General features: G+C 36.1%; 11 protein-coding genes, 1 long non-coding RNA gene and 2 other non-coding genes across 34 annotated transcripts; 8 read left to right on the top strand and 6 right to left on the bottom strand.

Moving 5' to 3' along the window:
- The first annotated feature begins 24,193 nt into the window (after window positions 1–24,193).
- LOC122537952 (carbohydrate sulfotransferase 4-like) lies at window positions 24,194–28,328 on the top strand. Of its 3 annotated transcripts, none has more exons than XM_043671632.1 (8): window positions 24,194–24,808; window positions 25,404–25,531; window positions 26,216–26,263; window positions 26,636–26,769; window positions 26,836–27,071; window positions 27,151–27,349; window positions 27,420–27,599; window positions 27,666–28,328. In XM_043671632.1, exons 2-8 carry the CDS (start codon window positions 25,412–25,414, stop codon window positions 27,985–27,987), a joined length of 1,239 nt encoding a protein of 412 aa, XP_043527567.1. In that variant the 5' UTR covers window positions 24,194–24,808; window positions 25,404–25,411; the 3' UTR covers window positions 27,988–28,328. The 3 variants fall into 3 exon arrangements, with proteins under 3 accessions (XP_043527567.1, XP_043527565.1, XP_043527566.1); XM_043671630.1 differs by lacking the exon at window positions 24,194–24,808 and adding an exon at window positions 24,922–25,099; XM_043671631.1 differs by lacking the exons at window positions 24,194–24,808; window positions 26,216–26,263 and adding an exon at window positions 24,922–25,099.
- A 1,269-nt stretch (window positions 28,329–29,597) lies between these two features.
- On the bottom strand, window positions 29,598–31,842 carry LOC122537971. The gene is made up of 8 exons (XR_006308754.1): window positions 31,742–31,842; window positions 31,329–31,420; window positions 30,962–31,020; window positions 30,606–30,729; window positions 30,352–30,424; window positions 30,126–30,162; window positions 29,884–29,936; window positions 29,598–29,775 (listed from the first exon to the last, which is right to left on the bottom strand). It is a non-coding gene; the product is annotated as an uncharacterized LOC122537971 (long non-coding RNA).
- On the bottom strand, window positions 31,089–31,156 carry LOC122537982. The gene has a single exon (XR_006308758.1). It is a non-coding gene; the product is annotated as a small nucleolar RNA SNORD31 (small nucleolar RNA).
- Window positions 31,843–32,466: 624 nt separating the features above from the next.
- Window positions 32,467–52,479, top strand: LOC122537940 (60S ribosomal protein L31). Of its 3 annotated transcripts, none has more exons than XM_043671613.1 (3): window positions 32,467–32,480; window positions 51,969–52,195; window positions 52,297–52,479. In XM_043671613.1, exons 2-3 carry the CDS (start codon window positions 51,975–51,977, stop codon window positions 52,445–52,447), a joined length of 372 nt encoding a protein of 123 aa, XP_043527548.1. In that variant the 5' UTR covers window positions 32,467–32,480; window positions 51,969–51,974; the 3' UTR covers window positions 52,448–52,479. The 3 variants fall into 3 exon arrangements, with proteins under 3 accessions (XP_043527548.1, XP_043527546.1, XP_043527547.1); XM_043671611.1 differs by lacking the exon at window positions 32,467–32,480 and adding an exon at window positions 51,436–51,607; XM_043671612.1 differs by lacking the exon at window positions 32,467–32,480 and adding an exon at window positions 51,648–51,669.
- Window positions 32,590–36,133, top strand: LOC122537937 (DNA repair protein complementing XP-C cells homolog). The gene is made up of 5 exons (XM_043671604.1): window positions 32,590–34,423; window positions 34,486–34,691; window positions 34,759–35,023; window positions 35,103–35,271; window positions 35,388–36,133. Exons 1-5 carry the CDS (start codon window positions 32,810–32,812, stop codon window positions 35,738–35,740), a joined length of 2,607 nt encoding a protein of 868 aa, XP_043527539.1. The 5' UTR covers window positions 32,590–32,809; the 3' UTR covers window positions 35,741–36,133.
- On the top strand, window positions 38,200–40,520 carry LOC122537938 (reticulocyte-binding protein 2 homolog a-like). Its single transcript, XM_043671605.1, has 4 exons — window positions 38,200–38,951; window positions 39,045–39,705; window positions 39,799–39,926; window positions 39,991–40,520. Exons 1-4 carry the CDS (start codon window positions 38,917–38,919, stop codon window positions 40,445–40,447), a joined length of 1,281 nt encoding a protein of 426 aa, XP_043527540.1. The 5' UTR covers window positions 38,200–38,916; the 3' UTR covers window positions 40,448–40,520.
- On the bottom strand, window positions 40,853–50,941 carry LOC122537935 (THO complex subunit 2). 3 transcript variants are annotated; one of them, XR_006308740.1, is made up of 29 exons: window positions 50,482–50,941; window positions 50,289–50,332; window positions 49,728–49,819; window positions 49,510–49,623; window positions 49,295–49,410; window positions 49,074–49,204; window positions 48,610–48,989; window positions 48,348–48,526; window positions 47,642–48,231; window positions 47,327–47,561; window positions 45,029–45,146; window positions 44,765–44,927; window positions 44,493–44,674; window positions 44,115–44,399; window positions 43,924–44,036; window positions 43,643–43,838; window positions 43,430–43,558; window positions 43,234–43,362; window positions 42,915–43,172; window positions 42,686–42,834; window positions 42,479–42,608; window positions 42,303–42,408; window positions 42,073–42,107; window positions 41,894–42,004; window positions 41,750–41,810; window positions 41,610–41,671; window positions 41,157–41,229; window positions 41,014–41,078; window positions 40,853–40,895 (listed from the first exon to the last, which is right to left on the bottom strand). XR_006308740.1 is itself a non-coding variant. In XM_043671602.1 (28 exons), exons 1-28 carry the CDS (start codon window positions 50,670–50,672, stop codon window positions 40,865–40,867), a joined length of 4,395 nt encoding a protein of 1,464 aa, XP_043527537.1. In that variant the 5' UTR covers window positions 50,673–50,941; the 3' UTR covers window positions 40,853–40,864. The 3 variants fall into 3 exon arrangements, 2 of the variants coding, with proteins under 2 accessions (XP_043527537.1, XP_043527538.1); XM_043671602.1 differs by lacking the exon at window positions 41,157–41,229; XM_043671603.1 differs by lacking the exon at window positions 41,157–41,229 and having other exon boundaries at window positions 44,118–44,399; window positions 50,482–50,940.
- A 401-nt stretch (window positions 52,480–52,880) lies between the features above and the next one.
- LOC122537939 (protein phosphatase 1 regulatory subunit 14B) lies at window positions 52,881–57,372 on the top strand. 4 transcript variants are annotated; one of them, XM_043671610.1, is made up of 5 exons: window positions 52,881–52,995; window positions 54,032–54,248; window positions 54,329–54,418; window positions 54,490–54,531; window positions 55,434–57,372. In XM_043671610.1, exons 2-5 carry the CDS (start codon window positions 54,042–54,044, stop codon window positions 55,443–55,445), a joined length of 351 nt encoding a protein of 116 aa, XP_043527545.1. In that variant the 5' UTR covers window positions 52,881–52,995; window positions 54,032–54,041; the 3' UTR covers window positions 55,446–57,372. The 4 variants fall into 4 exon arrangements, with proteins under 4 accessions (XP_043527545.1, XP_043527544.1, XP_043527542.1 ...); XM_043671609.1 differs by having other exon boundaries at window positions 55,571–57,372; XM_043671607.1 differs by having other exon boundaries at window positions 52,882–52,995; window positions 54,735–57,372.
- A 993-nt stretch (window positions 57,373–58,365) lies between these two features.
- LOC122537941 (brahma-associated protein of 60 kDa) lies at window positions 58,366–61,706 on the bottom strand. Of its 5 annotated transcripts, none has more exons than XM_043671617.1 (7): window positions 61,604–61,706; window positions 60,896–61,031; window positions 60,648–60,823; window positions 59,854–60,184; window positions 59,568–59,765; window positions 59,222–59,486; window positions 58,366–59,143 (listed from the first exon to the last, which is right to left on the bottom strand). In XM_043671617.1, the coding sequence occupies exons 2-7, from the start codon at window positions 61,007–61,009 to the stop codon at window positions 58,737–58,739; spliced, it is 1,491 nt and encodes a 496-aa protein (XP_043527552.1). In that variant the 5' UTR covers window positions 61,010–61,031; window positions 61,604–61,706; the 3' UTR covers window positions 58,366–58,736. The 5 variants fall into 5 exon arrangements, with proteins under 5 accessions (XP_043527552.1, XP_043527551.1, XP_043527549.1 ...); XM_043671616.1 differs by having other exon boundaries at window positions 59,228–59,486; window positions 59,854–60,199; XM_043671614.1 differs by having other exon boundaries at window positions 59,854–60,199.
- Window positions 61,707–64,225: 2,519 nt separating this feature from the next.
- LOC122537943 (muscle-specific protein 20) lies at window positions 64,226–66,286 on the top strand. The gene is made up of 4 exons (XM_043671619.1): window positions 64,226–64,380; window positions 65,106–65,317; window positions 65,556–65,676; window positions 65,952–66,286. The coding sequence occupies exons 1-4, from the start codon at window positions 64,351–64,353 to the stop codon at window positions 66,141–66,143; spliced, it is 555 nt and encodes a 184-aa protein (XP_043527554.1). The 5' UTR covers window positions 64,226–64,350; the 3' UTR covers window positions 66,144–66,286.
- Window positions 66,287–79,805: 13,519 nt separating this feature from the next.
- LOC122537944 (muscle LIM protein Mlp84B-like) lies at window positions 79,806–97,016 on the top strand. Of its 8 annotated transcripts, XM_043671621.1 has the most exons (10): window positions 79,807–79,983; window positions 82,907–83,031; window positions 85,408–85,570; window positions 89,301–89,427; window positions 92,281–92,377; window positions 93,276–93,360; window positions 94,961–95,257; window positions 95,750–96,070; window positions 96,565–96,841; window positions 96,878–97,016. In XM_043671621.1, the coding sequence occupies exons 2-9, from the start codon at window positions 82,917–82,919 to the stop codon at window positions 96,839–96,841; spliced, it is 1,482 nt and encodes a 493-aa protein (XP_043527556.1). In that variant the 5' UTR covers window positions 79,807–79,983; window positions 82,907–82,916; the 3' UTR covers window positions 96,878–97,016. The 8 variants fall into 8 exon arrangements, 6 of the variants coding, with proteins under 6 accessions (XP_043527559.1, XP_043527556.1, XP_043527555.1 ...); XM_043671620.1 differs by having other exon boundaries at window positions 96,565–97,016; XM_043671622.1 differs by lacking the exon at window positions 79,807–79,983 and adding an exon at window positions 80,101–80,124 and having other exon boundaries at window positions 96,565–97,016.
- A 2,955-nt stretch (window positions 97,017–99,971) lies between these two features.
- LOC122537945 (homeobox protein ceh-17-like) lies at window positions 99,972–115,724 on the bottom strand. Its single transcript, XM_043671626.1, has 3 exons — window positions 114,902–115,724; window positions 112,751–112,944; window positions 99,972–100,641 (listed from the first exon to the last, which is right to left on the bottom strand). The coding sequence occupies exons 1-3, from the start codon at window positions 115,254–115,256 to the stop codon at window positions 100,246–100,248; spliced, it is 945 nt and encodes a 314-aa protein (XP_043527561.1). The 5' UTR covers window positions 115,257–115,724; the 3' UTR covers window positions 99,972–100,245.
- Window positions 115,725–119,661: 3,937 nt separating this feature from the next.
- On the bottom strand, window positions 119,662–123,996 carry LOC122537972. Its single transcript, XM_043671670.1, has 8 exons — window positions 123,809–123,996; window positions 122,902–122,982; window positions 122,759–122,807; window positions 122,591–122,681; window positions 122,420–122,524; window positions 122,093–122,274; window positions 119,854–122,019; window positions 119,662–119,744 (listed from the first exon to the last, which is right to left on the bottom strand). Exons 1-8 carry the CDS (start codon window positions 123,950–123,952, stop codon window positions 119,698–119,700), a joined length of 2,865 nt encoding a protein of 954 aa, XP_043527605.1. The 5' UTR covers window positions 123,953–123,996; the 3' UTR covers window positions 119,662–119,697.
- Window positions 123,997–125,234: 1,238 nt separating this feature from the next.
- Window positions 125,235–125,307, top strand: Trnav-cac. The gene has a single exon. It is a non-coding gene; the product is annotated as a tRNA-Val (tRNA).
- The last annotated feature ends 17,177 nt before the right edge of the window (window positions 125,308–142,484 follow it).

The raw sequence follows: 142,484 nt of genomic DNA on the forward strand, positions 1-142,484 counted from the left end.
AATTTATTACTTCTCAATAATTTCTATCCAGTGATATCATACCGACGAGTTCAAAAGGAAAGCGACGAATTATTGTATACGGTTCGGTCACTCGTTATGGTCCGCAATCGGTTGCCAGCGCAAGTGATTAATACACCCGCAGTTAATAACTTGTCCGTTAAATTTTTTGCAAAAAGATTTGTTAATTGATACTCGGTAATCTACAAAAAAAAAAAAAAAAACAATATTGTGATTGTTCGTAGAACACATCTAGCAAGAGACATTTTCTTTCTAGGATATTCTAGATACGTGTAATGTAGATATTTGGCAACTTTCAAATTCGATTTTCTCGAAAACGAAGCGCCACTCGAGGTACAGTCACTTCACATTTTTGACTTATTTTTTCACGTAGAATCGTCTCCTTGTCAATTTTCTTACAGTTACCGGGACACTTTATATTTGTCAAATTTGAAATTCAATTTTTTTCCAAAACGAAGCGCCATTCGAGGTACAGTCACTTCACGTTTTTGACTTATTTTTTCACGTAGAATCGTCGCCTTGTCAATTTTCTTACAGTTACCGGGACACTTTATATTTGTCAAATTTGAAATTCAATTTTTTCCCAAAACGAAGCGCCATTCGAGGTACAGTCACTTCACGTTTTTGACTTATTTTTTCACGTAGAATCGTCTCCTTGTCAATTTTCTTACAGTTACCGGGACACTTTATATTTGTCAAATTTGAAATTCAATTTTTTTCCAAAACGAAGCGCCATTCGAGGTACAGTCACTTCACGTTTTTGACTTATTTTTTCACGTAGAATCGTCGCCTTGTCAATTTTCTTACAGTTACCGGGACACTTTATATTTGTCAAATTTGAAATTCAATTTTTTCCCAAAACGAAGCGCCATTCGAGGTACAGTCACTTCACGTTTTTGACTTATTTTTTCACGTAGAATCGTCTCCTTGTCAATTTTCTTACAGTTACCGGGACACTTTATATTTGTCAAATTTGAAATTCAATTTTTCCCCAAAACGAAGGTGCACTCGCCTCACGTTTCTGACTTATTTGTTCGCGTAGAATCGTCTCCTTGCCAATTTTATTATAATTACCGGGACACCGTGCGGACAACCATAGACTCGATAAGTTGAGAAACAGTTTGTTCGCAGCACGTGGCTGCTACATCGACGTGTTACGTCATTAGGGCACGATCTCGAGGGACGCGAGAGAGCAGTCAAATCGAGTTCATGGACGTAAAGCAGAGCAACGAGTGGCCCGATTGAAAGGTAGAATGGATCTACCAGGCATATGTGACATAGATGCGCATACTTGAAATGATCGACGTTAATGGGCAAACAACGCGAGTTACGCACGTAGTCCGGCGGTCATGGGGCAATTTAAACAGAGAGTCTGACCGAGTAATTTGTCAGCTACCTGCATCCACTGCCTCTTGCCTGGTCGGCGAGGGCAATAAGTGGTCGTCCTCCGTATCTTCAACCCTTTCTTCTAAACTAACTAAACGTCGTTCGACTAGAGCTCATCACTCACGTCATTTCCCAAAACTGAAGGGAAGCTGAAGTAGCTGTTCTACCTCTACTATAGATACTAGAGAGGTATAGTTATCAGCAGCTTGTGGTTTTAACAGAATATCAAAATGTTTTTTAGCGTGTTCGTCATCAACGATTTTAGAACGAATGAAAGCCAGAGGGGAAAAAAAATGCAATTAACGGCACGTGTTCGTTAATGGTCTAAGATCCCAAGCAAGATAATGATTCATAAATCCTCCGGCAATGTCCTAACGACTCCTGGCAGCGTATTGGTTACATTGCACGGGACACAATAAGCGTTGATTCGTACGCATTATACATTCTAATCAATCGTTCATTCAACGACGTGTACGAATACAAAATTCCTGGAAAGGGATTGTAAATTACCGTGCAACGTAATTTTATTCAAAATACGTGTCAATGCCACGTGCGATGAGAAAAATGTGGTTGGACGGCCGAATCGTCGGTTTTTGATTGGGGAAAAAAAAAAAAAGAAAAGAAAAAAGTGGCGGAATTCGTGTCGACGACTGTTGATGGAACGTCGCCGTGACACAAAACATATTTCCAGCTGGGATTTCCACCCGGTTGAAAGTGTCCGTTTCATCGAGAGATTCATTGCACGATAAATCGTACGTAATTTATTATCGGAATAACAGAGGAATGGGCATTAGCACGTGTCTGTAAATAGACGCCTATCCTAGTTGTTTCGCACTTTCACTCGAATCGTTCGCTTTTCCCGTTTTTTTTATTATTATTAAAGATCCCTTCCAGAAGAGAACTGCCGTCACAAGAAATTCTCTCGCGATTTTCACGAATTTGAGAAACGAACGAGTTTAGTTTTCAGTGGGATCTTCTACGCCAATTCGTACGAAACGCACATACACACACACACACACACAAGCAGAGCTGAAAGTTCTCTAAAGATTAATGCAATATTACGTGTTCTATTGTTTGCAGAAGGTAACAGTGTGCGGCCGTCGGACTTTCCAATCCAATTATTAAACGCAACGTTTGAGTTTCCAATTTAGACCACGTATTTGACTTTCCAATTTGGAAAAAATATATATATATATATTATATACCAGGAGCAAACAATTTCGCAAAATTAACAGCCTATTCGTTCCTCTTTCTCTATTTGTCAATCGAACAGTTTTGAATATTTAATTTCGTCGCATGGATATTTCGACAAATCGATTCTCTCTTCTCCGCTTCGTGGTCTATTTTTGAACCTGAACATGAAAACTCGGAATTTAAAATTCAATTTAGAATTTTTCTCAGAAATAACACTGAATATTGTTGTATAGTCTTCGGTGCTTTCGTTTCTCTCAGGTCAGGAAACCAAATATTGTTCCGGTAACTCATAGTCTGTAAAATACAACGACGAATGAAATCTCAAAAAAAAAAAAAAAAAAAAGGCAAGCAAGTTCCAATAATTTATTGTCACCGTTATATTTGGTAAAATTATCATTAATCGATAACGTCAGTAAATTTACGTGTTTTCGTGCCATTTTCGGTCTTTTTTTTATCTTATCTTAGATGCAAATACGTGAAATTGACAAACGAATATTGATTTACCTCCCTCCCCAATAAATAGAATTACAGATCTTTATCGTACCACGTTGGTTTTCTGTTTTATTAATTATTCACCTACTTCTCCTCTGTTCGTGCTAATCGTTGAAACACTCCTTCCTGGTTTTTGTTTCTTTTTTCAATTTTAAAACTGTACGAGCAAGTTCTATTCGACGGAATAATTAATCGCGGAAGTTCCAAAATATCTGTTGCATGCGTAGAGATTTTCCAAGCAGATAACCACATTACTTATCGTCAGTCAATGTTACAGCAAATATTTTAAGTTCGAGTGATGAGATCTTTAGTTGAGTTTGATTTTCACGTAGAAGAAATAGTAAGTAAACAGCAATAGTAGAAAATTTTTATGTTGCGTCAGCTTTCCAATATTTACGAAAATTCAACTGTTGATGCGATGTGATTCGCAAAGAGATAATAATTATTCTCTTCTCTAGAAACAAAAAAAAAAAAAAAGAAAAATCACTGTGCGCATAAAACGTAAAATTTTATTTTATAATTTATGCAATAGTTTTCTCCTACATTAAACGAGATATTTTTCCAATAGCTCGATTCATTAATTCCTCTTTCTTCGTAAAAAGACCAGAGATAACACGCGCAAACACTCAATGTAAATTGACAAATCATCTTGATCCTCGCCGATGACGTATACTTCTGTTTGCCTAACAATTTCATACGTCAATTAAACCGAATCCAGCACGCTTGTGTCAACGGGTATTTCAACACGTTTGACGTACACAGTTGACGTAGTTTCTAATACGTTATTAATTATTACGAAACGCTAGTTAACGTTTCGTAATTTAAAGAAATGCTAACCTGCGAGTCTGTTTTATCATCTGTGTTTTCATATTGGCGAAGAAGTACATAATTCCTGTGGTTTTGTATTAGAGGCCTTGTATCAGACATTACAGCTGATTACAATTGATGAACAAGTACATAATTCTTCGCTTTTGTGCTCGAACAGAAAAAAGAAACTCGAAATTTCGATTTAATCGTAATCAACAAAATAACTTCCACCAATTATTAATAAGCTCCTGACTATTCGATCTATCAATTATCTTCAAAGCGGTGGAAAATGCGGAAAATTTCCAAAGAGATTACTTTCCATAAAACACAAAGAACATAAATAAAGGGAGAGAACGAGTCTGGTAAAAAGCGAAGATTGCCAGATTTCCCAGTCACTCCAGCTGGTGGCAATCAGCGGATCAATGGTCAAATCATTTCCAAGGAGACGAGACTCGGCTCTGCTATTGTACCTTCCCGGAAAGTAGAGGGGAACGGATCACCGAACAGACAGACATTAATGATTCCCCCCGTTGTAATACGTGGAACGAGGCAGGGAGGAGTAGGCGCGAGAGCGTGGTTTGCAGAACCGGTTAAACTCCCGCGACAACCTTGAGGAGAGAAGTCTCAGCAGCCGAGGCGAAGCCGAGAGGCAGACCACGTTCCCAACGCGGCGGGGAAGAAGCCTTACAAATTCTAATGGGCAAGTTCACGGTTCCTAAGTCCGTTTACCACCGGTGATCGTCCACTTCTTCGTCGTCCACACACACACACACACACACATGCAAACAGGTTTTTCGCAACTACGCCCTCTGGCGAACGATCTCAAGTATATGCAAATTTCGAAACATTTTTGTTGAAACCACGTTTTACTCAGATCGAAGCTTCCTCTCCTAATTACTCTCCTTTTACTTGAAAACGTTTATTATTAAAATTGCGCGAGTAGGCAGTTTTCATCCTGTTTAGCTTTATTTGCAGCTACGTGCTTCTATATTGTTCTCTTCAGTATAAGCTCATCAAGGAGGCGTTGTCGCGCTACTCAGATTTGGTATTTTGTATTTCAGCCTCCTTTCTTTTCGTTTGAACCTAAACTACGTGAACCTGTAAATAGGTAGTTTGTTTAGTTTTATTTATACTTCTACATAGTCAGATCAAGGAAACGCCATGGCGCTGATCAGATTTGGTATTTTGTATTTCAGCCTAGTTTCCTAATTACTTTCTTTTCGTTTGAACCCAAACCACGTGAACCTGTAAATAGGTAGTTTTCATTCTGTTTAGTTTCATTTATAATTTCTACGTACATAGTTACTTCAAGGTATTCAACACGGTTTTTAGTACTATACAGTGCTGCTCAGATTTTGGGTCGAATAGTGCTCAATTTACATACTGCAGCTTCGTCTCCTACTTACTTTCTTTTCAATTAAACCTGAACCGTTTTTCTCCGCTCTATCTACTTTTATTGCGTTGCTTGGAATTTTTTTCGCAGTTACGTCAAGGAAGCGGTCTTAAAATAAAAAAATGGCACCAAAACGGATCTTTAATAAAAAAAAAAAAGAAGAGATTTTAAACGCCCATTGTGCATAGAAACGGTAGAAACGTGTCTGAAACTTGATTCAGTTTCAGATCTTCTCGAACGAAACCCATTTCCCATCGATAGATGGCTGGATCGTACGAGTGTCTTGATAAAACGATCGTTGTTCCACGTGTCCGGCCGCGATCGATTTCATCGATAATGCAACCGGTCTTTGCCTTGCTTTCGAGATTTTAACATCGAACGTTAAACGAAACAATGCAAAGAGCGAGAGGAAGTTCGCAGTGCGATAAAGTGCGCGAGGATAAATTCATTTATCAACAGGATAAATTCATTCGGAGGGAGATGGAAAACTACAGCGTTACACACGCTTACATACGCGACGAGCGTGTTTTACTTTTTCCTTCTGCGCGTTCCTACGCTTTTAATAACTTGCGCCGGCAACTGGATTGCAGACCATAACGAGTGACCAAACCGTGTACGATAATTCGTCGCTTCCTTTTTGAACACGATATGAATATCACTGGATAGAAATTATTGAGAAGTAATAAATTTATTTGTTTGTTTTGCCTGAGTTGTACTTAAATGTACTTAAAACCCAAAATTGCAACATTTCCTTAGTTTTAAGTACATTTAAGTATAATTAAGTAGAAATAAACAAATAATAAACTGGCCCGGGTTACACTTAAATGTACTAATTAAAACTGATTTATTGTCCCAAGATTGCAATGTTTCCTTTAGTTTTAAGTACATTCAAGTATAATTAAGTAAAAAACGAATAACAAACTTTATTACTCCTCGATAATTTCTATCCAGCGGTGTCGTGCCGACGAGTTCAAGATGAAGAAAGCGACGAATTATTCGGTCGCTCGTTACGGTCCGCAATCCAGCTGCCGGCGCAAGTGGTTAATATCGGCGGTATCCCTGGCAGTAAGAAAAAAAAAAAAAAAAAAAAACGGGGATAACGATAATTTGTATTGGCGAGGAGGATAAAAAGGCTGGAGGCATCGTCTCCTCCGGAGGCATTTACCGGCGGAAACCAGCGACAATCCGAAGGATCGGGAGAGCGAGAGACGAGAGAGAGACTCGAGGGTGTGGCGAGACGGACATCGATGAAGCGATTCTCGATAACGTCAACCCGGTAGAGGCGAGAGGGGCGGCCCTTGAAAATCGTATTATTCATCACACGGCTGGCTAGCTCTGATGAAATAACGGGTAACGCGCGCTGCTTAACCAGCGCATGCCAACGTACTATAAATAATCGCGCGGACCCGTTTCCTGCTGCGCGTCTAATGCGCTGCCACGGACAAAGTGATGTTTAGCCTGACGAGCACGCTCGGTAAGAACCGGACGCGAGAGGAAAATCCGTGGCACCACCTGCCCCAACACCCAACGCTTCCTCCGATCGCTGAGAACCTTCTTCTTATTTTTCCCCAGATCGTGGGGCTTACTCTCTCTCTAGCGATTGCAAACTAGGCTAACGATTCTAAGAATGCCCGATTGGCACGAAAATCTCAGAGGCGTTCGCATTCGGCTACGAGCGAAAGCAGAAAGAGAGGAACGGAAATTCGACGAAACACGTTTTCTCGGAGCGTTAATTAAGCGAAACGGGGGAAATGAGAAAGAAAAAAAGTATCGGCGAGCGAGATTCGAAAGGGGGAAGAGAGCGAAAGGAAGATTTATTAGCCAAAAGAGCAACGTGGAGGATTAATAAAGCACAAATGTCCGGCCGTATCCCCGACATTGAATAATTTATGATCGCGGGAGGGAGGGAGAGAGAGAGAGAGAGAGAGAGAAGATCGGGCGGTTCGGGGAAACGAAACTGAACTAGAACCCGGACTCGCTGGAATCTACTTTCACGGCTGTTCACTTTGCGTCCGGCGTCCAACGCGGTGATAAACTCGAAACTTGTATCCTGGAACTGTTTCTGCTCCGCTGGAATTGCCAAATACCTCGATACGACCTCGTTTTTTTTATAATTTTTTTTTCTTTTCAGTTGCGTACACTTCATTCGGTCATTTTTTTTTTTTTTTTTCAACGACACGAGAAAGATAATTGAATTTCTGACAGCGTGGAATTATTCATTAGGATCGAATATTTCGTTGCGATTACTTTGCAACGCGAAAGAAAACCTGCAGAAGAGACATCTTTTAGAGACAGTGTGATGGTTAACGAAATTTTTCAAAATTTTTTGGATCTCGACTGGAACTAGGTTGCAATCGATAATACTTTCGCGGGCGTTCGTTTCGTACCGTGTAACGCGACGATAAGGTTGAAATTTATATCCCGAAATTCCCGTGGGAACGCAGGATGCAACACACACAGTTTTGATACCGCTGCGTTTCTACCTGTTCCGTGCAGAGTACACATCCATCATGCGATATATCTCTATTATTTTTTAAAGAGATTTTTCACTACTAATATCGTAACTATCAAATCTTTCTAACCGATCACGAATAGTTTTTAAAATTAGAGAAGTTTAAATTCCAGAGTAGTTTAAATTCAAAAGAATTAAGATTTCTCATTTATTTTTCTACCTAAGAAAAATAACCACCTTACTATCAGTTTGTACAATAATTATTCGAACACTGTATATTTGGCAAATATTCAAATTTAATTTTCTCGAAAGCGAAACGCCACTTACTCGACGTTTTTTTACTCACTTTTTCCTGTACAGTCATCTCCTCATCAATTTTAGTATGGTTACCAAGGCACCCATATTATATTAAATACAATACTTTAATATAAATTTTTACTATATATATTATATTTATGTTACTATATAAATTTTATTATATTTCTTTTATTATATTACTATATATATTATATTATATTTATATTACTATATTACTATTTTACTATTTAATATTATATACTATATAATATTAAAGTATTAAAGTATTATATTAAAATATTATATTATATCATATCAATTACAAATTTGAAATTCAATTTTCTCGAAAGTGAGGCGCCACTCGACGCCTTTTTTTTACTTCATTTTTTTCACATGTAATCATCTCCTCGTCGTTTTATTATGATCACCGGCGCGCCTTACGTAACAACAGTCATGGGTGTTTCACAAAAAGACTTCCTCGAAGGATTTTCCCGGAACAAACAGGGAGGAAAATTAATTCAGCGAACGATCAGTTTGCTGTACGGATCACCGACGAGGAATCTCGATCAAACACGAAGGCGGACGCCTAACAGATTCCAGCTGCTGAGCACGCTTCTTGCGTAAGAGTTAAAAGATGTGCCAATAGGCATTAGCCTGATTTATATAATCTCGAATAATTTAATAAATCGGTCGGCGAGGCTTCGATCGACTCGCATTAAAAGTGACCCGGCGGTGTGTCTCGTCGTGGAAATTGCCGGGCCAAGTGGGATATTGACCACCACGCGGAGACTATATCGGCAACTCTCTTGGGGCACTGATGCGTGCACCCGGGTCATCCGCAGAGAGAGAGAGAGAGAGAGAGACCGAAAAAAACTTTCACGCACGGCCACGTTCGACCATTTTTTTTTCCTCTTTTTCTTTTTCTTTTTTTTTTTCTTTTTTTTTTTTTTTTTTTTTTTTTTTTTTTTTTTTACTGCCGGAAAAGTCGAGACGATCGATGGCTACCTGAGCCAACCGAGGGACTGGTCTACTCTGTTAGGCTAGCATTTAAATTCCAAGCTCCGGGTTTTTATGACTTCCGCGTCTTTTCGCGAGTAACATGGACGAAGTGTGAAAATTTCTACTATACGAAGAAATTTGTACAAATTAGAGTTTATCAATAATAATAATAACAACAACAACAATAACAACAATCTAAATTTAATAAAAATAGAAAAATTATATATTTATATATTTTTTTAGATTTATATACTAAAAATAGAAAAATTATATATCTATATATTTTTTAGATTTATATACTAAAAATAGAAAAATTATATATCTATATATTTTTTAGATTTATATATTAAAAATAGAACAATTATATATTTATATATTTTTTAAATCTCTTCTTTTTCATCATGGTCTAAGAGCGATTTGCGGATGTTTTCGCTGCGTTTGTTTGAAAAGAGATTCTAAACCGTGGCTTTCGCGGGCAATCGGGGAAAGTACAACATAACCCTTCTCTGCAAGCCTAATTGCGGCACGCTAGACGGCAAATTCGTTCATTATTCTCGCCTCGTGTTGTACGTGACGCTTTGATGATTACTTAATATATGTTATCCAGCGTACAAACGGTTTGCAAACGCATAATCGTGGTAAAAATCACGAGCAGCGTATGATACGCTGATTAACCGACAATTAGTAATCGGGCACGATCTGCAATCTTGTGCAATTAATTAATGATAGTGGTCATTAACGCTAGAACCATCATAGTTGGTCACAGTGAACAATTTGCAATTTCTCGCAGAGAAATAACTACGTAAATGTACAGCCATGGTGCACTTGGCGTGCAAAAATTTATAGTTATAATACTGTATGTTAATTTAATAATTTATATAATATATACATAATATATATTATAATATATAATTATTAATATAAAATTTATAGTTGTAATAATTTATGTAATAATATATATAATAATTATAATATTGAATTATATAATTATTAATACAAAAATTTTAGTCGTGATACTGTATATTAATTTAATAATTTATACAATAATATATATGATAATTATAACATATAATTATTAATATAATAATGTATATTAAATACATTATTATTACACATATTATATTATTATAATTATAGTTATAGTACAAATTATATTATACATATTATATAATTTATATACATATTATACATATTATATACTATATACATTATATTATATAATATGTATAATACGTAAATACATTAAATACATTATTATATAAATATTTAAGTATTCAAACATTTCAAATCTTCACAGTCCTTGAACCTTATCCGTCGTACTTTCCATTTCATATCGTTTTCTAGTTAACGTAATCAAGCAAAGTCAACAATGTCTCTCTTATCACATTTCTCCTCTGTAATCTGCGTTTTTCAAGTGCTAGTACAACTAATCGCAAATCATCATGTGGAGAGCAGCTAATCTCAAATCACAGCGACGGCCACTTACAAAACTTAATACAACGGTGAAAAAACAAATGATTATCAGCACTCGACAGCCGTCTGTGATGCGTACTGCCCGTTCCGGGAATGATAACTGCGTGAAAAATGCACTTTCGCAACTGCAATCGATTTTGTCCGGTGAATGATATCGAAAAGGGGGATTTATTATGTTCACATCGGGCTACGTGCATACCGCAACAGGTGGCATAAATGGGGGATAGTACTAGGTGATCCTCGATAGGATCTACAGCGGCGAGGGAGGATCCGAAAAATGAGATTTTCCGTGATTTAAGGAAAAAAAAAAAGGTCGCTTGGACTCTTCGGAGAATATATAATACGTAACCGATTACAAAACCTAGTTTTCTTAACTTACTCGAAGCCCGTGTCGCATCAAGTTCTACGCTTACCGAGTGTAATCCAATCAGTGACGTACCACGCGCGCTTTTAAAGGGAATTGACGTTGACTGCGCTCGAAACTGCAAATGAAACGAAGAAGTGGCTCGTTTTAACATTTCAATTCCCCAAGGATTCGGTCAATACCTTTTTTTCCGTATATTTCGCCTACGAAAATCCCACAATTTCGAAGCTATCGTCAAACGAGCAGGCATTGGCAAGGTAATTAGCTCATTGGCATGCAAAGTCCGTCAGGCAGCTAGACGAAGAAGGCAAGGAAAGACGTCTGGGAATCCAGAAAATACTGGACAGAACCGAGGTGCGTTTACAGACGCCGAAGAGTGTATTATAAATAGACCGAAGGATTTTCATGCGCTTCGTGAGAAATCAGAAAAATGCGACGACAGTAGCTTTTGCAACTGGATCCACGATGCAACATTGCTATTGAAGCGAAAGGAATTTACGTGTTCAGAGAACTGATACGCGGAACTTGGTTAGAAAGGGGCACTTGGTAAGATCTAGGAAAGGAAGTGTCAAGTCTTCTCAACCGAGAGAACTGAGGGACGAAGGGGGGATTCTAAGGGGACCCAAAGGTGTGTCTACAGGCACCGAGGAACCGTATATCATAAAACTATAACGCTTATTAAACCAAACAAAGAGGCTGAGAAAAGACAAAGAGGGCCGGCGGGAGGGACAAAGCAAGCCAGACGTGAATCAAAGAGATGCACCTCGGGGTTGCCAGAGGGTGTTCCAGAGTGTGTCAGGAAGGCTGAGCAACTTTCTAGACTTCCCTGGAAGATCCAGAGTGTCTCTGGGGGTTGTCAAAGGGTGCTCGAACGCCCCCAAAAAAAGAAAAAGACGGAAACAGCGCAGGGTTCGCGAAGCAGAAATAAATCAGCAGAAACTTCACTTCGCACAGCCAACAAAATTGGGATATTTGCGCCGGGCAACTGATTGCGGACCATAACGAGCGACCGAACCCGTATACAACAATTCGCCGCTTTCTTTTTCTCGCGAACTCGTCGGTACGAGTATCACTGGATAGAAATGATTGACAAGTAATAAATTTATTATTTGTTTTGCCTGTGTTATACTTAAATATACTTGAAACTGAGAGAATGTTGCAATTTTCGGACAAAAAATCCTCGACGTGCGCGGGGCAAAAGGTTAACCCCAGAGCGTTTAATCGTTGCGACGAAACGTTCATATTTAGGCGAACAATATGAGGTACTCATTGCTCGTTAGACAGCAAATCGATTCAAATTATCCGGAAATGAATGTTTCATGTCACGTGTACCACGGACCGATGCTATTACGGTCGTTACACCGTTTACAACGGTCACGTTTTATTTTCCATTCCGGCTTTATCGATTACGTCGAGGCTCTTTCCTCTCCGGTGTCGCCGTTTCGCTAGATATCCCGGCGTTAGAGTGGCTTTTTGACCGGTCGCTCACCTCCACCTTGCTCCCTGAACGTACCGCGTCCAATTATGATAAATTGGCGATAGAGGCCGGAGGAGGAGGAAATAGTCCTGGCTACGTCAATTTTTTCAATACGTGCCACGTATTGGGAAATTAAGAAGATGAGGGCATTAAAAACAAGAAACGTTAACCGAAAGATTTACTAAAAATTGCATATATAATTACGTAGATAAACTTCCAGGAGGAGAAAACTGATTGCGAGTATTACCTCTCATCTCCTTTCAGGTTCCAGCCGTACAACATATTCCAATGCATACTGAAATCTATGAATAAATATGGTTTAACTTTCTACTATTAGAGACAAATTCTTGACACATTTAACTGCCATAGATAGTGGCCAGTATGTCAGCTTTTTTCCATTTTCTCCGTCGATCTAACGACGGCCTCTATTTCTAGGAAACAGCATCAACAAGTTTCCCAATGCACACAAGTGCGTGATTACTTTCACGAAAAGGCTCGTCCCCCTCGTCATCTTTTTCTCTGTTCTCTTCTTCTTCCTACTGTTCCGTCTGTGCGATACTGATTCGAAGATAACAAAGGCACGTACATCTTCGCACGATAGTTAGGCCTGATGCAACTGACGATTACGTAAGACTTTCATACGACCCACTGACACCCACGGGCCCGGCTTGTTTTACTTTCGACTACTGGCAGCAACTGAACGTACATCTCCGCTCTGGTCGCATTGAAAGACGAAGAAAGTGGCCAGACCTCTTAGACTTTCCCCATTTTCACGGTTCCTCGCGGGCGCACTTTCCCGCGAGCACTCGGCCACGTAGCCTGCCGATATTATTTAAAACCTCTTGCGCCGGAATGACGTGCCACGCGAATTTCCTGTCCCAAAATTACAATATTTCCCCAGCTTTAAGTATATTTAAGTATAAACCCAGGAGACACAAATAATTTCTATCCAGTGACATACCGGCGAGTTCAAAAGGAAAGCGACGAATTATTGTATACGGTTTGGTCACTCGTTATGGTCCGCAATCCAGTTGCCCGGCGCAAGTAGTTTAGGAGAAACCGAGTGAAATGCGTTCGCGCGTCTTCTTTTGCTCTTTGGTCACCCGATATTGGACATTTGGAATCTTCCGAAGATTCTAAGACGAGCGAATCACGCGCGTAACTTGTTCAAACATTATACACCGTTCAAATTATGCGTCTGTTTAATACAAAAGTTGGGTATGGTTTTTAACGCACGAAAAAAATTGATTTTGCCCCCCTTGAGACCATACAACTTTCGTAATTAAATAATTTTTCGCTAGACGCATAATTTAAAAGTTATTTCTGGTGTGCACAGTCACGCGATTCATTTTCTTTTCTTTTTTTTAATGTTTTAACCACTTGCGCTGGCAATTGATTGCGGACCATAACGAGTGACCAAATACGTATACAATAATTCGTCGCTTTCCTTTTGAAGTCGCCGATATATCACTGGATAGAAATTATTTGTGCATCTGGGTTAGGTTTGGGTTAGGTTTGGTATTGAGAAGTAATAAATTTATTTATTCTGCCTGGGTTATACTTAAATACACTTAAAACTGAGAAAATATTGCACTTTTGGGACAAAAAATTCTCGACGTGGTACGTTATATTAAGGTCGCTGCTCAGGTCAATAAAGTATATAATTGAAAAGATGAATTAGGATTAATTTGATTAATACCAGTAATAATGTTAGTTAGTAACAGTAATATATGGCAATCTGATTATAATATCGCAATAAATCAGAAACTCTGATGCCAATCGCTTCGACTGGTCAACTCTCCGTCTCAAGACGATTGAACGATCTCTCGAAAAGGAAACGATCGGGAAGGGACTAACCAGGCTCAGATAACAGATAAAAACCGCGTCCCTGAGCGTCATCATCATTATCGTTCGCTCAACTTTGCGTCAACGTAAGACAGAAGGCCGAGCTTTCACCTTACCATCGTCCCCGTTTCTAGTTTCCCCTCCGACGTGTCGGGCGTCAAGGTCGTTTCGAGGATGTTGGTCGACCTCTGCGTCATTCCGGATGGAATATGCATGCCGATCTACCGCCGACCAACCGGGTGGCGTATATACACGGCCATGGTAAATATTTAATAATCTGCACAGCACACGCGTGGAGTTCTTTGCGTGCGTAACTCGTTAACCATGAGAAGAAGAAGAAGAAGAAGAAGAAGAAGAAAAGAAATGTCGCTCGTCTGTCAGATTGGATGACTCAGACGATGAGGCACACTGATTGTGAGTGCTAATAATTGACAAGAGGTGAATTATTATCAATCGTAGGGAAATTCATAAGCACGTCTACACATTCTGAGAAAATCGAAAATTTGAAAACTTGCTAAATTTGATATGCGCTTGGCCAATTTCGAAGCAAACAAGTACGACGAGTGGTGAGGAGACAAATGAGTTTCTTGGTTTTTGAAAAACATTTACCCGAGTATGATGTAAAATTACAGTATAAATATAAAATTCGCGTAAACTTGTGACTTTTCATTCTCATAGAGTAGCACTACTTGGTCGTTTTATTTTATTTTATTTTCCTTTCTTCTTGCCAAAGTAAATTTCCATTTCGCTCGTTTCATCCTCAGAGACTTGTGAGTTTGTTCAAGATTCGATAATTTGCTCATAACCACGATTATGGAGGCTGGCAGACGAAGGAACTTCGTCTGAAGGATTCCCTAAGGATCCTATCAAGTCTCCTCTATTATCTCGTTGTTTCTTTAAACACTGATTATCGACTTCCGCCTAGCCGGCTAGTTCAAGATTTTGCAAGTATATATATTCGTGGCTATTCGACAGTCAACGTTCCCCATGGTGGTCATATCAGAGAAGGAAATATGGGTAACAACATGTGTAATTGATGATGTGAAAACTGCAGAAACCACGCTGTTGATTTTATCGAAGTCCCCTTCCTTCCTACTGCTTTCTTTGAATATTGATTAGCTCGCGCGCGCACACACACATACACGTCGCCGCGCACTTCCTTTGGGGGGTGAATTTCGAAACTTTATTTCGCTTTATTTTAACCGTGCATATTTTTAAATTAAATTTCACCTTTCATTCAAGATTTTTCACATTTTGCAAATTTTCATGCCCGGACTAAAATTTTCTGGCTCAGTTTACTTTGACGCGCTGATTTTTACATTTTCACCTCGCTTTATTTCAGTCGCCGAGGCTTTCAAATTAGATCTCATTTTCTACTAAAATTTGACATTTTCTAGCTTCTGTGCTGCTCGGACGAAATTTTCAAATTGGGGTATTAAAAATTTTCCGCAACACTGATTCGTCAGAGTTTTCAGTGGCTGTCGACAACGTTAGATTTTTGGAAAGCGTCAGTTTAAAAATTTAGGAGACTTCGGAGTTTCGAGTGTTTAATTTTGTTTGAGAAAGTTATTTCGAGCAACCCCTACGGAGATATTCCATCACAGCAAAAATAATAAAGGTAATAAATAGGTCAGGTTAAATTTATTTGGAATATCCAACGCTCAAATAAATTCAGTCGCGGTAAAAATAGCGTAGGAACACTAAATCAATCGGGACCGACTTTGCAGGTAAGTTGAACTGGGTTTAAAGACTGAGTTAGAGCTTTAAGTTGGGTCAAGTTTGAGTTAGAGTTTTAGCTCAAATTTCGAGTAATTTACGTAAAGTTTAAACTCGTTTAGGTCGAGGCTAGTTGCAATATCGCATTAACAGTCTCTAAAATTTTGCCGAGAGATAAAATAATGATGAAAAGAAACCTTGTATAAATAAAGTTCCTTGTATAAGTAAAGTAAACAAATCATGCTTATTGATATAAATATACAAAGAGTAACGATCAAACCTCGTACATTTATTAGAATTGTAGATAAGGCTCAGAGTTTATTTTTACATGTATCAAAGACTACAAGGCAAACATAATATTAAATATGTAGATATATTCAAACAAACGCGATATCATCTAATCATGCGATGTCAAAATTATGTACCAAACTTTTTATCGACGGTTACGTGAAAGTGGACGAGTCATCAAAAAAATGTATATTAAACATATGTGTGTTTGTATATTAAATATTGCTGTAATATCGCTGTCATAGTACGTTTACATTTGATTCAGATAGTATAAGTTAAATTTCGATACACTTCTTAATTTCCTATTTTAAATTACATTTTGCTCTATATACATATATATATCTGATTAATATGTGATTTTCCAGAGTCTGTTTATAAAATTCTCATCTACTCTGCACAGTTCACTCTCTTTTTAGAAACCAGAATAACTTCCAATAAAATCAATTTAGGTCAACTTCATACTCATGAACATTTACAGTTACACATAAACATTTTTAGTGTAATTTCCACACTTTTCAGTTATCTCAGTTAAGATCAACCAGTGAATAGTCTGCAATAGTGCAGTTGATTAATCTTGTGTAGTTTCTATCCGATCTGGCGGTTTTATACAGTTGAAAGATTATTTTCTCGCCGTTTTCCAATAAAATCGGCCAGATTGTCCGGCTTCAAGTGAATTATGAAAAGTAGCCTGGAAACGATCTACTTTTACGGCAATTGGACGACGGTAACCCCAATTTCACGTATTACGAGCCGATGGCGTCGAATTACATACAGGCACCGTATGGCACACACGTGTTGTAGTTGACCACCGTGCGCCGATATTTTAACTCTTTCTGGCCGAAAAACAATCTCCCTATGCGGGTGCCATTTTACGTAAACTACATCGCCGTGTATTTACGTGCGCTTGTACTTTATTTGCCTCTGGAGCTGGCCAAGTTGGTCCCTGGCAAGCCTGGACCTCGTAAGTAATCCGACTCGCCCCTCTATCCCCAAAAAGCTAAAATATTTCGTTAACCTCTTGCGCTGGAATGACGTGCCACGCACGTCGAGAATTTTTTGCCCCAAATTGCAATACTTTCTCAGTTTTAAATATATTTAATAATGTAATATATATATTAATATAATATATTAATTTTTATTAAATATATTTAATAATATATTTATTTTAATATATATATATTTAATAATAACCTAGGCAAAACAAATAATAAATTTATTACTTTTCAATCATTTCTATCCAGTGATATCATACCGGCGAGTTCAAAAGAAAAAGAAAGCGACGAATTATTGTATACGGTTCGGTCACTCGTTATGGTCCGCGAGCCAGTTGCCAGCGCAAGGGGTTAAATTCTCTGGCGGCATTTCTCCCCCCCCCCAAAAAAAGATATCAAACAAAAGGGGAGCAAACGTGAACTTCTCGACAAATGAGATTTTTTTTTGGTTAATTCACGTCTGAAAAACTTTTTTTCCCCCCGAAGTTTTACCGGTGGATTCAAATGTTTCAGAAAATGTCTAGGAAAATCCTGGGAACTCAAGGAACAGGAGGGTACAGTCTTTTGACCTAACAAGCAAATTTATTCCCCCCTCCGGAATTACGTAATTAATTGCCGAGTCTATTTGGCGTCTGTAAAGGCGCCTCTTAAGGCAGAAACTGTGCCATTCAACTCTGTTACCCGGATCGTCAGTGTTTGATAAAAGGAGCCGACGATAATCTTGTCCCGGTTGCATTTCTGATTACGCGTATCGGGAGTCTGCGATTCTCCTCTCTTCCCCCCTGTTCAAGAATCTGCATGCTTTGAGGAAACAGATGAAGATAAGCCGGAGAAATGTAGGAATTTATGCGGCGACTCCTCGGTGCCCGGTAAACCCGCGCTCGATAAGGTCAGGCCCCGTTTCCTGAGAGAAAGACACGGCTAATATCCAACGAGGCGAATATCAATAAACGATCGGCAGCTGGTATATTGCGTGCCAGACTATGTGTGAGTCATTTTAAGTGGCTGATAAAGGGAGAGAGAGAGAGAGAGAGAGAGCCAAATGGACGAAACGTGGATATAACGGGACTTCAACGAACCGGTTAAAATTAATTTCTCGTTCTAAATACTTCCGCTCTATCACTCGTCTCGAAGTTAGGCTGAGCTTCGCCGAGAGATCGACGAAATTTTCAGCCGGCCAAAGGACGATGCCTTGGAAAATTTCCCTCTTCCTTTTTTTCCTAGGCTTCCTGTGTGCCAACATTTAGGTCAAACCACGCCATAGCCTGTTCTCTCGTTAAAGAACAAAATTCAATAATGTAAAAATTCAATATGTAAACTGATTGCAGTTGAAACGTTGGCCTTTCAACCCCTGTTCAATGAAGTTTCGAAACTTCGACGTCCCGTGTGACGTTACCGGGCAAAACAGCGAAAGGATTAATGGACTAAAATACGTAGAAAAATGAGCGTGAATTTTATTCACGATCGAAGAAGAGAAAGAAAAAAAGCAGGTCGATTTAAATTGAAGCGATAAAGGAAGAAGTTATCAGCGAGAAAGCGAGGTTTTCATTTTGCTAAGCATTGAAAAAGTGGGATTATAATCGTCGTTAGAAATATGCACACAGTGCGTGGATGAATCAACGGACGAGTGAGCTCGCTCTCTCTCTCTCTCTCTATCGATTATAATACTCCCATTTCCTCCCCTCGAACTTATTCAACAAAGCGAGCCAGCCGGCACGCAAGCTTCGCATTCGAGTATTTTTCTGTACAGTTCATTCACTAATGCTTCTCACGAGGCCGACTCGCGCGCGTTGCCCGTCGAGGACAATTACCTTTCCTAAATCACGAACATTCCCCGCGTATTTCAAGTAAAAGTTGCCATAATTCCGGTTATTAAACTTCCCCGCCTACGAGAAAAATGAAACAGCAGGAATAAAACGAAGGTAGACAAAGGAGACGGTAAAAGTATGATGTAACGAATGACCTGCGTCGCACGCGACGAATAAGGATAGTGACATTTCTTTTTCGTCGGTAATTTATCGCCGAGTCTTCTCTTGCGCGATAATTTAATTCAACTATTAATATTACTCATTGAGTAATGGCTATTGCCAGTTTGTTCCTTCACGTTATAAACAGAGAACGATCAAATGTTCGACCGATTGTAAAATTTATTTGTTACTGTTACAAGTTGTAACTCGTGGCTTGTAAATATATAATCGTACAGTAGCACCGAGATATTAAACAAATGGTGATCATTGCATCCTGATTGGTCAATATTGTGCAAGCTGTAATATTGTACGTTCGAATTTTAGAAGTGTTTGCAGTTAAAATTGTAGAGATACTTAAATTTAAACAGACTTTCTTGGAGTGGCGTACTAATGGTTTAAACCAATATGGTTTGGACCATTAGTAGCCTATTTATAGTTGGGATAATTTATGGAACTGACGATAAAAACGTACTGTTGAATTTATTTAAAAATAAATTATAATATTGAGATTGCAAGAAGTGCTGCAATAAATAAGTCTATTTTATCTTAGTTTATGTATCTTTAGTTATTTTTCCTATCTTTTTAAAAGACATTGAGTATTTATTAGGAAAACTCATCACTATTTAGACGTGAACCATCACTAGTTAGATATGAAATAAATTTTTTCAACAATACTTTTAATCACTCGGTATTGCAAACTGTGATGTTTAGCTACCAATGCCAAATATAAATATCACATGTCCTCATTTTTCATTCGTATCACGTACAGTGTTACGTCCAAGGATTTTGCATACTCTATTCTTACTTTACATTGGGCAACGGTAAAAGAAAAAAAGATATTCTAAATGTTTATTGAGAATTTGAAGCGTCATCGATGATTATTATACCTTACCACAAAATCTCAATCTTAGCAAGTTGATATTTAAACAAGTAAACATTATCGTAACCTTGTTCAACTCACCAAACAAAGCAATTTCAATTTATTATTATTTTGAAACAATATGAGAGTGAGAGAAATCGTTTCTTCTATTTCCAGCAAGGGAAACTTCCCAATCCGGAAATTCAGAAAATTATGAAACTTTAGGAATAAGTAGAGCATACAGAGGTATGCACGGTGCAATTTCTTTTTCCGCGGAAATTCACTCTGAGAAATTGTTCCTTGAAAATTTGGTTGTTTCTCGAAATTTTATGTCGTTTAACTCGTAAGCTAGAAAAGATAGGGGCTTCGAGACGAATGTTACTGATTTCAATTGGAGCTATCATGCGATGAAGGATTTTCTACTTTTACAAGCAATTATACACAATACGAAAGAAATTATACACAATACGACGATAAAAAATTTTTTCTAAAATTCAACGAAACAAATATCTTTTTAATACAAGTCGTCAATTTGCGTAATTTCGTCAACTTGATTTTTGTGAATGTTAGACAAACGCTGGTTCATCAAGTTGCAAAAGATCTACACACGTGCTTCTACTCATTTCCATAATTGAGGTATACGTTTACATTGTTGTTAGTAAAATGATTGGATGCAGGGATAAAAAGAATCAATTGGATTCTTATCTATTTCCATTTCTACTCGCCGTCTGACACAATTGCGCGAAATTTTACCTATATATTCGCCGTCACGTCGCGCCGTTTCTTCTGCGTTGCACGGCGAGTTCCGATTCGCCGGCAGTTCTCGTTTTTGCCGTTTGGATCACGGCCAAAAAGTGGAGGCACGCAATTAAATTTCGTACGAATAATCCCTGAGCAAGAAAAATCGAAAGGCGAGAGAGAGAGATTTCCTGCCGCCTTATGATTATACTTTGTCATTCTCCCCAATTTCTTTTTTTCTTTTTTTTTTTTTTATAGTATATACGTCGAGGAAATTACGTTACTAAGAAAATTGAAATTTAACCTCAATCTCACAATCCTCGCGTGTCAGATCTCACGTTATCGATGCATAATTATCGATTCACCAGCTCGATATACATATGCATGAATTTATTAAGGTTATCCTATCCTAGGTGAGGCGTACTTTTCCCCTCTACCTTTAAAAAAAAAAAAAAAATAACAAATTGAATATGGTTTGCATCATATCGATACTTATCGATTTATGCGCTCAACGTACAAAGTCATTAATATTCTCGTTTGAAATTAATGGACTGAACATAGTTTCTATTGCGTTCGATTAATGTAACAAAGCTTTCGTTATTATTCTAGATTTATAAGAAAAATATTTTCCTAGAATTGAAAATCCATAGAATAGAAAACCACAACGATTTCTCAAGCAATTAAATTTCCATATTTTTGCCCATTTAGATTTAAATCTTGTGAAAGTGGCTATGTTCACGACAGTACCGAACGAAATTAATTGGGGTTTACAAAACCGTTGTCAGAATCGATTCTACGCATGTCAAATCTTCCGATAATCGCATGGTAACCGTTACATCTCGAACGACCATACGAGCAAAGTATGAATTTAACGATCCGCTCCATTCACTCCTCTTTCGTTCGAAAAAACGAAAATCTTCCAATCTAAATCCTATTTTTTTTTTGTTTCGTTTTTTTGTTTTTGCGAAAGTATAAAAATATTTCGAGTTCGCTTTTTATCGATCAGTTTTGAAAGTTGCAGCTGCAAACATTTAAAACTTCATAGAATGTTTAAAATACTTTCTCTTGTAACTATTTCTGAATGAAATAATTTTTATGATCTTAAAAGTTACAGTTTTCCGAAAAACATTCAAGGTATGATAAAATAATGTTTAAAACGAAACGAGTTTGTTATTTGAGACGGGAAATAAAGATTTATAACCTAAAAAACTGGACTTTTTTTCAACTGAAATTTCAAGCGTAATTTTCTGCTAGTGGAATTTTAGTGAAAATCCTTATCAATTTCGTCACTGAACCTGAATTCTAACTCCTAAATCCCAACTAAACGGTCAATTACATCTAACACTCGTCGGAATAAGGTTACAGAACCCTGGAGACAATCACTCGCGACGTATTTACGCACGGGCTTCAGAAATTCTTTTAAAATCCACTATCTTTAATTGAAATCTGACTAGAAATAATTCTAGAACCAAATAATAATAATAACACACACGTGTATTAATAATCTCGATAATAAGCCTTAATGTCTATCATTTAATGTCGTAGTAATGAATGAGTTAATGTTAATAAAAATTGTCGATAGTCGAAGATCGATCGATTCATAACCTTTTCAATTCAAGTTATAACGGTTACGATCCCGATACTTTTGCGAGCCAGTATATATGGGCCATCTCAATACCACCGATCCTAGAATATACAGTCTGATCCAGTATCCCTAATTTACCCGGCATAAACAGCGCCACCGATTCTCATCAAAACACAGGTTTGGCTACGAAGGAAGAAAAAAGGGAAAAAGAAAGAAGTAGTCAAACCAGTTGCACCGCTAAAAGCGCAGCTGAAGAAGAATCCAAAGTGAAGCGAAGAAACTCACCGTAGCCCTCCTCAGCGTGACATCTCTGTGGCCGAGCGGTTGGCAAAAATGTCGCGCACGATTTTTCGAGCCTGTCGCCGACGCGGCGGAGCCTAGCACGGCGCGGTGGCACCAGCAATTATCCCGATCACGTCCAGTCACAAAAAGCAGGGCACAACGTGCATCGTGCCGATGCACGATGCTCGCGTTGCACGTCTCTTCCACCGGCGGACGACGAGTGCCCGCTAGCCAAAACTCGCGTGGATTCACGGTTGCCCGATGCACGACGATCACGAGGTCTGCCCGACTCGAGAATATGCCCCGCGACGTTGCAAAGTGTTCGGCCCGCTCCGTAAGGGAGAGACACGCCAGCATATAGAGACGAACAGATACGAATCGGTATCTGACGCGTGTGTCTCGTACGAGTCGAGACCCGAACGATGCAGCTACTCCAAGTGATCCTGAGAGTGTGACAGGCCAAAGAGAAAGGAAGCCGAGAGGAGCGTGCGAGCGAAAAAACGCGTTATATCCCCAACATCGACCACATTGCTCGAGCAACAGCATCCAACTGCTTTGCTGGGCCCATCAACATCACGAGCAACCCCCAGGCAACTGTGGCGACGTCTGGCGTACTTCCGCGAATTTCATTCATAGCCGAGTTACTCGTTTTTTCCTCTATTTCTATTCCGTTCCCCTTTACCACGGTCTGAAATGATTTTTGGCACACAATGCAGGTCCGTTTGCATGAACCTTTTGGGAAACGATGAGACTCCATTTATTCTCCCCGCCAGCTGTAATTTTTCAAACAAACGACTCTCAGATAAGTCGATCTAACCGTACAGTGAATTTCGTTTAACAAAGTTCAAATATAAACGGATTTGCAATTATTTCGTTAGGAATTCCTTTGGAGATCTGCTTGCAAATATTTGTTAATGAAGTCAATTGTATTGTGTGTAATTAAGATTATTATTTGGAGCATACTGAATTTCAGACTTTATTTTATCATATATGGCAAATTTTGTCGAATAAAATTGAAAAATGTTAATCTCTCAAGGCGTGAAAATTATTATTTCAATAATTATGCGTATATAAAATTTATGAAAATTGAACGCCATATTAATTTTGGCCGGTAAAGTCGTTATCGTGATATCGATATCTCTTGCATATCGATTGAGTCGATGATCGAATCTTTTGCAAAGCGCCAATTTGTTTGTTCATTCAATAGCAACATTTTTCTTAACGATATTAATTAAAGTTTATCTAAATCTAATTCAAAGCAACACCAATTCGTAATAAATGACATGAATAAGTTTATCGTTTTTGCTTTTATTTACTGTCGGTAATGTAGTCAATATAGAAAATTTTTAATTTTTACATTTTTTCGTGCATGTTGTTATTAACAAAATAGTTGAGGATAAATCTCGAGATTTTAGAATTTTGGACAATTTATTTTGTGCATTGTGAATTTAATTTAATAGATAGTTGTATCACAGACCAGGTATTTTAGTAGCAAATAACCTAGTTATACAAGAATCAATATTCCAATAAAACCACGAACTTTACTTCCAATAACATTTACTTAAGCAAATAATACATAACTAGTAGCCTTGAAAAGATTATAAATTGACATAAAAGTCAGATTTACATTTACCAATTATCACGAAATTCACACCAGACTCTTATGCCCACAACCAAGTTAAAATTCTTCGTATTGAAATTGAACTTAAGACGAATAAAAGAACCTTATTTTCAGTTGCACTGAATCGAATGTGCCACTTTAAACCGACCACTAGCCTCGAAAATTGCGAATAAATCAGCCATCTAAAGCAAAAGCTTACGATAAATGTTCACCGATGTAACAACAAGGTTACTGTTCGCGTGGATTTCAATCCAGACAGGAGAGACATCGCGAGGAGAAATGTAGTCGTAATAATTTTCAACGCTGGAGTGGATCTCTCAGCCTTGTGCATTGCGATTACGTATGTACATCCACTTCTACACGTGAATCCGCGGATCATGTGGTTGCCGTGTGTTAGCTGCAGTGTGGGTCTATATGCATGCAGTGGGCCACGATGAACGTTACACGTTGGTCGTACATTTCCCGTCGCTACTTTAAAATGTCAAGAAAAATGTGAGGTCTTCAGACAGTCACGTAACTTGCGGCTGGAAATCTCCAAATGCAACGAACTGTTTGATCCCGAGGTGAGATCCTAATGTTGTGATAACGTTCTTAGAAACAGCCGCATTTTGCCATGCGGCAAATCATTAACATGTCTGACGCTTCTCTCGATGTTGATATCTCTTAAATTTATTCTACGTCGCACTACAGAATGCTATCAAAGATATCAAAGATATCAAAGATATCAAAGATATCGTTCATTAACGATGCACCGATAAGCAATCAGTTATGTTATTTAAGCGATACCAATCGGTTTTGTAACGAGGATTTTATAATTACAATTTTCAATTACATAGGCGAAATCGCTGCACAAAGTAATTTTCACGTATCAATTTCCACTATGTTTTGTCTTGTTTTTTTTTTTTTGTTATTATTTAGCTAATTTTGCTTGAAAATAATTAATGATAATGGCACTGTAATAAGACTGAAATTTGTAGTACATATAATGTTTGAGCAGTGTAACTCGTATAATGATTAAAATATCAATGTTTATGTGATAATCATAGTTTCAGGATGTTATTTATATTATCTCCAAAGCTGAGTGTTGTAATTAGTAGTCATGCAGACCATATCACACATGCTGAAGTATTCTAAGTGTTATAATTATGATTTCCACAGGACCAAGGATGTCAAAACGACTGAGCTTCTATGGTCTAGTAGGCCTGGCGTCCCTTTGCATCTTCTTCTTAGCATTTAATCAACGCTACAGCAGCTACCTTGAGCATCGACTGCAGCCGGTGATATCGGTCAGTAAAAAATCGGAGGTGGGGATTGCTCTAAATTGAGTCACGCCAAACACGCTCTTTCTGACGGTAAAGTCTAACTTTTGCACCTAACTTTTTTCCACTTGTACACTAACAATGAACTGTGAAGCCATTGCAAACAGTTGCCGGCTCTCTTTCTCCCTGTTTCCATAATTTCCTTTCCCTTTCTTTTTATTTTTTTGGTTTAAGCAGTAGCAAATACAATAATCACTGGGATAATCTGAAATTATTGGTATCAATCTTGCATAAAAAATTTAACAACATTGTAAATATTTCACTCCACAGTTATTAAATATTAACAGTCCATTTCCTTTACCAGAGCGATATATGTTTGGAATGATTACTTATGGAAAAATAATCATAAGGAAAATAGGTGTAAAATAACACAATAGCAATGTAATTGATAAAGCTTTATATTTTTTTACAATTTTTTTTTATTTTATGCATGTTTTGCATAAATTCACATCTTTCTTTGCATTTCTAATATTTTTTTATAATGTACATATAATTTTATTTACACCACTGCATACTTTGGACACTAATTCACTACCTACATAATGAAAGAGGGAGAAAGATATTATCCTGATTACATCAGCAGCATTATCGTGTTCACAACATATTATGCACTTTCAGTATGCTAAATTATCAATATTTTCTTCAATATAGGATGTGGAAATAAGGCCACGCATCATCAAAATTCAAGATCCAGTGACGGTAAGCAAAACGCATGTAGATTTGTATATTTTGTCAATTTTGTTCAATAGAATGAATATTATAGATTGATATCCATGATATAAAGTAAAAAAGCATTCAAAGAAAAATTTCAATGACGAATGAGTATATCAGTGAACTTAAAATGATTGCCATTTTTTTTTCTTTTGTGTTTAACATGTACAGGTGAGTGAATATTTGTCTTGAGAGTAATCTTCTCATTCACAATAATGACCTTTTCATCCATTTAACACATTTGGAATGGTATTGGGAATAAAACTCACAAACAATGCTTAATCATTCTTGCTTGCATTGTCTACAAATTTAATTTGGGATTCAATTTTAAATATTTCATAAATTATGTGTGCTTTCTAGGCATATTTTAGAGGGTCCATTGAAAATGTCACACTTACTGAAATACAAGAAGTTGTTGATCAGCAGAGAAAGGCAATTGAAAGAGAAATGGAAGATTACAAATATCCCAATGGAAGATATGGAGTTAATGTCAGGTATGTTGGTTTTCATTTTTAAAATATATATATGAAACTTCTCCAACAATTATATAATTCTTATAGTAAACTGGAAGACTTAGTGTTAGAAAAAGGGGGAAGACCCATGAGAAGTGTAATTTTGACAAGTTGGCGAAGTGGTAGTACATTTTTTGGAGATGTGATCAACGCGCATCCGGCCAATTTTTACCACTACGAACCTCTTCTTGATTTTGGAATTGTACAAATCAGGGGGCCACCACTTGCTGATGAAGCTCTTAGAAATCTAGAGGCATTATTAAAATGTGACTTTAGTAATCTTGGTAGGTTTTCTAATAAGACATAAGATGGGACATATAGATCGAATATATTGATTTAATTTTCTAAAATAAATATTCTCAGATCGATATTTGGATTATGGTAAAACGCATCCTTGGGTCTTCAATCATAATACTCATCTGTGGAAACAGTGTCAGATTCACAAAAAAATTTGTTGGGATCCACGATTCGTTTCGAAATTTTGCAAATTATTTCCCTTTCAGTCAATGAAGATCGTTCGTTTAAGACTACGTGCCGCAGAAAAGCTCTTAGAACAAGAAGAGTAAGAACACAGCTGAATTTCTTTTGTAATTGATAAATGCGACAAATGTCAAAATAATAATTTCTTTCAGTTTAGGAATACGTTTAGTTCTATTGATTCGTGATCCGAGAGGAATTTTGCAATCAAGAAAACATCGAGAATGGTGCCCCACCAAACCAGATTGCTCTGATCCTGCATTGGTATGCGCAGACATGGTTTCGGACTTTAGTGCAGCAGTTCGACTAATAAAAAAATATCCACGTACTTTTAGGTATGCATTTCTTTTGCAATAAATATTCTACATATAATTTTAAAATAATTCTCTTCTTTAATTTAGGGTGATACGTTACGAAGACTTATCTGTAGACCCCTACCGACATGTAAGGGAATTATACAATTTTTACGGTTTGGACTTTCACGTGAACGTGAAGAAATTTTTAGATACACATACAAAAAACGATGTTGGTGGTGTCTCGAGTACTTTCCGAAACTCAAAAGTAGCGCCCTTTCACTGGCGAACAGATCTCGATTTCGAGGAAGTCGACGAGATACAAAGAGTGTGTGCAGCGGCAATGCGACTATGGGGATATGTTATGGCGTCGAATTCCAGCCACCAAAAAGACTTCGACCCGCTCACAGACTACCAATTACAATTATGACATGGGCGTAGTGCACGATAAATGTCTAGTATCTGTACGCAACTATTACTGTGTAGAATGGTTATAATTCTTAGCTTATCTGCACAGATTATCGAGATTATCACAAGTGCCCTCATTCACATTGAAAACGTGGTGCTGACAGCTTGTTCAGGCAAGCGCTTATGAACTCTTACGATTAATTCTTTTTACCGATCAGGTTTGGATTGATAAGAAAAACAAAAGAAAAAGAGAAAAATAATGAAAGAAGTAAAAAATTATTGGACCTCACAAGACCAATGGTGAAACTCGTTCCTTAAAAAACTTAAGAGATGCATAAGTGCTCTTCGAGCTTGTTGCATAAAGAACAATCTCAATCTAAGACCAGCGTGAAAATTAGGGAAAGTTCCTAAGACCCTGGTGTGCAACAAGGAAACATCCATATCAACGCAAATATTAAACGAACCTAAATAATAATCTTTTTTAGAATTCAAAGTTTAAATATCGCGGTGTTGGTATAATAAATGTAATACATTAGGATTTTCCACTGAAATATTGAAAAAAAAAAAGAAAAAAAATGATCCGGCATTCTTATAGGATATTATTTTTCGCTAAAGAAAAATTATTAAACTTATTAAAACTTTGTATAATGTTATTTCATTGCATAATTTTAGTTTTTTCAAAGATGAATACGTGCATATAATTTTAGTTACAATATATAAATGAAAAAAATGTCCTTGATTTGCAATTGTTATTATTTCTGTCTTACACTCTAATATTGTTATTGTTTCTTAAAAAGTGTGTAAGATCGAAATTTCGAAATTCGTAAGACAAATCTGTAAATAATTAATACTAGTTATTGGTAAATATTGGTGTATCCATTGTTGTATTACAGCTCAGATACTTTTCTTTAAGTATAGTTTCCACGTAACCGGCCTTGAAGCTAAAAATTCGATACAATTATATTTGCATTAGGTTTCAAAGAAATTTAAATCAAAAAATATTACTTATAATTTAGTAAAAAGATTGGAAAATCAAATAATTGGACTGTTATTTAGGTCACTTTATTTTATGAATTATATATTTTTTTCTACTCAATGTACTAGACAATTGTTTGCATGAATTCTTGCTAAATATGTACATTATACTTGTAAAATAATTTCTAATATAGTTCTAAATATGTAAATTCTGTTAAAGCAATAATTATTTGTTTATGAAAAAAAGCAATTTATAAAAGCAATTGCTCATTAGCGTTAGTTAAGTACAAGTGCTCAATATTGACAAAATGTTATTTTATAATTATCTGCGCAATTAACCTCACATTTAAATTAACTGGCTATGTAAATTTTTTCGAATTATATATGGATCATTTAATATACGTATTGCCTACTTTTGCAGTTTTAATCATTTTACTTTCAACCACAATTTTACTTAGCATTGAAGTAAATATTACAAGCAGAAGCATTTTGTGAATTTTTGTTTATTAATAAAACAACTAATCTAGTCCAAACTGTTTGTTTTTTCAGTCCCATTCAAATATATACATATATTTTATTAAAAATAGTATGTTAATAATTAAAACTATTAACACATTGCAATAAAAGTAAATGATAAAAAATACACATCTTTTTTCCAAATATTTTTATTAATCTATTAATTATAATTTTTATCAGTCCTCTTCAAGAAATTGTAAAAAATATACACAAAAAGTTAAAAATTTTTGGTTAAGAAATTAGAAAGATAAATATATGTCACTGAATTATCTTAAAAACAAATTTGTATTAGCATTTAACTCTTCTTTTCCACGTTCATCTGAAACAATAATATAAATTAGATTTTATATCATTAAATGATTTATAGTATGTACTAGAATCATTACTATAACTAAAATGGAATATTTTGTTCAATTATTTGAAATACCTTTTTATTATTTATTTCCATTATAATGCGTAATTAATCTCTCTACAACATACCTATGAACAAAAAAAAAACAACTTTTTTAAATCAAGAATTTTGTTAAAATTGCATCCTATGATTAAACAATTGCAATTCAGTGAGGGCAAGTAATAATCATGCTATAGTAGTAAATCATTATAGCGTATATTTTTGAATCATCACAGTTTTTTTTTATAAAATTATACTAATTTTTTAGATATATTCACCTTATTTAGAAAGATGTACTCCATGATATTGCGAGACCTAATAAAAAAAATAGATACAGAATTAATAAAGAAATATTATATATTTTATATTTTACTTGTAATAATAAATTCTAATCAGAAAAATGTAACATCAAATCTATTCAGTCATATGCTTGTTAAGTACATCATAATAAAAGAATTATTGTAATATGAAAATGTATAATTATTATTAAAAAAAATTATTTACCTCTTTGATCTTTCAAAAATGCCTCCGTGATTAACACCTTATTTTCATAGATGCACGCACAATGCATTTTTTCCTATAAAAAGGCAATAGAAATTAATCACAATTATATTTATTAATAAATAAACTTTTCATAATATAAAATTTATACATCAGAAAATGGTATCACCATAATTTTATGTAAGACAGGGATAACTTAAAATCATCATAAAAACTTCTTAAGTTTACATTATAAAATAAACCTTTTTCCAAATTACCTTTTTAATACTATTTTTCTCCAAAGTTTAAGCTCTATTCTCAATTCATGTTATAAATATCATAGTTATTATCATTTATGTTATTCATCAAAATTACATATTCAACCATTTTCGTTGTTTTTATCTGAAATTAAAAGTGCATTGTTATACATTTTTTACTAAATGCAATAAATAAAAATTATATTATTGAACATAATAAATATTCAGATTCATAATATCTACATGATGTTTCTGATTGACTGGGGTAGGTAAAATTATTCATCATATTGTATTAAAATAAATAATTATAAAAGGAAGTAAAATCTAATTCCTAAAATTATATTTTACTCTTTATAAAAATAACAAAAAAAGCTTACCAAGATTATCAAGAAAATTCATTAGAATGTATTGCAAATTTACTCCTTTCATATTTTCCCTGAAAAGAATGAAAAATTTAATTTACACATTAACCAATTAAACAAATAAATACAAATTTATATAATTCTCATCAGAATAAATCAATCACTCATATAATGCTCAGACTGGGGCGATATTCTGTCATCATATTTAAAATAGACTATTAATAAAACTTCAATTTTATTTTGAAAAATTAACTGAAAATCTAGTGTGAGAAACAAAATTAATGAAAAATAATTAAAAAAGCATGAAGTGAAAATTAAAGATCATGATGAACATAACAATAAATTAAGAGAAATTTTATTCTTGTAAAATTATAATACTCACCAGAAAAGTTGCAAACAAGCCGAAACTAAACTTGATCAGCAACAGGCCATCCAAAGCACGTTTCTGACTAATTTTAATATTTTAAGCTAACTCTAGAAGAGAAACAAATCGAATCTAATTTATTAAATTAAATCATAAAAATCAACCAATTACACATCAATACATATATTCAGAGTCATATTTCTAGATTATAATCAAGGAATATATCATACGAACGAGACTATTTGCTTATCATCATACTAAAAATCAAAGATCAAAATCCAAATTCAGAACAAGCAGTAACAAAAAAAAAAGAAAATACAATAAAAAAATATGCTGGAGCGTCAATTGCTTGAAAAATATTGCATTTTTATGATGTTCTGTAATAAAGCACGTGACGACTGTGGATTATATAAAATATAAAATGTACCTACCTCACCAATTCCACCTCCGACGAAATCCAAAATGAAGGTAGATGGTACGTCGAGAAGGTTTAAATAGATGAGAGTCTTGGATTACATATTTTCAAGAGAGCTTTCATTATCTCACTTGCGCCCTCTAACAAAATTATAGTAAATTAACATAGGAATTTTGTTAATTCATGGATTACACAGAATATGTTACAATAATTGTATATTTGCAGACTTGATTCTAAACATTAAAAAGATGTAACAAAATTTATTTGAAGTATACCAATATTTTTTATAGACATGCTGCTATTAATCAGCTGAGGAATTTTGAAATAATCTATGAAGTTGATTGACACATATAAAAAAATAATTATGATACTTTTCAATGATTAAGAATGCTATTAGTTTTTCGTAATAATAATTGAAATAATAGAAATATTATAAAAATATATAATAAAATAAGTAGATATGTATATATATATATATATATGTATAGTCATTATGAACAGTACTGAGGATTATGAAAAATATTTGTTACTACAAAAATAGTAATAACAATACATTCAATACTTTATTTTTTAATAACAGATCGATTTTTATCAATTTTTAAATTTACATTAGGTGATATTTAAGTTGAATTTTCGATGATTACCGAATACATTGGGAAAATCAAGTAGAATATTTTTGTAAATTTTTTGACTTAAATCTGCTTAATATCTTTTTGTAGGAAAATTAAAAAATCTAGTCTATTTATTATTAATAAGTAACAATAATAAACTTGCAAAAATTAGTAAAATTACGAAAATTATGATGTAATTTCGTATAGTACGAGACGCGAAACATCTATGTCTTTTTACAACACCCGGTATGTGATGTATATATTTAGTTCCCAATCTCACATATTTGTATAATACTTAAATAAACAAAAAATATTTCATGATATATAAGAACATGATTTCAATATAATTGAACGAACAGGACAGAATTTTGTCTTGTCTTGGAATGAAGAAACTTGTTGCAACATGGTGTAAGACATTGATGTGAAAATTAAACTGTAATAAAAGAAATTCTTGGCTTTAAAGTATTTTTGAAATGAGTGACTTATCAGAGGACGATAGTTCTGATAGTAGCAATGAATATTTGGTCGATCCAGAGAAAATTAATTTAAATTCCAGCTTTTTCACGAAAAAGAATCCCGATGATGCAATTGTGGATAAAATCAACACCGATGATGAAGACACCGACGACGAGGATTTCGAGGATATCAACCAAACAGGCAATATTGAACTTTTCACCCAAGTTTTAAAAAACTTAGAACATTCACAAAAACTCAAATTCAATGATGAAAACGCTGAAAAAAAAGAATCGCATTCAGACTATCCTGTGTTGCAAAAAAAAGAGGCACAAAAAGTGGAAAGTGATATAAAAGATGTCACATCATCTAATGAAATAAACGAACTGTTGCTCCAAGGTGAGAGTAGTGTAAGTTCACCCTCCAAAAAGCTTTCTGTAAATGGAATAGCAAAGAACGAGGAAGATGCAGAGCTTCCTAATGAATATACTATTCCAAAGGATGGTGTCAAGATTATCTTACCAGGCACCAGTTTAATGATTAACAAAAAGAAAAAGGGAAAGCCAGATCTGAAAGCAATTTTGAGGAAACGATTAAGAGATACTCAGATATTAGTGGAGAAAGTAGGATTACTCTGTTGGTTGGCTTATGGATTTCACCTGAACCATCAGATAAATCAGCCTGAGATAATGGCTAGTGTGTTATCATTGATTTCCACTTCTAACTATCCAAAGAAGAGAATAGATCTTACATATTTAGAGAAGTTTACAAAATGGTTCAAACATATGTTCACACTTGAGTCTGTTGAAAGCAATGGCAACAAACAAATAGACAAAGAAACTTTGTTAAAAATACTGAAGGAAAAGAAGATCTCAAATTATAAGGAATTGGTATTATTGTATATTGCTACATTGAGAGCTTTGGGTTTAAATTGTAGATTAGTTATTTCTCTTTGCCCCCCTCATCGGATATATAATGATAACCCACTGTTTAAATCAGACAATAAGGAATCTGAAACTGCAACAACAAGTAAAAGTACTACAACTAAAGGGAGAAGTTCAAAGAAAAAGGAAAGTAAAAAAGAAGTTTCTGATGAAACTAATGTAATTAAGAATAGCTCAGAAGCAACAAAAAATGCTAATTCAGAAGCCAAGAAGAGGGCAGCTAAAATTTTACATTCAAAAGTACAAAACAAGAGAGTTAAAAAATCAAATACTAAAAGTACTGAAAACAAAGATGTAGCTCAACCCGCAGTACAAGAGAAAGGTCTGTCTAATTTAAGACAATTAAGATCTCATAAAATTAATACCACAAAAGTAATGAACTCTACAGACATATCTTCAAAAACAGATGACACAAAATCAAAGTATTATATAGAAGATTCAACAGATTCTGAAACAGAATTTCAGCCTAAACCAAAACTGAAAAAGAATAATGATAAAGAGGAAGTATCACAAAGTTGTAAGAACACTAGGAAAAAAAATACAAAATTAATATCCTCTGATAGCGAAGATGAAACAAATAAAACAAAAAGGAGGCAAGACATTTGGGCTGAAATATATTTAGAATCAGAGGAGAGTTGGATTTGTGCAAGCGTAATGGATGAAAAAATTCATTGTGTAACTGAAGTATATGTGAGTAATTTATTAGCCAGTTCATATTTGCCAACATGTAATAATGATTGTACTCTGTTCAGAAAAGAGCAACAAAGCCTGTATTATATGTAGTAGCTTGGAATTCCGAAGGTTTGCTAAAAGACGTGACTAGACGCTATTGTGCACAATGGCTTACAGTCACACGTAAACAACGAATTGATGAAAAATGGTGGAGTGAAACCTTGTCTTATTGGAAGGAAAAAAATACTGCCATTTCTAGAGCCGAAGATGAAATGCTGTTACAAAAGTATTTAGGCATATTTATTTATTACAATACGTATATTTATTTGTTTAACAATTTCATTAAATTGCAGGGAATTAGAGCAACCTTTGCCTAAAACGATTAGCGAGATCAAAGGTCATCCGTTATATGTCATTCAAAGACATTTACTCAAATTTGAGGTATTATATCCTCCAGATTGTGTTCCTCTAGGACATACTTCTACGGGTGAAGCTATTTACTCTCGTCACTGTGTACATACGGCTCGTTCAAGAGAAACTTGGCTTAAACAAGCCAGAGTTGTGAAACCTAATGAAGAACCTTATAAAATAGTCAAATCTCGTCCAAAATACGATAAGGTACACATGATTTCCTCATTCGTAAATGTTGTCTATGAAAGACGATAATTAAACTTGTAAAATGATTTAATTGCAACAGCTTTCCGGATTGAAAATTAAGGATTCACCGTTAGAAGTATTTGGTGAATGGCAAACTATGGAATATGAACCACCAGTAGCCAAAGATGGTATTGTTCCACGAAATGAGTATGGAAATGTCGATCTGTTCAAACAATGCATGCTTCCAAAAGGCACCGTTCATATAAATCGTAAGTTACTGAAGAATTAATTAAATGTATAAATTATTCGTTCTGAACTAATTGTATATGTAAAAATAAATAGAAATAATAGAGATAAAAATTGAGACTAATATATTATAACATAGTTCCAGGATTGAATCGAATTGCCCGTAAACTTAACATTGATTGTGCACCAGCCGTGGTAGGCTTTAATTTCGGAGGTATGGGTGCAGTGCCTGCAATTGAAGGCTACATCGTTTGTTCTGAGTACGAGGATACTTTGCGAGAAGCTTGGGAAGCTGAACAAGTTGAAGCAGTTAAACGAAATAAAGAAAAACAAGAGAAACGAATTTATGGAAATTGGAAGAGACTGATTCAAGGTTTGCTTATAAGAGAACGACTGGCAGCAAGATACGAGTTTTCGCAAGAAACTAAAACATTAACTAAAAAACGTGCGAAAGATAAGAAAACGAGCACAAAGAAGACTAAAGTATTTTAAATCGTAAAACGAAATTATCGGTTTATTTTGTAAAAACGTTAGTGATATTAACAGGAATGATACTATGCACTTATTATTACGTTGTATTACTATTTATAATATAAACTAAGAATGAATTAAATATATAAGAAATTTTCTAGGAAACTCTTTACTATAAAGAATCATACGAATTAGATTCTTATAAATTAAATATGTATAAAATTTTAATATATATGTGTATATACAATATGAAGAGAAATACATGAATTTTTCGTTCGGTATTTTTCAAATTGTATTTTCTACAATTTATTTAAGTATTGTTTCAATATTTTTCAAAAGCATTGTAATTATTAAGATCGTTTTGTAGATTGTTTTGCCAATTGATTGATATTAATATAATATATTAGCGATAATTATGGTATTTAATTTATATACGACATTTCTATAAAATGTACATACAAGTAGTCTACATAAAAATAGTCAATTTTTAAAAAATAAATTGATATGTATATATACAGGTAACGTATGTATGTGTCTGTCATGTCGCACGCTGTTGCTCTCCTTGTCTACCGTACAGATATGTCTGTCCTTGTCCCACGCTATCGCCCTCCTTATTTACCGCGCAAATATGTCTGTCCTTGTTGCACACTATTGCTTTCCTTGTCTATCGCGTTTATATGTCTGTCCTTGTCGCACACTACTGTCCTCCTTGTCTAATGACGCTAGACAAGGAAAGCAATAGTGTGCGACAAGGACATCCTTCGATCTATTGAAAAAAAAATTCAACTTTTTACATACACGTTTCTCCAGGACAAAACACACATAGAAAGAAAGCGAGGAAGCTAATTTTAAGGAGGCATATAAGAAAGTTCGCAAATTATTCCTCTTAATTAGGTTTTTTCGTAATTAGTGTAAACTGTCACAAAATGGGCACGGTGGCGCCATCTAGCGGTAACTCACTGGTACTAATTATTTATGAAAATACTTATTTCTGCATTTTACGGGTCAAATGAGATATGAAAAGAAAGCTAAGGGTCTAATTAGGGTAGTACAATCGCCAAAGTTCACCATTCATTTCGCTAAATTAGGTTTTTTCGCAAATGAAAATTTCTCTGTTTTACGGGGTAACAAACACTAGCGCCGCGTTGTGGCAGACCGGTGGAACTAAACGCTCTATAACCATATAAGAAAAATAATTAATTTTAATTTTTCACGCCACAAATTTGCACTCCACGAGCATATATTTCAAAGATAATACTATTAATTACATTCGCAAATAAATCTGAATCAAATATTCACTATAGTTTGCAAGAAATTATGCGCACACTACTGGCAGTGCTACTGACGTAGACGAAACATTCAAACATTCTTTATATACGTAAATTATACTTAAACAAAACATAGAACGCAAGCTAAGGGTCTCTGAAATCAAATACGCAACCATAACAGTTCATAAATGATTCCTCTTAATTAATTTCTTCTCGTAATTTCTGGAAAAACTGTCACCTGTCGTTTGGAAGAAATGGTGGCGCCATCTATTGATAACTCGGTGGTACTAAAAACAGAATTTTTTACTTTTAGTACCTCTGAGTTATCAATAGATGGCGCCACCATTTCTTCCAAACATTGACAGGTGACAGTTTTTCCAGAAATTACGAGAAGAAATTAATTAAGAGGAATCATTTATGAACTGTTATGGTTGCGTACTTGATTTCAGAGACCCTTAGCTTGCGTTCTATGTTTTGTTTAAGTATAATTTACGTATATAAAGAATGTTTGAATGTTTCGTCTACGTCAGTAGCACTGCCAGTAGTGTGTGCATAATTTCTTGCAAACTATAGTGAATATTTGATTCAGATTTATTTGCGAATGTAATTAATAGTATTATCTTCAAAATATATGCTCGTGGAGTGCAAATTTGTGGCGTGAAAAATTAAAATTAATTATTTTTCTTATATGGTTATAGAGCGTTTAGTTCCACCGGTCTGCCACAACGCGGCGCTAGTGTTTGTTACCCCGTAAAACAGAGAAATTTTCATTTGCGAAAAAACCTAATTTAGCGAAATGAATGGTGAACTTTGGCGATTGTACTACCCTAATTAGACCCTTAGCTTTCTTTTCATATCTCATTTGACCCATAAAATGCAGAAATAAGTATTTTCATAAATAATTAGTACCAGTGAGTTACCGCTAGATGGCGCCACCATGCCCATTTTGTGACAGTTTACACTAATTATGAAAAAACCTAATTAAGAGGAATAATTTGCGAACTTTCTTATATGCCTCCTTAAAATTAGGTTCCTCGCTTTCTTTCTATGTGTGTTTTGTCCTGGAGAAACGTATATGTAAAAAGTTGAATTTTTTTTTCAATAGATCGAAGGATGTCCTTGTCGCACACTATTGCTTTCCTTGTCTAGCGTCATTAGACAAGGAGGACACTAGTGTGCGACAAGGACAGACACATAGACGCGATAGACAGCGTGCGACAAGGACAGACATATACAGAGTGTTACCTGCAACGCGACGCACGATTTTTCACCCACTTACAGCCATCTGACAAAAAAAGTTTGGAACAAAAGTCGAACGGTAGAGGGTGTACAGTAGGTGTCAATAAAAAAATTCAAAAACTGTTTGTTTTAATAACAAAAAAAAAGGTCACTTTGGATTAAACAAATAGGAACACATAATTTTTTTCCCACCGTATTGTAGAGAACATCGAGACGAATTCAAAACACATATTACATGATATTTTTATTAACATGTTACTCCAGTTACAATAGTGGAAATTTGAAACATTTAGCTTCTCGTCGTATTTGATTCTAAGACCATGTAAACATAGTTGATAGATTACTGAATATAAACATAGGCTTAACATAGGATATAAACCAAGGACACCAACTGTACGCCCTCTACCGTTCAACTTTTGTTCTAAACTTTTTTTTTGTCAAATGGTTGTAAGTGGGTGAAAAATCGTGCGTCACGTTACAGGTAACACGCTGTATATATATATATTTGTATAAATTGTTTGTTTATCGATCTATGACCGTTACTATTTGAATATTATCGATATATCGATATACTACAGAAAGTGGGATTTGCACTTTGTATATATACAAAAGTATTTACTAAACAATATAGATTAAATCTTTTATGAAAAAACTTTTTATAATACTTTTATTTTAAATTTTGAATTTAAAATGGATCCAGAATATTATAGTAGTTTATATAAATGGTAAGTTGTACAAAATATAAAAACTAGAAGATATTTTGAGGTTAAATTTCTCAAACAATAACTTCTATTTCAATATTTAATTTTATATTTTAGGTTTGAAAAATGTGGAGTAATATCAAACATAAGAACGCATCTTCGTCAAAATTTAATAAATGCGTTAAAAAGTAAAAATATTACTTTAAAAGATTATGGGCCCAAATCTGCAAAGCAGTATATTTACGATCTACTAATAGCAGAATATTTATTGAATCATAATTACGAATATACACTATCTGTATTTGCCAGCGAAGCACCATTGTTAGTTAATTTTTCTAACAAGACAGTTGAAATATCTGGTGACAATGAAAAGGATAATAAAAAATTACAAAATGATTATATATTGCATGTTTTGGAAACGTTAGGTATTAATCCTCGTGATCCTGAAGGACAATATGTTATATCACAATACACAAAAAATGATATGCCTCTTCTTTTATGTATATTGAAGTCTATAACTATGTTCTCTTATAACATACACAATGATGTACCAATAAAAGAAAAAATATCTCTGTGTAATGAATCCACTCAAACTGAAGTTTCTTGGCAACTTAATAATTTTTATACAAAAAAATTAACTGTTTTGAAAAGCAAGATATCAGCGCATAAACAAATGATGGATAATAAATTACGTAGGAAGGAAATGATATTGAAAGAGCAGGCAGTGGTCATTAAGGACCAACTTTTAATATTAAATACAAAATTGCATCAAGTTCAGGTAATGATAATTTTTATTCTATGATTTTAATTTAATTAGGAAATTTTAATTAATTTAATTAATAAAATAAGGAAATATAAATCTTTTTTATAGAATATGATACATAATATGAATTTGAGAGAAAAACAACTAAAAGAAAAAATACAGAATAATAAACAAGTTTTACAAAAAGAAAAGGAATTAACATTGAAGGAAAAATTATTATTACAAAAAGCAGACAGGTACATCTATGAATCATAATATTAAATTAATAATTGTTTGTATCATACATTCTGATTTCCGTAGATTGCAAAGGGAACAAGAAGATCTTAAAAAACTAGAAGAAGAATTTAAAAAAGTTCGTATGCAGAGAGGTGTACAGACTGAACATACAGTAAAATTATCTAATCATTTTTTACAAAGCATTGAAATACAAACGGATATTGTAAAGGATGTACAACAGGATAAAATTGAAGTCCTCATTAAAGAAAAAGAAAAATTAAATGCTCTTATTCAAGAGCAACAATTAAGAATAGAACAAATAACACAACGAGCTCTTCAGTTGTCTCGACAAGTGGAGGGAATACGCTCGTTGAGACCAACTGAAGTTCCAACACAAACTATTAATGCGAATACAGTTATTAGCGAAAGCAGCTCAACAGAAGATATTCTCCAAGATGCAAAAATGAGACTTAAACGTTTAGAAGAAGAAAGTTTAAAAGCGGATCAGTATTATCATAATTTTATTAATAAATCGCAGTAACATATAACATAACTTACAGTAATCTGATAGAAATAAAATAAAGAAAAATCAAAAAATGATGATTTATATAATATTTATGTCAGTTTTCTTTTGCATAAAAAAAAATTAATGTTTTCTGGATTTTTAAAAAAACATCAGGAATAATAAACGAAACAAGCGCTATATCAATGATTATTTATTACGTTCATTGATAATTCCTATTATAAATTATATAAAATTTTAATCGTATATACAAATTTAAGACTGAATAGAACAAAGTGCTTTTATTACCTAGTTTATTTTATAAAATTGGACGTTAATATAATATACAAATTATTCTCTATCTTTTTTCTTTATTATTTGAATTCTACCTTAATTACATGCAACACCAAACGTAGTATATAAAATGTTAAGTCAAATTCTTTCCATTGTTGTACATCATCTCCGTTTAGGATCCGAACTTCTCCTAGTACTCAGAATTAAGGATTATATTTCTTTATCTTTTAAAATAATACAAACGATTTTTATACAGAGTTTACGAAGTATAATATTTTTTTCGATTTTTAGCATGTGTCTTTAAAGGATATTGTTTGTCCCGGCTTTCACGGCCTTCCCGTTCATGAGTACGCTCCTTTGTGTAGGGTGACTTTTCCTGAAAATACATTCTCATATGAATCTTCTGAATGTCATGTTATCTTGCAATTGGCGTTTGGGTATTTGATAGTATCACCTAGTTTTTCTGGTCTTTGCTATTGTCTCCCATTTCGTCTTTTCAATGTACTCGAAGCGGACGTCTTTATCAACTAAGGGGTCAAGGAATAGTGTTAGAAAAATTATTAAAAAGTTAATTTATGGGGAGAAATGTTTGGGACAAAATGTAAGATTGATGTAATGGGATATACGAAAAAAGTGTAGCACGTTTTTTTCGAAATGTGTTGTCTGTCTATCAATAGGATTGTTATCGCGAATGTATAAAAATACATGGGAAAGACAAGTAATGACCTACTTATGACCATTTTTAACAATACACAAATACCTTAGAGAATCTATTAAATTCGAATAAAATGTCGTACGAATAAAGTATTCGAAATTATTCGAAATTATTCGAACACGTCCTAATAAAAATATAATTTCTTATATCTTCGACAATGAATAGCAGAAAATTTCAATTAGAATTACTAACCTTGTTGTAGTGATGCTTTTCTCTATGCTCGGGGATATCACCATTTTGATGTGTTCCTTTCGCTGAAAGCAATTTTTATTACTTAATTATAAAGAAACTGAGATTAAAATAGATTTTAAATTATTGGAAAAATTTTCTACCTTTCTCATCATCTTTTCTTCTTTTCTGTTCATTTGTCACTGCTGATTCATCTGTTCTATCCTGCAAAATATGAAATAGAAATAAATTATATTATATTCAGAATATGTTATTAATAAGTCATTTACTAAAAACTCGAAACATACCCTTTTTCGTGCGAATTTCTTTTCTCTGCGCAATTCTTTCTGTTCATCTCTTATTTTGCCTTTGCTTGAGCGTTCCTTTTTGTCGAGACTTCCTTCGGCACGTCTCCCCTCCTGTTAACATTAAAAATCCAACCACATAATATATAAAAAACATTATTGTAAAATTTAATAATTCTTACCTTTTGTACATTTTCAACTTTTCTTCTTTTGGCATCTGAAATTAGAGAGTATCAGTTTTGGATTATCAATTTGGAATAAAAGATATATATATTATATTTTTTGTTGAAGTATATTTTTTTACTAGATCGTTTTTTCAACATAAGCTTTATACTCCCTAAAAAATACTAGAAGTAAGAAAATTTTGATTATGTAATTTCATGGCACGTATTTATAACTTTTTAATGCAAACCTCTGTCTGATCCATCTTGTGTTGGTCCGGAACTAGCACTACTATTTGATACACTAGAAAGATCACGGTCTAAATTATCTACAGCACTGCCATAATAATGTTCCTCCTGTAAATTAGATTAAGAACATGGTAATACGGTTATTACGTAATATAGTTTGCAAAAAATTTATAATTACTTTGTAGTATTTTCGGTCTTTTTTATCTATCGTGTCATCTTCCTTGATTTCGTCCTTTTTTAAATATTTGTCTTTCCCTTCTAGACTTTCTTTGCTTTCTTCCTTTTTCCTAATTTTTTCCGAACTTTCACTGCATTTAATGAAAATTCAGTAACAATTTTTAATCGTTTATTCAATGAAAATTAAAATACGTATTACGCAACTTACTGATGCAATTGATTCGATGCACTTCGTTTTTCTCGTTGATCTTTTTCTTTCTCTAATCTGGTGTCGCCGTTTGTAATCTCTTTACCCGATATTCCATCCCCAACTTTCTCGGAGACATCACTATTTGGAGTATCTTGCGTTTTTCCAGCCTGTCAAAAAAAATGCAGGAATTACTTTTCAACGAAGAAAGATAATACCGAATGAACGAATAATTGATAATAAAACAGACCTTATCCCCCACGTGATGAAAATCTGCCTCGCGAATCATATTCGGAGTTTTGGCCTTTAGTTGGCCACTGTACGATGTAGCCAGGACGTGTAAATCTTGGCGTTGCCCACGTTCTTCCTCTCTCACTTTCTCTACTTTACGTTCAAGAATTTGTGATAATTTTGCCAAGACAGGAAAATGTGGCAATATTTTTATTAATATTATCAAGGAATTTCTTATTTGTACATAGTCCTTAGAATCCAAACAAACTACAATTGCCTGTAAATATGATGTATATTGATTTACAGCCGGAAAGATAATCTTGACGCAAAGTCATTACCTTTGTGATTTTATAATGCCACTTGTGGCACACATGTCTATAATTTTCAAATCCTACCATATCGTTAGCTTCAGAGAATTGATTGCTAACACGGAATTTCGTTACGAATCCCGGATAATTGCTACATTCCTAAAATAAGAATATGTGTATTAATAAAATTTTGGAGGTTCATCGAATTTGTTGTAAATTAATATACCTTATCGAATATAGCTTTCTCAGAATGCCATCTCATCACTGTTTCCAGCATGGCGCATAAAAATCTTCCATAACGATTTGCTTCATTTTCGGTACATGAGGTAACTGAATATGTTATATCACAGAAAAGCTGAAAGATTTTTATTTTTATTATATGATAAATAATGCAGTATTTAATACACGAAGCGCTTTCTTTTCGGTAAATTATCCTTACTCTGTCATAGCAAAGAAGAGTTGAAAAATTCGCAGTCTTCAAAGAATGTATGGTGTGAACGAATTTAGCGCAATACATGGCATCCACGGTTGTAAATGTACATCGAGGAAAGAGACATAACTGTAGGAATTGCGTTATCGTTTCATTCTTCGCTGATTTTGCGCTTCGAGATAAAAACCATGTATCTTTTTCTTGCCTAATAAATTGGTATTAATAAAGCAATAATATTACAGTAAAATTTTGCAGTAAAATGTATAAATATTAAATTGAACAAATTTTACCTTAGATATGCAAATACTTTTTCAACATGTTCCTCCTGCTTTCTTCTTTCGTCTTGTAGTTTCTCAATTAGAGTCGTATACCTTTCTTGCTCTTTCTTTCCCTTACTAACATTCTGAAAGAAGAAAAAAGTACATTAATTTAGGAATGAACTATAAAAAATTACCGTCAGAATAAAAAGGTATGAACACACCACATCTTTGGAATCCGCGCTTTGTGCCGCGAGTTGCTTTAATTTGTTAATTTCTCTCTGATAACTCTCAACGGGAACATACAGATCGTACATAGACAACGACCAAAATGTCACTAGAAATTGTGGCGAAATATCCTCCCATACTTTCAATGGATGTAAAGGTCTGACTGATTGAGCAACAGGTGCCATAACTGCTTGTGCAGCTTCTGCATATTTTGCTTGTTTCATAGCAGTCGACATTTTTTTGTAATTTGGATCAGCTTTACGCAAGGCATCGTACTTAATCTGGAAACAGAATTGAATAATAATGATAATTCATGGTTATTTATTCGTATACGATTGTGATATTAAAAAAAAAAAAAAAATGGTGATAATCACGTTAATGGCGTGTGCAAACATTGGTCTTGCAAGAAAAAATGCGACATCAGAATGTATATGATTGTCCTGGAGCATAGAATGTATGGAGGGAAGTCTTTCCACGTATTCATCTACTGTCATAGTGGATCCCAAGAAAGTACCAAATTGGACTAATGTATCTTGACACTGATCGTACAGTTTACCTATAATTTTAAAAAATTTATAATAAAAAATTTACTAATAAATTTTTCTCTTGAAACATCAACAAAATTAAATATTGTGATAGAGCTTACCAACGAGTTTAAGATGAGACTTATCCGTTTCCCTATACACAACGCAGTGTTTTTGTTGTGCCATTAAAAGGCATAGCGCTACGGCAAGATCATGTTCAGCTAGAGCTTCTTTTAATCGTTGAGATGATTTTTTTGTATTGCGTACTTGACTAAAATAACCGGCCTGAAATTTTTCATATAACTGTAGGATTTCTTATAATAGATATGTATATAGATATGTGTATATAGATATATAGATATGTATATAAATTTTAATAAAATTACTTCATTCTTCAATAAATCTCCACCTGCCATGGCATCTAATTGATCCGAAGTCATTTCCTCAGCGGCTTCGATACCTGCCATCTTTTGTACTATTTCTTTCAATATTAATAAATCTAGACTGAAAACAAAAATAAGTAATATGATTATCATTTAATATTCTTATTACGCAGCATTACGTGGTTTTCATAGGAGTTATTATATAAGATCCATTGCGAATAACAATGATTGTTAATGAATGTTTTTAAATAAAATAAAAATGTAAAAATAAACGTAAAAACTAAGACAGTAGATGTAATAGCTATGAGTTTTTTGTATAACGTTGCAATATAAACGAATTTATATGTTTAAAAATTATCAGACAACTCTAATTTTTTTCCCTTAATTTTTTTAAACCTATTGTAATAAGATTTAAATCCCTCTTTTATATTTTACAAAATATAAATTTACTAATAATGCTATTTCCTTAATGTGTGACATTCGTAATCTAATCCTAATTCTTTTTCTTCTTTTCTTTTTTTAGATACATTGTATTTTGCGACAAAGAGCTCCACTGTTTCCTTTCAAAACTATTACAAAGAATCCTTGTTTCATACTTTTTATTGCAGAGATTCATACATTTAACTAGTCTATATCACCTTTCGTTTTATATCTGTTCCATTCAAATTATATTATCCAAAGCCTTTCATCCATTAATTAAAATTTTGATCTTTTTCTCTTTTTTACAAATTTTTTACCTAGAAAGAAAAAGTATAATGCAAAATATGTTAACGTGTCTGAAACATGCTTTCATCAACATTAAAATTTCTTAAATAGATATTAAAGCAAATTCTATAAAATAAATATCTAGTATTTACCTTGTCCTTCTAGGCTTTTATTGCATTGGTGGCAATATTTCTCACCAATCATATTCTTTAAATCTTAACTTATTAATTTTCTCAGTCGTTATCAATCGAATAATTCTATTATCCCATGTTGTTGACATCTTATGATCATTGATATCTTTTTAATATACCAGTAACTGAATTTTAATTATTGTATTTAATTCAATATAAAAGTGAGTTCTTTTATTTTTTTTATATTTATTCATTTATTTTTTTTTCACGACTGTTTTCAATCATTATTTTTCCTTATATTTTAATTACCTTTATAGATAAAATATGTATGAATATGTATCCCATAAATCATTTGTATTTCATTATTCCAAAATAGCAAATTCTTATTTCATTAAAATATATTGTGATTCATAATTATTCATTAATCCAGAAATAAATAAAATCCATAGAATTTGCTTCAGAATGTCAAACATTTATATCAATTTATATCAATCTCCTTCAACTATTTGCATTGGATTTTTATGGAATTTTGAGTGGATTAATATATAAAAAACGAAAATATTACATTACAATCAAAGATATGTTTGAAAAACATGAAGAGAGAATCTTATATTGCCACACTTTTGAGATTATCATTGGCAATGAAAATTTTGTAAATTTTATTTAATCAATGATATTGAGTGTTTCCATTTATGAACTATTACTGCAGAATGACAGTGTATGTATGTTCACTGCAATTAAAAGTCTTCATAGTACATTTATTATAATTTAATCAATTCTTTTTTTCATGTATTCATGAGCAATAATTATTTTGAAATTACAAACAGTGGATCAAAATTTGTATTTTAACTTTTTTTAGTTTTTGCTTTAGTTTTGAATATCTCCTCTGCAATATTATACATACACTTAATTACAACCATGTTTATGAAAACTCTCTATTTAAAAAAAATTCACTGTTTGTCTGGATAGATTTTAGCAAAAAATTCAAATACAATTGACAAGTTTTATGTATTTAAATGTAACCTTGAGAACATAATATATATTTAGTAAAAATATTCTTGTGACTAACAGAAAAAAAATTGTGATTTATTAATAATTTGTATTAATATTACCACTGAAAAGTACGACAATATATTTTAACTTCCTTTCTGTGTGGTCTGTTTTTTACTAAACAACAAATCAAAAAAAAAAAAATATAGAATCTTCTTTGTTTAGCTGTTTAAAGAATAAAAGATTATTATTTTTTATTTAATTAATTAAAATTACGAAAAATTGAGCAGAAAGAGATTAAAAATATCACATTAACAATAATTATTCTTAATAATTAACTTAAAAAATTCTAAAAATTCTTCAATAAATTGTTACAAAATGAAAAGGAATCAAAGTTTATAATATGATCTATACAACATGAAATAAATAAATTATTATATATTAAAAAAAAATTAATTTATTCAATGTAATGTACCTTTTTTGTGCTTTAAGTTGATTAGCTACATATTGCAGCAAACCAGTAAGTTCTATATTATACTTTTTAAATATGGCTCCGCAAAATGAAGCAAGGGATTGGAGCCAAAGAGATATGCTGGTGCCATCATGCTTAAATCTATCTCTGTCAGCACCAGCTAAAGCTTCTACGAGACAGTAACCAAGTACATCATAAGAAATGTTAGTCAAATATTTCAAGGAATCTACAACAGGACCTGCAACCCACGAAACAACAAAAATTATTTAAAACATAGAACTTGAAATTTATGTATCTTTTGTAGAATTACTTGCATACCTATAAGATTATCATATAACTGGATTTGTATAAGAACGTAATCGAACAATACACCAGGTGACGAATGTGTAAGTTTGCCTATCGATCTTCCTACGGGCTTTATGGTTTCTTTGCTCACTCTTTTCATAATAGACTTAATTTTCTTTTGCGCATCTGCCCTTTTTCTTAAAAGCGCAGCATGCTGCAAAGGCGTGTCGTTCTTCCATCGGGCATACAAACAGTATCGATTCTGATATGGATAGTACTTTAAAATGTTCCACAATTCTTCTGCAACGCAACAGTTGCAGTCCATAAAAGACAATGAAGGCAATAACGCCACGTCGAGAATAGTCAATACGTCGTAATACAAAGTATTTTTATCAACTGGTTGCTTATTGGTGTCTAATGGACACTGTTTTATTGCTGCATGACACAATCGCATGATCTTGTACATCAGAACGGGATCATGGTGTAGATTGGGACCGAGGACTATGAGCATTGGTAATAATTGATCATGAATGTCCTCAAGACTCTCGATTGGCTTTGGAGCAAGGGAGCTCTTTAATTGCGGAATTCTTCTACCTTGTAATTTTGGTGATATTATACAATGTCTGGAATATGACGTAATAACACAGTATCAGAAAATTTAATTATAATAACACACTTCGAATTCATTTCATTGAATTTTCGAGAGTAGATATACGAATGTAAAATAGAATTTAATTACTTGCGATAAACAGGTTCAATAAGAGACTGAATCATTTTGCACAGCGCTAATGCAATAGGACGTTGATCGGTGAGACTGTGTTCAGGTAATCGATTAAATAAGTTTTCTGCTACTTCCCAAGCTCCTATTTCTAGAAGTGCTTCACATAATCCGAACTTTTGATTACTTGCGTACTTATCCTTTTTAAAAAAAGCAACAGCATTAAGTAAAATCTTTTTCAATGATAAAATCGAATAAAATAAAATCATAATTGTTCAGGTACCTGTGGATTTTCCTTCTCTTCCGGTACGTCTTCCTTATCTTTCGTAGAAATTACACTCAACTTGCGAACGTATTCTTTCGCCTGTTTCATTGCTTGTTCGTGTTCTTTGATAATTGTCTTATCATCTGGCACTAACCATGGCAATATATCGTCCAATTTAATGACACCGTGTTGCAACATAAGTGCAGTAACTTTTTGCAATGAAAATGGAGTAGCATTGACAGTCGAACAATATTTAAATCCTAAAACTTCGCAGAGTACCTGCTGATCACTCATGTACGAGCGAATTAAAGGGATAAAAAGCGCATCGTCTTGAGGTCGATTCTCAAAAGTTTCTAATAAAATATCGAGCACCCTGTTAGGGTCGAGATTAAAATATCCTAAAAGAATTATATAGTCGTGTAGTTCTGTTCATTACCATGACGTGTACGATTCAAGATATGTGTCGGAACGAAATGTTTTACCGATAAGAGACTTAACAATTTCCAATATCGATGCTACTTCATTTTCTGGACGTTCCTGATTCAACTCCACTACAAGTTTAGAATATCCTTCGCTTTCCTCTCGAAATAAATTAAACTTCCGTTGTTTATAACTGTAAATAAACATTTTACATAATTTTTTTCTTTACTCACTTAACTTTTACACTGGACATTGTATTTAAACAAATAGGAAAGATACATACTACAATTTTGTCTTCACTTTGATGAATTTGATTTGGAAATTTTTATTTTTCAATGTTCCTACATCTTGCAATGTGTCAATGTCTAAACGTTCCTTCAATATCCTATCTGTGAGAAACTATATAAAAAGCAAATGACATAAGTTAATTATGCCATTAGAAGTATTTTAATAGATTGTTAATAATTCAGTCATTGTTGCTATCTTGCAAAATGATACCTTTTCTGATTCTTTTACAAGATAGTAAAAATTATTTCTTTCTTCGTTATGTGCCTCCGCGTCTATCAGTGTAAATATATCCACTATCGCAGATGATATTGCCGCATCAATATTCTGCAAAAAAAAAGAAAAAGAATGTATTTTAAGTAAGAGAGAACAACAGAATTACTTGATTAATAATTGCCAAAAGCAAACTATTGCAATATTGTCGAACTTACTGTTAGTTCACCTAATGTCTGAACAACATTGTCCCTTTTTATGTTTCCACGGATTCCATTTGAAATTAATTCGTATAATCCTCTTCTCCATTCTAAAAGTAAAGATAATATCGTACAATGATCATAACAAAATACAGAAATATGAAATAAATGTTATTTGTTAAAAGATATCTCAGAAATATTAATTTACAAAAATATATATACATTCGCGTATGTGAAAAATAAGAATAATATAAAATTGATAAAAAACCGAAAAATCATAACAAACTGCCGTTTATTAAACTCATTAAATTCATTGATGATAAATATTTACATTACTGGATAAAAGAATCTAAGGAAACAATAATGGTTAAATATGTTTTATGGTCTTTCAACATTCAATGATATTTCTTACATATTAAAGAGGAGAGGAAAAAGTATATTATAAATTGATGTATTACTTATAAAATAATGATAATGCAACGTAAATAATGATTGATTAAGATGGGTGAAAAGTTGTACACTATGTGTGAAAATATGGCTCAAGCTGTTGGGATAAATTCGAATAGCATGAAATCTCACCTGCAGTGTTGCCTTCCTTAAATTTGTGCTTGATTAACTTGAGGCTGCAAACAGTTGTTAATTGACAATTAACTCTTCAGAAGAGCGAGAAACAGGAGAGATAAGTTGCAACCATCAATTGCACAGAAGTATGCAGTATCAATTCAATATTAATCGAATCGCACTTTCGGACGTTAACGCGTTAACCACTTACAAATCGTTTTTTCCATGTTTATCCCATGCTTTCCATATATCTGTACTCCACACTTTACCAGCCATTTTAATTCCATGAAAAGCTTTTTTATGATTAAAAACAGTTGTATCAACATCACAGGTTAATAGACTCCATTTTCCACCATTGCAAGCGTCCTCGAAGCTATCGTGGCGCGATCTTTCTTCCGCCATATATCATATCTAGTTTGGTATCTTTACTGGCAACAGATTTCCCTCAATTAGTAAATTAATTTACCAATAAAATATCAGATAAAAGAGGAGGTAAACAATTGCCGTTAATTGAGTATAAAATTAGCTCGAAAAGTTCTTTCCACGGTTTTGTTTCAGACTTGACTTTGACGTTGTAAAAACTGCTTGGATAAAATTAGCAGGTTGTTCTCTTGAACTTTTCATTTGTGAAAAAGACGCTTGTATCATAATAATGTATATACATAGGAAATATAAATGTATAATATTGATTTATTCTAAAAATTAAAGTTATATTTCATGTACGGGAAAATGTACTTTGCCCAACGGGTTAAAGTTTATGCGATGAAAATCTAGGGGGCACTAGATTCTAATGTATTACAGAACAGAAAGCTACGTTTTCGAATATTGATGAGGTATTAATTAAAATTAATAATAATAACATAATGAAAAATGATTAGTTGAAATTTCAACGAAAAGATTTTACAAATTCTTTATTAATAAGTTATAGTATTAATAAGTCATTTTGTTATTCTGGTTTCCCTTTAAATCACGCAAGTTATTTTACTTATTTTGTATTTATAAAAAAATATGTTGTTTATCTTATATATATATACATATATAGCATATAAATGTAATTATAGATTATTGATTTATTCTAAAAATTAAATTTATATTTTATATAACACTAGGGAACAACCAGCGACCTTTAAATGGCTTCATTAATGACTTCGTAATTATTTATATAACATATGTAATAATGTATAAATTATCAATAATTTTATTAGCCTGATATGTTTATTAAGTTTTAAAAATACATTTTATGGATTAAATCCTACTAAAATATTCCTATCAAAAATCGATGATTTTAGGAACGCAGAGAACTTCAGTTCTTTTACGCTCGACCGTAGAATAGGGAGGTAATATCAGTTTCTCTTGAAATAAAATCAATCAACATCTGATTGTGTATTATTAATAATAATTAAGTTTTGGTATAATTACATCGATTAATTATTGTAGAACAATATAATTTTTATATTACCGTCGATAATATAACATGTTTTGAAATTAGAACATGCTGTAACTATTTTGTTTACTACTTTTTCTGTGTTTAACATAATTTACACAATTGTAAAACTTGTTTTGTCCTACAAATATATATTAATTTTGTAAGAATGTATATTCTACATTTGATTTTTTTTAAAAGAATCATTTTACATAATCCTTTTTTTTTATTATGACAGATTATTTGGTTATGTCACATTGTAATTTTGTTTTCAGTATAAAATGGCGAAATCGAAGGAAAAGAAAAGCAAAAGTGCTATTAACGAGGTTGTTACTCGTGAATATACAGTGAACCTCCACAAACGTCTCCATGGAGTTGGATTCAAAAAACGTGCTCCACGAGCCATCAAAGAAATTCGCAAATTTGCTGAGAAACAAATGGGAACTCCAGATGTGAGGATTGATACACGACTCAACAAACAACTTTGGTCTAAAGGAATTAGGTAAATTCTTAAATCTGATTTAATTTACAATTATCTATGATTAATCAGTGTCTGAATTTCTTAGAATTTTATTGTATTAATCTATATTTGTATATTCTTAGGAATGTACCATTCAGAGTTCGTGTACGATTAAGCAGAAGAAGAAATGACGATGAAGATTCTGCCAATAAGCTGTATACCCTTGTTACGTACATACCAGTTAGTTCATTCAAAGGTTTACAGACAGAAAATGTTGACTCAAGCCAAGATTGATTTATTTCTAATTAATAAATAGGTTTCACCAATCTTTGCCTTGATGATTATTTCTTTAAATCTCAATTAAATCTCTTTAAATTTCATTTATTGATCTTTCTGCTTTTTACTTTTTTAATGTTTAAGTTCAATTTTTTTTAGACTGCAAATATAATATTTAAAAAACCCATGTTTGATATTCAACCAAAGATATTAAAGATCATTTATTCAAAAAATATTGCGCTGAATAAATTAAAGAAATTTTGGATTTTAAAATGCTCAAATATAAAAAATTTTTACAATCTGATATTGTCGATCATCGATACATATCGATTACGATGTAACCATGTATACATTTTCCACATTATAATGTTCCCAGCCAACTCTCACTGTAATATGCTACAAACTAGTAACATTTCATGCATCATATGGCAACTATGGCTAGTGTAAAAATCTTATCATACTCGATCAACTTCAAGAAAGTTTATTATTCGTATGGATTCTGGCATTACGATACTGTATTACGGCTCGAGTAGTGTATATTCTGAAATAGAAGCAGTGAGTTGAGTGTAAGTAATATCGAGTGATCGTATAAACGCGCGCTAATAATACGCGCTTCCCTGTTAATTTTATTAATCCCTAGCGAAATAATTGGCTTCATCCTTATTTATAGTTGCGCTAATATAAGTTGATGATCATTTATTAAAACGCCAAGCGCGAATCTATCAATCCGTATCGCTTTATTTACATGAGTGTCGGCACGAATTTTTTTTTTTAATTTTAGTTCGCCGGCCTCGCATTTTATCAGAGTATTCTTAGTAGTTTTATTTCGGCGCTTTGTAATTATTTGTATGGTCAGAGCGTCGCGTCTCATCGAGGTTGCATTTGCATTCAATAAGGTTTCAGATAATAAAGTCCATTGTTTATTGTACCATGCAAAACGCGGTTAGTATGTGCATTATAGTTAGAGAAACATAAATTGGCAATATATGATTTGATTTGAGCATAATATTTATTTTAACATTTATTTTAATATTTATTCACTTAATTCGATTCGGTTAGCCAGTGATCGATCACGCGACTACTTTTTATCAAGTAAATCGCGCACATAATTAAGTCCGTGGGAACGGATGTGACTACACGGTGAAAAAATTTCGTTCCCACATTTCTTTTTTACTTTTACCGTATCATCCTTCGTGCGAGGTTTCCTGTAACAGGTATATCTTGGTATAATCAATTTTCTATAAGAGAAAGAAAAAAATAATTGTATCGGAAAAAAAAGAAAGAATAGAAAAAGAATTTAATTCTTATTTGTTGTTTTATTTATTGTATGTTTTTGTTTCCATAATGTAAACTAATTAATCGATTTTTATTTTATGTAATTATCTTTTTGCCTAACATTTATATTCTATATTGTATAATAATAAAAATTCATAGGTATATGTACATTTTTATTTATATTGCATTCTATGCATTCTTCTCATATTTTTATTTCTTTAATATTTTAATTGTTTTTATTGATTGTCTAATATCTTTCATTAAACACCTATCTCATAATACAATATTGAAATAAATTCTTCAAGGAATATTTTGTTGAATTATTAGGTAGTTTATAATGGAAGGAGGTGGAGTACTTACAGCAGAACGCAGTCCTGCACGTGCGAATTTGCATGTAGCTTTCAGTGAAAAAGGAGAGGTAAAGGAGCGCAGAGAAAAATTTTTAACAGCTAAGTATGGATCTCATCAGATGTCTCTTATTCGTAAAAGACTTGCGGTTGAAATGTGGCTATTTGATGAGCTAGAAAAATTATATGAATCAGTTGTAAGCATGAAATCAAATTTTTTCTGATTAGAAGTTACTATATATGTAGGATATAATTTAGCAATTTCTTAAATTTACAGAACGAAAGCGGCAAAAATCGGGAAGTTGAAATAGATATAGATGAACTTCTTGATATGGACAGTGATGATCATAGACGTAGATTTTTACAAGTATGTGTATATATATATAGAACGATCATTATCAAAATTGATTATTTATTGTTTCATTTTCTTTGTTATAGGAGTTGCTAGTTGATACAAAGAAACCACCACATGATATAAACGTAAGTATATTCACCAACCTTGTCTAAACACTCATTTTAACGATATTTTCTTCCTTAAAATTTCATATTTTGTGACTAATTCTCCATAAAAATAATATCTGGTAGTTCTGAGAAATTAATAAGGTCGGTTATGGTGTGTACCGTTTATGGTTCCAAACAATTTGTCACTAACGAAAGTTTATCTATTTGTTTATATGTTTCAGAAATTCATTAACGATTTACTCGAAAAAGCTAAAACACTTTGAAGAACTTCCGTGTTCTTCTTAACACTTACGTGTTTGCAAGGACTTTTTTGAAGCATTAACAAATTTGCTCAGATTTTGGAACGAGTCAAAGACATATTCAAGCCTTAATGAATCGCGTACAAACGCGACTCAAATGCCAATTTATCATTATACTTGGATCGAACACAACGGGGAAAAGAAAATGAAAAGAACAAAAAGAAAAAAAAATTCATCAAATGACTCTGCACATTTTTATTCTAGCGTATATTATTTCATATTGAAATCGTAAGCATTAGTGTCTGACTTATCTCAGTACAACGGCTAACTTTGTTAGTTATTTATGTGCGCATCGCATATCAAGTAATAAACCTCACAGTACACGGAACTGCCTTGCTGTACGATCCATCCAGTGTGATCTATAGTAGAAAACATTTGTTCTTCTACACTCTAGTTTTGTATGCATTCTAAACTTCATTGTTCGTAGTAACATTTATGTTATTAAGGATGATTAACTAACAAAGATACTTCCAAAACGTTGTAATTATATCAAATAATTTGTATGCATATCCTATGTTCACTGAATTGTCTCGACTGTGGATACGATTGGGTTTGAAATGATCGATAATTCTTATGTTGTAGTTTAACGAATTAATACAAAACTTTTTCTATTTATTTTAGGAGATACTTTAAGAGAGTAGATATGCAAAATTTTGCATCGAATGCTTGTACGAATTTAAAAAGGAAACAAAAAGAAAAAAAAGAAAAAAAAAAGATGAAATCTGTTTGATAATATAATAAAAGCGTGTATGTTTCAGATGATATTATTACTGGCACAGTAATAATTAAAACGTGGAAATGACACCTATTGTTGCTCCAGTACCGAATCAGTATTGAAAATTATTGCGAAACAAATTAAAGTCTGCCGTAAGTTTCTTGTTCTTGGTTCTTTTGAATAATTGTTGTTTAAAATCATTCAAAGTTCTTGTTAATGAAGAGAGAGAAAGAGAGAGAGAGGGAAAAAAACATAAGAAAAAGTATGAACATTCCTAAATTTAGAAAGATATTAAATTTTTTATATTTTAACAACATATCGACGATTTTTTAAATTACTTTGTTATTTATATAATCATGTTGTTAATTTTCAAGATTTTAAATTACTATTTATAGACATGTTGTGCTCGTTTAAGTGATCGATCGATCATTCTGTGACGAATATTTAATAGATCAATTTGCATGTTTATCTTGAAAAAAAAAAAAAGAAAAAAAACATACGGAACGAAAATGTACAAGACTTCTGTTCTGACGGCCTCGTTCGGATAAAATAATTGTAAATGCGTATAATTTATTATGATGTAATTCGTGCGAATGTATACGTGATTCGAATTAACGCCTGTGTTATGAGAAAGAGGGAGAGAAAGAATAAGGGAAAAGAATTCATCGTCGCAATAGAGCGCACGCAATCATAGGTGACATTTATACGATTTACCAATCAATCATTTAACATACGAGCTATTGTGTAAAATGTATCCATAGTTATTGTAAAAGAGGAAGGAAGTGAACTTAACGCGAACTTCCGGACAACCCAAAGGATCTCTTGCACCGATGTATCTCGCATTAATTATTTAAAACCAAAAATGAACAAAAAAAAAGACTGCACAAGTGGAATTTACCTTCCTCTTAGACACCACATGTTATATACATTTATAGATGCGTACAGGAAATCACCGTCAAATGGCAAAACAGGATGATAAAATGGATATATTATCGAATACGTAGTATCAGATGTTGAATGAGGAACCGACGGACAAAAATGTATGTAAAGAAGCAATACCCACACCATGTGATTACCATAACGATATATATATTCACGTGAAAGAAAAAGGAAAGAAATGGGGAAGAACTTCGTGGCTATCTCATGTTACGAAGGAAAACGTACACACCATTTTTGTAGTGTTGTTAATCCCCATTTGAAGAACAGGAAAGAATGATTTTATCCAAGCAAGGCTTAGTGAATCACGATTATTTTCACGAGATATATTTGAGTGTGCAGAGATTTACAGCTGCCGCTTATCGTTTGGCAAGAGCGTGATCTTTGTAGACTTGATTGAGGGCATATAGAGAAATGTGTTTAGAATATCATCACTCACCCTCCACCCCTTTTTCAAATAAGAAATAAACTTCCATACGATTTAGGCGGATAATGTGTAATTAAAGAAAGAAGAAAAAAAAGAAAAAAAAAAAAAAGGAAAGAAGTCTTCTCAACTCAATTATGTAATTATATTTAAAACTTTATACGACGAAATATATGTGAATGTGTAATTAAAATTAGAGAAGTAAAAAAAACGAAAGAAAAAGAAAAAGAACTACTATACAATAAACCTTGATCTCGTAATGAGTAGTGCAATCGTTCGACGTGTTCGTTCAGCTCAGATCAAGCGAAATCATGTGACACGTCGTGTCATTTAACGAATCGATTTTTATGTCGAACGAATACGTCAGAATTTAATCAGAGTTTATTGTATTAGAAACGATACAATCAATTGGTGCACTTGTGATCCAGTGTGTGTGGTACAACGGTATGCGACCTTCGATAGAGTTATGTTCATCGAATCGGAAAGGGGAAAAAAGAAAAACGAAGAGGGAAGAGTAAGAGGATGATTATTGAAGTTTTGAAATTTTATCACCAGGCAGAAAAATTGTCGCTGTATCTCACAGGCTCCTTTGTTCTTTCGTTTCTCTGTTATAAAATAGAAACGTGTTCAAGCGCTTTGCGTGTAATGCTCGTTGGCATGTGAAGAATGTTTCGTAACGTATATAACGTGTAATCGTTCCGGCTTCGTGTCTCTAAAAAAAGAAAGGCGTTGGAAACTCGTGTGTAATTGGTATGATGCGATTTCAACATTATTTTCTCGGCGAATCGTTTTTGTAGGAAGTATGTGGTACATTCGATGTCTCGTAGAAGAAGAAGAAGGAAACACGACGAAAGGCGAAAATATGTACATCCGTAAAACGACACTGGAATTTCCCATCCCCCCCTGTGTGAATGCCTCTTGGAATGTTAATATTATAATACTGAATCAAATTAATCCATAATACTCTTAAGTAAGAGGGGAAAGCACTTTTACACTAACTACACGAAATTGAGACTTTCGCGACAAAAAAAAGAGAAAAAGAAAAAAAAGAAAACTGAAAAAACAATAAGAAGAGATTTAGGCAGTCGTGTTCCTTACGTTTTAAATTGGCGGTATTCGTGTTTCCACGAGGAAACAATATTTTGCATCAACATGTACTGATTATGTAAGAGATTGTATTTACTTGCACAAACAAAATAAGAATTGAATAACAGAAAAATTTATGGCTCGTTCCTTTTTCTTTTCCCTTCCCTTTCTTTATCCAGTGATCTAATTATGTATACGACATTAATAAATTAGAAATTTATTACCTAATCATAAGCGAAATTTACATTAAAAGAAAAATCAATATCTCTTTACTTTCTTTAGAAATTGTAACTAAAAAATAAGAGATGAAATTTCAATTGCAAGAATTACATTGCCATATTGAAAATATTTATTCACCTACGTAGGATCCAGTCTGAAATAGTTCAAGCGAATTATATCAAAGGTTTATTCGTTATATTGTACAGAATTTCATCAAGGTTATAAGGCGTAGCGGCCTGCGATATATATTCTCATGAAAAAAGAAAAGAATTCTGAAAACATCAGCTTGAATAAAGATATATGAGATCGATATACGTAGTGAATAAATTTGTGATCCGTAAAAACATTCCTCTATGGTTACTATACATCTTTTCTCATCATTCGTAAAAATATGTCGCTTGTATAGCATCGTTTATATCACAATGTCGCAGAGACATTGCATCATGAATGAAGCGTAAGACACGTTAATCGATCGGTTTCGCAATTGGAACAAGAGAGAAGATTTATATAAATACTTTACATAGCGACGTCCCTTCGTTCATGTTTATGAATTTCTGATTCCAAGCGCCTGCTCCAATTCCGCGCGTTTTTGTTGGACCTTCGTGTAAAAATATCGGCACACAGCTTCCTGGGCCCACGGTTGATAATAAAATTCTGCTCTACGTTCCTCTTCCGGGTTACCAACAACGTCTATCATCGTTTTCAAGTCTCTCGTTTGCGATATAATCCATTTGTTGATGAACTGTTGAGGGTCTTTGGCAAAACTCAAGAAGAACTCCCGGTTTGTTTTCAATTGGTTAATCGTCTCTACTGTTTCGTGAATTTTATTGTCGAGACTTTGGATCTCCTGTTGGCTCGCGGTGGACAGTAAGAAATTATTCATCTGCGTTTTTAACGTGTCGTCGACCTCCACTTCTATGTCGTAACATGCGGTCTGCTTCGTTTCTGTACCTGATGAAACAAACGGGTTATTTTTCATTATTATTGAAAATCGTGGAAGACGGCACGCATTGATTGATCTTTACTGACAGATACCTTCGACGCTAATAACGTGATTGATTACAATGGGATCCGGAGGATGAAGCAATGGATTTAAACGCTGTGGTATCTCTGCAAATTTCATCCTCGAGCAGGCGAATATTTGCTCAAGATATTTATCACAGTTTATGAATTCCCTTTCGTGACTGTCTTGAAGCTTGTGTGTCTTTATGTACTGCCAGAGAGCGGAAATAATAACGGGCCGAGTTTGGGTATGTACACCTAGAAGTCGGGCTAATCTGGGATCTAGTTTAAACTGTAATCAAAAAAATCTCTATTGAATTCCAATTTGAGCCAACTTCGAAATTTAGACTCAATTTAAAGAAATCAGAGTTACCTGTAAGGGTTGGTAGTCGAGAAGCAAGAGAATAGTGCATCGAACATTTTTATCTCCAGGTCTTTTCACTTGGAAACCATCAGTTTCTTGCGTTGTCAATGTACGGTGCCATTCAACCAAGTGATTATCAGGTCCATATAGATCTTTATCCAACTCTATAACTAGACTTTTAAAAAAGGAAGAGAACTTCCTCTTCACCTAAAAACCGTGTATTAATGATATAAATGAATTATCTTTCATTTAAATGATCTACGATTTTCTCTTTGAAGATAAAATTGATTTTTACTTTGTTGGGATCATTTTTCGTATCGTCTAAGAGTCGTCCCTCAACTCTAAGTTCCCAGGAAGCGACCGAACCTTCCTCACCCTCGCCAGCTTCTTTCGCTGGATAAAATGTATTCGAAATGAATATTCGCAGTTTCCTTTTTTGTTTCATTGGGCGTTTCAGCGCTTCTTGTATATCCAGTCGTTTTCGCATTATAGTCGCATCCAATTTTCTCTCAAACGCGAGTAAGTCCATGTAAGCCTGAGATTCAGGCACTAGATCACGTACTTTCTGCGGTAGTATTTTGTCTGCCAACTTTTTCTTCTTCTTGGATGTGGAATGTGAAAAATCACTGTTCCAAAAATACCTATATGAGTTTGTGTAAAAATCATAGATTCAAAAATCAATAAACCAATTTTAAAGCTTATGAAATGCAGTGAAGTTCCTGGTGAATTCGGTGAATGGTTTGTTTTCGACATATTGATGATAACGAACAAATTAATAATTTCAAAAAAATTAAGTAATCAAACCGATAAGATTTAATTGACATATTGCTTTTTGAAGTATATGAAATCATAGATAATAAAATCTATGTCTAATAGTTAATGAACTAAGCTAAATCTATGTCTAATAGTTAATGAACAAAATAGTACAAAACATGAATGTACATAGTTTTAAGAAATCACAGATAATAAAATCTATGTCTAATAGTTAATGAACTAAGTTAAATCTATGTCTAATAGTTAATGAATAAAATAGTACAAAACATAAATGCACATAGTTAAACAAAAAACATGCGACGTTAGTGCACTTACGGTTTTTGTTGCGACATGGGAATACGTTGATCTGCGCTTCTTTTTCCAACTGGTGGAGTAGGCATCGGTCCTTGACGCATATTTGAATAAGGTTGATTCGCTCTTATTATACTGGCTGGACCAGGGCCTGTAGTGGCCATTTGGGGAGGCGGAGTAAATCCAGATCTCTGCTGCATCTGTATAAAAATTAGTTAGTAAGTTCCTTGTTGTCCCGATTAATTGAATCATTTGGATTCTTGTATACTCACAGGAAAATTTGGGCCAGAATACTGGCGTAAATTAGGAGGTACAGACGATGCTGCATATCTTTGTGGTGGAGGGCCGTTATTCCCTGTATTTGGTACAGGAAACCTTTGTGCCATGTCTTTTTTTTTTATGATTATCCTATTGATTGAAACAAGTACTTTTACACATACAGATATTTGTCAACAGCTTATGATCAACAAAAGAGTTTCAATGAAATTATATCATATTTTATTATACAACAGAATCACACGAATGTACACAATGTTTCATTATAGTAGGAAAGTTTATTTACATGTGCTGTACATAAAGATCATTTACATTCATACGCGAGAGTGAATAGTTGGTGCTTTTTGAACAAACATTGCGTCTTCACTATCAAACTACTGGGAGCAAACAAAAACATAACCTCTAAATGCGTACCTAATTACAACCTTACACAGGTCGCGATTAACTGCGTTGTTTGTCTAAGTGTCGTAATATCGAACAAAATAGTGAAATTCATAAAATAATTGATAGAAATGCAAAGAAAACGAATGTTCTTCGGACAGAATCGGGTGCATTTTTCTCCAGAAACACAGTACTCACTCGGCACGCTCGAAACTGCAATGTTTTGATATAAACCGAGGTATAGAAATGGCTTGATATAGACCGAGGTATAGAAAAAGAAAGAAAAGAAACGAATTCGACGAATAATGAAAAAAACCACCTACGTTTCAAAAAACTTCTATGCACTAGCAACTGGGGTTAGCAGTTCCAGAAAAAGCGGCGGATTACGCATGAATAATTCTTCGCCTCCGCGAGAGGGCGCCACAAACAAACACACATTGCACTCCCGAATTATTTCCCCTCAGCGAAAGAAAAGTTCTATCAAATCCGAAAATTACACTAATAAAGTCTCTTTCCTGATTTTATTTATTTATCAATTGTTCATCAAAGGTTTTACTCATAATTTGCCACGAAACGAAAGTAGTCAAATCGGAACACAAGAAAAGTTTTGCACTTTTGCGTCGGTTCTTTTAAATTTAAGATAAAATTGGCAGTAAGTGCAATGATAAATCTCGAGGATGTAAATTTCCCAAATTCTCGTAGTAACATCTCTATGAATTTGTTCCAACATTAAATAAATGATTAATAGGCAGTAATAATAGAGTACCTTGAATACCACCTGCGCACGCGGATTCACGAGAAAACAATAATTAATCATAAGATGCGTGGGAATTTAATTCCGGATTCCCGAAAACGCGCTTAAGTCAAGGCGTCGACGATTCTGACACGATCATCCGAAAAGTCGCGAAGAAGGATAACGACATTCGACTCGCGATTACGTGTCAGAGGTGGCTGAAATTATTGAAATTCGACGAAAATTTTGCACGCTAACGACGAAGGGGAGAATGGAAATACACAGGATGCCGTGATTATATTTAAACTTGAGTCAGTAGCTAGCGATTTCGCCGGTGAATAAGTCTTCCATATTATTCGAATGAAAGTCGCGTTCATTACGCAACCTCCCCCATTATCACCCCCCTATTTCAAGTAAATATTTAAACGGTGTATGATTCATTACATATTATTATTCGATCGTCAGTAGAACCGTTCTCTAATGCATATTAGCTATTTAAAATGGCCATTCGTAAGCTAAGATCTCATCAAATGTGCTTCTCCAAATGTTCCGACTATTAAGCTACATTTCGTTAACCAGCTTCAGGATTTTACGCGATTTAAGCATTTCCCCCTCCCATAATTGTTTTCTTAAATACAAAGTACAATTGTTTGTATTTCGTACATGATTCATATTTGAATTAAAAAGAATTCTTGACCAAACGCTTTTAAATCGCTCGCCTTTTGGCGGGCTTTCATCCTCGATCTGTTGGCTCGTCACATAAATTCAAAAAGTGGATCAACGTAATAATAACTCGACCCATATAACGGCTGGTTATTTAAAGAAAAAATACTCTGTGACACTTTGCGCAATCCAATTTCGTTTTTCTTGTTTTATTTATTTTTTTTTTTTTTGTCGAATATTTAGAGCAGCGTAGCGAGGGAGAGCTTTTGAGTAACAATATGGCGGCTTGCGGATGGAACTTCAGGAATCTAATACGGAACGAAACAAAGATCTTATCTCTTGTAAAAAAAAAATTGTATCTCTTCATTGGTTCTCCTTCGTAAATTATAGCTGCAGTTGGTAATAATTGTGGTTTTTAATAATAAAGTTAAAAATAACAAATTACTGGACTTTCAATCTCCAAGAGATTAATTTTAATTTTAAACTTTATCTACAGAATTATTTTAATTTTAAACTTTATCTACAGAGCGCAGAAATTTATTCTAATTTAGAATTTTCTAAAAATTCAGTCACAGAATTTTTACTGTACTTCAAATAGTACTTAATTTAATTCGGGATTTAAATTCAAGTTTTATTTATAGAATTCGAGTTTATTGGCAGTTGCATATTTGCTGTGCTATTAAATAGCTAATTTTAACGCGAGTAACTATTAAAAACATGGAAACAGGCAAAACAGTGAATAAGTAATATGACCAAGAAAGCGGAAGGAGAACTGTCTCGAATTAGTCAGCCTCTCGATCTATTACCACCTACAGTGCGTAGTGCATTAAACGAAACACGAGGAAAGAACATTATTACAATTTAACGGAGAATTTTAGAAACATGAATCACATTAAACACATATGTATCATTAAATAAATTTGATTAATTTTTATAATATTTTACAACATAGTGTACTTGATGTTGTTATTTATAAAGGATCTATATTTGTATTGTACAAATTTTAAGGTTTGCATGAAAGGAATCCAGAGATTACTGCAACAGAAATTTGAAATTTGAGAATTTTAGGAATTTAGGAATTCAAAGCTTTAGAAATTCGTACAACACAAATTCGTAGGAGTAGTTTAATAAAATCGAAAGACTATCCATAGAATTTCACGTTTGTTTCGATTCACAATCAAACACACTAATATGCAAATAGCTTCATATCGAAACCACCCTTATCTTCTTTCTAATCTTTACACCACCCCATCTACTCGCTATAATGTAACGACTATAAGCAAACAAATGTCTCATCAACCACGAAAAAGTTCCCACACTTCCTAATTCTAACCAAATATGATCGCCCGAATCCTTATCCATTGCACGTGTATCGCAACGAGTTTCTCGTGGAGACGCAGCTTGCCAGCCACGATTTTGGAAATCCTACGTCCAAGTGAATAAGCTGCTAATATTAGATCGTCGAAAACTGTGGAAAGCACGTACGCATACACTAATAAACATAGGTGCATGTGTAACGTTGTCTTTTTCGAAACATAGGCGGGCACCACCCGTGTTGGACAGTTTCCTCCAAAGCGTGGGCCGTGTTCCCGCCATCTCTGCGGAGTATAAGAGGGACCAGCACTAGGACCAAGCACTTCAGTCCTCTCTCGACAAGCGTCACAAGGTACAAGGATGGCTCTCGAACGTCAAGTGCGCGCCAAGGTATGAACACGAGGACACCTTTGTGCATCGTGCAAGTACACACCTTGTTTCGTGGAAGAATCTGAAACCATTTCCCGTCGTGTGGAATTCGCAGATCGTTGGAATCGCGCTTGGTTCACAATGGCATTCTAAATTCGGAAATCTGCCGTGAATTTATTTACAGTGAATGTTTGATGCAACCGCCGAGTACCACCCACCCTCTTTCGCGACGCGAACTTTTGAATTTGTGCGGTAGAAACTTTTCAACTTTCAACTCCGTTTGAATTTATGCCGTGCAACTTTCATTTTGTCTATGAAATTTCCAAATCTCGAGAACTTCCGAAACTTTTGTAATTCTAATTTTTACACTTGCTTGATGCAAGCCTCTCTTCAATAAATTCCCACGTTTCCATTCTATACTTTGAAGGTGAAAATAGGGTGAATACTGGCGTATTTGGTTGTGAATTAAAATAAATCATTGTGGATTTTATTCTCAGTTTTAGTGCTCCATTGAGTTGGCAATTAATTCTTGAGGAAAATTTTAAGAATCAGATGATTTCGTTCGATGAATTGGACAAGTTTTGAGAGAGAAATGTAACTTTTAAATACGTCTGTAAATTGATAGCTCTTAGATCAAAATTGATTCAACCAATTTTTCAACGATCTCAAATTAATATGTAGTATATATTTTTAATTAAATTTCCATGGTAATTAAACAGCGACTACATTTGATTGTCCCATTGCAGATCGCTGCGAAGCGTAACCCAGAACAGGAAAGAGAAGCCCAAGAATGGATCGAGAGCATTTTGGGCAAAAAGTTCCCGCCAGGTGAGGCCTTTGAAGACGTTATCAAGGATGGACAGGTGTTGTGTCATCTGATGAACAAGATCTCCCCCGGAGCCATTTCCAAGATCAATACCACTGGCGGACAATTCAAAATGATGGAGAACATCAACGCGTAAGTTTACTTTATAAATAATTTCTCACAAATTAATTGCAGATTTTTATTTAGTTTCTGGAAAATTTAAATTGGCAAAAGCACATAAAACATTTAAAAGTCCAAAGTCTTTATAGCATTTAGTGGAATTAATCCGCAATATCCAGCATTTAACCAGAAACATTTTTCCCATAAATTCGTTTTTTGCTCATATGAAATAAGGAAATTTTTCGGTGACATTATTTGGTATTATTGTTAGGTTCCAAAAAGCTCTGAAAGACTATGGCGTGGCCGACGTCGACGTGTTCCAAACGGTCGACTTATGGGAGAAGAAAGACATTGCACAGGTGGTGACGACTCTCTTTGCTCTTGGTCGTACGGTAAGTTTCATTAAAAATTAGGTTAATGGTATTTAGTACCGACGGAGTGCAATTAGGGAATCGAGTGGATTATTCCATTTTCAACCGTTGTAATACCACTGAGTATCATCATTTAAATTCCGTATTAAAATATTACTTCCAATACTACTTTCCAAAAAAAAAAAGTTTTAATCTCCGATCATTACAAAAATTTCCTCGCCCTCCTTTTAAAATTTTCATATCACTCTTAAGATTTGAAATAAATATTAAATGAATTAATCGCCGCTTTTCCGTAGACGTACAAGCACCCAGAATGGAATGGGCCATATTTGGGACCTAAGCCAGCTGATGAATGCAAACGCGAGTTCACCGAGGAACAATTGCGCGCTGGTGAGACAATGATCGGTCTACAGGCCGGTTCAAATAAGGGTGCCACCCAATCTGGCCAAAGTATTGGTGCCACTCGTAAGATTCTCCTAGGAAAATAAGCCAGCACGATCGGCACGCGTTTTTAGATTTCAAGAAAAACTCACACCTTGTATGTACATGTACATAAACCCACGCACACATATATATTATGTATTTATTTTGTATTTTGTAATTAAATAATAATATATATATATTTTATTCATTAACAAAAATCTTCATTAAATCTATCCTCGCCCTTATTAGGTCTCACTGTCGAGAGATCGTTTCGTTTATTCTAAATTTTCCGCCGATTTCTAAAATCTCCTTTGAGGTAAAAATACAAAGCAAAATGGCGGACGACGGAGCCACACGAGCGATAACAATGCTTTTTAAATTTCTGTAGCAGTCTTTTATAGAAACATCCAGACATCTCGTGTTTCTCGATCTTTAAATACGATTCTCGATTTGTCGGACGATTTACGATTGTTTTTTACTACAACAGGAGGGGCTCCTCGTTTCTCATAGTGTTTTTGATTAATTTTCCTCTTGTATCGTTTATACCGTGTCTAATTGAGAATTCGATTCGTCACGTAACAATTATTTAGAATAATAGAGAATTTTGAGAGAATGTGTAACAGAATTCTGGCAAATTGCGATGACGACGTTCTTAGGGGATATAATTGGAACGGCAGAAATAAAAATATACCAGTGCTAGAAGGATGGTTTACAGAATGTCTAGATTCCTGTTTTCAGATTGAAAAGCAAATAGGAATAATTATATAGGAGTTTGTTAACGCGCAAAGACAGGGGAATTTATTAAAAGCATTCTGTTGCTCGTTGAAGAGCGAACAATTGTTTGTTGTACTTGTTAAATTCGCGATCAATTTTCACGTAATGTAATTCCACTTTGGTATTGCCTCAGTTTTGAATGGCTGCCACATGTGTGCATTTGATATGCAGAATGAATAGCGCTTTGTAGTGCTTTGCACAGTCATTGTTCTAGTCAAATGCAGCTATTGTTGTTGTTTGGGAACTGTCGTCAATGAAACTTTTCAGCGAAATGTTAATATTATAAAAACAAGATTGCGGAGGATTTACTTAAAAAGTCGCAACATATAAAGTTAGTAGCTTCTCGTTTTAGAAGAGGCACAGAAAATTAGGAAGTAAGTAGAAAATTAGAAGCAGAAGATTTTATTTAATAATTATTTCGTCTTGAATAGAAGATTTTATTTAGTCTTGAATTATTTTTCAGTCTAGCACCAAGAAATTTCCCAATTACGAATTAAATTTCTACGATTTAAAGAAAATTCTGCCGAAAAAATTTATAGTAATATTTAACTTTCGCAGACTGTTGCAAATTAATTCCCCGAACACAAGCGTAAAATTGGTAAAATTGGTAAAGGAACAGTTTTCTGGCAGCAAATAACAGGTGGAAGTAAATTGAATCGCAACATGTCCGTCTAGCGATACGAAAATAGTGATATTGTAATTCGCATTGTGTATCGTGGTTGTGCACATAGCTCGCGGCAAGATTCGAGAGTTTTGGCACGGCCTTCGTCGTAACAGATCGGTCTAAAATTATTTTCGTTCCTTCCAGATGCGTGAATCTACGTCGTATAATTTTGGAGAAACGTCTTCCATCATCGTCCCTAATAACCTTCAATATTAATGGCAATTTTCGATTTAGCGGGGGCTTAAGATTTAAGTGATTCCATCACGATAATAATTAATCGGTTATGAAATAAGGGTTCAAGATTGGATGTGTTTATTTTGCACGTGACACGTGGATGTTATTTACAAAATGAAAAATTATCGTTTAGTGCCAAATATAAATTATTATTTATTTTTCTTTTGTAAGATACTCGTCACCGAATTCAAAGAGTTAGTAATTTAATAAAATTCGAATTTTTCAGAATGGTGGTTGAAGTTCAAGGTCGTAGTGATTAGAGGAGGAGGTAGTAAAATGTAATATTACGATGATCTATATACAGATAAATTTTGACGCGGATGGCTATAATAAATCTGTGGATAAAGATAGGAATTATTTCATGGTTAGGTGCGAAGTACAGTAATATATATTTTGAACGAGTATCTTTCGTTTGATCTGTTGCTTTTCCAAACTTCGTGAAAAGAAGGAAATAAAAACAAAAGAGAAGAATTAGAATTTATAAAATAAGAAAGAAAAAGAATAATGAAACGTCTTAGTTTATTTTTGTGTTCCCCTTATTTGTCTATCATTGCCCAACATTATTATTGTCATTGCTTTTCCTCAAGTTCGAAGCTTTATTTTCATATTAGTGACAAAATTATCAGACAGAAATTTCTGTACATAATTTTCAATTTCTCATAAATTAATTTAATTCGTATAAAAACAAATTTTATGTTAAGAAGTTAATCTTTGCAACTATATATAAAAAATGGAGAATATCGTATAAAATATATTAAACATACTAGACATTGTTCTTTGTACAAAATATTAACATAATATGAATAATGTAAAATTTAATGGATTGTTAATTGTAAGTTTAATATTAAATTTTAATTGGAATTTTAATATTAATCTTATCATCGTAGGATTTTCCAAATCGTACGATGTTCATATTCGTTTAAAGAAGATGGCACTACATGGTGGATAACATAATTCCAAAAATATCGCCTGTGTTTCGTTACATATCGTTTCACAATATAGTTGAAGCTTTATTGCAAGATGGCACTGCATAAACCAAATGTGCCTTCAAAATTCCGATGTAAAAATTATAAAAGAGTATTTCAGATAAGCAATTTTTAATTATTGAAACATTCCTTGAAACTTTTAATTACTGAGACATTCTCCAAACAAAAAAATACTTCTTAAAAAAACTTTATACATGGATTTACTTTAGTTTTAATTTTTTCTAAAATCTTGCTTTTAACTAAAGAAGAGATAAAATCTAAGTAATTCCATTACTACATTGAAATAAAAGAGAAAAAGTTGCAAGATCTAAAAATGGCGGGAATTCTACTTTCAAATACCCGAACATTTTCACGATAAATCTTTCATCTCTGAAGTCCATTTCATTTCCTGGAACGACATGCAAGCACGATCGTTTCAAGTAGCACACGCAGCGCGAAATAAACAGAGGATACATGATAAATATGCATACGTTGAATGAAAAATGGCCAACTAACATCGAAACGAGATGTCGCGGCTGGTAAAACTTTTGCCTGCTGGTGAATGTGAAAATAAAATGAAGTGAAGTTGATCGGGGTAGGAAACGTTGGTCTCAGGAATAGACATGATCGAGGTAGTCGTTCTCATTTCTTACATACTTGGCGTGAGAAGCAACTGTGCCTTTTGATATGGCGCCAGCCATAGTCGTAGCATCCGGCAGCAGCAGGTTTTAATTTAAATCCTTTCCCTCCGGCATTCTCCAAGACCGTGGAGAGTTAATTTGAGTGATTCCGTATCGGATTTCTACAAGCCGTCTCTTGAATCTTGATTTCCTAATTTACGAATCTTGGCACTGGCCGGTCGAACGATACGCGATTTAAATATTATAGCGAGCTAACGAGATTGTAAACAATGGCAGCAACGGGATATTCTCGACCCTATTGTTTGAGTAAAACGGCACGAAGGGCGAGAAAATTTCGAATGATCTTGAGATTGGGAAGAATCGAGTGAAATTTTGCTGAATTCAATTCTGTCGGAAAATGAACATCATCTTAAAATCGCACGCTTGAGTTTATATACGTCAGAAAGTTTGGCTTCGAATATTTGGAAATTTAAACGTTTGAGAACTTACAATCTGGAAATAACGAGAGCTTGAATGTGAAATTTTTCCGAATTTCGAGTCGCTGATTGAAATTTGATTTACATTCGAATCGTGAGAATTTTAATTACAATATTTTCGGAATTTGAACTTAAAATTAGAAATTATTGTTGCTTTGAAATAATAGCCTCCTCACTCGTGGTTTCAGATGCGCAAGATAGGTTAATATGACGTATTATTTCGATCATTTTTCACGTCAACTACAGTACATTATTCCTGAATTCGTGTTACATCGCGGATGCAATTTCTGGCATTTGTCTGCCGTTCAGAAACTGCATATGACACACGAATTTTTCACATGACATATTCAGATTTTACCAGGCAAAATGGCGGGCCAACTTTTGCGCGGTTACTCGTCTTTGAATCGAAATTACGTTCTTCTTCGAAAACTTGATCAATCCTAATAGCAATATTCAATTTAGTTTATAACATGGTTTTTAACAAAAATCACGTAAAAACATGCAGTAGAAAAATTTCTAGGGATCTGCGTCTAGGAATCCATCGACAATTTGGCTGAAGAGTTATTTCCTTTTTCCCAATTCAAATGATAAAAACCAGTCTCTTCGTACCCAATTCAACCAAAGCTTTTGAACCAATAATTTCTTAAAATCTCAAAACTTACAACCTCAATCCCCACGTTGCTAATCATTCAATTATACGTATGTACAACCGTCCCTAGAAGCCACGACATTTGGAAAAATTCTGAAAAACACACGAAACGAACGATGAAAAAATGAATTTTGTGGGGAGAGAGCCAAATATTTCCAGGACGATCTCTCGGTGTTATTCACCATGGTTTTTAACAAAAATGACGTAAAAACATGCAGTAGAAAAATTCCTAGAGATCTGTGTCTAGGGATCCTTAGACCATTATCGACAATTTGGCTGAAGAGTTATTTCCTTTCTCCCAATTCAAATGATAAAAACCAGTCTCTTCGTACCCAATTCAACCAAAGCTTTTGAACCAATAATTTCTTAAAATTCCAAAACTTACAACCTCAATCCCCACGTTGCTAATCATTCAATTATACGTATGTACAACCGTCCCTAGAAGCCACGACATTTGGAAAAATTCTGAAAAACACACGAAACGAACGACGAAAAAATGGATTTTGTGGGGAGAGAGCCAAATATTTCCAGGACGATCTCTCGGCGTTATTTCGTCACGCGACCAGGTTTGCGCAACGCGTCCGCGGCAGAGTCCAGGGCGATTCGCGTGCTGCCCGAGTCGTTATGTCACTCGAATGTAACAAGTGAGCGGACTTGGAATTGGCAGCCAGCGGGGGAATTATTAAATCGGCTGTGCAGGAGAGTCGTAGGGGCGGTGTATTTCAGCGCTTAGGTTACCTTGAAAAATATTCGTCACCGTGAGCCGGGAGTGCGTGCGCGCGAGAGCGTTGTCACGGCTACATGAAAAACTGGGCCGGCTGCCTAACTTCTAGCTTGCCTTTCTATTATCGGATCCCTATCAGATATCATCATTATTGAGGGAACTTTATTGGCCACCGAAATACCCGCGGCCGCGAAATAAATTGTCGCACGTGCGACAAGGGCCGACTAATCTGCTTTGTCACGTTTAACGAATGCGTTAACGAGCGATTAACGAGCATGGAATTTGCTTGAGGGATCGATCCACGAGACTCGAGGTCAAGAGGCCAACGCGTATTAAATCAGGATAGGTCTGTCGAGTATGAACGCAGGTTAGGGCAAAACGTAGAGCTAAGAGTTCCTACATTTAAACGCATCCACGATTTGCAGGAAGGTATATCAAAGGTATTTGTTATAAGATGAATCCAGTATTTAAAGTTCCATTTCTTTAGCCACGAAAATTGACAATACAATGCAGTCTAATGAAGTTGAAAGCCAACTGCATATTATAATAATTATATTTGAGTGAAGTTCAGATGATGAGAAAATTCCATCGAGTCAAGCGTTACGTTAGTAAAAGGAACTTACAGTTGTAAGTATTGGTTCTAGATCTAGATCGGGGAAAGCGATAATAATAAGATACGAGGAATCGAAGTTAGAAACTATGGGGAGGGAGAATTTCTTTTTTTTAATTTTTAACTTGAAAAGCGAGCAGTTTTCAAAATCCACAACTTCGTTAGTCCGTCTTTTCTTTCAAAGATTCCACGAAACGTTGCAAAATTGCAATGTTTCTCTCAAACAGACGGGCTGTTACAAAGTGCCATTTAATAGAAACGCGATTCCACCGAATGTTCGAATTAACAATTTATAGGTTGATCCGGGCGATTAATTCAGCGAAACAGTTACATCGTAAAAGCTGACCAACAATGGCGACTAATTAAGCCAGGTGTTCGACGAGTGGCGGCCGCCGGCAACAAAGTGCGCGAAATTGCATCAAAATTAGGATGCTGACTGTGCCATTGGAAAAGTGGAATTGAAGATTGTCCAAGTAATATTGGCAGACGTGGTTCCTGGTGAATAATGAATCTCTATATTTAACTGCGTACAAGTGAGCGCGTAAACGTAAGAAACAGAGCTTTCTTTGATGATAATTATCCCCGGGCAGGCGAAGAGTGCGCCGCGTGTCTTTCTTTGTTCGCGAATGGCACAGGAGAGAAAAAAACTATATTAAAGAGGTTACAAGCAGCAGTTCAGTTTAGTGGAACGTAGGAGGTGAATTCTCGCGGATAAATTCCCCAGCACAATAAATTCGATCAGCGGGAAATTCGATGGCGAATGGACCGCGTTTTTCATCGTGATGGATAGGCAACCGGCTACCGGAAGCTGCGCCGTAAATCTCGCAATAATTAACTCCCGGCGAGGTGAAGCGGAATTCTTCGTCGCCCTGTGAAATGTCCCTTATCGATTTCATCCTTATTTCGGTCGTGATTGTTGCGAGTCAAATTTATCGATATTACACCTCGGTTCTCTAGATTTTCCTAAGAAAATTCAGAATTTCGATTCTGAAACTTGGAGATTTCCAGAAATACCGCTTCTCGCGTGTCACACTGAGAAATACTGACATTTGAAATTACCTTGACAAAATTGAAATACAAGTGGAAACATGAGAGTACAATGTGCACATTTTTCAATTTTCTCGAGACACTTAAATAATCTCAAGCAGAGATTTTCAGGGATTTTACCTGTCACGGATTGAATAAATCGCATTGTGTTGAAACGGAGAGACGTACTTAATATATTAATATTTGGACGATATTAATAGTTGCAAGAATCGAAATAATGTAATATAAATAATATTTGCAGTAGTTAAAAGTGCAGGGGATTAGCGCGTCCATTTGCTTCGTTAGAATCGCCGGCCTAATAAATTTTACAAATCCATCTCACCCTGAGAGTTCTTCGTGATCAACCTCTTTCAGTGAATTCACGATAGAGCTATTGCGATTGTGCCAAACTGCAACATTTTGTAAGTAAGTCGTTCGCTTTACCAACCGGGCTGTCATTGATCAATATATCCTCGTCGAAGACTAACCAGATTTGAATTGTCCCTGAACCAATCTTTGCTAATAACTGGAATTGATAATAATAAAAAAAAAAAAAAAAGATAAGACATACAAGACGAAAGAGAAACGACGAGAAACGATAATATGGTCCCTAACTTAAACAGTGTTTCTCGGTCCTAAGCACCAAAATGAAAAATAGGTACCACCACTCGACATAAAACATGACGTTAATGACATTTTTATCATCACACGACTGAAAGGATAAACAGGGATAAAGGGATACACGCGAACGATGGAACATTTCTCTGTTTATCGAACATTGTGGGAGTAAGTTTGAACCGAAATTCCATTTATACCGATCTATTTGGATCTCCAACGCCGATCTGACAAACGTGTTCAATCCCACCGATTTATTTCGAAGCAAAAACGAACGTCAACAAAATGTACAGCAGCAGAGAATGCTGCTGTACACTTCACCGATGGCTGTTGAACGACTGTTATGCTAAACTTGAACTTGGTTCGGAAGCAACAATGTGGCCTGGGCTAAATTTAAGCTAGATCGAGGATTATTGCAAAAAGGAGAAAAAAAAGTGTCTCGATTACTCGAGATTTGCACCCGCGAGCCTGCTGTCAGACTTTATTTACATCTAATTCCGATCCAACCCTGACCTAACCACGACCGGACCAAGGACTATTGCAAAAGATAGTTTCTAGATTAAACGCGGGCTTAACTTAGACCTGGTGCGAGGCTAACTCAAGTCTGGAGTCCAATTACGATGGATCACTGATCTGAATAAAATTGGATTTCAAATCACTGACGGGATAGTTTGGTCCAGTTGGTGGACTTAGGTTACACACACACGCACACACACACACACATATATATATTTATGTGACACAGAATTGGGATAGTTAAACTCGACACGAATAGAATATAATTTGACACTTATTCTCAGGAAGTGATTAAAATTTAATTCTCTGTAATATGCGAGTTACACTCAAATCTCGTCGAAAGTAATTCAAACCTAATGAAGTGGGGCTCGATTTCGGTGCGACGTTAAATATAAGATACGTGCAGACATAATTTACAGCAAATTCAACATGTTCAGATAAAAATAATTATATCTCCTACACGATCGAGTAATTACTCTTACGCAGTTAAACCTCTCATCGAACCCAGAGAATCAAATGGTTAGATCTAAAGGGACTTTATAGATGAATTATTTCTTTCTATCAACATAACAGCTATCTTGCAGCGAATCGAAAGCTCCTGTACAACAAAAGTAATTTTCTCTTAGTTGTTTGGCCTGTGTTAAGTAACTTTGAAATTTTTAAACAACTTTTTTCTGTAATCGACGTTATCCTCCTTCGATCTTTTTCCCCTTCGATTCCGTTCTCTCCTCTGTTCTCACAGGCTGAGTCATCGTGCGTGCAAGTGTCTCGAGGGCGTCTGCTAAGTCACATGCTAAATTTGGTTACCTTACTAACGGGATTGTATTACGCGCGTGGGCTTATTCTAATATTTCTGATGGCTGCGATGGCAACTAGGCTGCCCTCTTTCTATACTTGTATCTGTTTCCCTGAGCCTCGTGCTCTCCACCAGCCGCGATAAAGGGGAAGCAAGTGCTCCTAAAACTCCTATCGTCTGGAGATACCCTCTGGTTATAAGAAATAACGTGTACTCCTTACACGTGACAAGAGTCATCGTTTTGAAATCAGTCCAAGATTTAGTAAAAGAATTGCTCTCGATTATTCTTTTCGTTTATGTTGCCACGTGTTTGTAAACATGCGACATATTTTTCACGTGATTTCTGTTTTATCTTGTTGAAGACAAATGGATGGAAAAATTAATCATCGGTTGAGAAATTCGAGGAAAAAATTGTCTGAGTGAGTGACCTAGTGGTCTTTCTTTTTTTTGGGGGGTTCAGAAATTGGTCTTGATGATCCGGGAAGAAAATTTTATGAGATTGTGTTGAAGAATTAACATTGGGCTTGATGATGGAAAAAAATGGGGAAGGTTTTTGTGAATTATAGACGGCCAAAATGAAGTTTCTAGGAATATTTAGTCCAATATATTTTAGGTTAAACATAGTTGAACCTAAATAGTCGTAAAATCTAGTGAAAAAATTTTAGCATTTTTCTAGCATCCATATTAAATCCAAGTATAATATTATCTCTATAATATTAATATTAATATTAATACGTAAAGTACCTAATCTATCCTTAATAAGTGCGATTCAATTATATTACATTACATTCTGTAATTACATTACAATTTAATTTTCCGTTTAAAATACAAAATTGCCCGTAAACGATGATGAATTCAAAGTATAAAGCTTCTCTAAAATGCGAATTAATATAAAAAATTCACAGTTTCTATTGACTGAGACTCGGGTCGAAATCTGAGGGAATTCTAGAAAACTTTATGCTGCTATTTTCGCGGGAGAATGAGATTAGATTCGAAGAAAAATTGCGAGGTTTTCGGTGAACTGAGAGGCATGGGGGGGAATTGAATGGATGATTTTCGAGGGAGAGCTCTTCCTCGATCATGTAACACCCGCAGCGGGACGGAAATAATTTCAGCCGGTGAGGAGGGGCGAAGAAGCGAGAGACGGTCAAGTGGAACAAGTCAAGAATTTCTACATCATACGTTGCACTGACTCAATTTAATAGTGGGATCCACTCCGGTGTCGTGTGAAATATCTCATCTGGATTATCAACTGGATTTCATCACCCAAAGAGATTTCCTTCGAAGAGCAATAAGAATTATTAACCAATTTCATTTAATAAAATGGATCAAAATGGATTTTTCGCGTGGAATTCTTTAGATCTCAGAAGAACGGAGCCGTACAAAAATTGTAAGAAATACAATAAATACAAAATAGAAATATAAGAAGAAGATTGTGTCTTGAGAGAGAAGAGCTCTTTTTAAAAAATTACAGCTCTTTTATTCTCTTCATTCTGACTTTTGAAATCTAAAAATTTCGACGTTGAACGACGAAAGGGGATGAGATTCATACCGGAAGAAGATCAGACGACAGTTTAGGAATATCACCCTGATCCCTTATGACAACGTTCAAACCTATTTTAACGGGGGAATAATAAAATATGTACAACTGCGCGTGTATAATTAGAACATTGTCCGGAGACCACGTGACACGTCACACCGTGGAGTATCGTCCCGCTGATTGACAACGAGATTCGATTATGTTTCTGAGAATGGACGTCCGTTCAATCGTGATCAAAAATAGCAGAAGCCAGAAGCTTAAAAATTAATCGCCACGCGAAAAGTGCTCGCTCCTATGTATACGTAATCGAGAAGGTGCAACGATCTCATAGTGTTCTCCATTATGCAACACTGCGTTACTGCAAAGAAAATTCACTTGGATTTTCAATGAAAAAACCAAGAGAACAGTCGAATAATCACGCGGAATAATTTATTGCAACTTTTGGAGCTGTTTATATATCATATCATATGATCATTATATTAACTTTTTGAAGACCGAATAATCTAATTTTTATTATTTTCATTTCTCTGCAAGGAAGAGCCTAATTTTTACTGTCTTGATGACTCATGTTGTTCCTACTTGCCCGTCTTTCGTGTCTCACGACACAAATTTGGTTGGACTTTTTTTTTATTTCGGTGCGAAAGCGCGGTAGAAGCGTAGCTTCTCAAGGATCGAATTCCGGTTCTTCTTTCGTTCGATAGGGGCGGCGTTTCCGAAAAGTTGCTCGTTACCGAGAGGAGAGCCACGTATACATATGCATGTGAGAATACACTCATCCTCTATTAATAGCATCTTGCTCAAATTTCTATTTTTAGAAAGACTTATACGCGTGCACGTGGCTTTATGTAAAAAGCTCGCCGACTATACATATGTACATGACCGCGCTGTGGTCACGCCCACGCAAGCCTAGCTTTTGGAAAGCCATTGTGCTGGACTACCTTGCTCCAACTTGAGGATTTCTCCTATGCGAGATTTATCCGAGTGTTATCGACTTGGCTTGCTAATTTTTCTGACACATTATAGCGTGTGTCTCTGTCAGAGATTTTTTAAAAAATTAATTTTCATTTATTTCGAGGTAGATCGATGTTGTTCTTCTGGGTCATTCTTACCTCAGTTTGAAATTTTCGAAGATTTATCCAAATTATGGTTTCCTTTTCAATACGTACAATTATTTCTCAAGATTTTGTTTGGAAATTCATTTTCCCTTATCCAAATGTGAGATTCTTTGGCCTAAGTTATTCACGCAAATTTTGATATTAAAAATTAAATTATATAGTCATTTTTTAAGAAAATTCCCCTCTCGAGAATTAAGTTCAATCTGGGGTAAAGAAGTTACTCTATCCAATTATATGAATCGATAATTTTTAATAGTGATGAGTTTCTCATAAATACGTAAGATACAGACTCAAGTTTCATTCTTGTCATTTTTTAATACCTACTTTTCCCAAATTGTGTTATTTTATATAATTATATAAGGATGCTGCGTGACAATTGGATCGATCGAAGTTGCTCATCCTCTTTTGTCAATTTTAAATGCAATGACAACGAGCGAGGTGATTACTACTGACGTAGGAGAAATTCGACTTTTGGAGGGAAAAGTTTGGGAAAGATTTCGTTGACCGGGTGCCAATTCGGTTTGGTGTTAATCTAAAAATTATGGTATCGCGTTGCTGTTGTCCGCGAATGCCATTAGGGCCCGGGAATTAGTCCAAGATGTATGAGTAATAAATTTATTTCGGTGTTTCTCTCGCTGGTTCATCGCTCAGAAAACATTCTCTTGTGTAGTACAATGTAAACGAATACCATATCGTCACCAACGTGACTCATACTACTATCAACAGATTTTTACCACCTCCTTTCAAACAATTCCTAATTTTAATTCAACTTACTCTCGTGAAACATTCAATCGGCAAAGAAAACGTTTTTTCAAAAAAATCACGAGGTTTGACGAAGTTTGATATGATTTGAAACTAATTGCAGGTTCATTTCAACTTGAATTCGAATTAAGTTAGAGATCACAAAAGCATGCTTCAGAAGGTGTATTTTCAAAAAAGTGGACACGTCATCGACTGAAATAAATCAACAGCCGACTACATCGTGATAAATACGTATTTCAATTCCTTTAGATTATTATCAATTTAATAATTAATTTAATAATAATAATCTAGATTGGTGTTTCGCCAAACTTCCATTTACCGGAAAAAGCGAATTGATTTCAAGAAGTCGCGACAAACAGGTCAGATTTGATGAAGTTTGACACGGTTTGAACTAACGACAAGTTCGGTTCAAGTTAAATTTGAATTGAAACAAATATAATAGCGCGATGCGAGTGCTGCGTTTGAGCAAAAGATCGACGAATTATTAATTGAGTAGCTCGATTTAGTTTAATTTTTCAACGTCGTGTCTCGTGCAAAGATTAATAACAAATGGGCTGGATTTAAAGATTCAACGCGAGGGATCCTTGAACCTCTTCCAAGGCCACGATTCCACGTTCCACGAAATAAAAACTTCGAAACCGGGAGTTCTCAGGTTTCCTGCATGCCTCGGCTTCGTTTACAGCTATGCGTTCCCGTTTCTTTCTAAAAATCCACGCGGTTACTGCGCTTTTGCAGAATCTTACGCGTGGCCCGTCTCGCTGTATATTTCTCTAACATCCCCGTGATATCTCTCGTGGCGAATATCTCTCTCTCTCTCTTTCCCGTCGTAAATATTACATTCCCGAAGCACGTCGATTGTTATCTTAATGTTTGCAGAATCCTCCACGCACCGTCTAACCATTTTACTTAACGAAACGTGGACGAAAGGCTCGTCGAAGAGAAAAAGAAAACACAATTCTTCCCCTGTATCCTTCTCGTTCCTTTCTTGTTAAATGCGCTATAATTCTCAGCAAGTGCTACGCAGGAAGAGTAAGAAATGTCCGTAAAACAGAGGTCACTAGCCTTCTTGCTACCTCGCACGCCACAAAAAAAAAAGCATTCATACATGAATTTCAAACATTCCATACGTTCTCTGACGATAAAACTCCAAAATTGCGGAGAATTTTTTGCAATATGCATTAATATATAAAGGATATATCTGAGATTAGACAGTGTTCACAAGAGGCGCACGAATTTCCACGAAATACCGAATATGACGAAAAATTCTTTTCTCTCTTCAAAGTCAAGTTTGAAAACCCTAAAGCCGCACCAAAATCCTCCTGTACAGTGTAACGAACGAGCCGAGCCTGACATCTCCAATCACCTACATACGCGTCTACGAAGAGAAGAAGAACGTATTAAATTTAGACAAACATCCGCGGTCTTAGCAAAGTTCCTCTCGCGAGGAGGCGAGCGACAGGATAAGATCCAGCGGTGTTAACGAATCGTGGCCGTTTCGGTATCCCGACGTATAGTGTAACACCCCCGCTAGATGGAAGGCGGCTACTTGCGGCTGTGCTCCCTCTTGCCCACCGCGACGTTGTCGTCAAGAGCGCACTGACGTTCCGATGCACACGTGCCGTGTGCAAACGGCCTGGCTATGACTAGGACGTGCACGACGCGAGAACAGCCATTCGAATCCAGTATTAGTGCGGTGTAGAGTGCTTCTCGGTGTTTTTTTTTGTTCATCTTCGCACGCCTGCCTTCATACCCGAGGTTTACCGATCCTCTCGTGACTTCGAAACCCGTTCACCCGGTGGTGAGTAGTAGCACAGCACACACGCCACAAACGAGCGAGCGAGCGAACAGTGTTTCACGCGACTGGCCCAGAGATCATCGTACGATCATCCGTTCTCACAGCAGAGGCAAAAGTAGAGAGAGAGAGAGAGAGAGAGAGAGGGTAGTTGCATTTAAATATCGATTTGAAAGTGAGAATTTTGGGGAACGGTCCTTCTTCCATTCGTTTCTTGGATGTTTTGGTACTTGGTAAAGAGCTTGGAGAGAGTTGAAAAATTTAGTCAATTGCTTTCTGTTAGAAGTGAGATCCTTGGAAACTGTTTCTCTTCCATTAATTTTCAATGATCTTGCAGTTGCTAAAGACTCGATGTCGTAGATAATGTTAATTTAAAAGTGAGAATCTTGCAACTGTTCCTCTTCTGTCAATCTTGGATAACGTATGTTCGATAAAAGGGCTCAAAGTCGATTGCTTTTATGAACTTTGTGAAAACGTTGGAGTCGTGCTTTGTCTAAAAAAAATTTGCCTTTCACTCAAATTATAATTCTGGTAATTGCTATGATCTTGTTATTTTAGACGATGACGAAAGGTTTCCGACTAGATTCAGCCCCATTCCTCTTTAATTCCCTCAGTTGACACCAGCTGCCTGAAGGCAGCAAGCAAGATTTAGTCATGAGGATCTTTGGATGGATTCATCCATCTTTCAAAGTCAACTAACAATTTGGCTTTTGATCTTTCTGTCAAAGTCGCAGTTGACGAATGGTTTTGTTTTCTATTATAATTTTCAGTGTAAAGCTTGGCTTTTCATCCCTCTATCAGATTCAGGGAACAGATAATTCGTAGCGTAAGTCTTTGAAGATTCAAAAGTCAAAGTTAGAAGATTGGAACGAGGAAATAGGTAGCCTTGTTCCTTCAATTTTTTGACGCAAACTCTCTCTCCATCAAAGTACATTTTATATTTCATACTCGGCAAAGAGTCTGAAGATTCGAAGTAATCGCACATTAAATGACTCCATGTGACTTGAAGGATGGATAGTTTTATTTCTGTAAATTGTCGAGTTCGAGGATCTGGAGGATCGAAGAATCTGACGAGAATGATTGTCCCGGTGGGGAGCTAGATTTAGTCAGACGTGTCTCACTGTGGAGAGAGGAATTACGCGAGCCATAAAGTTAAAACGCGTGACGGGTTCAGTAAAACGCGATGAAATTTGAGATCGTCCGGATTTAGTATACACGGGGGTGGAGAAGGCATTCTTTCGGCTGTTATGATGTAACGTGATGATATGTGGGGGTGATATGTACAAACAACCGCTATGACTCATCGGTAGAACACTTGCAAAATTGTTGCAAAATTTCTAAATCGAGTTCGCCAGGAAAGGGGTGAAATCATATCGAAGAACTTTGCAACAACTCGATAATGTGAAATGACGAAAAGAGTTTGAAATTTTTAAGAAACCTTAAGTGGATTTAATTTTTTTTGTAATCAGAGAAGATGGATTTACAAATCTTTTGTCAATCGCTTCAATCGTGAAAAAAGGAAAGAATAATTTTGCCATCTCAGACAGTTATGAAAAATGAAGGTTTCGTCTAATTAGTCACCCTATATAATGAGGCAAACGATGTATAGATTGTCTTCTACCGTTATAAATGTAGAAAGAGAATAACGATAAAAAAAAAAAAGAAAAGGAAAATGGTTATTCGAGACAAGAATGAAAAATAAGGGACGGTAGGACTTGCAAATTAATTTTGTCAATTAATCAAGGACCAGCTGGACGAAGCGAAGGTAGGGGTAATGGCGACCGCGTTGTGGAGAATCTAGCGCCTTCCCTAATACGGCCTCGCGATCCGGCTTGCGTCTGCACGGATATAGAATCCTCCGTCTCTCTTTCTGGTCTCTCGTGGTCTCTCTAGCGTCGTTTCTACTAATACCGTGGCCACTATAACTCGACACCAGAGCCGCTTCCAAAAGTCACGCCAGTCGAAACCTCCACTTTGTTCTCGCTTTCAAACAAACCTCTCTCGGAAGCTTCCTCGCATTTAACGCAGAAAATCATCGATTATTTCTCGTCGTCGCGCCAGGCTAGAACCACGTGGCGGGAAATAGAAAATTTTTTGAATCTTTCACAGGCACCTCTTCGCAGAGGAGCATTTGGACCTCTCATTGACGAAGAACAATGATTCAAAGTTTCATTCCTCTCAATATTTACGAGCCCTCATTCTGAGAGTAATCCCATTACCATTTTCTAATATTGTAAGTCTAATGCAGTGTGTGAATGATTATTAATGAAGCTTTAAGGGAATTACCGGCGATCTCTTCTTGGAACGAAGTGGAGCCATTGCAATTTTTATCAGTCCACTCACTTTCTCGATAAACTCTTCGTCTCGTTTTCCGTCACCGTTGACCATTGATAAAAGCTGGGGTTAATTTCATTGATGCTGCTGTTACTTACATGTGTGTATGTCAATGGATAATGTTGCAGTATAACAGAGGAAATATATAATTTCCTCGTCTTTCGTTCTTTCGTTCTTTTCGTATGCCTCGCGAATGTTGATCACTGTGTATATACGCTGGGCTTCAAACTTGGTAAAAATAGACTCGTTCATCGGCAGTAGGGCGGAGACTAAAACTGTTTATGTTCCTCGTGGTGGATTAGGTAATCGGGGCCGGGAAGGGGGGGCTGAGTTATCATTGTTATTCACTGTTTATCCATTCGTGAAAACGTGTTAATAAATCGAAAGTTACTTGTTCACTTGCAAAGTTTCTCTTCACTTAGTCGACGAAATGCTCGGGCTTACTATTTTCAACAATTTCAAAGGATTTGAAATACGCTGTAAAATATAAATAAATCGACGAAATTGTTAAGAAATTCTTCCGCAGATTACAAATTTTATTTTTCGATCGTAATCAACGCGAGATACTGATCGAAGATTTTTCTGTGTCTTTCAGTACAGACAATATGCCTTTTAAACCAGTAGAGCACCCCAAGTGTCCCAAATGCGGCAAATCCGTATACGCTGCAGAAGAACGTGTCGCCGGAGGACTCAAATGGCACAAGATGTGCTTCAAGTGTGGTAAGTGGTTGCATAAAACATTGGAGACTTAATTAGCAAGAGCATGCTTAGTGCCTGTCTTCACTTTGCGATTTAATATTCAACTTAGACAAGCACGGGGTTCTTCAAACATTTTCAAACTTCAATCAAACTTCCAATCGAACTTGTTAATAAAATTCGTTAAAATTCGTAAAATATTTATAAACGTACATACTTGCTTTTCAGTGAATTTTTAATTTTTTAACATTTGATATTTAGTAAATATTTGGTCAAACGTAGTAAATATTTAGTAAACATTTGTATCAAATTCCTTCAAACATTCACGAACGTGATACTTTGAATCTTTTTAAATTTCTTCCGCCTCGCAATTGGTAACAATACGTATTATTCGTTAAATATTTGGCTCATCAAATCTATTTAACATTCAAATCTATCAAACATTCGTAATACTTCAAACATTCTCAAACTGCTTCCACGAAAACCTTTTAATCGAGCAATAAGTTAATACAATATAAGTATTCGTATAATAAACATTTCTTCAATTTACTTTTTCACTGAATTGAGGATATCAATTTTTGATTAAACTCCACGTGAACGTGAAGGATCAAGTATTATCAAAAAAAAAAAAAAAAAATCACACTTGACTCCCTCGAGAAGTACACAGCCCTCGAATTCCTCTGTAGGCTCAGAAACGTGAAAATTTCTTTTCGCAAAGTCAGCGTAGATCAATATCTACGGCGTGATATGAGTTGTAGAAACTTTGATTGACGGACGAATCAATTAATCAGTCAGTCAGGGATCACGGGATCCGAGGCACCCCATTGCGCAAAACACCATCGGCCGTTTTTAAAATTAGCCGCCTCTATAAATAAGTTTTATATCCCAGTCCCGGATGGTTTGTCTTGGCCTTAATTAGTTTTGTATGCTAGCCAGAAATCAAATAGAACCACCCAACGTCAAGCCGAGGGTGCAACGACCCGCGCGAACTCGCCGGGAAAAATCCGGACTTCGTGATTCTACTTGAAATAGGAACCACCATTGAATATTCATTCGCGGCTCTAGATACCAACTGAAATAAGCTGCATCGAAAATTCAAAATTCCTGACACTACTGTCATTTGTTCCTGAATGTATTATATTTGTTTCTTTCCCAATAAAGAAATTATTGATCACGGATCATCGTTACGATCATGACGCTGTTGGCTAGTGTCAGCTTGATGACTATAGTGATTGGTAGACTGTCATTGTTTATGCATTTATGGGAAATTTTATATTAGGATTACTAGAGTAGTTGAAAGGTTTCGTTATTTTTTTTTTTTTTTTTTAGAGAAATTTTATAGATTTATAAAGATAATCGTTTAGACTAGGCCATTGTGATACTAATAGCCGCGAGACTGTCAGTGTCATAGGGTTAGTTAATGGATTATATTTCTGAGTGTTTCAGTGATTTAGATCAAGTTGCACTAGTTTAATTAAGATGACCAATTTGTAATGTTTCATAGAAATTTTATGGGTTTAGATTTTAAGTATTTTCCAAGAGTTCAATGGTTTCTTTGTAAGTTTTATTTTCTCCCTTAAATTTAAAAATTTTTTGGATTTTTCTCACGTGACTTTTATTCTGATTCTTTTGGTGCAAATTTTACGCTTATGATTGTTCTCATATTCTCATCTTCGTTCATTCTCATCTATGATGAAATTTGTTTTATTTGTCTATACTTTCTAGCAATCTATATTCGTGCAAATTATTACTTTGCAATAGATTACAATTCCTTTTTCAACAGAAAAAAAATTCTGGTTGGATCTGATGCTAAAAGTCTTAGTGCGAACACTTGTTTATGTGAATTTCAGAAGATCTTGGTATATTTAACTCTCGACTAGGGTGGTTTGTTAGTTCCATAATTAGCAAGGCGTAACCAGACAAGAAAGTAGGTGAAGCATTCCCTCTGTCTAATTCTATTACCTCAATTACAAGCCAATAAACTGTCAACTTAATCCAATAAAGAAATTCTCAAGTCTGATTTATGTTAAAAAATTGTTTTTACGTTTTTACCAATTTTAACGAGGATCGAAATATTAAAACACAATTATAATGTGAATATTACGTTGTTTCTATAACTTCTCAAAAGTAAACGATCACGAAAGATCATTAATTTTCAATTTCACCTTCATCGAGTTTCATTATTCAGTATTTTCCTCTTCTAACACTAAACACGTTGTCAGATTCATAACTCGGAAAGCTGCAGAATTTTTTTAAAAAAATCGCGGATCATCGATCGTCATCAGGCATCTTCATTCCTCGAGATGAGATCCATTAAGACCCATTAAAGTCTTCAAATGGACAAATCCACTTAGCGGAATGACGGTATAGGCCAGAGCCAAATATGCTTACGTGTTGCAGGTCTGTGCGGCAAATTGCTCGACTCGACAAACTGCACTGAGCACGAGGGCGAGCTATTTTGCAAAGTGTGCCACGGACGCAAGTTCGGTCCTAAAGGATACGGCTTCGGTGGAGGCGCCGGTACCCTGTCCATGGATCAGGGTGAACATTTGAAGAGTAGCGAGTGAGTGCACCTGCCCGCGTCGTCCAATCCCCTCCCAGTCCCCTCAAACCTAGCTCCCCTAACTCCCCGTTTCCCAAACCAAGGGAAAAAAAAAAAAAAGAAAAGAAGATTCTCCCCTTCAGTCGTTTGTACGATCAGACCATATCCCCATAGAGAACCAACACCGAATATAGTGCCGTTAACCTAAAGTCCAGAAACAAAAAACAAAAAAAAAAAAAAAAAAAAAAAAAAAAAAAAAAAAAAAAGAAAAAAAGTCAGAACTCGTGGAAAAAATATCACGAAGTATGAGAACGACCGACTCAACCAACATGGACAGCCCAATGATCCAACAGCATGATCCTCTTTTTGGAAACGAAATTGGAAGAAGCAAAGGCAGCCTACTAAGAACCCGAGGACCCAGAGCATGCGTCTACGTAACATATATGTGTATACAGCATCGCGAGACTGTGTCAAACTGCGCGGCCCATTGAAAAATTTTGAAAACTCCCCCTCCTCTCCCTCCCTCTTTAACCTAATCTCTTCCACTAGTTTCCGAATTTCAACTGGATCTTTCCTTTTTTTTTTTTTTTTTTTCATTCTCACTCGGCATTTCTAATTGTATAGACAACAGCTCCCTCCCCCTCTTTTTTTCGTGATTCCTTTTTTTTTTTTAATCTCGTGGTCCTATGATCCTAACCAGCAAACAGTCCCGAATTCTCTGGTTTTCCCTTGTTCCCAACGAATCCCAAACTCGTCGTTCATCGGCACCGACAGCGATGATGGTGATGATGGTGATGGTGGTGCTAAGACGACGACGACGACGACGACGACGTTATATTAATTAATTTGATAATTAACTGTGTTTTAATCTAGTCGACTGTTCTCTCTTCGTCACGTTTCCTGTTTTATATTTTCCCGTTTATCTTCTCTCTTTTTATTTTTCTTTCTTTATCTCTCTCTCTCTCTCTCTCTTTCTTTCTTTCTTTCTCTGTCTCTCCCACTCTCGTTTCTTTTTGTTACCCGTTTTTCTTTGTTTCTGTCTTATTTTTCTCGTTCTCCTCCTCGTTTTTTTTTCTGTTAATTCTTTCTTTCTATTTTTTTTTTAGCTGTTTTACCTATTTTTCGTTGTTGTCTCTCGTTTTTTTCTCTGTCCGTGTGAACGACTGGATTAAGAACGGTCGTTTATTTTTTCTCTCTCAAGTCGTATATATATACATACAGATATAATACTACTACTACTATATATATATATATACTCTTTCTCGTTTCTTTTATTGCGATATTACTACACTACATTACGCTAGTTTATAGAATCATTTGTACCATCTGTAATAAGTGCCATTAAAAGACTTAAAAAGGGAAAGAAAAAAAAAAAAAAAACAGAAGAATCTGGTGTTCTTCATTGACACTTGGCTTTCGAGTGTTGACTTTTCGAACGCATTGACGGTCGGACAAAAATGTTCTTGCCACGGAGTAAACACGTTTCTCACGGATCGAAGTATGCATGAAAAAATTCAGATTACTGTGGTACAGATGAAAATGAAGAGTGATCTTATGGTATGTCAAAAACATTTTTGACCCACTGTACATGCCCACACACCTACTTAGCTCTACTACATTTAGATATGTAAAAAGAAACCTAAACATTCCGACCTGGCAACAACAATGCAACAACGAACAAGGAACGAACCGAGCAAATCGCGGTTCAAGAACGAAAAACCCCGTGCGAACGCAAGAGCCAGGCCGTCCAACCTTCTTTTAACTGTTCTAGCAACCCTTATTTCCCACCCTTACATTCCCGAGATATCTCTCTCTCTCTCTCTCTCTCTCTCTCTCTTTCTCTCTTTCTCTCTGTTTTATTCTCTCCAAAGAAAGATAGTACAACAACACTTGAAAGAAAAAAAGCAAACAACTGACTGAAAAAGTCGAGCGAAAAAATAGCAAAAAAAAAAAAAAAAAAAAAGATACCCCACTACCCCCGCCAGCCCCGCCGAGTGCGAGCCAACCGGAGGCCCATGATCGAACGATATATGTTGTCGCTTTATCACGAGCCTGCCCTCGAAAATCCTCGTGATAAAGGGAACAAAGCGAGTAACAAAAGAAAAAAATGGTGAGCACCGAGTCAGATTCCGCCTCTCTCTTCTCTTATCTTGTAATATTTCTCTCTCTCTTGACTCTCTCTCTTTCTCTTTCTCTCTCTCTCTCTCTCTCTTTCTCTCTCTCTTTGCCTACTTCTCTATCTTCACCGCCTCACAGAAAGAAACCAACCGCTTCTTCGACATGTTTCTCTTTCTTTTTTTTTTCGAAATTTCTTTTTCTTTTTCGTTTTTTTTTTTTTTTTCTTGTTTCTTCAAAGATTCGACAAACATCTTGGTTTATCGATCGGCAGCAGCAGCAGCACACACCTGCACGGCCTCTCTCTCGTACCTCTCTTTTTTTTTTTCCATTCGAGGACACGTAACTCCGTAACCCTTGCTAACACGTTTAACTTTATGGGTGCTTCTTCTGTTTAGACGTATACACACACACACGGATACACATACGGTATACACACACTCTGCTCGGCTTACAGAGACACACACACACACACACTTGTAGAGATGCTACACGTAGATGAAAAGCTTGTTCGGTTTCCTTCCTTCAGCTAGTATTGTACCACCTTCAGCTTTCTTCTCTCTATATCTGTCCTTATACTCTTTCGAACCCAATTTTATTTTGTTTCCCACCTTTTTTTGTTTTTTTTTTTTCTTTTTTTCACCTCTTCCATTCTCTCCGCCTATCTATTTCTTTCTTTCTTTCTTTCTTTCTTTTCATTCTTGTGCCTCTTGCTCTGTCCTCACTTGTTTCTTTTTTCTGAGTAAAAATTTGTATTACTATTTGGTTTCTTGTTATCACACGATCCGCTTCTTGGCTCTCCTCTCGGGGCTCGGCGGAAGCCACTTTTGCGAGTGGTTGCGAAGGGAAAACGGGATTACTAACCGATTACTAACATGTGCCTAACACTCTAACAGCCGGGTTGTTACTCTTTCATCGGTTTCTGGTAATCAGTTGTTCACCTAGAGTATCGATCAGCGGACGACGGTAACTATCGTCGAACCTCGAAACTTGACGTTCCTCCCTTGAAACTGGTTATTAATTAATTTCGTCGAACGAATTCGAGGGCTCGAGGTTTCGTCGGTTCGCTGGTCGACCACCCTCCCCCCTTTTTCTGGTTTTTGCAGTGGTGTTTTCTTGTACTTGTCTGCTTCTGTCCCCGGTGGTTCCACACCCTCAGTGTTCCAACGCCCCTCGATAATGACCCCCCATTGAGTCGTTTTATAACCAAATACGTGTAAAAGAGAAAAGATCTCTGAAAAAGGATCTCTGTCAAAATTAATTCTCGCGTCCTACTTACGACGAGTCGACATTCTCACAGCTGGCGGACAGATTTTACGCGAAGTTGTTGGAAGATGTTAGAAAATCTCTTGCAGTATGACATTTCAGAATCGGAGAATAACGGCTAATTAATATATAAATAGTTAAATTTTTAAAGTAACGAGACAACCACCTTCGGGAGGAAAGAACGATCGAACACCATTTAAAAAACGAAAACCGGCTGTGAAAGACGTTGACTCGAACATCCCCCGGAACGAATAATTGTTGATGGGAATGATGGGGGGGCGCTGGCACGCCAATTGGGAATCACAGCTTGACCTTATCCACACCGACGAAGGAGTGAAAAATCTGATCTCTACAAGGGACACGTTTTTAGGGACATCGCGAGGGGATCGAACGCCATTCTGGAACCGAGAGCCATCGCGAAGGCGCCCGAAGGGGAAGGGTGCCCCCGATGCGGAGGATACGTGTACGCTGCTGAACAGATGCTGGCCCGAGGAAGGGTGAGTTTCTCACAAAAATTCGTCGCCCCGTTTACTCTCGAGACATTGTGCTATACTTTGGTACCACGGTTCGTCGAAATCCCGCCGTGTTCTCCAAAAGGTCCAACGTTTTCCGTACGAAAATATTCGCCAAACGATATATTTCGGACGAAGTCTAAGATTTTCGGTGACGACTGCAGCAATTTCTATCCGATCACTAAAATTTAAACTGTCTTGGCTCCAAACTGTTACGATTCCCAATGGGGAACTGATACCGGTTGGTTCTAATACCAGCAGTCTTTCAGAATTTCGATCGTGCAGACCTGCCTTCGGAAAATCTCCGAGTCTCGCACAGCTCAGGGAGTTATGTCACCGGTATAAAAAAGCCGATGGAAACGAGTCTCACTAACGAGGTATTCTTAGACCGTGTCCGCTTTATTTTTACCCGGGCAACCTGATACCGCGCGATCGAAATAGAGGGGAGTTGTAAACAGTTCGTGAAATCCGTAGTTATTAATCGGGCCGCCAATTGGACTGTGCGAAATTCCTCTTCGAGAAACTCTCGTTTACCAACGATTAGTCAGTTCTAATCTTGATCCCCTTGAACGTTTTCTGGAAGGACCAGCGTGTCGAAACGCATTTACGCGCCTGTGTAGCCTCGAGAGATCTTCTAGAAATCTTCGATCTCTCGAGGGGGAACAGAGGCTGCTGCCCGAGATCGAATTTTGCGACGGCGTGCGACGCGGCCGAGGAGGGTGGCCTCGCGGTTACTCGGATTCTAAAATTGACTAGATTCACCGGCTGACATAGTGCCAGATACTTGGTGTAGCGTGACGTGGACTCCGTGATCTTCTCTCTCTCTCTCTCTCTCTCGTGTCTGACGAAACGCGTGTAATTTCATAACAATGAGGGAAAAAATAAGAGCGGAAAGAGAAGTCGGAGGATGAATCGACGGCAGGCTTGTTGCCGGTTGGTGCCGGCCCAAGAGCTTTTCCTGTCTTCGTCGGCAGCTTGGCAACCGACCAACTGGCCCTTTCTGCGCTCGATGTTGGAAAATAACTTGGATTAAGCCCCGATGCGGGCTAATTGCCCCTTTTAGGACACTGTCGGGCCTCCTCGTCGTCGGCACGACCTTTCGACACCGTGCCCTTGGTTACGTAGACTCATGGGCCTCAAACGTGCTCGGGTGTTTCGTAACACGATCGTCGAGAGGCTCTCACGCGTCAAGGTCTCTCATTGAAAATAAAATTCGATCTTGGAATCGCAGAGTGGCAAGATTTACGGCAGTTTTCGCGCAGAGCAGAATTGGGGTAAAATTGGCCACTGGTCTATAATACCACGTTTCTATGTCTCTTTTTCTATCTTTTTATAGAATCTCGTCGTCGCCGCATATACGACTTCAGTTTCGCAATTTTCGCCAAGTGCTAGAGCTTCTAGAAGAGTCTCTTCGATTTTCACCGAGAGACAGCCGTGAACTTTTACAAAAAAAAAAAAGAAAACGAAACCTCTTTTCAATTCGATCAGAACCTTCCTTAACGAAAGTTCGATTTGATCGTCGTCTATTTACAATCGTCTATTGTTAATCGTGTTAACGACGACATTCGACGAGGTTGGCCAATTGGAGACACACCAAGTGCTTGCAAATCTTTTACGAACGTACAAATGCGATACAAATCGGTATTATCAATCGTTTCCAAGTTCAAGTTAGGATGTTAACCCATTCAGGATTTCAAGACTGGCCGCGGTACCAAAGACCCAATTCTCTATTCGAATCGATCATGAGAAGTTACTCGCCCCCTAAGACACCATGGTTATTCCTACTTCTTGTGATTAGGCTTACCATAAGCAATGCTACAAGTGCAAAACCTGTCAACGGTCTCTGGACTCGACGCTTCATTGCGATGGTCCTGATCGCGAGATATATTGTCGAGGTATCTTTTGCAATGCAACAACTCTGTATTTACTCTTTCTCTCTCCCACTGCTCGTTTCTTCATCTCAGTTGCGCACACCATACGTCCAAAATGTGTATTCGAACGCTACTCAGATCAGTCAACGATTTCTTCGTATCGTGCGAGTAAAAGACTACGCTGAATGAAATAGAAAATGTTTTGTTGCAGTTGCTTGGTTGACGAATGACAGAAATTTCAAAATTTTAATTCTGACAGACACAAATATTAATATGAGAATTATTCAAAGAATAATTTAATCAAAAGCAGTTCTTTCCGTCTAGAGAAGTTTATAATATTTGAAAGAAAAAAAAAAAAAAAAAATCAAGTATCAAGTTTCAATTAAATTATGTCTCTCAAGACATAAGATAAAGGGGGAAGGTAGTTTAGTCATTGACTGATCTAGGTATCTGCATTTTTCGTCTTTGGTCGATCCTTTGTGTCCTTTTCTAGTGATGGTCCTCAGTTAAAAAAAAAAAAAAAAAGAGAAAGAAAAAAATAAGATTCGTGGTACACACTGGCGCAAAGTGTTCCGTAAATTGTCACACAAAACGAGCTGTCTGTACAGAGGAACTAGTCCACGTTTCTTCCTCTAAAGAACGGGAGAGACGGCCTCGTCTCTAGGAGCGAACGTCGACATCTTGCGGCCCGAGAATCCTCTGCAAGTGTTTCGATCTTTCTTTCCTACTGTTTCACTCTCTCTCTCTCTCTCTTACTCAAATTCAAATGAGGACGTTAGTTGGAAAGCAACAACATCAGAACGTCTCGGTCTCTGTTTCGGCACTAGAAACAGACACTAAGCTTTTCCAACGAGAGAACGATTGCAAAAATTGGGAATAACTATGTGTGACAGAACGTAAGACACGTCACGACTTCCCCCCTTAGTTCCGGTGACTAACCACTGCGTTCCCTTTGTGTCTCACGCAGCAATGGCACAAGGAATGCTTTAAATGTGCCAACTGCTCCAAGAGATTAGACTCGGTCAACTGCTGCGAAGGTCCTGACAAGGACATCTACTGCAAAGGTGAGGACACATTACACTCTTGCGTAACGCCCGCAGGTACGAAGGTACTCTGGATGTGTTCAGACAAAAGATACAAATTTCATAAATGCCAGGAGGCCGAGCACCTGGAAATAGAATATTATATTATTCGGAATTCGATTTACGATTCTCAGAATTATTATTTCAATTGGAATCTCGAACTAGACAGAGACTGCACACGTCTGCACCTTGGTCTCCGAGCCTTAATCTACATCCTCTCCACAAATTCTCTCCCCTCCTCCGGGTCTATCGGAATTAATAATAGTTGAAAGATCGCTGGGAATTTATTTAAGACTGCTAGGAATTATCATTCGAATTAGAAACCAGACACACAAGCACATTTCCACACGGTTGTGGAATATTTCTACCCGCTAATCCACTTTGGTTTTAACCTACATTCAAGTCGGAATCTCTAAATAAATTACCTGATATCGGAATTCATAATAATTCATAACGTACAATTTGTCACTTCGTCGTTTCGATAATATTATCAATTAGCAAATTACCGCGCGGAACGCGTTTCCGTCTCGAGTCTGGTCTACAATCCCATCTCCCCGTCCCCGTGGAATCTCTGCAAGCTCCCTCAATCGAAATATCAGGATCGATAATAACTTGCCCCTTTTTAATTTACATTATCGGTTGGTAAATCATTCCGAAGCGCTTGACACTTTAATAACACGGCGAGCCTCCACCGTTTTGTCCAACTCAACTCGAGTATAAAAATCGGTAGTCAAGTATGAAAAAAGATGAGTACCGATCGATTTCGAAATCACGACGATCGCCTGAAGGTGAGAACACATCCACGTGTACGTCGTACGCTGGTGACGTCAGGCAACTAGGTCAAGAACGAGCAGATACCTTTAACACATGTTCTCTGCAGTATGCTACGGAAAGAGATTCGGACCGAAGGGTTATGGCTATGGTCAGGGTGGTGGCGCCCTGCAAAGCGACTGCTACGCCAATGGGTGGGTTTTCAGAGCCGAGACTGAGACGGGAACTATAAACGAGAGATGATATCCCGCCTCGGCTTCTACATTCTCACTATATATGATGCGCTTGTCTGCTTAACAGCTTGCTATCCGAAGAAATTCGGTCCGCGAGGTATTGGCCACGCTGGGGTTATGTGGATCGGGCTGCAGTGCGATATTGAGGACGAGGGGTACGCCCCCCCCCCCCCATAGTTATGCTATTCCACTTATGTATATCAGCCACTCTCTTGTCTATCTATATGTGCGTGCGTCTGTTCTTTTTTTTTTTCTTTTCTTTTTTTTCTGTCCGTCTGTCTGGCCCGATTTTCAAGAAGCCCCGTTTTTTTCTTTCAACTAATTCTCACGCCAGATTCAAGTTTAATATATAAATGAAGTTTAATATATTTCGTCAACGGAGGGGGGGAAAAACTGACGCGGGATGGTCCAAGCTTGGCGTCTCTCGAACAATTGGATCGATATTACAAGTTGCGCGAGTTCTTGGAGCAAGTGAATTTCTGCAAGTTGAAAGAGCTTCGATACTTTCTTCCTTTTTCTCTCTCTCTCTCTCTCTTTGATAAGCACTTTCCAAGCTGAGAATCATGTCCCGTTTATGTCAAAAAATCACGTTTGATTTTAATCAAAACTTTGACGAATTTAATAAATTTACTTTCTTTCCTTTTGGAATTTCAACCAACGGAATTATCAATTGAATGATCTCTTCTGCGCTTCGTTCGAATTTAAACGCCGCCTCGAATGACACTCATCTTGGAACATCCTTCGGACAAACTGACCAGACTGAGAACTAATATTGAAGTAACTGTTTCTTAATGAAAATTCGAAGAAGAAGATGCCGATCGAGCTCCATTTACTTCTCAAAAGTTAAAGAAATCCGGGTTACGAGTGAATGATCGAATGAACGGATATTTGCATGTGCTTCATGGACATACACACAGGCACATACACACGAATCGACGCCTTAACGCTTTGCGCTATTACTCACCTTCGCCGTTGTCTTATTTTTCGGCCACTAAATTCGCTTCCGAGTGTAGGATGTGATACCAATTCTTAAAACATCATCAATAACATCTCTTATCTACACCTAACTTATCATCGTGTGCTAAAAGCATGCTTCCCTCTCGTATAATCAAAAATGATGATCGTATACCGTACACAGATGAAAAAATAAATTTGCCCTTTTCGAAAAAAAAAAAAAATATATATATACCATATTCACGTGTGTGTGACATCTTTCAACTTTCAAATCGTGCTTTTTCATTAGCATTCGAATCTTAATTGCTGATCGTTGTTGACCAGCGCGCGCCTCGTTTGCATGGAACGTTTTTCTTTTTTTTTTTTTTTGTGGTTTTCAAAGTGCCCGAACCCGGAGTCGAGTCGCTCGAACGAGAATAAATTTGAATCCAATCATCCCGAATCTTTCAATAAAGATGAGAGTCTCTCCGTCTCTCCTCTAAAAACAAAAAGAAAGTTTGACATTGGAAAATTTCTCTCGTCGTTCGTGCCGCTCGACGATGAATTTTCGATATCAGCGGACTGGACGGTTTGGTGGACATAAACGTGTTGAATTTTCGTGACGTAGCGATGCTGCTCCTCGTACGACCGTGGTCGACACCGCCATAATCAAGGCCCCGCCTGGCAAAGGTTGTCCACGTTGCGGTGGCGTCGTGTTCGCTGCTGAACAGGTGCTCGCGAAGGGCCGCGAATGGCACAGGAAATGCTACAAGTGTCACGACTGCAGCAAAACTCTCGACTCTATCATCGCCTGCGACGGGCCCGACAAAGACGTCTACTGCAAGACTTGCTACGGAAAGAAGTGGGGACCGCACGGATACGGATTCGCATGTGGATCGGGATTCTTACAGACCGACGGCCTAACGTGAGTAACTGTCTCCTTCCGTCCGTGACAAGTTAGGGCACTTTAGGTCTCTAGAGTTCCAAACATCCGAGTTACTCCATACACTTGGAATTCTAAATAATGGAATTTCCATAGGCGTCTAGAATTCCAGATGTTTGAACGTTTAGAATCCGAGTACGTAGTTGGGTACCTATTCAGACATTTGGATATTTAGATTCGAAAGATTTATAAACACGAAATACCTAGGTATCTAGAGTACCAGATATTTGAATCAACAGAGTTTCGCAGATTTAAAAGCGTCTAAATCTTAAGATTACAAAAATCCAAGTAACATTTGAGCACTTAAAGTTTCCAAAATCTCCAAATAGGAGGAAATAAAACTCCAAATATATATCCAAATGTTGATGTTGGACGAATCGATTTAGAAATCCTCTTCGATAAATTGATTCGAAAAGAACTGAAGATGAGAGAGTGTCTGAAAGTGAAAGGACTGGAAGAGAGTTTTTCTTCCAGGGAGGATGAAATATCGGCCAGTCGGCCGTTCTACAATCCTGATACGACGGCTATCAAGGCACCAGCCGGCCAGGGTTGCCCCCGCTGCGGTGGCATGGTGTTTGCCGCCGAGCAACAGCTCGCCAAAGGTACCATGTGGCACAAGAAGTGTTTCAACTGTGCCGAATGCCATCGGCCTTTGGACTCTATGCTGGCCTGCGACGGACCCGACAAGGAAATTCACTGCCGAGCTTGCTACGGCAAGCTCTTTGGGCCCAAAGGATTTGGTTTCGGGCACACGCCGACTCTCGTTTCGACCAACGGAGATCACGCTCCCTCGTAGTAAGTATTGTCAGTACTTTGACAGATCGAGATCTCTCTTCAGAAGTCAGATCTCACTTTAAATTGAAATGAATCCATCGAGTCAAGTGAAGACAAAGACTTTGACGTCTTTGGATTAGAGTTGGTTGTAAGATGTTTGTTCACGCATCAGCCTATCTTGCCACTTTAACCTCTTGGCGCTGGAATGATGTCACGCACGTCGAGAATTTTTTCTCCCAGATTGCAACATTTTCTCAGTTTTAAGTATATTTAAACGTAACCCTCGTACCGGGACGAGTTCAAAAGAAAAAGAAAGCGACGAATTATCGTATATACGGTTCGGTCGTTCGTTGTGGTCCGCAAACTAGTTGCCAGCGCAAGGTGGTTAAACGAGCCCAAAAGATTTGAACTGTTTCGAAAAAAAAAAAAAAAAAAAAAAGAAAAGAACTCCAATTCGATTTAAATGTGAAACAGTTGCTTTCAACTTGCATTGAGATCTACGCCGATCGTTTCAGCATCGACGCAAAGCCTCAGGTGGGCCAGAAACGGACAGACGGCAACGGGTGCGCGCGTTGCGGCTACCCAGTGTACGCTGCGGAGCAGATGATCTCGAAGAACCGCGTGTGGCACAAGCGTTGCTTCAGCTGTGCCGAGTGCCACCGTTCGTTAGACTCGACGAATCTGAACGACGGGCCGGACGGGGACATCTACTGCCGCGGCTGTTACAACCGGAATTTCGGACCGAAGGGCGTTGGTTTCGGCATGGGGGCGGGCACCCTGACGATGGCCTAACTTCTTCTTCTTCTTCTTCTTCTTCTTCTTCTTCTTCTTCTTCTTCAGGAACGTCGACACGCTCGAAACCAGTCTCATATATATATATAAATACAAATATAAATATACACATAAATATAATTATATCCGTCACGTGCACGCGAATAAACGATCGGAATCGTTGCACACCGTCGAATTCGTTGTTTATTCGCGCGTACATGGAATATGTATATGTATAGACGCCTGACTCCTCGACTAACTCCGACGAAGTGACGAGAAAAAAGAAAAAAAGAACAAAAAAACACGCTGCTCCAAAATGTCAAACAAAAATGTCACACACAGAAATTCTTTTCTTTCGCTGAAACGACGACCGCATACCGATAACGCAACGAAGACTGCACGCACGTTTCGTCGATGCTCTTCGACCACGTCGTGGCGCACGAACGACCGAGATACCACGAGATTAATCGAACACGTGTAAACGAGCGAGCTTTTATTACTTTTTTATGGGCGAGAATCCGCGACACGGAAGACTCGCTCGATCCCCTATGCCCCCAACGACGGATCAGACCTCGATCAATCAGTGTGTTCTTGCCCACTTTCGTTCGAATTCGGGACCAAATTCCGCTGCATTCACAACTTGAAAACAAAACCGGGGAGTCTGTTCGTCGGAGGGAGAAAGGGATCTCGCGAGCGTGACACACACAGAGAGTACAAAGGACAAATCCGTTTATATACTTGGACCGCAATCAGGAGCAACGCACAGCGATTGTAGTTGACGACAGAAGTGACGAGCGAAGAAGAACAACAGACGAAAATAAAAAAAGAAATGATTATTTTCAATAAATGTATATTTCGAGAAGAAAGAAAAAAAAAAAAAAGAAAAGAAAAAAAAAAAGGGAAAAGAAAACGAATAAGAAAGACCGAAAAAAAAGAAAAGTGGGTTGGCCTGTTGTGTTTTCGTGGAAAGGTAAAACGACGCGACGCCGTTTTCCACGGGCATTCTCGACATTCCAATTGTGCCTGATCGAATACCTCGTCGAAGGAAAAGTCATCGTTTTCAACACGCGAGCCTCGATAATCCTTTTAGAAGGCAGACCCGAAGCATTTATATAAAAATATGTTTGGACGTCGAAAGAGTAACGACACGTTCTCGCACCCCCTCGAATCGATGGGTGGGGAGGGTGTTTAATCTACGATTTAATCTTTAAATAGCCAACAGACAGATGCACGGGTCAAAGCGATCTGCTCGTGTAAAATAAATTTGTCCTCTCTGTTGATCGCCAGACTACGGATCTTTTTGCAAATTCATATTTTTCTACGAAATTCACAAGGATTTATCAGACCTCGCGAAGATAACTAGGTTGGAACCTATAAATCCTTGTCTAATATTTTTTTACCGTTCCAGGCTTTCAGAAAATTCCTGCTAAAATTTGTTAAACACTCTGACGTACAATCCGCATTAAGCTAAAAAAAATCTGTAGCCCGTCGACGATCGATCGAGTGACTCGAGTCACTTGAAAGATTAAACGCCGCTCGCGGAACGCGTGTCGTTCTCTCTTCGATATAAGGACTAATTTCCACGATTAATCGAGCAGCGATAAGTTTTCCTTCGACCATCTCGGGAACTGGCTGCCTTTCATTTTTCTCTCTCCTTTCCTTTCACTCCATCGCACTCTCTCACTTTCTCTCGATCGCTTTCACACAGATAGGTTTTCGTATCGTCAGGGATACGGGCTAACATTATCCTTATTTACGAATGGACCTTAATAAATCTTATTACACTAGTGTATAATTCTGTGAATGTATATTGAATGGCCAATGATACACACGTCGGTGGAGCTACATTTCGTGCTTTCCTTCTCTCTCTCTCTCTCTCTCTCTCTCTCTCTCTCTCTCTCTCTTTTGTTCTTCCTAAACATGCGTTTTTCCATTCTCTTTGTGTCCGTTTCGTTCACACTGTGTTAGGGAAAGAAACCTTGTTCCCCTGGTTTTTTTTTTTTTTTTTTTCGATGGATCAGTAAGTATGAGTTTACGGTGTAAAACACTAATCTTCTATATTTATAGCAACAACTGTACAAGTGCCGGGCCACATCGATATCCTCCATAACGTGTCGCTTACATTTTACCTTGACAAAATGTAGTGGAGAGAACGCTGCTCAGATTCTTCTTTCTTTCTTCATCTTTTCTCTTACGCGGTTTTTCCTCATTGCTCATTCAGACGTCTAAAGTCAAAAACTTTCACCTTGATCGAATTTTCATTCGGACTCCGACTTGTCTTTCGGATTCAAACATTCGTGGCTCTTTTGAAAAACTTTCGCAGCTTCCTCCTTGAGAAACTTGACTCGGAGTGCTTGGTTTTGCTTTTAGACGTCTTCGCGTGCGATTTATTGACATAAATGCTATCCATTCACTGATTAATCAATGAGGAATTGTAGGACGGTACGTAGATATCGATTATCACTAGGTTTACCAGCGAGAATCTTATCGAATCATCGTAAATATCTTCCATCGAGGTCGTTTCTCACTGTTTCACTTTAAACACACACACACGCACGCACACACACCGTACAAAGAAAGGATAAAGAACATCATACTTACTTAAATAAAATCAGGAAAGAAAACAAAAAGCTGAAAAGAATCACGAAGCAAAAGTCTCGCAAAAATAAAAAGCCGAATGTTATTCGGAATAAATTTCAAATATTCAGAAGCAAAATATTCTTGCAGAGAAAAAAGAAATAAAAAGGTTAACTGTAAGAAAGATCAAAGTAACTAATTGAAAACAGTTCGGATTCTTGAATAAATTGTAAAATAAAGAACTAAATAAAAGTAAAAATAAGAAAAAGAAACAAACATAACGAACAATAACTCTCTGAGAAGAAACTAAAAGAAGGGTTTAGGTGTCTAGAGTACCAAGTATCTGAGGTTCCAAACAATTAAATATACCTACAATGTCAAACCCTTGGGTATTAAATGTTGGATTTCTAGGTTCCAAAAGTTTAGATATCTAAGCTTCTAAACACTAGGAGCAGTTAGAGCCCCAAATATTTAGGTAGCTAAAGTTTCAAAAACTTTACACTTCTCAAAGGTCTAAGCATTTATGTATCTACTCGGAGCTTCAAATACTTAAGTATCTCCAAGCCAACATTAGGCTTGACACCTGAGATTCCAAACGCTCGAATCAACTCGAAAACAAAACTCACCAAAAGGGATCCAAAGAAACAAACAATTCCTGCTACTTTCCCTGGGGAAAACGCTCGACCGAAGAGGACACACTTCACAGACAACCAGTGATGAAAACGACCGCGCGACGGACCGAAGAGGGCCTCTGAACAGCATCCGTCGTGTTCCGTTTTCTGGGCGTGTGATACTTTCTATATTTACATAATTTCGCCGGGATGGAGCGGTTTCGTCGGGACGTTAGATTAGTAGAGATTCGCGGTTTTCAGAGGCAGCGGGTCCAACAGATACGGAGGTAGCGCCGCTGAGAAAGGCCTCGGGCTACAGGAGCCCCATGTTCCTCCGCCGCTGTTGCTTCCCCGTGTGTTCGGCGAGTTCCCTTCGGCAGCCGTGTCGCTGGTGTGTTTGACGCTGACGAGATTCGGGTTCGGGATCGGTTTCACCTCGTTCGTCGACATCACGTTGTTCGAGCTGCCCGGCGGCGTCGCTGGACTTCTCGGAGAACGGCCCTCGGCCTTCACGTTGCCACCTACGGGACTGGAAGCGCCGCTGTCCACCCCTATCCCGCTCTGCGAGGTGGATTTCTGCTGCGCCAGCCTCTCCTGCTTCCGGAATTTCGCACGCCGGTTTTGGAACCACACCTGCAATCACAGAACCACACAGATCCTCAAGTGAACGTAGATAGAGATTTCTTTTCAAGGAGTTGGATTGGTTTCGCCTGACTACATAATCATAATTATTATAGTAATCCTATGATCGAAAAGTTCCTTCGTTATAATCTTTGCGCTTATTCGAGTGAAAGAGCGCGCGCGACCACCGGGTGGGGGAAAAAAAATCAGTCAAAAAAACGTCTGTGGATCCACGGAGACAGAATGAAAGAGGGGGTGGTGTCGGACGGCGTAAAAGCGCGTCATGTCCATGTCCAGCTCGTCAGAGCGAAACGTCGGCGCAGGCAGCGCTCGTAATTGGCTCTAGTTGGCCAAATGAAATATTTAACGAATAAAATAAACGGAAAGCGGCGGTGACCTGCATGTTAAAGTAGCGGATTTATTTGCTTTACCGTTTATCTGACCAGCAAAGCCACCCTCTCTCTTCCGCGATCGTTCGTCTCTCTCTCTCTCTCTCTCTCTCTCCGTATCCCCTTTTCGTTCGTTCCTCGACGTGTGTGCACGTGGATCCCACCCCTAGATTTTCCAGGGGCGGCTACGTTGTAGGAGCTGGCTGAGTGGTAGAAGCCGGGAAAGAGGGGGAAAGGGGTGGATTCAGAGAGTCAGGGGCGCGGGACACCATGATGAACGTGATTGCCCTTTCCGGACGGCAAACACTGCTATTGGATTTTTATCAGCTGCTGCTGCTGCTGCTGGCTGGCTGACTGCTGCTTCTGTTCAACGGCCGCGCGGCGTCTCTTCTTCTCTCTCTCTCTCTCTCTCTCTCTCTCTCTCTCTCTCTCTCTCTCTTTCGCTCTTTCGCTCTATCTGTTCGAGAAATTTGTGTAAACTTCGAGAACAGTGAACGTAGGTCCAAACCTTCCTCCAGTGGATCCTTAGGCTCTCGTTGTGATTAAACAAACGATGATTTTATGGTCTCTATTTGGGTCATGGCAAGTCAGGTTTAGATTTTGATGGATTTCAGAGAGAGGTAGATGTTACTTCCTTTCTATTAAAGAGATTGGTACAAACTTTCAATTTGTGTCAATCAGTCAGATGACGATTTTACGACCGCAGATTCTAGATATTGACGATATGTCTGAGGTCATTTAGGAAAGCTGAAGGGATGATGAATCGGAAACGCAAATTGCCAATTTTAAAACGACACACATGAAGATACTACTGTTTGGAGAACAGCTCGTTGAAAAGAAGAAGGGAATTTGGAAAGTCGAGCTACGCAATGCCGACGTCGCGGAATTTATAATTCGCAAAAGTCGGGAGGGAAATTTGAAAGAACCGAGCGAGGGCTATTTGATTGGCAGTGGAGGAAAGTAACGATGCGTAGGCAACGGGGCGTGTAGGAGCCGGGCTTAAATATTTATCCAAAACGAGGTGGACATCTGTCGGTGCGGCTCGTTGCATTTTATTTAGGCGTACTGTATTTATTTAACATTAACGCCGGCACGTAGTCTCCCTAATTCACGCCGTCGTCGTCGTCCGTTCGGCAAACAACGGCACACATGCTACGGTCTCTTCGGGGTTTGGTCCGTGGCCAAATACGAATTATTAGTGTTGTCACTGGCACGTACCCGCCCGCGTTTCTGCCTGCGTTACACAGTTTTTCCTCTCGACGATGACGTAATTTTATTACAGCCACCGTCGGCAGCATTTGTTAATCTATTCTTCTCTCCCACAATCAGAAACACCTTCGAACGACCGTCTTGCCGAAATTAAAAGCTACGACAGAGAAGCGACGTCCTTACGAACTGTAAAAAATGACCAATTTGTAATTTCTCACTTGGAACTTTATGGATTTTTGAGGATCTTCGTGCAAAATACATATATAAATTTGAGTTTTGGCAGATTCGAGCTCCCAATTTAGAAATTGGCGTTTCAGACTGTTAACAGTATATTGCAATAAATAACAGAAATGAGACTAATGTATGAGACAAACACTAATGAAAATTGCTACTTCCTCACAATTTATTCTGCCGTTCTGAATTACCGACTATAAAATCTCAATGGATTTCAAATTAAAAAGAAAAATTATTCGTAATAATTAAATTAAATTCATACCAACTGAATTATCCCGAAATTATAGATTTCAAATAAAATATACATCCTAATACTTGTTTCATCGAAATACATGAAATTGAAGTGCGCCAATCAGGTTAGACTAGGGGACCTAGAAAACGATCAAAATTAAAAGTTTTGGCAACTGGAACGTCTGTCTGAAGCATTCGAGGTCACAGATCCGCCAGATTTATGCCGCTTTAAATTTTCTCATTCTTCTAACAGCATGTTCACGCAAAGTGAAATATCGATTCGTTTGAATTTCGGAACCTAATCCGAGAAGAGAACTGTAAATACGTTTGACAAAGAGGGGAAGGAGGCTTATAGACACGGACCATTAGGGATTCCGTGCCGATAGAAACAAGTTTGCGGTGTATTTGCTCGTTAGATTAACCCTCGCGATTCGTGAGTCGTTGTGATTTCCTCCTTCTGAATAGGTTAGCCAAAGATTGCATCCCTAAGGGGCTGGCAACTATGCTGGCTTACCAATGAACATCCGAACTCGAAAAGAAGAATATTTCGCCACTGAAAGCTGTGGGAGCGAATTGGATCTTGTGAAATGAATCGAGAAGAATATTTTACCCGAGATAAATATGATACGAGATGTGAGATACTCGTGTAGATCCGTTGATTAGGAAGATAACTATACGACGAGATATCAATCGTAGGAAATTAGACGTCAACAATAATTTTTCGCGCTCCAGTAATGTTTTTCAAGGAAAATTTCAAATTAATCTTCTTCTACGAAACGTACAGTGATTCTTAAATCCAAATATAATAATGTTATTTCGTTAGTATTTTTGAGTAGATCTCTATTCTACGTTTTTATGGGCGACGAAAACATTCATAAGAAAGTCCGGGGAGCTCGGAATTAATTGAATTAATAAAGGAAGTATGCCGAAATACTCAAACGCGGGGAAGTTACTGGCGAATGCTCAGCTTCCGGCGGGAGCACTCGAAGTTCGGAAATCTTTCGAATTTTAAACAACCTGGCCAACATTCTTGAGGATTTGAGTGAGAAGTGTGAAGTGAAAGTTAGAAAAACAGGATAACGAGATTAAGATACAAGCTTCGTTGAACTTCGTTCGTTTACATACGAAAGCGAAGAAGAGAGCAGATCGCACGTAGAAAAACAAAAATCACAGTTTCCAAGTTTTTCGAAAATTTCCAAACAGGGCGCGCTGGAATACCGAACGCTTTTCGCCAAGAAGAACGAAACTTGGAAACTTTTTAAAGAATTTACGAAAATGTTGTCACGACGTAAATTTCCTTTCAATTAACAATAATCCAACTGACCACGTATTTAGACTTCTTCGCGGATTCTTTTTAATTTTTATTTGCTGCAAAAGGATTAATTAAGTTTACATTTCCCGATAAATGTCAAAATTTTAAGTTTAAAGTTTCGTGCTCGGGCCTGGATGATCTATACATCGAATTTCCATCTGTTTCCGACTCGTTAATTCCAATTTCAGCTGATGAATTTTTAAGGTAGCGTCATTTGGACGTTGAAAGCGAAAGATATGACGCACGATCAGAGCAAAGGATTCGCTCTTCAGGCCGAAGGATGTTGAAGCTCGTGAAAGATTCACGGCACGTCCAAGATTCTCTCGATGCGTCACATTAAGCTAGTTATAAGGATATATCCGAAGTGGTGCTATCAATATCACGGCGGCAGGAAGTCAAGAGAAATCACTGTTACGTCGGATCACTTCCGCTTTGACGATAAATCAGACGAAGACGCGCGATTTTCACACTCCGCTGAATAATACAGACGAAATACAATTCAATCACAATTCGAACATTCAATCTAACCTAAACGTACGCATCACCAGATCCTCTTTTCCTTTATTTTTGAAGAATTTTTTTTATCAGCGAATCATTCGTCATGTTCAGAGAAATAACAAATTCGTATAGAAACAGCCAGATTTAATATTCAATCGGAACTAGCAATTAAAGTTCAATCATTGGAAATTCAAATTCAATTCAATTTAATCAATATCGTTGTCTCGTCCGTTTGACAGAGACGACATTCCACCCAGCAGCTCACAGTCAATTTTAATATTTAATTAACAATCAGAATATTCAACAATTAAATTTCAAGGAACAACTGAAACGTTCAACTTTTAGATTCTAAGCCTTGGAGGATCTTCAGACATTGACAAAGGTGGATATATTGTTCTTTAACATTGATAAATGAAATTGACGAAGGGAAGCACCGAATTATCCAGAATATAATATTACTGTTCCATTCTGTTTAATTTCTACTTGATTAATCTCAATTCTGAATGCAGATTAATACAATCAATCTCCATATTTATATTTAAGCGAGAGAATTTTTATTTTACATTTTAGGGGGCGGGGGTGGCTTCTTTGTTAATAAATAATTAATGGCAATTTTGTTCGTTCAAAGGTTAAGTACTAAAAGCCAGAGCAGTTAAGGATTCGCTAGGAGCATTAAATCAGACGTTCGATAATAGAATTGCAGTTGATGGTGATTGCTACACTCTCAGCCGTCAGAAATTACCTTCTTCAATTAACCAAATAAGTTCGGAAACGCATGGCCCTGCAGAGACAAAATCTTGATTAAGAGATGCATTGGACAGGCCGATCCGACTTGATGAATAAATCGCTATGGACAGATCTCATTAACTGCGTATCCACTTTCCTGTCTGACCACAACCGTCACGGTTCACTGTCGCTGCTTCACGGCTATCTATTTCACTATTCAAGCCAAGCGAAACAGCATTTTCCAACAGTATACATGGTCGTCGTAACTTTAGCATAACGAGACCGTGTAAATCGACCAAGTGTGCATTTCAGGCGTTAGGTAAGTAATTAAGTAATTGATTCAAATATGAGAAAAGAAGAATCTCGAATCTTGGTCAAGGCCGTATTTCGGTTCGATTGCGATTCAGTTTTCAGTTTTCAGCATTTCCCGGTTTAATTTCTTTTACCATTGAAATTTTCTTTTTAATGTCTACAATTTGTCTACCTTTTTAGTGTCTGCTTTTTTCTTTATTGCCACGGATTATTCTTTCCTGCGCGTTTTCTTAGCATTAGAATTTCTTGTCAAGTGTTATTTTCCATTGCATCCTTGAACTGTTTTCTTTTTATTACCGGAATGCTTTTCTTGATGTTGCTCTCATTTCAGAATGCTTCTCAACTAATTAACTCTTCAACAAAACAAAACGATTTTCCAATTTCTCAATTCTCAGTTTAGTTTCTATCTCTAAATCTTATTTCCAAAATTCCAGATTCCAACAAGATGCAATAAACTCTCTTCTAAGTTAATCCTTTTGCAAAAAAAAAACTTCTTACCCCTCAAAAAATCAAATACCCCACTTACGTGCATTCATATTGAACAAATTCCAAGTATAACGTTTTAAATACTTCGACTGCTAGTTCCTGTATCTTGTAGAGCCATTTTTAACACCAATTACCCAGCTTGATCTGGACCATCAGCGAGATAACGCAGCAGACGAGCATCGAAGAAGTTCCAGACGAAACGGTGGATACCGTTGTGCACCGGTGTTTGCAACAGCCGACGTCGTTCTCCGTAGATGATACCCAGCAGGACAGTTTTTAATCACCGTAAGTGGATCTACATAGAGCTCGCAATTACCAGGGCACACTCCGGCCATGGGCCCCTTGTGTATCAGCCACCCTCGGCCTACCAGAGCCGAGCCAGCTCGAATGTTTTCCCCATTTCATCCCTCGGTGCCAGCGAGCCAACCCTCCTCCGCCCTCTTCTCTCTTCTCTCCTTGCCTATTTCCCAACGAGGATCCTTTCGTTGGAAGCGTTATTGCCTATTCCGTCGTTGCTTTTTGATCTTTCCTACGTCTTCCCTGTTCATTTATCATTTATTCTCTTCCACGCCGGATATATTTTTCTGCCTCTCTTTCCCCCGGTTTCCTTTTTCCTCCATATACCTCGGCTGTAGTTTGTCCGTTGTCTGGAGATGCTGTTCAATAGATCCCTTAGCTCTTGAAGACGATGTAGATTATTAAACTCTGTTAAGATGTAGGAAAAAGTCATCTCCAAGATGATCCAATTCTTTCTTCACTATGGAACATCTCAAATGTAGCGGTATTTCTTTTCCTAGATATTTTGGCATTATCAGTGAGTTCTACTTCTCAAAATAACAATAGTATTGGATTATACATTTATATTGTACAGAGTTCGTCCATTCTAAATTCAGAGTAATATCATCAATATTGTAAGATATCTTTGTTCATCCATAGCATTCTGATTTTATTCTTAAAGTTTGTTCATCATGTAACATTTCTTTTCATTGTGGAATAGTCTGTTAAAATACTATACTGAATTTTTATTATCATTTCACCATGATATAGAATATGAACTTTTACTTAATACGGACATGTGATAGTGTTTACTGCACCCAAAGAAGAGTGTCTTTATGTTTCTTTTACGTCCGTGTTTCAGGAGAACAAGTCTTTATATTTCTTCTCTACTCTTTTCCAGAGTGTGTTTTCTTCTTCTTTTTTTTTTTTTTTTTTTGAATACACTGTCTTTTTTCACCGGCGAAGATCCTTCGTCAGAGACCGGGACCTTGATCACCCTCTAGCATCCCGTGACGGTGATCGACCGTGTCCCACCGGGAAAAAGAAATTCATGTTGATTTTCCAGGACTCTCCCAAGGCTGTCTGCCTCTAAATTACTAGATCCTGTCCCTGTTCCCTTTGTTATATCTCTACCAGAACTTTTGGTAACTTCTGAAAAAGTTTTTATCTCGTACAAGTGAAATTTGATCAGAGTTGACTTTATTGGAACGTGTGAACTCTTTTAGAGGAAAAATTTCGTCAAAGTGTTTCCATGATACCCCACAAAGTGAAGAAAATTTTCTTTTCTGATCGCTTCATAGAAGATTGGAGAATAATACATAATACAACAATTTTCTTTCAAAACTTTCTGTCATAAGTTTATAGAAATTTCAATTTTTACAAATTTTTCAATCTCACTTAATACAGTATCCTTTTCGATTTCAACAAATAAGTAAATCTGGTATTAATACAAATTTTGGACGTTTCCTTATTTCAATAATTGCAATTACAATCACTCTAACGACGACACAAATCCCACATTCCACCGAACTCTCGAGATTCCAAGCAATAGAAAATGATTTCACGGAATTAGTCGTGCTAGCCAGATCGTTCCACTTCTTTCAATTGAACGTACACCCTCAGGACCTGGTAAGAGCAACGATTGTTGGTCCAGCAGTGCAACACCAGTTTGTTCACCCTCTGCCCCTCTTCTATTCTCTGCTGCATCCCACTGATGACACCATGGACCAGGGGTGGCAGAGTGTGTGTCGCGTGGCGACACGTTTCGCTGTTCTGAGTCACATGTCATTCCGTATGAATTACAACTCCATTAACGTTCAGGACAACCTGCGAGCATACATAATGCTGGCGAATTGAGCGGATCACCTCCTCAGCCAAGATGTTGATTTATAGGGAACGACGGAGGTACCCTGATACAAGGTTGAAGGGAGCCAATGCATCACAGAGTGATTGAATTTTTAATCTGTTACTTGGAAATCTTGCTTTGCCTTCCATTTGCCAGAGATGGGAGTTTCTTCTTTGTTTTTTGTTTTTTAAAGAAAACCAGAAATTTTCTTCATCTTCTTTTGTTTTTTTGCTTTAAAGTTATTTCTTCTCCTTTCTTTTTTTAGAATTTTCGTGATATTTGTTCACTGTTGCTAAATTGAAGAATAATGAAGAATTGAGTTTTTAATTTTCAGCTTGGGAATCTTGTTTTGAATTCTGATTTGAGACTGGTTGGAAACTGAAGAGTTCGCCATTCTTCTTGCTCTAAGTTCTCCTCTTTTTTCCATATTTTTGCTGGTTTCAGAGTTGCAAGAGATTTATTGCTCAAGTTTTTAGATTATTTATTGTTTCATATTGAACTGATTAGATTTTTGAAGGGAAGCGTAAAAGTTCTGCGAAATCTTGTGTTTCATTTTCACCTTTTCTTCCTTATCTTTGCTTCTTCCAAAACTTTAATGATACCTTGACGTAGTACGCAGAAATTCTACGATTTCCTTTCCTCTTCATTTCTATCGAATGCAGAAGTTTTTCGAAGAGAATTGTAAAAAATAAAGTTCTTTCCTTTTCTCTTCTTCTTTTATTAATTTAACCAGTTAATTAAACGATACAGATTACAAAGAATAAGAAATATCTTGCAAAGAGCAAGGAAAAAATCTCAAAAATAATTTGATTATACATAATTGTAGTTGAACATTGAAAGAAAATCTTGCAATGAAATATCTAAAATATCTAAAATGTAAAATATCTAATATAAATTTTATATAACTTATAGTAATTTTCATTTAGCTTCTGGTTTAATAAATGTAATTAATAAATCTAATAGATAGACAAAGTTCCAGATATCTTAAGATTGAACCTTAGGGTAGGAATAAGGGAAAACTCGAACTGACTACCCTTCATCAGGGAAAACCTCTCTAGAAATGGTGGTCGGCCCGCAATGCCACAAACTACTAGAAAATTGATAGTAACTTCACGTTTAATTATCATGCGTGCATAGTACACTCGTGCTTATGGTCTGCTGATAAGCGAAACAGAATTTCCAGTTGCACGTGCTAGATAGTTATAGTTCCTCGTTCCGCAACTTTTTACAATTATTAGAAATGTAAAAGCGCTTTTATCAAGTAATGAAATTACGTAAGAAATTGTAGAATAGCAAAATTAGAAACTTCAAGAATAGAAAAACTTAATTTCGTTACTATCGAGAAACAAAAAACCGGGTATTATAGAATTAGAGGAAAATTAAGAATTCTGTTTTCACAATAAGTGGATTAAAGCGTTCCAGCTCCTCCGTTAATAATAGAATAACGAAATTTTAGTTACTGGCAATGCAAGAATTATAAAATTAGAAATTCTGTTGATAATAGAATCGATAATGAAATTACTGATAACAGAATAATTAATTTTTGGTTATTGACATTAATAAAATAAATTACCAAGTTACCAAGGTAAAAATCCCGTTTCCGCGAGGAATACGTTAAAACGTTCCACAAGTTCTCCTCGTTAACAATAAAGGAACCGATATTTAGTCATTGTTATCAATAAACTGATGGAACGGACATTACAAAATTATAACATTGGGAAACCTATAAATATATTAAAATATTCTAAAGTATTCTCTTTGCGTGCAATATTAAATTCCTACATAAAAAGAGTTGAATTGCGAAATTTAGTTAGTAAGAAACGTATCAAAATAGCCGAACAATTAAGTTTTTTTTTTGTTATTAAAACTATTTTCAGAGGGAATCCAAATCCTGAAATTTCCATCACAAATAACTATCTCGAACAAATTGAGCCTGTTTATAACCGACATATCTTTGCATCGTATCCCATCGACAAGATTACATTTTCCCTCGATAATGCAATTTCTGAACGTTTTCAGAATATGTTACTGGGACATCGGTGATTAGTGTTACCAGCAATAAAGTTTCTAGCTAATTGAATTTACCGGCAGGCAATAAGCGTCAAAAGTGAACAGCCTGCTTCGCAATTAGGGAAATACGGATTTTACGACATTAAACTTGTTCTCGTCGGAGCAGATGCAATTTTCTCGTGCAAAATATTGTGCTAGCCATATATAGAATGTTTCAAAATTATAATATCAATCCAATAAAGGGGACAACCGTGATATTAACAAACGGGGAATTTTGTACATTTTCTACATTTCACAATAAAGAAATTATTATTATTAGAATTATTAGAATACATTGTATATATATTCAGACTATATATTGTTTAATTAATTTATGTCATTTCCTACTAAATTGTGGATAGTGTTTGAAACTTTTCTGAAATCCGACGGATACAGTTGGTCTAATGTGGATAAAAAATTCTAATATTAATATGTATTAGGATTATGAGATCAAGTTATAATCAAGTTTGTGATTTTTGCATTTTAAAGAATTAAAATGATTCTTATCAATTACGAGTTTTAATACATTTATCAGAAATTTAATCCTCAAATATTATCATCAAATTAAAATAAATATTGTAATTTTTGTTGGATTACTAAAATTTCAGGTTGACAGAGATTAAAGTTATAAAAATGTTATAGTTCCACCAATCTAATGATATCAATTAAGAACAATATTTTGATAGAAATTTTACCAATGAACAAAGGAAATACTTTAAAAGATTTCATTATATATAGACAAGAATATGGTAAAGTAAAAGAATATAGTGCAACAGATGAAAACTATTAACATAGTTGTGTAATATTAGCTAAAATTTTTTGAAATATTTTGGAAAGTAAAGGGAAAAAATCCATCTATCTAAAAATTTTTGCACACCGCTACATCCCTGCCACTCAACAATTAATTAATGCTACTTAACAAGCTCTCTGAGAAGTTTTATTCACAGTGTCGTCGTGATCGTCGCGCGTGTAATCTCCTTCACTTGGACCGTGTAATAAATTTTATCCGATACGAAAGGAGTTCGGCATATTATAGCACGGAATATGATCATCATTTTCCTCTGAGCACTAACGCGGGAGCCTCTGTGATTGGCAAGCATGATTATTATTACAGGAGGATCGAGATTAAGAAAGACGTTGGTTCCTGATAGACCCTCGTCTATCGGAGCCACTCTATTTTTGGCATCGAGACCAGACATCTGCTCAAAATGTGCACTCTCGGAAGTGCGATCGAGAAATAGGAAGTAAGAAACTAGACGGAAATGTCATTCACCTTAAATTCATCAATATCCAGGATTAAAGTGACTAAAATAGCCTTCTTTTTCTTCAAAGAGATAGTGAAGATTAAAAATTACGAGGGTGAGATTGACTGATTAAATGGGGTAATACGAGAAATAGAGTTATTTAGGATGTGAGAAGATTGGTGAATAGTCATTCAGATGGGATTCATTCATCTTGGATAAAATTCATTACGGGACAGTGAATTTTATTGCATGAGAAAGATCAAACTCATATTTTTGTGAACATGACTGAAGAAATAGAATCCAAGTAGATTCTTGTTTTATCTACTAAGTATTTATGACTAGATTTATGACTAGATCTTGAATTTGTGATAAATGTATTAATAATTAGAAACAATATTTAATTATCCCCTTTTGAAATAAACGAAATAACATAAAATCGTGTTCTACTTAAAAACATAAAACAGCATAAAAGTCTAATAAGGAAATCGAGCTAAAAACTTGTTAATCAAAGATAGAAGAGAATATCTCAAAAAAGAGAAACAAAGAATGGATACGTCGACGCGACAGAGGCTAAAAGAAAATTGGTTGGCCCTTAAAAGCTCGTGAGAGCCGACGAAAATGCAAAACACGTCGATTGGATCATAAATCTTGCGCGTTCGATTCTACATCACGGGAAGACACGGGGATCTCCCTCCTGAATCTGCAGCACGCTAGAAGTTCAAGTTAATCCGTCACGTGCATTAGACGGTATAATCCATCAAGTAGCGACTTGCAGGTAACCGTGAAAACGAAAATGGGGCTTGTAATGCAATTACATGGCGCCCGGGTTCTACCATCGTCCTTGTCCCTCCATTTTCGGCCCTCCATTTTAGGCGATGCTGGAGGAAGGACTCTCAACTAAATGCGAACGAGCCTATTGTTTGGATTATGTCTTGCTGTTTTTCTCCATCAGCTATCTGTCTAATTCACGTATTTTTTAGGGAAGTTTATCGAACTTCTTAAATTTGTAGAATCGTTACACTTGTAAAAGTTATACGTTATTCATTTGTCGAGTCCCATTGTATTATCATTCAATTAAGAAAGAAAAAGAGAGATCTTATTGAACATTATGAAAAAAAAAGATAGTGAGTTATGCAATTTGTTATGCATATTAATTTTTGTAACTACATCTGAAAATTTATTATTATCGTCTCTTTATGAATACTGAATAGTGGAAGTTAGAACTATGCCTGAGTAAAAAGAAAAGTTCACAAAAAATGAGTTTATTGAACTATCTTTTTCTTTAAATCAAAACTTGAACTTCACTTACTTGGACTCTAGCTTCCGTCAGGTCGATTTTCATGGCGATTTCTTCTCTAGTGTAGATATCCGGATAGTGAGTCTCCTGGAAGGCACGCTCCAATTCTTTAAGCTGAGCTGATGTGAACGTTGTTCGTATCCGACGTTGTTTTCTCTTTTCCGCTAAACCGTCGTGTCCTGAGTAAGCCTTATATCCTAGTCCACCTAAAAAAGAAAAAAAGAATTGTAGAAATTAGGAATCAATGAAAAGCACAAGAATTAAATTTAATAGTTTTCAATTTTAGCTACGGACAACATAGATAGAAAATCTTGCAAGCAAATTCATAATTTGTAATTTTAATTGCGCAATTACAAAACCTTCAATTTCTATCTATCTTTTCTTATACTTTCACAAAACTCTACAACCAAATCCGTAGTTGATAGAATCTGAAGAAGATAAGAAGCAACTAGAGATGAACTTGTATCGTTATAAAACTTTCACCCAACATCAACTCTCTCTACATCAATTTATCTTAACTTTCTCCTAATGAGTAGTCAAAGACAGAACTTCCACAGGCTACCTCTAAATCAGCCACACATTGGCAAGACTGATAAGACATGAAGAAAATCAGTGGTGGTCGAATTACCTGGTCCAAGGAGCAACGTTTGCACGAGAACTCCGTGTCTCTGTGCAGGTGGTAGCTTATAGATTATAGAATATAGGTGAGGATGGCTGGGATAGCGAGCAAGGTAACCATAGCAATGAGTGACTGAAGGGAGAGAGGGCGAGAAAGAGTAAGCCAGGGGTAAAGGAAACGTGGGATGAGACAGTGCAGAGTCGGGTACAAGAGGAACGAGCCGGTAAATGAGGGAGAGACGAAGAAAGAGTGAGAAAGAGAGACAAGAATACGAAAGAGGAAGAAATAGAGAGTGAGAGAGAGAAAGAGCAGACGAGACACATCCATTGATTTTCAGTGCCATCTTGTCGTCGTTTCCAGAGGAAATACCACGGTGGTAGGATCGAGCATGGAGACCATCCCATGGCAATTTTCCCCTGAGAAAAGAAGGGCTCTTCTCTCTTTTTTTTTCTGGTGAAAAGACTGTCTTCTTCGCCCCGCCCAAGCATGGTGGTCTTCTTATACCTCTAATTGATTGTCCATTTGTAAATTCTATCGTTTTAATGATGTACTGTGTTTGATCTGTTCGCTGGTCCTTGAGGAATGCGAGTTTGCTGGATCGAAGAGGGAATTTCATTAAATTCCATTATAATTAGACAGATTTCTTTCCTTTGGAGTCTTCTGATTTTTTCCATTCTTGTCCACTGACCTCTGATTTATTGGCCATTTGTAAATTCCATTTAATGATGGAAATTACAATTAAAATTCATTATATTTTATTTAGCGTTTAATTTGTTCACTGGTGCTCGAAGAATGCGAATTTGCTGGATCGAAGAGGGAATTTCATTAAATTCCATTACAGTTAGACAGTTTCTTTTTCTATGGAATCCTTTGATTTCGTGTCTTATTCTATATTTATTGAAACTTGGACAATTATAGAGATAAGCAGAAAAATATTACAGTAACACGAGATAATTGTGCACAAAGAAAGCGAAGAAAATTTTAAATTTCTGAGTAGATAGGGAGATTTGAATTTTTTATTCTCTCGCTGAAGACACCAGATTAGAGATTTATGAAGTTTTTTATATTTTTTGAACAGTGAAAGAGCTATCTCTAGGATAAACAAATTATCTAAAAATAATGAATTTAGTAGATCTGGTCCAGAATTGAACATGGAATACAGATAGTAACCTCATAAAAATAATTTTAAATTGAAAAATTATAGTATACTGCAGACGTATGAACTTATAAGATAGAACCAAATTTTCCTTTTTACAAAAATCCACAAACAGATATTCTCCAATACCTATCTTCTTATCATACAAATATTATACATTTTTAAATATTGTGCAAATTTCATAAACTAAATCAGCAAAAACGAGAACTATTAAAATCTCAAATAATTTTGAGTATGATTAAAACAAAAACTAAACTAACATTATATAGACTAAAATTATTAGGACAAGAGCAAAATAAAAAAAAAAAAACAAAACACATTTTTCATCCAGAAAAGAGTCATCACAATCCATTCCCCTCTTCCCGAAGGAGCACGTAAGGATACTCACTCTGCAGATTAATGGCCGACGGGAAGATTGAGGCGGCGTGTCGGTGGACCTCTTGAGATCTGGCGGCCATTACTGAGCAGGGAGTTGCGTGGGCCCCGTGGTGCGCGTGGGCATGAGAGTGGGTGGTGTGATGGGCCCCCAACGGCGTGGTGCTACCAGTACTCGTAGTTCCCGCGTTGCCTGGATAGCCAGCAGCCCTCGCAGCCGTGTACCGATAAGCAGCCTGACTCATTTGTGAACAAGAACTCAGGTCCCCGTATCCACATTGCATTTCACTGGCGGCCAAAGCACAGCTAGATGCCTCGAAACCAGCGGCCGCGGCGGCAGCCGCCTGATTCAAGTATGAATAATCCATCGTTCACTCGTAACACTGAAATTGGGGGTGAAAAGTGCAGTTCCTTCGTCACAGGCGTGTCTGACTTCGTCAGAGGCGGATAGACGAGGGCACTGAGCGCGGAGCACCTCGACAGTTCATCGAAACAGTTTATCTCTTCTCCATCTTGGCTCTTCACTCGATCAGAATTCCATAAACTGAATCCTTCTCGTTGTTGGTAGATCTTGGATGATTCCAGTAGAACCAAGACGTTGGTAGATTTGATTCACGTTCTTAAGTTGAGTGGACCAGATGGTTCTTGCAAATACTGGAATATACTGATACGATGAATCTGTACGCAGATCGGATTAAAAAGAAGACGAGAGTGTCGCGAGAATAGAAGCTGAGGGCCCCGGCCGGGCCCTAGCCGCGGCGTTGCTTCCGGCCCTAGCAGCGGCGTGCTTCTTCGTCGTCGGAAATCTCGGCTAATCGGAAGCCAGAATGTAGAAGCAGCGGTGGCAACGTCACGTAATTCTCTCTGGTCGCGGACAAGAGCTAAGGGACGCGGGCGGCAGCCGGTTGCTCGATAGCGGCTTATGACGCGTAATCGGATCAGCGATATCAAATTATTGCGATTATAGCCGCGGATAGAAAGAAGTTTTTCGGCCCGCTTAAGAGAGCCCGAGACGACCGACTGGTGGGTCTCCTCAAAATCAAATGATAAGCTTAATTCAATAACCGACGGAGAGGGTGCACGCCGGGGGTGTGGCCGTCGGTCGGTTACGGTGAAACGGGTTTGGTCACTGTCTAACGTTCTCTGAACGCTGATTCGTCGATCCCAGTTGCCACCCCCGGGGTGGATGAGAGAACAGTTGCCGCCCTCTGAGCTTCTGTATTCATCCCCGTACGTGTGCCACCCCCAGGTTCGTCGGGCGACCTCTCCCTAACAACCATCAGCCCGAATGAACGCTATCATTTGATGATGCCAGCCCTCTCTCCTGGTCTCGATTTTACGATCGATTCCGGAACAGGCCGTTTCCGCTGGACACCAGAGCCACGCTTTTCTTCCAGTCACCGTACGTATGTTTACGCCTAACTCCTTCTGCGCCTATCTTCGTGCAATGTGTGCTTCGCTTCCTGGATGATAATGCTGATACTGATCCTCTTCAGGTAAATCGAAAATGATGGATTACCGTGGTGAATGTTGAGTACGCTGTAAATGTAAGGCATTTCTTCGTTGAAACTACTGATTTTTACAGATTTTTTAAAAATTTAGTTTTAGATAAATCTCTTAATAAAATTTATACATGATATTTCTTTATAAAAAATATGTAGAAATTGAAAAATAGTACATGTGTGCATAAAAATTTTGTTTGTAATTAAATTTTGGTTTGGTATATATACATAAGTCTGTAATTAATGTAAAAATTCTCAATCTAGCAAATGATTATTAAACAATAGTATAATAATATCATGGCTGATGAAGTCGCAATAATATTCTCGTGAAATTGTCATGTTTTTACATCTCGTAGCTATTTACATATGACAGTAGAAACATGAAATATCGTGCAAATAAAGGCCAAGGGAGTAGAGAGCATGAAATATGATTTATCTGCAGATAGAGAAATTACATGACTAAACATGACACGGGAACGACCTTAGATAGGTGGTAGGAACCTGTGCGACACTTGTTTCGCACTTGTTCTCACGAAAGGGCCACGATGAGAGCAGTCCTGGTGCGCGACCCTCTTCCCCGTGTCTCGTCCCGGGGGAATTCTCTTCCAGGGTATGCGAACGTAGTATGCTGTGCAACACCAAATCGTCCATAGTGTGTATGCTGAGAATACACAGGAACGGGCGCAACCATTGGCGTACAATTCCCCATAACTTGTCCATGCCGCTGCAAGGGGACTCGAACCTGCATGAACGATTATAACATCAGGATTAAAATTGATACTTACAAAAAATTATACAAGAGATTACGTTCCCTCAAAAGATATAACATTTTTCTGTTACTGTGCTTGTATTGCAAAGGTGCAACATTATCTTCTTAGTTAATTATTAAATTTTCGCAATATTTTTTTGTAATTAATTTAAGAGCAAATTTAAAAGTAGTCAAACATTTGCATGACATTTAAATATTAAATTATTTAGAAGCTATATAAATTTTATAGGTTATGTAATAAAAACTATTCCATTTATGATTATTCAGGTTCAACAAGTGCAAATAAGTTGTGATCTATAAAAATTTAATAATAAATAGAAAGAAATTAATAAATTGATCTATCTGTGAGAAAGTATCACTGACTAAGAGAACCAGTTTAGTGTCTACGTCAATGGGAACATAGCAAACATGCGTGTGCGCGTAAACACCCGCACACTCGCATAAACGGCGTTTCGTCTTTTATATCAATAGAATGAGAGAACGTCAACCCCCCTTAGTGGTCTGATACATATGTCCTTGATTTGTCGGGAGAATAATATTCTCCTAGAAAGTTGATTAAATATTGGTTAGTGATCTCAGATGTCCTTTACCCCTCTACACTTCCATTCCATCGACTCGAAAACCCATAGGAATACAATTTAATATTTTCCACGTCCCAGAGATAGCCGACTATTTTTCTTCCGATCTACACGTGGTTCTCTCACTATCACCTTGTATTTTCGCGAATGAAACCGCTTTTATGTAGGCATATTTATCCTCTTATTCTCGAAAAATATTCGGCAAGAAGCAATAAAATTCGCTTTAAACTTCGCCAATATCATCACGTAGTCGACTCTCGTTACATAATGAAATCTCAAAATGTGTTATACAGTGCGTATAATATATTCATAAAAGGTTCCTATAGGTATTCGAATACTTTGTAAGCTACTGTACAATTATATTATTATAATTCAAATGTAATTATCGCGAAATGTGCCGGTAATTCTGATAAAATGAAGCATAAAATATATTCACGTGATAATTTACGTTAGCTTACTGTAAAACGTTACCGCGATCTGATTAAAATGGCGCACGATAATATATATTTGCCATACATTTGCCTTTTATACAATGTTATTGCAAGCTAATCCTATTTATCGCACATTAAATTTACAATTATCTTCTGCATGGTGATGCGTTAGTTTAATCTTCACAGAAATTAAATTAAAAAATCCAAATACAAAGATCTTTATATCCATAAAATAATTCCTACAATATTTTTCGAAATAATAACGTATAACGTATATCGAAATATGGAAAACGAACAAACTCATTATAATAGAATGTATTATAATAAAATATAGAATAGAACTTACCAAATTTATTTAATGGATAAACATTTTCCTGTTGTCTGTACTTGATAAACATTATGTTAATAAAAAATAATATATTTTTATGCTTGATGTGCAACACGGTTGTAACTGTCACCGGAAATACTAACTTGATACCAGTGCACTTTTTTTTTTGTTGAGTTGTCAACAGGTGGCACGTTGAATGTTAGAAATAGAAATTTCAAAATTAATGAAATTCAAATTTCATTCAAATTGTTTTATATATATTTTGATGACTTATGACATTTAATTTGTTAACATTAAATAGAAATTAAATTTAATTATTGCAATTAAAAAGTTTGATGAGTAGATAGCGCCACCATATCCGGTGAAACTATTCTATTGAAAAGTGCGGGAATGAGTGCGGGAATAAGTGCAAGGAATGAGTTAACGGAGACAGAAAAATAGTTTCAAATTACGAGTTTATTGTGAAAATAGTGTGGATTATTCATAGAATTGTTCAGTTGACAGCATATCTAAATATGTAAAGTAAGCTTCGACATTTTTTCCTATTAAATCTTGTTAAGAACGAAAATACGTGAGTTCAATGTTCCAAAAAATATTCCGATATTGTAGAAAAGCATTAAATAATATGTAAACCTTAATAATAGCATTAAATAATATGTAAACCTATAATTCGTAGGAATATAATTTTAAATGAAAAAGGAAACCTTTAGAAAATCATAGCACTATAACTTTAATGAAAATTTTTATATTTTTGTACAAGAATTAAACTAAGTGATAGTTAAACATTCAGTTTTAATGTTAGAAATTATACAAATCAAACGTCAGTATCAAAAACATACTTGAATAATGTGCAATAACGGAACATTTACATTAAATTTGATTTGCATATAATATAAAGTCGCAAAACTATTATTCCTTATATGTTACCTATACATTATTAATCTCTTATAACAGACACAGTTTTATTAAAATAAAATATAGTTTAAATAAATTTCCAAAACAGTCCTTGCTTATCTGTATAAATCTTACATTTCTCTAAATATGTGTAATAAATCTGTAACAATAAAAAAACATTTAATTATATAAATTAAACAATAATAAATAATTATATATAAAATTGTAAATAACAAACTGCACGCACCTTATTGAAATATAAGAATAAAGACGTAAGTTTGCATATGTTTCAATTAATATGAGAATTTTACTTCTGATAGAAAATTGCTTGATTCCTAGTACAAGTATCATGTTCTGAAATAAAAAAAAAAAAAAAAAATGAATATGGTAGGAATTAGAACAAAATATTTTGTTAAAAATTAGTAACTTTGTGTTAAAAAAATTATCAACTGTAAAATATTACCATGATTCGATCGACAATGAAGTTCCTCCCAATTTGTCCCACTTTGAGTCGACTTTTTCACATTATCTGTCTGTTGTAAATTAGTAATAATCGTGTCATTATCAATTTTTCTTATTTCCATTACGTTCTGTTTCGGAACATGAACTTCGCATATATTCGAGGAATCTTCGACACATTTAACTTCTGGTCGGTACAAGACTAGTTTCCTAGGGTGCGAGCATTTTTCAAAAGCAATGTTTGAATGAGGCAAATTTTGTTGCTTGATATATACGACTTCGTTCTGTTCGCATGTTGGCACAAAAATAATTTTCTGCGTTGACTCTTGAGGACATGATACCATGTGACAATTAACATTCGGGTCAATTACTTTAATATTATCGGCAGAAGCAACATGCTTGCTGCTTTGTAAATATATAGGAACTTTTTGAGCTTTAGAATCATTTTCAAATGCCAGATATTTAATTGGCTGTTCATTCACTATTACTGCATTTTCGTTACATTGATTTTGGAATCGTTTTTTAATGGGTAAGATTTTCAAATTCTTGATGCCTTTAAGAAAATCAATATTATTTATATCTTCTTGATTGAATTCCTGGTTAGAATTCTGCAATTTTCTTGATTTTTCAATTTGATGTACAATATCATGAGAACATTCTTGCACATTATTCGAATCTTTACATTGATTTGCCATCACATAGCAAACGTGTTGATCATTGTAACATGTTTTATTGTTTTCGCATTTAGGATGTTGCTGGACTCTTTTTGCTAACATCTCACAAATCTGTGATTTCTGATGCTGTGATATACTTATCTCTTTAAATTCTTGATTGCTATAATTTGAATTGTCAAAGCTCTGCGAGCATTGGTATGTTTTATAATTTTCTGGTACTTCCTGGCAATTCTTATGTGTCGTACAATTATTCTTTAATTTCTCATGCTGCGAAGAAACATTCTTTCGTATAATACAGATGTTCGAATTATCAGCCATTTCATCTGTAATTTCATTATTTAAGTACAAACAGTGTCCTACATTTCGTGAATCTTTCTTCGTAAACACCACTGTTTTTTGTACTGAAGGATTTTTCTTATTCACTAAAATGCCATTTACATGAAGATTTTGTGATTGAGATTGGTTCTGTTGTGAAGAATTTTTTACGAAATATATATCATCGTTACGAAGACTTGGTGATTCTATTACACAAGTTTGAAGATTTTCTATATCTGTTGTATCAAATAAAGTATTTACAGTCGTCGACCGTTGCAATCTCTGCGAATTTTCGTTCGATTCTGTTATGAGAGATTGTGAAGTGAAAAGAACGTTCTGCCTCGACGCGGCGTTGAACAGCATCTCCTGGGGCTCTTTATTAATATGCATCGACTCCTGGAATAAATTCAATTGGTTATTATTATTAGTCACAATGTTGTTACATCTTCGCAATATAATAGGGATATGCTTCAAATTCTTCATTTTAATCTGCTGCAGTATCTTTAAGTTTTGTTTCTCTGCGTTATTTTCTAATCCATTACTTAAAACACCTACCGTTTGCGTTCGTCGACTTCTATATTTTTTATGATTATAATTATTCTCGGATTCTGCCTCAGTTTGAACAAATAAGACAGGTTTGCTTTTTTCCTTTATCCTCTCAAATTCGTTTGTTTCAAAATATTTAACAATATTACTGTTAGCGCTGATGGAAGTTGAAGGAGGATTTACTTCCAGAGAAGTATGGTTGCTTAAATTTATTGAGTCATCCTCATTAGATATGTTACTTGTTTTTTGAAGTGTTTCTGCTTCCAGGGAATTCTCAATTCCCATGTCAGAAGCATTTAATGAAGATAAATTAAATAATAAATTTGACGAGGTAATTTCATTTCTTTTGAAATTCGTTTCTGGTATTAAAAACGGTGTATTCTTGTTTTCTATATCCTTTTTGATACCAACACAATGATCTAGATTATCAACAGTTGCAAATATTGAGTCCACGTTTTGATTAGATCCTGAAGGACAAAATGCAGCGTTTGAAGGAAGAAAATTATCAGTAGAAGTACTAGGTGTACTGTAGTTGCTTAAAATATTCCCACGCATTATCGTATCATGTATCAATTTATTTCGAAATGATTCTGCATACATGTATCTTAATTTTTGTTTCACCTTTAATAGTGGATCTGTTGAAGATAAAAAATTAATACTTGAAAGTATGAGAAAAAAATAACGAATTCTAAAAATTATAGTAAATACCAGGTCCAAAACAGTCTGGAAAATTATTTTCCTCGAAGTTTTCTGAAGAAACAATCCTACATAGTTCTTCGTATTTATTGAGTTTATTTAACGCAGAGTTTTGTTCGGAATCATCTATTCTGTTTTCTTCTATTGATCTTTGAGGTATTTCGATATCTTCTTTCTTTTGAGTATCTTTTCTTCTATAAAAAATATTTTACACTAATTTTTAAGTTTTCTTTGAAAGTAATTTTTGACTTCTTTCTTAGATTTATATTTTTAGTTATAGTATACAGATACTACATGTAAAAGAAACACAAAAGACAATATAAATTATCTGAGACTCACCCATCTATTTTACCCAAAATAGGACTTGTTTCAGCATCTGGCTTGAGAATATTTTCCAAACTAAAATCTTTTAACTTTCTGTTACTATTTTTAGTTGCAGCATCTCTGTGAATTAAAAAATACATTTTTTAAGAAAGGATAAAAATAATTTTTTATAGTTTTCCAACTTACTCTGATTTCGAATGATAACCATCTAGTAGTTTCAATACATTTCCATGTAGTCGCGCGTTATTTAGATCATTCAATGCTACTTCAGTTTGTGCTGCAAATAATTATATTACTCAAATATTATATTATTTTTATGGTAAAAAAAACATAGTTATACTTTGTGGGACGTACCTCTTCGTATTTCTTTCCCGGTTGCACCGTTTCTATATATTCCAGCCAACTAAAATAATAAAAAAAATTATAATTTTTATTAATTTTATAATAATTAATTAATTTTTATAATATTAATAGTAATGATAGCAATTGTTATTTACAGGTTGCGGAAGAATTCTATTGGATATCTTTTTTGAATTTTGTGCCTCGTCCAATTTTTCATTGATCTTCGTTTTTTTATCCTGGAATAGATTTATTTCAAAGAATGGATGCAAAGGTGAAAGAATGAAGATAAATTTATTTTTAAAATATACATATTCCTCCCGTATGTCTGCGAAATGTTGCAAAAGTTTAATGAAACTACACTGCCATATTTTGCATGTTATCTGGTTCTGCTAAAAAATTATGCATGCATTATCACAATTTCAGAAATTCTTAATCCCAAAAATCATTTCTAATAAAAGTATTTCAATTAAAAAATTATGTCTGTTAAACGTACAATAATTGTATACATATGCTTCAAAATTAATTCTTATTAAACAAATTACAAAATTAATATTTGTTAAAATAATTATTATAATACGATAAAACGTATTATATTGTGCGGGATGTATATTATATTTTCGTTATATTTTTATTATATTTTCATTATATTTGTAATATAATGAAATTAGGAAATAGATAGTTAATATTAAAACAATTTATTCAATTTATCGATATAATTTCACGAGATGCACATTTAATTGTTTATATATATACATATATATTTTATTTTTTTTATAAAATCTATGAAACTCTCTTGACAAATTGTCAAATATTACTTAACATTTACAACAAAAGTAGTATAGAGATATTGAAATAACACATAAGACTTTCAATGATATATGTCAATCATCTAACATAACCAAAATTGTCAGACAATTTGAAATATATTCTTATCATATATAATACAATATTACATATTCTTCTACATTTGATTTAAAGAAATAAACTATTGAAGGAAGAACATACAATCTCCACGATCAGAAAGTAATAATGATCAGCATGGACATATATGTATATTCATACCTTCTTCAATTTGAATATTTTCTGATCTGTCAGGTCCCTTTTACGTTTCTTCCTCTTTGTTCGTACTTTCTGTTTTTCATGGACAATTTTTACTCCGTCGACAGACGTGTCACTGGCCACGATGTTACATGTTAGTTTGCCCATTTTACAACACAGACAAGAAGAATCGTGCCTTTTGAACGAGATCGACGAATGTCTCAATGTTTGTTTACATCTTGTTACCCCACTTCTTACGCTAACCCAAGTATCGTATCAATGACAATATCGACGTACTTTGTCTTATTCCATCGATAATAATGCTACTCTACGATTGACTGAACGACATAGAATATTATCGACCAAGAAATATTGTTGAATATTAATCGAAGATTGCGTTAATATGACTAAAATTTATTGATTAATATGATAAAAAAACGGAAGTGGTAGGTGTGTCGTTATATGAGACTCTGTATTGTATATTTTAAAATATATATGTGTAAATCTAAAAGAAACAGAATGTTTGGAAATAGATGGAAGTTATTTTGATAAGACAAATTCATTAAATTAATTAAAACATCGTTCATTAAGTTTGTAACTTGGTCAGGGATTAAAAAATAAAATAACATTCGTCTTTATATTGTCATCGTGCTTTCATCGTTCATAGCCATTGATTTCATTTAATTCACGTACGATTTAAATTTTAACTTATAATCATTTATAAAATTCATTCCTTTTTATACATTTATTTGAAAGTCTGTACAGATTATAACATGGGGAATTTGTAAGTATTAGGGGGCGCCATTAAATTCGAAAAGTCACTACGGAAGTCAAATGGACATCATTAGTAATTAATAATAAAATTTAATAACATGTTTTCATGAAGATATCTTAATAGTTGGCTAAAAAATAATTTTAATATAAATATTAATAAATAAATAAATACAAATAAATCTTTCTGTGGTAAAATATGATTTATTTTTATGTGTATTGAAATACTCAATTGACTATTTCTTTTGGCGCCATATTAGTTCCGTTAGGATTCAATTTGGAGGCAAACGCACCGCGGAAGCTTATACTATTTTTCTTTCAATTAGTGGTTTTATGAGTGTTAATAGTACTAATATTCAGTGTAGTATGAGTATTTATGTGTTTTAAGACTAGAGTGATGATATTTGGACGTGTTGATGTCATAGTTGCGAAAAATTTACATTAGAAATTTGAAGGGTGAGTGCATTCAAATAAGCCGTTTACTGTTCATGCTACTTTAAGATTTTTTAGAAATTTCCTATTATACTAGACATAGCTTTACGATATGATACAATTTAAGATATGGAGCAATTTCGATATATTTGTTATATTTGTTATATAATAATTTTATAAATTTTATAAAGAAATAGAATCCAGTATTAATTCTATTTATAGCTTTAGGAAGTCTTTTCGTGCTAATGTTTCCGTAGTGTAGTGGTTATCACGTGTGCTTCACACGCACAAGGTCCCCGGTTCGATCCCGGGCGGAAACAAGTGGTGGGGTTTTTTCTTTTAGAGATATATTCTTTTTCTACTTTTTTTGCTCTAATATTTCAGAAATATTAGTCATTCTTGAATGCAGGTAGAAAAAGATATTTTATTTAATATAAATTAATTTTCACTAAATACGCCATCTAATGATTGGATAGTTTTTTAGTCAGTTATTTAGAAAGCTACATTATCGACATATACTGAATAGTATTCTACATTATCTTCCACCGTTATTATTAACTTAAATGCATATGCATCTGTAGATAAGTGTATCTGCATACCACCAATGATATCACAGAACAGATATCATATGAGATTTTGTTATTCACGTTCTGAAATATCGACTTTGTAAAAAATCAGTTTCTATTTTTAAATTTTTATATTCGAGTTTTATTATTAATTAACATTAACATCATTAACTAAAGAACAGACAGGACTAATTTTATGATAATATTCTTGTGTTCAATATTATCATAAAAAATATATGTTTAGTTAAGTGACACTCTCTGTGAGAACAAATTATAATATTTTATGTTTCGTTACAGATTTGTTCCAGTTGGATTCAACAATTTCTCTTCGGACTTCATCGTACCGTGAGTCGCATGCATTTTTGTTCCTCCGGTCACTCAATCATGTCGTAGGACGAAAGGTTCGAATCGACACGGGTGACTGGTTGTATTACGTAGAATTTTTGACGAGCATAGTGGCCACGGGTATTTATTATACCCGTGAGTAATAACATTCTCCTGTCACTGTTTTATTTATTAGTTCAGGATAGGTTTTCTTGCACAGCGGTTCTGAATATTGATAACGTATTAATAATTAGTTACACAACATTATAATATAATTGATGTGAATAATATAATGCTATTAATTGGTACATGTATCTGTGATAGAAAATACACACAAAGTACGTCACAATTGTTTGAAAAATCAAAGTATATCCGATATTGTTGCTTGCAAATATAGTAAAATATGAATATTCGAATAAATGGAGATATTACAATGTTTGAATATTATTTTGTAGTGAAGAAGTCGGATACCCTCCGACTTTGTTACTATGCATATTGCAATTTTAATTAAAATGATTAAAACTATAATGATAACATGTATCACAGTAATAGTAATTAAATATTTTTATCTCGTGTTTTATGATAATTATTCAATATAATTTCAATAGAGTTTGAAACGTGAAATTTTCTAAGTTCAGTTTTATCCGCCTAGATTTCATGTGCAAGAAAACACTTCGCGTCAGGCAGATTTCAGAATCAAAGCAATAATTTTGTATGTTACTTTCTTGTTCTTCAAGATGTGCTTTGATGAAGGAATCGCCCGAGAGAATTTCTATCAATATTTCATGCAGAATCTGTTTCATTTCTAATTAATCTGTTACTTTTTTCAACGCAGTGTTTCAGTAATTTTTCTATATTTCTGAGAGAAGTAAATTATAAAATAGAGTCATTGAAAATTAAAATTAAACGAGAAAATTGTTAGGTCGTTAGACACAGAATATATTAATCATCTCTTTAGCTCAGGATTTTCAGGTTTAACCCTTTCCATGTTCGTTGCCAGGATCCCATTCACGTGCCCAGGTGCTACTTGGGTGGGAGATAGGCAATGAGCATGATGACCATAGTCTATAAGCTTAATAATTTCTCAGCGACTGACGATGGGTTAGTGTATCGTGCACGACGTATTTTCTACATTGTGTGTGTGTGATTAGGCTGTAGAATTGCGTCGTTTTTCCTATTATTTCAATAACAATGTATAATAGTAAAACGTATATAAACAACAGTACTAAATTTTGTACCGTTTACTTCAATAATATCATTTCTTTGGACTATGTACGCGTGATGTATATTCAATTAATATTTAATTGATTAATAACATTTTATGAGTAAAATTGAAACTAATATATATCCAACTCAAATGACAGTCTAGAATCGTTTTTTGTCACATTTGACGCAATGGTCGCTAGCCGTCGTCAGCCGATTTCAGTAAAATGGTACGTAAAATTAGAGTGTGAATGTGTGTGTGTGCTGACACTCGGGTGTCGGAGGCGTCCCGGGACGTCCTCTCTAGATTAGGATGTATGCGCCCGGGTGTATGCGTGAGAACCGTGGAGAGAGTGTGTTGGTGTGCCTGTTCTTTTGTCATCTTTTAAATATAGGGCCCCTGAATAGGATAGGTAGTTTACTTTCTGGTGTGCCTGCGTAATTATAAGTAGGTAGGGCCGGGCAGGTTGGCACAGTCTCTGGTCGCGTGTTCCCCTTCTCGCGTGTCCAACCTGTTTCAGGAAATCGAATTTGAAAAATCGACAGTGAAATTGGTACAAATGGACCATGCCACTTGTTTCTGGTTTTACTCGTCGATTTTTCGAATTTAGTATCGCGGTCGCGGTCGCGGATAGGTCGCGAGTAGGTCCCGAAACGAACGTTTATATAGGTATTGCTCGAGCAAGCACGTGCGAACGGGCAACGATCATTGTGATCGATGGTCGTCCATGTGCAATTGAGTCAGCTTCTGCAGTTTATCTTTTTATACATATATATTGTATTTAGAAAGACTCGAGCCTAGACTTAAGTTTCAGCGGGCATGGCGCCCTAAGAAAAGAAGAGGCCCGGCAAACTGCCATAGAAGAGGGCTGCAACGAATGGCTTATCATCCTCTGGATGGGAAATCCGTCCAGAGCATGGAAAGTCATTTTTGTTATTACTTTGTCACTATGCTCGCTTTCAGTAGTTGTTAGTAGCAGTAGCTTTCATTTTTGGCCGATGCACATTCCGGCCTGGCTCCACATTGGGCAAATTTCGGTTCTTTCATTAGTGTTGCGAGTGATTAATGTCGGTTTGCATTGTCGAGTTGCGACATGGTTCTCGCGTTTTGAATTAGAGTTGCGGTGAAACGTCAGTCGTGTTTGTTTTGGCATTGCAAATTTTCGAATCGCGAAAATGTTTTAGAATGTTCAGATTATTGAGTATTTATGTTTTATTCGAGTTTTATGTACAATTATTTAGTTTATCGTAATTGTTCAATTTTATTCAATTATTTAGAGTGTTTCGTTCATTCAATTTTGTATTTTGAGTTCAATTAATTTTGTACCGTTGCCGTCTTTTTAATCGTACAATAAATATTTTTTATTAAATTCATTTTGTGAATTAGCGTTGCGTTTCGATGAATAATCGCGATTCTTTAAATAGCGTTGCGCCTGTTCGAAATGTTCTTCAGCAAGAAGATAGTTCCTGGATATGTTCCGAAATCTCTTAAAGAATTGTTCAAATTACTAATTCAATATCTAAATAAGTTTGTTACAGATTCATTAACATGGAGGAAGTTCCAAATAAATGCTGAATGATAGAATAACAAGAACGAAAGAAAATAGCTGAAGGAAAAGAAACTACTGGTAATTAATTACATTTGAATCTTATCAAATATTTTATGATTTGTTATACGCATGTAAAAGTAATATTTTCATTCTTCACGCGTTCTTCTTAATTAAACCGTGTTCCCATGAACAAGTTGATTCAATTTCAACGACAAAGCGAGCTAGAAAGCATAACAAAACGGGTCTCGCTTGCGCCGATTTCTATAAACAATCACGAAAGTATCGAACAATGCTTCATGAAAATCAGCACGAAAATACGCACTCTCTAAACTATATACTTCTCACGACGAAATCCCACAACTATCATAGTTGATTAGCACGTAACGTGAAACACCGGATGGTTATCGCGATGTTAGCTAATTGCAAGGGCACTGTTCAACGCGAGAAGCTAGAAATATTAATTTTTTCGTTGCTGTCGTCGACAATAGATTGTTTGAAAATTCATTTATTATATTTTGTCAGCGTCTTCGTTTTCTTGCATTTTTAAAGTGAAATTACTTTGGTAACTTCTACGTTTTCTATGTAAAATTTCGGAATTTGCAGTATCATTTTCTGTAAAGGGTTAAAGGCTGTACTAGAGTTGAAAAGGGTTGAAAGCAGTGTACTATATTATCGACTATATTCCAACTACAAAAGCTCAAAGTTCGACAATTCACCGTAAGATGGTGATGCAACATTTCTCCAATTCGATACTATCGCTGTGAAAGAACTTACATTTTTATTGATATTAAAAATGGACGTTTTGTAAAAGACATTTCTATCGTAAGATTAGATATTTTAAGGAAAAATAATATTTATAATTCATGTAAGTCCGTATGGCGCGAGGCTCGTCGATCTTCTCCATTACATGTTTACGTACTTTCCGTTTCACATAATTGCAACTCAAGTTCAGATAAGTAAAATGCAAAATATGCACAAACTGAAGCCTTCGTTCCAGTAGAATTCTATTGTGCGTGAATTACATATTGAGAAATTGATTATTATTTTTTATTCTTGGCCCACAGTTGCTACGTAGTAAGAGTTCACACTCGTGTATGTGAGCGTCGGTTCGTTTAATAAAAATTTCGTTCAAACGAACGAAATTCGTACAAAAACTAAACAATTACATGTAAACATTTCCATGGGAACAAACGTGCACGCGATAACTGGATCAGCCTGTACATCCGTATATCTAATTAAAGGCAGAGAAAGAGAGAAAGAGTCACTCTGTACAACTCGTAAAAGAGTCCTCGGACTGAACAAGTGGCTCTGAAGAATCTCGAGGAAGGACACGGTTTCGTTTTAATGAATGAGGATGTTGTACAGTCCGAATAAATGTATACTTGCTTACTCGACGAAGCATGTATCTCTTAATTATTACAGTGGACTCGGAGTCCCAATAATTTTTAGATACTGAGTGTGAAAAATTTTTATTCTTTTATTATTCCCGCTGAAAGCAACAAAGCTTATAAAATTGTGACGGACAATTTTTTTTTTTTTTTTATCTGTGATTGATTTTAAGTGTGTGGAATTCATAGATCTTTGAACTTGCGTGCATTTGCAATTAAATCGAAAAATAGAATTCTAAGGCGGCGATGGGTCAACTGACGTTTGAAAAAGGGAAATTTTTTTTTTATGGAATTCGTGAACCTTTAGGATCGGCTGCGTTTAATGCAGTAGTTGACTGCACTATCGACCGTGTGCAACCGTTGCATCGCGTCGCGGCGTCATGACGTCACAGTCACTAATGCCCGAGTTACATAAACCCCCATTGCGTGCGTTCTCTCTTTCTTTCTTCCTCTTTCTTTTCTTGCACTTGCTGCATGCCTCGCACCCTCTGCTACGATCCTCAAGAATACACATACCCATGCACTTTCATTCATTTTTTGAATTCTCCAAACTTTTTTATTGATCAAAAAATTAATTCTATCATGCTTTCACGGTGACGAAAAAAGGAAAAAAGAAAAATTGAAGAAGTAACTTTGAATAAAATTCTTCCAAGTCGTAACTAGAGACTAGATCTCGAACAAACTAATTGTAGTCTTACAATTTATCTTTACTTTCAGGAAAATATTTATGTGCTTTCTTGAATTCTTCTGCTCAATTAATATAGTTTCGCGATACTTGCGTAGAACTGTTTTGCGAGGTGAATCTAGGGCTGGTTCGGATATTTATAGTCACTGACTCGTGTCGTCACTTCCCTTCTTTCTTCACTTCAGGTTATAGGTCTTCGACAGACGATATAAAGAATTTCAAGTTCTCCTTTTTTTTTTTTTATCTGGAGTGAGGGCATTAGGCTGGCGAAATTGTTGAATCCAACAAAGAGAGAAAAATTTGTTTAACCGTTGCGACAGAGACTAGAATAAGACTAGAAAAATAGGAAAGTTACCAAAGTCTACAACAAAAGAACTTGTCTATAATTATTTCGTTCAAAATTATTAGAAACCCAGAAATGATATGGAGAAAAGGGACAATTGGTTCTTGCCAGCTAGTAATATATTAGGAATTATTCTCTAAAAATGTTGAAAGAAAAAGATGATCAGCCACTCGCTACTATTCACTATTGAAAGAAATATATTTGTCGGAAACTATAAAGAACGATTAAAAGCCCGGGCGGATCTTTCGTCGGCGCTCCAGAAACGTAGCAAACAGCGAGGAAGGAGGAAACGGTGTCCGCGATGAGAATGTATCAATCAGCACAATTTAACTCGGCGTTGGCTACGGAAGGGCGAAGGGGCGGTGAAGGGAGATTGGCGAAAGAAAGACAGAAGCATAATAGAACCGGGACGGAAAGAGCGGAGTAGGAAATAAAAGCACAGAGGAGAGACTGAGAGGATAGAGGAATAAATGCAACGACAAAGAGAGAGAGAGAGAGAGAGAGACGAATGAGAAGGTTAGAACGAAAGAGAATAGGAAATAGAGGGAGATAGAGTTAGATGTGGAATCCGTGGGATCAGGAGGAGGCCCGAAGGAATAATGGTAGCGCTGCGAAACAGTGAAATAGAAAGATTGGAGTGGTGAACGATGCAGAATTTCTGTGGGACCAGAAGAACGAACGAGGATGGGCATATGTATAGTTGTAGGGGCAGGTACAGGTTATAAATTGAAACGTTCACTTCAACTGTAGCAAATTTGTTCGAGTGACCAGGGTTCTAGGTCCCAGTTTTTAGTTCCTTGAATCATTAACTTCCAAATAGAATCGTTGGATCATAGACGACCAATTAGACGATTAATTAGTAATTTGTGCTAGATGACTAAAATCTAAATTACTCGATTACATATTCTATTTTACATTTTCACCAAAAGATTAGTAATAGATTGAGAATTTTTCATTTAAATGATTTAAGTCTAAATTGTTATTGTGAGATACCAGTTGAAAGTCGAAAGCATGTGGTTTCGATTTTTTATGCTCGCCCTCTTTTCAAATTCTACATCATTTCAAAGATTCATACTTCGAAATTGCTGCTCTGAGTCTCGAAACGTACAAAATACGTTTCAATCCTCGTTATATTGTTCCTACTGACTATACTTATATATGTGTGTGTGTGTGTACGTTACAGCAAATGTATTAATTCGTAGATGTATAAACCAGCCGGTCAATGTATGCGCATACTAATTTGATAAGCAAATGTATTCACAATATTTGAACTTTTACTAGCAGAAGCGTGCATTTTTGATTTTCATTTAGTGAAAGTTTGAGCAAACAGAATTAAATGAGCAACGATTTAAATGAGCTTTTTCACTAATGGATGCTGCGATGTTGTTGACAAAAACTTATTAACACTAGGACGATGAGGATTGATTATTTAATAGAATTGATGTTAATTTTCATTCAAATACTTTCGGTGAAATCCGACAGTAAGAATTCCAGGGAACTTTATGTGTTTTAGAGAATACGCGAGAATATCTGAAGAACCTTACGACTATACGAACTGTTGGTCGTTTCTATTAGAAATTAGTTTTGTACCGCAAATAGATTTTTTCCTTCAATTATTTAAAAATCTAAAATACCGAATGAGAGAAAGATTCTATTTCTGAATACATGGAAATGTGTTCAAAAGTATTCGCAGCGAGTGAGAAATTGAGAATTTGAGAAAGAGAATAATTATGCAACTACAGAGTATTTGTAAATACCCTTCGATTGTTATATACTAGTAAATAAATAAGAACTACAATGAAACGAAGGTGTAACATAAAAATTTCTAAGGAATTTCAAAAATCCAAGTGCATAAAAGAGAAATACGCCGTCAGACCAAAACAAAATCTAGCCTCGCTGTCCGATGGGTTAAACGTCTTGTGTATGTTTTGTTAAAACAAAAGTCGCCTGTTTGTTACGTACAACGACTTTTCTCAGTGTGTCCATAACTATACACGTCCCCTGGCAAATGTGCGTACATATATGTGTATACGTCCAGTTAAATCTTGCACGTTTACTGTAATACGTCTATAATGTCAGTTTCGAGTGGAAGAAAGAGGATGACGGCGATCAGGGAGGAGTAGAAGATGCAAATGCGAAATTCGCTGGATCAGAAAAAGAGGGGAGGGTTTGGAAGGGAGAGGCAGAAAATAGAATGAATATAGGAAACAAACAGGGAGGCGACGGGTAGGCGAACGAGCGAGGAAGAAAGAACTCGGGGAGAGGAGAGAGAGAGAGAGAGAGAGAGAAGGAGAGAGAAACCGAAGGCCTTGAACTGCTGCGGCGGTCGGCATTGCAACTTTCCGCTCTATAGGTCTCTCTCTGTTCTTCTCAAGAGTCTCTCTCTCTCTCTCTCTCTCTCTCTTTCTCTTCAGACCGTTTCCCTCTCCTCGAGCACGTTGCTCGAGCGCCAGCCATCTTTCTTCCATCGACGATTCACCGTCTTCGTTCCAGGCGTTCCCTCTGCCTCTATTTACATCGTTCTCCCTGAAAGTCTCCTGCGCGGCGATTCGACGTTAATAATTATACGTTTCTTTCGTTTGCTGCGTGCACTCGCTCAACTGGAGGCCGGAAGCGTTGATCGATCCGCGTTTTCGTGATCGATAAACTTCCGTTTTCGGGCCGAGTTTCGAATATTCTTCACGCGTAGACGGGCAAATTGGTTTCAACACACGGACGACTTATTTAGGAAATCTAGATAATTCTTTCTTTAATTGTTTGGCAATTTGGTAATTTCGACGGCTGAAGGTCATCAAGAGCTCGATAAATCTGGTTCCGATGTGGCGCTACTTTCAGAAAATTTACGAAATATCTTCTGAATTTGGTACAAATAAGAAAGCGTGTTTATCAACCTTGGTGCTCGATAAAGTTAGCTGAATTTAGAATTCTAGCGTACATGGACAAAGATTGTCAAAAGTTGTCGAAAATAGAAAATTGAAAAAATAGAAGATAGAAAATTGATCGATCGATTAAAATTTTGCAAAGGAACGAGATAAAGGGGGAGAGAGAGAGAGAGAGAGAGAGATTCGTAAAGTAGCAGGAGGAATGAACGAGCACAGTGGAGAACGTGAGGAGGCGTTAGACACCAGAGACCCCGGGCACCTTGAACTTTTATCACGTGCACGGATAAAGGCGCGATAATAAGAGGCCTCGGATCGTTGTTTGCATAAGCGAGCCCGTAATCGAATACCAGGAAACAATGCTGCGCGTGCGAAAATCGTGTTTCTGAGCCAACGATCGGCACCACGGGTTTCTTGCACTCGATTTTACGCCCTCGAGGATCCGTCCGGCAACTCGGACAGAAATAATCCGCTCGACACCGGATACTTTTTTGTTAAGTTCTCTCTGTGCGCCGCTGCAAAACGCGTTTCTCGCGAAACTCCGGAATGTTTTCGACGTCTCGGCTTCTTTCTCCTTTCCCCTCCGCCCTTCTCCTTTTAGGAATTTTGCCACGGACAAGCGAGAACTAACGAGTACGACTTGAGATCGTTCCCTTCGATTCCTCGTCAAACTTTATTTATTTACGGCGACACCGTAACAAAGTATTACTGTATCTCTTTCGAATTTCCCATCGATCGAGGGAACTTTCTGAAATTTGCCAAGGGGAGTTTCGAAACTGATCGAACAGCTGTACGCTTGTTAATTTTTCAAATTCGATTTTTGCCGGAGAAACGAAATTTCCGTGCTTTCATCAACGGGAACATTTCGTTCCTTCTTTTACGCTTATTTTTATGTTTATCGTTCCTTCACCACGGAGTTCGAAAACACCGTGTGTAAAAAAGATTGTTTACGCGCAATCAGCGACAGAATCGTCTCACTGTGCAACTATAAAAAGATCGCGGCCAACTCGAGCGTTACGACGCGATCTACGCCAATGTAAACGTGATATTCAATGATTCGATCTGTCGTAGATCACGTTTGACGTATACCGTCAACCCCCTGGAAATAAAGGAAATTTTAATTGTTTAAAATAGACACTGTCTCGGTACTCCGCGTTCGATCAATCGTCGACTAGCTGTATTTCCGTCCATTACAGCGTGAAAATAAACTGAATTACCCATGAAGCGAGATCGCGTTTTCCAAATAAAGCGGCGGATGGCTGTAAAAAGCAACTGCCGTCAACTAAAATAAAATAACCGTATCACTCTTTCATAACAAAGAAGTTCGTCGACCAACAAATTTCCAATGCAAATGAACTGGGAAGTAAACCCGAGTTTAAATTCCCAAAGCGATTGCACTTTGCCGATTGTTTAATTTTTATCTAGCAGCCGGTGATTTTAAATTTCACTAATTTGACGAGTTTACGAATATTTCTATATAGACTGTTTCATGCAGACGGAAATTGGATTTGTCCATTTTAAATTGGACGTGAGCTATCTTAGATCTGAATTCATTTAAAACTACAGGGATCAAATCAAACGCAGTACCGATTGGATTAATTTTGAGCTGAAATTTGTTAGAGTTAAGTGACTTGGTGATTTGATTATCTAGTTTGAATTCTTTTTGTCATTGATTGAAGAACGAATGCAGTTCATATTGCATCTAGATTTAATTTAAGTACCTTTAAATATTTTATTACCAAAAGGGAAAAGAAAAACGAACGGAAGAATTTAAGAAAAAAAAAAAAAAATAGTTGAAATTACACTTTTATCAAATTTAATTAAATAGAAATCTACAGATATAATGTAATTTAATTTAATTCAAATATTTAGTATTATCTAATTTCTTAAATACTTTTAAATTCAAATCGAATCATTTTTAAATTTAATTTCTCAAAATTATCCCAAATATTATCATATATTAAGAAAAAAAAATTATAAAAATTCACGTACAAATCATCATCGTTACAAATTTGTCTGAACATTGTTCAAAAAAAAAAAAGAAAAAAGAAAAAACAACCAATATATCGCTATATATGCAATCTCGCTTGAAAAAGCAGTGACCTCCGTGAGATTAGCTTGTTTTTGAACTTGGACACTAACTTGAACTTGAAATACTCGGCGGCGTAGACAGGAGTTATCTGACTCATCTCTGATTGTTTCCATCGAGAGATGTGCAGCTCCGACGAGGATATTACGGGTTGCTCTTTGGCAAAACTTTCTGATAACGGGCCAACAATAGAAAGAATCGCAATAATCCAGCAGACGCGAAATCGCGGCGCGATCACAACAAATTGCGAGAAACTTCATACGGATGTTTCTCGTTTGAGTCACTCGACATTCTTTGTTCAGCCTGTGCTAATGAATCTCCTGGCTGTTGTTTCAGGCATCACTGTTCGCTGAACTCCAAAAACCTTTTCTTTTTTTCTTCCCTCTTTGTTGCATCGACGTTGACGTATACACACAAGTATTCGTACATGCAGTGATTCCTACTAATTTCGTAAAAAAAGAAGAAAAAATCGTGCAACAATAAATCTGAGTTCAGGTTAAAGCTTGATGCCAAGGTGCAATGTTTTTACATACACGTGAACGAGTGAAGATACTTGTCTCCTCGAAAATGCAATAAATTCGTCATAGTACGTGAAAACGTAGGAAAATATTTTTTTGCCATTTCATTGAACTATTGAATATCAGACTCCGATGATGCAAATTCGAGAAATCGTAATAAATTTAATAAAAAAAAAAAAAAAAAGAGAGAATTGCATTCGAAGTTCTGAGGGGTCGTTTTGAGGACTTCAATCTACAAATTCATTGTCGATTCAGTCGTGTTTTCACATAAATACTATGACAACTTTCGTAGTATTTTCGAGAAGAAGAGCGTCATCACTTTACCGCCGGTTGCATAGTGTAAAAATATCTTGGCATAAAACAAACGATAAATTTTGAAAATCGAGACTTCAAGATACGTCTTATCGTACGATTTCTTTCTACAAATTGTGATCATGTCAATGCTTACAATTAGTTATTAATGTGTAAATCCAGTTTGACCGTTTCAGTTTCGAAAATTTGATTCCCACAGATATAATTTGAAGTATTTTATTATTTTATTATTTTATTATTATTATTATTATTATTATTATTACGTGCGTTTGAGCATTAGGTATTTTGGTATTTACAAAATATCAGGTGTGACGTTAACGTCTGACTTTCTTCGCGAGCGTGCGACACGTCCCCTCGGAGGAAGATCGATCGATCGATCGATAGTCACGTGGTGCATCGGATCGTGGTACAGCCGCGATTGTATATCCACGCGGTAGTTAACGAGGCCGATAACAGGGTCGCCAGCTCGCGTATACGTGCTCGTGAATCTGCATAGTAGCGGCGGTTAAAGAACCGGGTTATTACCAGCGATTCAACCCTGACATTTCGTACGATGACGCTAATGCCTTACACGTATATACAGAGAACACACCGGTCTGGGTTAGGTTCGCGTTCCTCGTCAGGCCAGCAGCGCGAGAGAAAGCTCCCGTCTCGATGGCTGTTTCAACCAAGGAAAGGGGTCGAGGGACCAAAATAAACGAGAGAGAACTCAGGAATCTTGCAAGGATTTTCTCGCAAGGGCAACCGATCAACGTGAACGCGTAACTGCTGGACTTTTTTCAAAATTTTCCTATGAAAATATACTTGCTCGACGAACAATGCTTAGCTTCCTTTAGTCGTGAAGTCGAGCTTTTGCTGCGCGAATATATTCCATCGGACTTTATCGCTCGACGATCCCGAAACGCGAGTCAGAGAGTGCGAGACACTGTTGATTCAAGTGATCAAATCAGACGGGCGTGTGATCAATGGAATTTTTCAGAATTCTCTCTCTCTCTCTCTCTCTCTCTCTGTCTCTGTTTGCGTCTTCTTCCTTATCTACCGCGTTTTTCTGCGTTTCTCGGAACCAACCGCGCAATCTCTGTTTCCCAGACGAAATTTCTAGATCTCAGATAAAAAGAGACAGTGCAGTATCATTGGATACCGTGTCTTATCGTTCTTCGAATCGTTGAACGAAATATTTCCAATTACCAACGATGGAACTACCAACGATTAAAGGAGTTCACGAGAAATCGTTCGGATCCCTAAAGAAAAATTATGAATTTTGACGTAATAATTTCTACTGTTCATTCATAACATTAACCAACCCGACGACTAGAAGAAAGAAAGAACGAACAAATTTCCCGAAAACGAAAATCACATGCTTCCTCCAAAATAAAATTTCACTGCCACTAAAACGTCAAGTATAAAATTCAACTCGTAAAAAAGAAAGAGACGGCTAGTAAAGAAATATGTAACCAGCAAACGGAAGTAAATACAAGCGATCTGACGATGGCTTTTTTGAAATACTAAAAGTCAGTTTAACGGACAAGATTTACGAGAAGAATTGAATTGACGACGAGGAGTGACGACGACGAAAAGAAAGAGAGAGAGAGAGAGAGAGAGAGAGAGAAAGAGAGAGAGTAGGAGGGTTAGGTTTTACAGGGACGATCCTTTAACGACACCGACAACGACGAGGGAAATGTAAGTCGGCTGGCAAAGGCCAAAGCCAGTGTAAAGGGGTGGTTATTGAGCGGTGTCTCCGCACAAAGCTCTCCTCGTACGCATACAGATTGGACTAAATCAATACGTACGACTGTCGACGTGCCTGCAAGGTACACGTTTGTATATTTAGATTTCGTCGATACCCATTGTCCGATCGAGTTGTCGCAATCCTGCACCTCTGTGCAATTTTTATTTATCCGTATGTTTGTTCATTTCTAGAGAAAGGCCACGCGTGTGCGCGCGCTTTTGCGCGCGTAGATTGAGATTGGAGTAACGTCGGAGATGGTAGAAATATTTGGGATTGTAAGATAGAGAAGAAAATGCTTGGAAAGTTGTTTTTGAAGGAGGAAGATTTGCAAAAACTTTTAAAAAGCAATTAAAACAGAAAAGTTTCGTTTCAAAATAGGAAAATTCTTGGAAGAAATTTGAAGCAAGATTCAGAATTAAAAGAATATTTTAAAAATATTTTCAGATACTCGTGCTACTCCTTACTTTTTCTTTTTCTTTCGACGAAACGAAACTCGAGTTACAGAGGTTTGATACAGGCCGCGTAGGAATAAGTAGAAACGGTCTATCAGAATCAGACATCACCGAGCTGGCCTGATGCTGTCAACTATTTTCCACTTTACATTACGTTCTCTGGTCTACAGTGGTAATGGTCGCATAGTCAGACGTTAGGATCCTCTACTACTGGAAAACTATTACTCTCAATGTTCTCTTTATTTTACGAACGAACTACTGTTACTCTATTGTCTTTTGTGATTTTTTTCTTGAGTCACCTTTCAGGCATACTATCCAGAAAATATTCTTAAAAATCAGACTTCAATGCTACAGAGTCATACAAAATTTCATTCGTCAGGAATTAATTTTATTTTGTAGAAAAATTAGTCAAAACAGTTTTGAAATAAACAGAATAAGCAGAATATAATTCTCTCACAGAACGAATATCCAATTGTGCATCTGTTAAAAGTGCCAAGGGTATCAATTTCTAACGTTTCCATCGCAGCGTCAATGAAATTCCCAAAATGTTTCATACAACACTCGCAATGTATTCATAAAAAGAAAAAAAAAGGTTTCGCAAGTGTACTTTCGCGAGTAATAAAAAGTCCAACTCCAACTAAGAGACTTGGTATAATTTTCGATCGCAGATCTCGATAATTGGCGTCTAGGTGGGTGGAAAAATAGGTCTCGCGACAGCAAGTAAACAGAGCATAGGTGTGTATACTATATAGAGACGGTGGATGTCGGGTAGCACGCTGTACAGGCGACTCGAACTTGCACCGAACAAACCGACGAACGAACGAACGAACGAACGAACGAGGTTGGTAAGCCCGGCCAGCTGTGGCCCAGCTTGGTTGCATCGGGTCGATCAATAAACGCGGCCGACGGTAGAGCAGTTGGCCGTGCGCTAGGCGACGTGGCTACGGATGGGATCAAGTCCAACGTGTCTCGCTCGAAAGTAAAAATGCTTCGACATTTCGAGCACAGATTTTCGAAAACGCAGTATTCGTAACCAGTAGTTCGATGTTTGGAAAATTTCAAGAAATCGTGATGCCCGGAAGATTTCCTCAACTAAAAGTGTGAGATATTGTCAATCTTTACTTGATCGTCGGGTTTGGGTTGCAGTGCATGTTCGATTTAGGAAAATAGAAGATAACAAAGGGCGAACGCAACATTTTGAAAGTCGCGTTTTAGGAAAAAAAAAGAAGCATTGCCATTGTACGGTACCAGTATGAAGATGGGATTTCCTGTAAGTGTTGGGAGGAATGCGCGCGAGACACATGCGCGAACAGACGCACGCGCATCTGACGCATGCGCGTCAAACGCGTTTACACCGAGCGGAGAAAACGCGCTTGACGCAAATGGATCGTTTGAAAATCGCACATAGAAAAACATACTTTGTCCAGTGAAAAATGTCTGACGAGATTTGAGAGGTTCGAACCTACTTATAAGATGCTTATAATAATATTGGAAACATTCGAAACTATTGTATTTCGTAGACTTCATGCCATTTGGACGTGGCATTTGAAAATATTTATAGAGTTCGAATTCGACGATTAAAGATTCGAAGGTACTTGTGAGGTACTCGATCCCATCTCTAGTTTAAATTTCGCCCGATGCACCGGTGCCACTGTGTCGCCAGCCCTCTCAGCTTTTCCCTCGCTCACTCCTCTTTTCCTTTCTGCTAGCAATCCGGATGCGCGTCTTCGCTGCCGGACGCGTCGCGACGCCACGCTCGACCGACTTTACTTTACTTTGTTTTACATAGTCGTCGACTCTCACTGCCACCAAATCCCCGAATCTCGTAGAAATAAACTGTAATTTTCTTGGCTCGTTTGCATCCTGATTTAAATTGCACGATCGTGAAAGTTTATGTACATTATATACATACGAGCACTCGTGAAAGTTTATGTATATAAGTTTGGAATATTAGACAGTTCTGTGTGAACTCCGCCTTAGAGGGTATCTTCGACCGATCCAGACCTTCTACCCTCGCGAAATTAGGACCTAGGTCGGGAATGTCACAGCTGCACTACACGTTTACGTTTCTCTGTTCCGATATATTTCATCGTCGAGTTTCTCCATTTTTTATTCACACTGACGTGGAGGAGAAATAAGGGTGCTATTCGATGCAATCAGTCTGTTTATACAACGAAGCAATTCTTCATCCTTATCGGGATGTTATTACCAGGCGAAATTTGTTCTGAATAACTCTCAAACTACGAGTTTGGTCGCAGGGTCGTTATATGTGTTATTTCTGTCACATTGATGAAGCTCTCTAACGTCAATTTTATTGCTGTTGGGAGGACTAAATTTGGAGGAATTTAAATAATGAAGAATTATATGTAATAGTATCTAAAAATTATTTGATATAACATATATTTAAATACTAAAGTAAAGTACTACTTTATTAAAATAAAAACGTACAGAAAGATAGAAACTCGTGGTAGAAAGTGGGAAATCGATCTAACTTCAAACGGCATATTCAAAGACCCCTGCGAATCGACACGGGGAATTTCTTTGTACGTCGCTAAAGTTAAATTAACCCCCTATAATGTCATCTAACTTCCAAGTTGTGCTATACATATCCCTTGAGTTTCATTTTATCTACTTCGACATCGCTGTTCCATCCCCGACAGAAAATGTATAAATAAAATCCTGCGTTCTTTACTATATCCCTCCCCCCATTTCTTTAGAAATCGAGTCGCCAGCAATTCTGTTGTTAACAGTGAAAATTGACTAGTGCAATTAACTATTGAATTATTTCACTGTAATACTGCGATACCCAGTCACGCGATAGTCTCAATTCTCTGACGTAAAACGTATAATTGCGATTGTTCCTTTCTCCTGTTCCCTCGCGATTCCACGCCATCGTTTGGCCATTCGCTGGTTAAATCGGCTGTTGACGCCACTGTGAACGCGTTGCGTGTACCGCGCCATCGTTGGCCTGGCGCAGGCCGATTGGCGGAGAGGGAGAACGAAGCAGTGGTGGGGGTCGGCGTGCAAGCGGCGTCGCACAAGGGAAAGAGGACTGCGTTCTCCGGAGAAGAGAGGAGGAAACGGGGGAAAGCTCTATCGATCGTTAAGTCTGTAGGCCGTCTGCCTCTGGACAAGATCATAATATACCCCGGGTCGGCAAGGAAGACGGGAGGGAAAAAGGGGGACGTGGTGGCCACGAACTGGCATAGAAAGAAGGGGTGAACCGTGAACCCGTTCATTCTCGTTGCGGAGAGTTGAAGGACGATCGTGGCGCCTGTTCAGCGACTCGTTGCCCTCCTCCCCATCGCTTTCCCTCACTCTCTTCGATCGCGCGCTTTCGATTAATAGAAAGAACCATCCCCGAAACTTCTCCTTTTGATGGCATTCTTCATGGAAAGGTCAGCACTCTACGATTCGAAGAGTGCTTCTATTTCCGCGACTAGACTGCGAATTTTTTTC

Source organism: Frieseomelitta varia, unplaced genomic scaffold, assembly GCF_011392965.1.
Source record: "Frieseomelitta varia isolate USP_RPSP 00005682 unplaced genomic scaffold, Fvar_1.2 scaffold_940, whole genome shotgun sequence".
Taxonomy (NCBI): Eukaryota; Metazoa; Arthropoda; class Insecta; order Hymenoptera; family Apidae; genus Frieseomelitta; species Frieseomelitta varia.

Excerpts from the sequence above, each read along its gene's own strand:
- LOC122537952 (XM_043671630.1), top strand. The coding sequence starts at position 24,937 with ATGCTATCAAAGATATCAAAGATATCAAAGATATCAAAGATATCGTTC. Across the intron at positions 25,100-25,403 it reads AGGCGAAATCGCTGCACAAA|GACCAAGGATGTCAAAACGA; the intron begins GTAATTTTCACG and ends TGATTTCCACAG. Across the intron at positions 26,264-26,635 it reads AAATTCAAGATCCAGTGACG|GCATATTTTAGAGGGTCCAT; the intron begins GTAAGCAAAACG and ends TGTGCTTTCTAG.
- LOC122537937 (XM_043671604.1), top strand. The coding sequence starts at position 32,810 with ATGAGTGACTTATCAGAGGACGATAGTTCTGATAGTAGCAATGAATAT. Across the intron at positions 35,024-35,102 it reads CTCGTCCAAAATACGATAAG|CTTTCCGGATTGAAAATTAA; the intron begins GTACACATGATT and ends TAATTGCAACAG. Across the intron at positions 35,272-35,387 it reads AGGCACCGTTCATATAAATC|TTCCAGGATTGAATCGAATT; the intron begins GTAAGTTACTGA and ends ATTATAACATAG.
- LOC122537938 (XM_043671605.1), top strand. The coding sequence starts at position 38,917 with ATGGATCCAGAATATTATAGTAGTTTATATAAATG. Across the intron at positions 38,952-39,044 it reads TATAGTAGTTTATATAAATG|GTTTGAAAAATGTGGAGTAA; the intron begins GTAAGTTGTACA and ends TTTATATTTTAG. Across the intron at positions 39,706-39,798 it reads CAAAATTGCATCAAGTTCAG|AATATGATACATAATATGAA; the intron begins GTAATGATAATT and ends TCTTTTTTATAG.
- LOC122537935 (XM_043671602.1), bottom strand. The coding sequence starts at position 50,672 with ATGGCGGAAGAAAGATCGCGCCACGATAGCTTCGAGGACGCTTGCAAT. Across the intron at positions 44,400-44,492 it reads TGTTTGCACACGCCATTAAC|ATTAAGTACGATGCCTTGCG; the intron begins GTGATTATCACC and ends TTCTGTTTCCAG. Across the intron at positions 43,839-43,923 it reads AAAGTATTTGCATATCTAAG|GCAAGAAAAAGATACATGGT; the intron begins GTAAAATTTGTT and ends CCAATTTATTAG.
- LOC122537940 (XM_043671613.1), top strand. The coding sequence starts at position 51,975 with ATGGCGAAATCGAAGGAAAAGAAAAGCAAAAGTGCTATTAACGAGGTT. Across the intron at positions 52,196-52,296 it reads CTTTGGTCTAAAGGAATTAG|GAATGTACCATTCAGAGTTC; the intron begins GTAAATTCTTAA and ends GTATATTCTTAG.
- LOC122537939 (XM_043671607.1), top strand. The coding sequence starts at position 54,042 with ATGGAAGGAGGTGGAGTACTTACAGCAGAACGCAGTCCTGCACGTGCG. Across the intron at positions 54,419-54,489 it reads ATAGACGTAGATTTTTACAA|GAGTTGCTAGTTGATACAAA; the intron begins GTATGTGTATAT and ends TCTTTGTTATAG. Across the intron at positions 54,532-54,734 it reads AACCACCACATGATATAAAC|AAATTCATTAACGATTTACT; the intron begins GTAAGTATATTC and ends TATATGTTTCAG.
- LOC122537941 (XM_043671614.1), bottom strand. The coding sequence starts at position 61,009 with ATGGCACAAAGGTTTCCTGTACCAAATACAGGGAATAACGGCCCTCCA. Across the intron at positions 59,766-59,853 it reads CGAAAAATGATCCCAACAAA|GTGAAGAGGAAGTTCTCTTC; the intron begins GTAAAAATCAAT and ends CACGGTTTTTAG. Across the intron at positions 59,487-59,567 it reads TCGACTACCAACCCTTACAG|TTTAAACTAGATCCCAGATT; the intron begins GTAACTCTGATT and ends TTTTGATTACAG.
- LOC122537943 (XM_043671619.1), top strand. The coding sequence starts at position 64,351 with ATGGCTCTCGAACGTCAAGTGCGCGCCAAG. Across the intron at positions 65,318-65,555 it reads ATGATGGAGAACATCAACGC|GTTCCAAAAAGCTCTGAAAG; the intron begins GTAAGTTTACTT and ends TATTATTGTTAG. Across the intron at positions 65,677-65,951 it reads TCTTTGCTCTTGGTCGTACG|ACGTACAAGCACCCAGAATG; the intron begins GTAAGTTTCATT and ends GCTTTTCCGTAG.
- LOC122537944 (XM_043671620.1), top strand. The coding sequence starts at position 82,917 with ATGCCTTTTAAACCAGTAGAGCACCCCAAGTGTCCCAAATGCGGCAAA. Across the intron at positions 83,032-85,407 it reads CAAGATGTGCTTCAAGTGTG|GTCTGTGCGGCAAATTGCTC; the intron begins GTAAGTGGTTGC and ends TACGTGTTGCAG. Across the intron at positions 85,571-89,300 it reads GAACATTTGAAGAGTAGCGA|GGACATCGCGAGGGGATCGA; the intron begins GTGAGTGCACCT and ends ACACGTTTTTAG.
- LOC122537945 (XM_043671626.1), bottom strand. The coding sequence starts at position 115,256 with ATGGATTATTCATACTTGAATCAGGCGGCTGCCGCCGCGGCCGCTGGT. Across the intron at positions 112,945-114,901 it reads GTCGGCCATTAATCTGCAGA|GTGGACTAGGATATAAGGCT; the intron begins GTGAGTATCCTT and ends TTTCTTTTTTAG. Across the intron at positions 100,642-112,750 it reads TGACGGAAGCTAGAGTCCAA|GTGTGGTTCCAAAACCGGCG; the intron begins GTAAGTGAAGTT and ends CTGTGATTGCAG.
- LOC122537972 (XM_043671670.1), bottom strand. The coding sequence starts at position 123,952 with ATGGGCAAACTAACATGTAACATCGTGGCCAGTGACACGTCTGTCGAC. Across the intron at positions 122,682-122,758 it reads CGGGAAAGAAATACGAAGAG|CACAAACTGAAGTAGCATTG; the intron begins GTACGTCCCACA and ends AATTATTTGCAG. Across the intron at positions 119,745-119,853 it reads TCATTGTCGATCGAATCATG|AACATGATACTTGTACTAGG; the intron begins GTAATATTTTAC and ends TTTTTATTTCAG.